The sequence below is a fragment of the Oncorhynchus mykiss genome, chromosome 22 (genome assembly GCF_013265735.2).
Source record: "Oncorhynchus mykiss isolate Arlee chromosome 22, USDA_OmykA_1.1, whole genome shotgun sequence".
Lineage (NCBI taxonomy): Eukaryota > Metazoa > Chordata > Actinopteri > Salmoniformes > Salmonidae > Oncorhynchus > Oncorhynchus mykiss.
In genome coordinates, this window is record NC_048586.1 from 29,314,274 (window position 1) to 29,458,452 (window position 144,179).

Below are 144,179 nucleotides of genomic sequence, written 5' to 3' on the forward strand. Positions count from 1 at the left end.
ACTAGCCTGCCTGGCTAAATAAAGGTCAAATAAAAAATAAAAAAACTCTTTATATTTTAAAGAGTATGTGTACTGTACATTCCATCCTGGGCTTAATGGAACTGCCTTATTCTACAATGTAGAAAATAAAGAAAAATCCTTGAATGAGTAGGTTTCCAAACGTTTGACTTGTACTGTATATCCATCTGTTCCAGCAGTTTCAGAAGGTACGGTAAACAACAGAAAAGCCCGAACAGAGCAGAGAGATTGCACTACAGATCATCTTTAATAACACCTCTCACTGTACTCTGCTATTACTGCAGACACGAAGTCAGACTGTCTGGAAGAAACCATACTGCATTACATACATCAGAAAGAGAAGTGTTCTGGAAATAACTCCAGCCCACCTGTTGTGGAGTGAATGAGTGATGCTGATATACAATCACAAATATGGAACGCCGTTTGCGTCCTTTGCGTGTCAAAAAAGATACATGTCAAATAACACAATTTATAGCTGTCTTGTGAGTGTGTCTCTAATTGTTTTAAGTAAAGTTTATTTGTTTATAATCCATTAGATATTGACTGAATTGTAGAACATTAAACATTTTACTGGCACGGACAAATAATGAGTTCAGGGATTTTGGTGGAAATTCAGGTATTCAATTTATTGTAAAATTTCACCTTAGAATGTACTGGTACATACAGTTGAAGTCGGAAGTTTACATACACCTTAGCAAAATACATATAAACTCAGTTAACAGTTCCTGAATATTAATCCTAGTAAAAATTCCCTGTCTTAGGTCAGTTAGGATCACCACTTTATTTTAAGAATGTGTTATATATCTACTGTGTTATTGACTTGTTAATTGTTTACTTACTCCATGTGTAACTTTGTGTTGTTTGTGTCACACTGCGATGCTTTATCTTGGCCAGGTCGCAGTTGCAAATGAGGACTTGTTCTCAACTAGCCTACCTGGTTAAATAAAGGTGAAATAAAAAAATAAAAAATAAAAAAATGTCAGAATAATAGTAGAGAGAATGATTTATTTCAGCTTTTATTTATTTCATCACATTCCCAGTGGGTCAGAAGTTTACATACATTCAATTAGAATTTGGTAGCATTGCCTTTAAATTGTTTAACTTGGGTCAAACATTTCGGATAGCCTTCCACAAGCTTCCCACAGTAAGTTGGGCGAATTTTGGCCCATTCCTCCTGACAGAGCTGGCGTAACTGAGTCAGGTTTGTAGGCCTTGCTCGCACACGCTTTTTCAGTAATGCCCACAAATTTTCTATAGGATTGAGGTCAGGGCTTTGTGATGGCCACTCCAATACTTATTATCCACCACCATTTGCAAATAAATTCATTAAAAATCCTACGATTTTCTGGATTTTTTTTCTCTCATTTTATCTGTCATATTTGAAGTGTACCTATAATGAAAATTACAGGCCTCTCTCATCTTTTTAAGTGGGAGAACTTGCACAATTGGTGGCTGACTAAATACTTTTTTGCCACACTGTATTTTGTGAAGATCACCAGTCCCTCCTGCAGCAAAGTACCCCCACAACATGATGCTGCCACCCCCGTGCTCCACAGTTGGGATGGTGTTCTTCGGCTTGCAAGCCTGGCTTAGGAAGACCACCAAAACCCCTGAAATGTACATTTTCCACCAAGATAGAACTGCTAAAGGGGATGGAGTTGCAATCTACTGCAGAGAGAGCCTGCAGAGTTCTGTCTTACTATCCAGGTCTGTGCCCAAACAATTTGAGCTTCTACTTTTAAAAATCCACCTTTCCAGAAATAAGTCTCTCACCGTTTCCGCTTGCTATAGACCACCTTCTTCCCCCAGCTGTGCCCTGGACAACATATGTGAAATGACTGTCAGAGTTCGTGCTGTTAGATGACCTAAACTGGGACATGCTTAACACCCCGGCCATCCTACAATCTAAGCTTGATGCCCTCAATCTCACCCAAATTATCAATGAACCTACCAGGTACAACCCCAAATCCGTAAACACGGGCACCCTCATAAATATCATCTTAACCAACCTGCCCTCCAAATACACCTCTGTTGTCTTCAACCAGGATCTCAGCGATCACTGCCTCATTTTCCTGCTTCTGTAATGGGTCTGCGGTCAAACGACCACCCCTCATCACTGTCAAACGCTCCCTAAAAGACTTCAGCAAGCAGGCCTTTCTAATCGACCTGGCCCGGTATCCTGGAAGGATATTGACCTCATTCCGTCAGTAGAGAATGCCTGGTTATTCTTTAAAAGTGCTTTCCTCACCATCTTAAATAAGCATGCCCCATTAAAAAAATGTAGAACCAGGAACAGATATAGCCCTTGGTTCACTTCAGACCTGATTGCTCTTGACCAGCCCAAAAGCATCCTGTGGTGTACTGCATTAGCATCAAATTTCCCACGAGATATGCAACTTTTCAGGGAAGTTAGGAACCAATATACACAGGCAGTTAGGAAAGCAAACAAAAATTTGCATCCTGTAGCACAAACTCCAAAAAGCTCTGGGACACTGTAAAGTCCATGGAGAATAAGAGCACCTTGTCGTGGAAATTTCCTCTATTTACCAAATCATGGGAGCAAACCACACACACAAGTCAGAGTTAGTTATCAAAGTCGATTCAGAAACGACAACCTCCTCCCAGCTGCCCACTGCTCCGAGGCTAGGAAACACTGTCCCCACCAATAAATCCACGATAATTGAGAATTTCAAAAAGCATTTTTCTACGGCTATACAGGCTTCCACCTGGCTACCCCTACCCCGGTCAACAGCCCTTCACCCCCCCCCCCCCCCCACCCCCACAGCAATTTACCCCACAGCCTTTCCCATTTCTCCTTCACCCAAATCCAAATAGCTGATGTTCTGAAAGAGCTGCAAAATCGGGACCCCTACAAATCAGCTGGGCTGGACAATCTGGACCCTCTCTTCCTAAAATTATCAGACGAAATTGTTGCAAGCCCTATTACTAGCCTGTTCAACCTCTTTCGTATCGTCTGAAATCCCAAAAGATTGGAAAGCTGCCGCGGTCATCCCCCTCTTCAAAGGGGGAGACACTCTAAACCCAAACTGCTACAGACCTATATCTATCCTACCCTCCCTTTCTAAGGTCTTCGAAAGCCAAGTTAACAAACAGATCACAGACTATTTCAAATCCCACCGTACCTTCTCCGCTATGCAATCTGGTTTCCGAGCTGGTCATGGGTGCACCTCAGCCACGCTCAAGGTCCTAAACGATGTTATAACCGCCATTGATAAGAGACAATACTGTGCAGCTGTATTCATCGACCTGGCCAAGGCGTTCGACTCTGTCAATCACTGCATTCTTATCGGCAGACTCAACAGCCTTGGTTTCTCAAATGAGTGCCTCGCCCGGTTCACCAACTACTTCTCAGAGAGAGTTCAGTGTGTCAAATTGGAGGGCCTGTTGTCTGGACCTCTGGCAGTCTCTATGGGGGTGCCACAGGGTTCAATCCTCGGTCCGACTCTTTTCTCTGTATACATCAATGATGTCGCTCTTGCTGCTGGTGATTCTCTGATCCACCTCTAGGCAGACAACACTATTTTGTATACTTCTGTCGCTTTTTTTTGGACACTGTGTTAACTAACCTCCAGATGAGCTTCAATGCCATACAACCCTCCTTCCGTGGCCTCCAATTGCTCTTAAATGCAAGTAAAACTAAATGCATGCTCTTCAACCGATCCCTGCCCGCCCGTCCAGCATCACTACTCTGGAAGGTTCTGACTTAGAATATGTGGACAATTAGACTGTAAACTCTCCTTCCAGAATCACATTAAGCATCTCCAATCCAAAATTAAATCTAGAATCGGCTTCCTATTTTGCAACAAAGCATCCTTCACTCATGCTGCCAAACATACCCTCGTAAAACGGACTATCCTACCGATCCTTGACTTCGGCGACGTAATTTACAAAATAGCCTCCAACACTCTACTCAGCAAATTGGATGCAGTCTATCACAGTGCCATCCGTTTTGTCACCAAAGCCCCATATTCTACCCACCACTGCGACCAGTATGCTCTCGTTGGCTGGCCCTCCCTTCATATTCGTCACCAAACCCACTGGCTCCAGGTCATCTATAAGCATTTGCTAGGTAAAGCCCCGCCTTATCTCAGCTCACTGGGCACCATAGCACACCCACCCATAGCACGCGCTCCAGCAGGTATATTTCACTGGTCACCCCCAAAGCCAATTCCTACTTTGGCCGTCTTTCCTTCCAGTACTCTGCTGCCAATGACTGGAACAAACTGCAACAATCACTGAAGCTGGAGACTCATATATCCCTCACTAATTTTAAGCACCAGCTGTCAGTGCAGCTCACAGGTCACTGCACATGTACATAGCCCATCTGTAAATAGCCCATCCAACTACCCCATACTGTTATTTATTTTGCTCTTTTGCACCCCAGTACCTCTACTTGCACTCATCTTCTGCACATCTATCACTCCAGTGTTTAATTGCTATATTGTAATTATTTCGCCATTATGGCCTATTTATTGCCTTTACCTCCCTTATCCTACCTCATTTGCACACACTGTATATAGACTTTTTCTATTGTATTATTGATTGTATGTTTGTTTATTCCATGTGTAACTCTGTGTTGTTTGTGTCGCACTGCTTTGCTTTATCTTGGCCAGGTCGCAGCTGTAAATGAGAACTTGTTCTCAACTAGCCTATATGGTAAAATAAAAATTAGCCTACCAGAAGCTTCTAAAGTCATAACATAATTTTCTGGAATTTTCCAAGCTGTTTAAAGGCACAGTCAACTTAGTGTATGTAAACTTCTGACCCACTGGAATTGTGGTGCAGTGAAATAATCTGTCTGTTAACAATTGTTGGAAAATGTACTTGTCATGCACAAAGTAGATGTCCTAACTGACTTGCCAAAACTATAGTTTGTTAACAAGACATTTGTGGAGTGATTGAAACATGAGATTTAATGACTCCAACCTAAGTGTATGTAAACCTCCGGCTTCAACTGTATATATTTTCTTATTGTATCAGGTATTTTTTCATGTTAAAATAAGGGTAATATATGTATCTAATTTGCATAAATACACCAGGTGTATTCGCATATATGAATACATTAACATAAAGGGGTGGACCAGGGCTGCAACCACCAAACACTTGTCTCTGTCTACCCTACATGTGTTGTGTAAACGGCCTCATTAATTACTGTTGTCACATTCTCTTGCTTAATTCAAAAAGTGTCAATAGCAGGATACCCTCAGATTTAAAAAAAATCAACACGCTTAACTCTAAATTACATCTATCTAAACATACCTGATATTCGGCTACTGTATACCGGGGTATTTCGAAACACACATTTGTTTACATCCCTCTTGGTGAGCATTTCTCCTTTGCCAAGATAATCCATCCACCTGACAGGTGTGGCATATCAAGAAGCTGATTAAACAGCATGATCATTAAAGGTGCATCTTATGCTGGGTACAATTAAAGGCCACTCTAAAATGTTCAGTTTTGTCACACAACACAATGCCACAGATGTATCAAGTTTTGAGAGAGAGTGCAATTGGCATGATGACTGCAGGGATGTCCACCAGAGCTGTTGACAGAGAATTTAATGTTAATTTCTCTACCATAAGCCGTTGTTTTAGAGAATTTGGTAGTACGTCCAACCGGCCTCACGACTGCAGACTACGTGTAACCACGCCAGCCCAGGACCTCCACATCTGGCTTCTTCACCTGCGGGATTGTCTGAGACAAGCCACCCGGACAGCTGATGAAACTGTGGGTTTGCCAACCAAATAATTTCTGAAAAAACTGTCAGAAACCGCCTCAGGGAAGCTCATCTGTGTGCTCATCATCCTCACCAAGGTCTTGACTTCACTGTAGTTTGGCATCGTAATCGAATTCAGTGGGCCAATGCTCACCTTCGATGGCCACTGGCACGCTGGAGAAGTGTGCTCTTCACGGATGAATCCCGGTTTCAACTGTACCTGGCAGATGGCGGGTATGGTGTCATGTGGGCGAGGCATTTGCTGATATCAATGTTGTGAACAGAGTGCCCCCAGGCATAAGGTATGGACAACGAACACAATTGCATTTTATCGATGGCAATTTGAATGTACAGAGATACCGTGACGAGATCCTGAGGCCCATTGTCGTGCCATTCATCAGCTGCCATCGCCTGGTGTTACAGCATGATAATGCACAGCAAGGGTCTGTACACAATTCCTGAAAGCTGAAAATATCCCAGTTCTTCCATTGGCCTGCATACTCACCAGACATGTCACCCATTGAGCACGTTTGGGATGCTCTGGAGCGACGTGTACAACACTGTGTTCCAGTTCCTGCCAATATCAGCAACTTCACACTGCCATTGAAGATGAGTGTGACAACATTCCACAGGCCACAATCAAGACTGATTGAACGGGAAAAAATGACGGGCACAAGCTAGGGAATGAAATAGTCGCAGCAATAAAATTAAAGCAATCAATCCGTGAGATTTACCTGACAAATGGATTTTGCATCCCTCAAACACAGAATATAGATGCCTGCGGGTGGGGCATGCGCATTGCTACTGTTGCTAATGTTCTTCAGGGTTGGAGTGTGTCTTTGCCGAGCCTCTAGTTCTGTGAGGCAGGATCTGAGGCAGCTTGTAGGAAATGTAGCCGTCTGGGTCGGCTGTGTATCTTCAGTCCAAATCCCTGTGTGAATCACTGAGCATTCCACCCGAACACCTCTCAGCACTGGGAGTGAGTCACGGGATTTTTGCCATTGATTCATCCCCCTCAGACCTGCTCTCTTATCTGTCTCTACTGGAGCGATCATGTGATGGTTGTCAGGCCGAGAGCTGTGCCCCTGTCGGTTCTGTCCATGTCTGTAATGAGAGGAGAAGACAAGGTCAGGGCCTACAGTAGGTGGGTGGGAGGGCAGACGGCTTGTTACCTGCCCTCTCCTACTGACCCTGTCTCTACTCTATTTATCTACAACAGTCTAACACCGTTTCTCCCACCCAGCTCTAGAGAGAGCACTTCATTCAGCTCAACCCAAGGTTTGGTGATTAGTTGTCTAATTAAATCATGTCCTGCTGGTGCTGGAATAGAAGATGTATGTAGCGTCTGATCAGCTGAGAGGCTGGGTGGATTTGCTGAGATTGGTGTGAAAGCTACCAGCCCAGGTCCATGTGGACATCATCCAGCCAGCAGCAGCATATCGTTCAGGCAGGAAAAGTCATTGTTGCTCAGAGATCCATTTGTGTCCTGGAAGAGAGACCTCGTCGCCCTCTGCTCTGCTCTCTCACAAAGGATGCACGTGTTGCAAGTAATAATCAGTAGAAAATGTTCACACCGAGACCAGGCAGCTGACTGTATAACTGCCTGCCTTATTTAGAAAAAATTGTGAATATAAAAACTAATTAAATAACACATATCACTCGCAAGCTTTTTCATCAATTAGCATCTACATTTACAGGTCATATATAATCATTATGACTGTAAAGAATTGATGTTAAACATCTACATGAATCATGTAGTAACAACAAAAAGTGTTAAACAAATCAAAATATATTTTATATTTGTGATTCTTCAAAGTAGCCACCCTTTGCCTTGATGACAGCTTTGCATACTCTAAACATACTCTCAACCAGCTTCACCTGGAATGCTTTTCCAACAGATTTGAAGGAGTTCCCAATATGTGACTCACTACCTGGATTCCCTCTTATGTAGCAAAATGTGAAATTGTGTTTTTTACATTGGATAAAAGTATAGACTCAGAGCTACAACATTGTATATCATACACTGCATTTGAGGAACAATGGGAAAGTAATTCTGCTTTGAAAGTTAATCAACTTGTAAACTCACTTTCGAGAAAATCGCCTTTGAATGTTTTGGTATCTAGTGAAGAGCTCTTCGTCTACACCCATTCAGCATCGTTCACACCCTCTTAAGCTTTAGCCCCACCCATCTCGTTTCGCTCTCGGAGTACACACTTGACACTCTGGCCAATGATTTGTTTACCTTTGGATAACATGAAAACAACCTAACCAGCTCTGCTGGCAACAATTTCATGACACTTTTTTGCAGACGTTTACTGGCACCGGCCATATATAACAGAGATCATCCGTTCACCTACAGCGGTTGGAACCAAAAATCTCAAATTTGGACTCATCAGAGCAAAGGACCGATGTCGACCAGTCTAATGTCCATTTCTCATGTTTCTTGACCCAAGCAAGTCTCTTCTTATTATTGGTGTCCTTTTAGTAGTGGTTTCTTTCCAGCAATTTGACCACGAAGGCCTGATTCACGCAGTCGCCTCTGAACAGTTGATGTTGAGATGTGTCTGTTACTTGAACTCTCTGAAGCATTTATTTGGCCTGCAATTTCTTAGGCTGGTAACTCTAATGAACTTATACCCTGCAGCAGAGGTAACTCTGGGTCTTCCTTTCTAGTGCCGGTTCTCATGAGAGCCAGTTTCATCATAGAGCTTGATGGTTTCTGCGACTGCACTTGATGAAACTTCTAAAGTTCTTGAAATTTTCCGAATTGACTGTCCTTCATGTCGTTTCTCTTTGCTTATTTGAACTGTTCTTGCCATAATATGGACTTGGTCTTTTACCAAATAGGGCTATCTTCTGTATACCACCACTACCTTGTCACAACACAACTGATTTGGCTCAAGCGCATTAACACCTGTTAATTGAAATGCATTCCAGGTGACTACCTCATGAGGCTGGTTGAGAGTGTGCAAAGCTGTCATCAAGGAAATAGGTGGCTACTCAAATATAAAATGAATTGTTTAACACTTTTTTTTGGTTACTACATGATTCCATATGTGTTATTTTATATGTTTGATATCTTTAATGTTATTCTACAATGTAACAAAAATGTTTTAAAAAAAACAACCTTGAATGAGTAGGTGTGTCCAAACTTTTGACTGGTACTGTAGTTTCACTCCTGACCAATTTCCTTTCAGGAGGGTTAAGAGAGAGAGAGAGAGCAGGAGGGCTGACAGCGAAAAAGAGAGAGAGAGCATGGGGGTTGGCAGAGAATTAGAGGGAGAAGGAGAGAGGGAGAGAAATGAATGGCTTTCTAACAGTACAGTACAGCTGAGCCTATTCACTGCTTCTGTAGCGAAGCTTGTTGCTAAGCAACCACTTAATCAATACCTGCTGCCTGCCAGAGTTGGGCACTACGCACATTTTTTTTTTACCACTTACACATGAAATTACATGAACCAACTACTACTGATATTCCGTGCATGGCTTCTGTAGGAATGACATCATTAACAGACACAATTAGTGCTCTGTGTGTAAGTGTGTGTGTGCGTCGATATATATGCGCCTATGGATGTTCCCATTCTTTCTGAGAATCATTCAACAGACCATTAAAATACATGTACAGTATGTGGGTGCGTGTAGTTGTACATGTGGGTGCATGTGCTGACACTATGTACGCACATGAGAAGGCGTTATAAGTGTTACAGTAGGCTGTTTTAAAGTTGGGATGAAATGTTTAAATACAATTAAAAAATTGTGATAAAATAAAATCTGTGTGTTAGAGTAATCGTAATAACTCTGCACACAATAGAGCAAGGCAAAATCGGGAGAGTTTAAAATAGGCTTTTGTTGACATTTCAGCTACAGTTTTTCAAGACAAGTAAAATGAAATAAGCCAAATGAGTCTGGATTATAAACCTCTCCACTTCTCCATGACATGTCAAAGAGACTGCTTGAGCAGGACACCCAAATCTAATCTGATTAATCTCAAGGAGTTTCATTTCTTGATTATTTATGATTCATCAACTCATGCACCATATTGCGTTAACTCAAATTAACCATACCGCCATGTAGTTTTACCAGTATTAGAGCAGGACAGTTGACTGTTACCTGCAGAGCTTTCAGTGAACACAGCCATAGTCTTTCCCCCTACACTGTGCATGGTCATTGGATGGTCCCGTGGGGCTCGTACCGACGCTGCCTTCTCCCCAAATGCAGACAGGCTGGTCAGGTCCTCATTCAGTGTGAATGACACCTGGTGATACACCACAGACCCATGAATCAGCTAACATCCCAGCATAGGTGCAGGCTTTTGTTCCAACCAAGCAGTAACACGTCTGATTCAACTAATAATATTCTATGAATATATAAACATGGCATCCAATATTTCAACTTATATCCAATAATACAGCTACTGTTTTCTAGAATAGTTCCAAAAGTTGGAGGTATTAGAGGATGAGGAACAGTGTATGGGTTTACAGTGACACCATGTGGCGACAAGTACCAGATTTACATCTGCTTTTCCTTGATTCCTGTAGGACAAAATACAAAAAGGAAACTACAACATACACTACACACATTTTCTCATTAGACAACTGACTCCTCAAAAGAACATGTTACAGAATTTAGGACAATGATAACTGACTAAACACCATGGTGATGGAAGTTCTGATGAACTCCACCAGAAACGTCCTTCCCCATGGAGTTGAGATTAGTCAGCTAAGACATTAAGGCCTATTTACATGCAACATCACCAACTACCCAATTGAGCATGATGTCCACTGCAGAATTCAACATTTCTCTTTTTGGCATTGTTGGAGCCCTCTGAAAATACATCATGTTTTCTGTAAAGAACAAATGTGGAGTTGTAGCCAAAAGCCAGTTCTTACTTTCCAACCTCTCCTTTCCCTGACGCGTTGGCGCACTGCTGGGCTCGGCACTGGAAACCTGATCAGGTAAAACAAAAGTGAAAAAGAGACCGGGGCAGAGGTGGTACTGTAGTTTAGCTTGCTAATTGCTAGGCTAGGTCTTCAAGAAAACTGACAAGTGTGACCAATATGTTTATGGATATGACTTATCGTTCAAATACATTTTAGGCAACAAACCTTTACTAGCCATACGCCATGGTTTTGCTTAGCTCCGGTTAAATCAACCTCCGTTTTTTCAGACATAGCAGCAATCCTTTGATTTCTGTTCTTCACGTGCAGTTGATAACAGTTGGGTCACAAACAGTTGACGACCTGAAGGGGAAAAAAACGCAGAAATTTGATCAATGACTCTACTGCAGCGACATTAAGTTACCACCCATCGGTGGTCGACAGTAAAAAAAATATATATATATATATATGTGTTTTATTATTATACTTCAAATTGTTCAAACATATACGACACTTGAATAATACATTCAAAATGCATATTTTGTAAAGAACATAACCAAGCACACACACGTGTGTCTTATACTGTACATTCAATTATACATATCATATCAGCTTGTATGGAACAAAGGCAGCACTGCGTTTCAGGACTTGTTTGTTTTTAACAAATCTTAAAGATTGCACAAAAATATCAAGCTATCTTTAAAAAATCAATAATAAGGGGGTAGTCTTCAAAAATCTACATTTGTGTACAAATAAGTTGTCTAAAACAATTATATTATTAACCAGGAAATTGAAATCGTTATCATCTTGGAATAAACCAAATTTTATGTCATTGTATGTGAAATGGTCAATTTTAATATTCTTTGAAGTTAATAAGTCATGTAACTCCACCCAGAATGTGGTAATATGTTAAGTAGTTTCAATGTCATTCCCACAAAATGTACAGTCATTACGCTTGACATTTTAAATGATTCACTTTGGCCTTGGTTGGTAAAGGGAAATATACATATTTTGTTCTTATTTTCTTCATTACAGATACATAAAAAAATGGACAGATATAAAAATAAATGATAACTGTTTTTGGAAATAACTTGTCTACCATGTTTATTGTTACACTTCTTATCCCACAAACAACAGCCATCTATGTACAAAGAGAGTAGGCAAGGAGACACATCTGAACATAACATCACCTTTCACCAGCTGTACAAGACTAGAAGAAATAGCATTTATGACTGTACAGTATTGCTTAGGGCAACAAGGAAAGTCATGTTTTATCATAAAATCATTATAGCGGAGGATATTACCACTTTCATCTAAAAGAGCTGTAACAGACCAAATATTTTTGTAAATCCATTCTTCAAAGTAATTGGTCTTGTCATGGTACAGAATACACCTGTTATTCCACATTGGTGTGGTGTGTGAAGTAAAGTGCCAATTTCTAATATAATAACACTTATTGGTGAAATGCAGAAAGTTTCACAGGTAATTTGCAAATAAATTCATTTAAAATCCTACAATGTGATTTTATGGATTTTTTTTTTCTCCATTTTGTCTGTCATAGTTGAAGTGTACATGTGATGAAAACTACAGGCCTCTCTCATATTTTTAAGTGGGAGAACTTGCACAATTGGTGGCTGACTAAATACTTTTTTGCCCCACTGTAACTCTCATCCTTAAGAAAGTCAGCGTTAAATGTCCAGATTTATGGATAGTAGGTTTTAAATCTAGAGATATGACACAATGATCAGTGAGAATAGAAGCTGAAACAGAAGTGTTACAGACATAGGTGGCTAAATGATTTGAAATAAGTCAATAATCAATTTTTGATTTTCAGGGACCATTGGGTTTGAACCATGAAAATTGCTTAATAGCTGGTTTCTGAACTATGCATAAGAGTCACAAAAGTTGGAGATAAGACTATTTTAATGCACATAATATCTGGGGGGGATATCTATTAGTTGACTCATCTGGGGCCATGTTGAAATCACCCCCAACAATTATATTCTCTGTAGGAGAATAACCCTTTTCATTCTGAGATAAGATCTTTCAGCTTGTTAAGTGGGATTAAGTTTTGGTTGTTGTTATTATAGCCATACACATTATAGTAAAAAAAAAGTCCCTTCAACATTCAGCAACACAGCTAACCAGTGACCATTTTCCATCAACTTTGTTGAATGAAATAATTGTATTTTATTTGTCAACATGTCACGCCAGGGTAAGCCTACACGAAACACAGACCTTATATATGAAGTACAGTAGTTCTAAAATCCCAGACGCAAAAATGAATGGTGAAAAAACTATTGGAAGTATTACCGGTTTTTACCGCTAGGTTTTATGGGTATTATGATGCTTCCACTGTGCCAAACTATTGTGCAATTGTGATAAGCTTTCATGGTGAATTTGGTCCATTTTATTTATTGAAATATATTTTAAAGAGCACACTAGCTCTTAGCGTATTGATAAAGTTGTAACTATATATGGACCAGGTATTTGGTTACAGTAAATGCAGAGTTTAATTCTAGATGGGGTGAGATCTGTTCACTCAATGATTTATTGACATGACTAATTTATCACTAAATAGAGCTTTTCCACATGACTAGATCAAGGGAACAACTTCATTCACAATTGGGGTGATAAGGCAGATACAGCATGTAGGCCTAGTCTACATGTAGGCTATTTATGTGGATAACCTGAACATTTTAAGTTCTCAAATATAAAAAATGTTTGAGGTCAGACCACCAGGTCAAAACACTGTCCCCTGTTGCTCGTGTTGTTGACTAGACACATATCCTATTTTCCTCAGCGATCTCACCACATTGTGACCCAGCAGCACCATGTCCTGGTCCACACAGACCTCTGACTCCTACACGACGGCTCTCAGAGCTTCTCAGCCTGACTACCGTTCATCACCTTCACATTTACCTCAGAACCCTTCACCACATCAGGGCACTTCACCCACAGACTTCCTTCAGCCTGGCAAACTTATCTTCCTTATGGGAAAGTGTCGAAAGGCTATGAACAAGGACAGAGTTAGAGGCCAGCAGATCATGCGGTTACTGTACAGTAGTATCCAATAGGCACTCACGCAAGCTCGAGCACACACACATTAGTGTAAGAACGCACACACGCATGCACAATCTCAATACACATGCTTTCAAGACCAGTCGGGTCGATGTATCAGCGAGTGATTAGCAGTATGGAGAATCCCTGGTGTACTCTAAGTTCCTTCCTATTCAGTAGATTCCCCACACACTTTTCTCAGGACTCAGATTTCACTCTGACTGTGTCAGTGGCTTTTCCTTAAACCTGAGAGAAGTGTTGACAGGCCTCTTGCATAACGTCAGAAACAGCTGAAAGATCCTCTATCCCATTTTTCATCATGAGCAAAATGAACACTGCCATGGCTATGACATAGGGCTTTGATTCTCCTGTCAAGGTCAACATTATTTTGAGGTTTACATTTATGTAATTGTTTATTTCACTTGCTTTGGCAATGTAAACACGTTTCCCATGCCAATAAAGCCCCCAAATGGAATTGATGGATAGAAGGAAAAAGAACAGATAATTCACCACTATTGTTGCTTTGATCATAAACTCTCTCTGTCGGATCACTCACTGCCCAGCACTCAGTAGAAGGATGGAGCATTCATAAACGTTATTAGATTCAGTTAGCTAGGCAGTGTAGCAATACATCCCAGTCTCATAAATCTACAGAGAAGGGGCCAAATAGAATCATGCTATGGCCACTTAACTTACTGTTAAAAGGAGAGCAGTGTTGTTTAACACAACTAAATATTTGTTTAGTATGCTGTTTGGCACTGTTAACTGTAATAGTCTTGTTATTTTAAAAACTATCAGTCAGATATTGTTTATTTTTCGTTGCTCCAATTCATTGACTGACATACAGTGGGCTGTGCGTGACAAGTCAGTGATATGTGAAATGTATAAGTGCTGCTCTGTTAGCTGTAAGAGATGTGTGTTCATGAAGTGGCACCATAGAGGAGCTTTAAAAGGTTGTTTCATGTGTGTTCAACGTACCTCTGTTCATGGATCATCTAACAAAGATGTAATATCACCCTGTCTCTGTCACTCAGATAAGCTCCTTCCTTCCTCCGGGCTAAAGAGACAGGACCAATGGGCAAGAGTAGAGCAGTTGTCACACCCTGATCGGTTTCACATGTCTTGTGCTTGTCTCCACCCCCCACCAGGTGTCTCCCATTTTCCCCATTGTCCCCTGTGTATTTATACCTGCGTTTTCTGTTTGTCTGTTGCCAGTTCGTCTTGTATTGTCTGGTCGTCCCAGCGTGTTTCCTGGTTTTCACTGCTTTCTAGCATTTCCAGTTCTGACTTTTCTCCCTGCCCTGACCCTGCCTGCCGTTCTGTACCTGCCTGATTCTGACATGGTTTATGAACTTCTGCCTGACCTGAGCCTGTCTGCCGTCCAGTACCTGTCGAACTCTGATCTGGTTACGAACCTCTGCCTGTCCTCGACCGGCCCTTTGCCTGCTCCCCGTGTTATAATAAATGATCTGAAAACTGAACCATCCGCCTCCTGGGTTTGCATCTGGGTCATATCCTGATTTGTGATAGCAGTATGTGTAAATATGTATATACAGTGCCTTCAGAAAGTATTCTCACACCCCTTGACTTTTTCCACATTTTGTTGTGTTACAGCCTGCATTTAAAATTAGAGACCCCATAATGTCAAAGTGGAATTATGTTTTCAGTGATGTTTACAAATGGAAAAGTAAATAAGTTCTGGAGTAAAAATGTGCCTAACAAGTCACATAAGTTGCACGGACTCACTCTGTGTGAAATAATAGTGTTAATGGAGGGAAGACAGTGATCATGTTCTTTGCCAGAGTCAGCTTGTTTCCACTAGATGGGTAACTGGAAAGAGTGAGAACACTGTAATTACCAAACCACTTCTGATGACCAATAATTCACATTAACCTCCAGACCAGGGGATGCCCAAGCTTTTGGACTCAAACATGTCATTTCATTAATCAGCTTCAGTCCACACTTTGGGCAGCCCTGCTCTAAACAAATCAAAACATTCTAGGCATGTAATGGCCACTCCAAAACTGAAAGTTAACATTGACAATGTGCTCAGTAAAATGACAACCCAATAGCTCTTCTCTGATAGGATGGTGGAGATTAATTGAGGAGGGATGGCTCATTAATAAACATCTTGTTTTTATTTTATAATTCATTTTCTCACCCTAGTGATTGTAGTATGTTAAATGTGACATGCATGACGCCACTCCATTTGAACCTGTCCTCCACAATTGAACTACACCATTTAACTACACTTAACTTACACGCCTTGTCTCTCCACGTGATCACAGACACTTATCTTCACAAGGATCTTCCTGGATGCAATGGACAGTGTGCCGGAAGTCTAATCTGCCAATATATTTGGGGCCTTCCTTTAAATCAATGCCTTTGTAACGTAGACGCAGGTAGTTGGAAAGCAAGTGCAGTTAGTGAGTTTAAACATGATTATTTGTTTGTTTTTAATTTAAAGAATTTTACCCCCCTTTTCTCCTCAATTTTGTGGTATCCAATTTTTAGTAGTTACTATCTTGTCTCATCGCTACAACTCCCGTACGGGCTTGGGAGAGACGAAGGTCGCAAGCCATACGTCCTCTGAAACACAACCCAACCAAGCCGCACTGCTTCTTAACACAGCGCGCATCCAACCCGGAAGCCAGCCGCACCAATGTGTCGGAGGAAACACCATGCACCTGCGACCTGGTTAGTGTGCACTGCGCCCGGCCCGCCACAGGAGTCGCTGGTGCGCGATGAGTCAAGGTTATCCCTACCGGCCAAACCCTCCCTAACCCGGACGACGCTAGGCCGATTGTGCGTTGCCCCACGGACCTCCCGGTCGCGCCGGCTGCGACAGAGCCTGGGCGCGAACCCAGAGTCTCTGGTTAAACATGACTTTTGAAAGACTATCTCATTGCTGTACCCCACACATATAAGAAAAAATGACATTTTGACAGTAAAATATAGCAACTATAATCTAATTATTCACCCAAAATTCATGACAATCACTGGATTAGGATGCACATCAAAATATCTTGAATCATGGATTCCTGCTTTTACATGTTACATAAAACAACTTATTTCTTGAATACCAGTAGTCTGTTTATTATACTTAATGGCCCAGTGCAGTCAGAAACACGTGTTTTACAGGGCCTTCAGAAACACGTGTTTTACAGGGCCTTCAGAAACACGTGTTTCACAGGGCCTTCAGAAACACGTGTTTTACAGGGCCTACAGAAACACGTGTTTTACAGGGCCTTCAGAAACACGTGTTTTACAGGGCCTTCAGAAACACGTGTTTTACAGGGCCTTCAGAAACACGTGTTTTACAGGGCCTTCAGAAACACGTGTTTTACAGGGCCTTCAGAAACACGTGTTTTACAGGGCCTTCAGAAACACGTGTTTTACAGGGCCTTCAGAAACACGTGTTTTACAGGGCCTTCAGAAACACGTGTTTTACAGGGCCTACAGAAACACGTGTTTTACAGGGCCTACAGAAACACGTGTTTTACAGGGCCTACAGAAACACGTGTTTTACAGGGCCTACAGAAACACGTGTTTTACAGGGCCTTCAGAAACACGTGTTTTACAGGGCCTTTAGAAACACGTGTTTTACAGGGCCTTCAGAAACACGTGTTTTACAGGGCCTACAGAAACACGTGTTTTACAGGGCCTTCAGAAACACGTGTTTTACAGGGCCTTCAGAAACACGTGTTTTACAGGGCCTTCAGAAACACGTGTTTTACAGGGCCTTCAGAAACACGTGTTTTACAGGGCCTTCAGAAACACGTGTTTTACAGGTCCTTCAGAAACACGTGTTTTACAGGGCCTTCAGAAACACGTGTTTTACAGGGCCTTCAGAAACACGTGTTTTACAGGGCCTTCAGAAACACGTGTTTTACAGGGCCTTCAGAAACACGTGTTTTACAGGGCCTTCAGAAACACGTGTTTTACAGGGCCTTCAGAAACACGTGTTTTACAGGGCCTTCAGAAACACGTGTTTTACAGGGCCTACAGAAACACGTGTTTTACAGGGCCTTCAGAAACACGTGTTTTACAGGGCCTTCAGAAACACGTGTTTTACAGGGCCTTCAGAAACACGTGTTTTACAGGGCCTTCAGAAACACGTGTTTTACAGGGCCTTCAGAAACACGTGTTTTACAGGGCCTTCAGAAACACGTGTTTTACAGGGCCTTCAGAAACACGTGTTTTACAGGGCCTTCAGAAACACGTGTTTTACAGGGCCTTCAGAAACACGTGTTTCACAGGGCCTACAGAAACACGTGTTTTACAGGGCCTTCAGAAACACGTGTTTTACAGGGCCTTCAGAAACACGTGTTTTACAGGGCCTTCAGAAACACGTGTTTTACAGGGCCTTCAGAAACACGTGTTTTACAGGGCCTTCAGAAACACGTGTTTTACAGGGCCTTCAGAAACACGTGTTTTACAGGGCCTTCAGAAAGTTCTCACACCCCTTGACATTTGTTGTGTTAGATTTTTTTTTTTTATCAACGATCTACACAAAATACTCTGTCTAAGAAAAATTAATTAAAAAAATATTTAAAAAGATGAATGAACAATAAAACCGTGATAAATACAGTACCTATAGAAAATATTCATACCCTTTGACTTATTCCACATTTTCATGTGTTACAACCTGAATTCTACATGGTTTAAATCAATTTTTTTTCTCACCCATCTACACGCAATGCATTTTTGTTTTTAGAGAGATTGTTGCACATTTATTGATAATGAATTAAAGAAATATCTTGTTCAGACAACTATTCACATCCCTGGGTCAATACTTTATAGAAGTGCTTTTTGCAGCGAGTACAGCTGTGTCTTTCTGGGTAAGTCTAAGAGCTTTGCACATCTGGATTGTACAATATTTGCCCATTTTTATATTTATACTCTTCAAGCTCAGCCAAGTTTATTGTTGATCATTGCTAGACAACCATTTTCATGTCTTGCCATAGATTTTCAAGCCGATATAAGTCAAAACTGTAACTAGGCCACTCAGGAACATTCAATGCCGTCTTTGTAAGCAACTCCAGTGTATATTTGGCCTTGAGTTTTCGGTTATTGTCCTGATGAAAGGTGAATTTGTCTCTCACTGTCTGTAGGAAAGCAAACTGAATCAGGTTTTCCTGTAGGATTTTGCCTGTGCTTAGCACTCTATTCCGTTTCTTTTTATCCTAAAAAAACTCACTAATCCTTGCTGATGACAAGCATATCCATAAAATGATGCAGCCACCACAATCCTTGAAAATATGAAGTTGAACTCAATGATGTGTTGTATTGGATTTTCCAAAAATATATAGTGCATTCGGAAAGTATTCAGAGCCCTCAACTTTTTCCACATTTTGTTACATTGCAGCCTTATTCTAAAGTGGATTAAATAAAGACATATCCTCATCAAGCTACACACATTACCCCATAATGACAAAGTGAAAACACGTTTTTAGAACTGTTTGCACATTTATTAAAACAAAAACAGAAATACCTTATTTAAAGTGCATTCGGGAAAGTATTCTGACCCCTTGACTTTTTCCACATTTTGAAACATTACAATCTTATTCTAAAATCCAAATCAAATCACATTTTATGTGTCACATGCGACGAATACAACAGGTGTAGTAGACCTTACAGTGAAATGCTTACTTACAAGCCCTTAACCAAGTTAAGAAAAAAAAAAAAATAAGCGTTAAGTAGAAGTGTTAAATAGAAAATAAAAGTTACAAATAATTCAACAGCAGCAGTAAAATAACAAGCAAGGCTATATACAGGGGGTACCGGTACAGAGTCAATGTGTGGTGGCACCGGTTAGTTGAGGTAATTGAGATAAAAATGTAAATTTAGTTATTAAAGTGACTAAGCATAGATTATAAACAGAGTAGCAACAGCGTAAATGAGGGGTCCGGTAGCCAGGTGATTAGCTGTTCAGGAGTCTTATGGCTTAGACTTGGCGCTCCGGTACCGCTTGCCATGCGGAATCAAAGAGAACAGTCTATGACTAGGGTGGCTGGAGACTTTTTTTTAGGGCCTTCCTCTGACACCGCCTGATATAGAGGTCCTGGAAGGCAGGAAGCTTGGTCCCTGTGATGTCCTGGGCCGTACGCACTACCCACTACAACCGCGTCGATGAGAATGGGGGCGTGCTCGGTCCTCCTTTTCCTGTAGTCCACAATCATCTCCTTTGTCTTGATCACGTTGAGGGAGGGGTTGTTGTCCTGGCACCACAAGGTCAGGTCTCTGACCTCCTCCCTGTAGGCTGTTTCGTCGTTGTCCTACCACTGTTGTGTCATCGGCAAACTTCATGATGGTGTTGGAGTCATGCCTGGCCGTGCAGTCATGAGTGAACAGGGAGTACAGGAGGGGACTGAGCACGCACCCTTGAGGGACCCGTGTGTTGAGGATCAGCGTGGCGGATGTATTACCTACCCTTACCACCTGGGGGCGGCCAGTCAGGAAGTCCAGAATCCAGTTGCAGAGGGATATGTTTAGTCCCAGGGTCCTTAGCTTAGTGATGAGCTTTGAGGGCACTATGCTGTTGAACGCTGAGCTGTAGTCCAGGTGGGAAAGGGCAGTGTTGAGTGCAATAGAGATTGCATCATCTGTGGATCTGTTGGGGCGGTATGCAAATTGGAGTGGGTCTAGGGTTTTTTGGATAATGGTGTTGATGTGAGCCACGACCAGCATTTCAAAGCACTTCATGGCTACAGATGTGCGTGCTATGGGTCGATAGTCATTTAGGCAGGTTACTTTAGTGTTCTTGGGCACAGGGAATATGGTGGTCTGTTTGAAACTTGTTGGTATTACAGTCTCAGGGACAGGTTGAAAATGTCAGTGAAGACACTTGCCAGTTGGTCAGCGCATGCTCGAAGCACACATCCTGGTAATCCGTCTGGCCCTGCGGCCTTGTGATTATTATTATTTTTTTGTGTGTGAATTTTACCTCTTTTTCTCCCCAATTTCGTGGTATCCAATTGTTTTAGTGGCTACTATCTTGTCTCATCGCTACAACTCCCGTACGGGCTCGGGAGAGACGAAGGTTGAAAGTCATGCGCCCTCCGATACACAGCCCAACCAAGCCGCACTGCTTCTTAACACAGTGCGCATCCAACCCGGAAGCCAGCCACACCAATGTGTCGGAGGAAACACTGTGCACCTGGCAACCTTGGTTAGCGCGCACTGCGCCCGGCCCGCCACAGGAGTCGCTGGTGCGCAATGAGACAAGGATATCCCTACCGGCCAAACCCTCCCTAACCCGGACGACGCTAGGCCAATTGTGCGTTGCCCCACAAACCTCCCGGTCGCGGCCGGTTACGACAGAGCCTGGGCGCGAACCCAGAGTCTCTGGTGGCACAGCTGGCGCTGCAGTACATGTCCTTGACCCATTGCGCTCTAGTGACTCCTTTTGCGGGCCGGGTACATGCATGCTAACACGGTTGCCAGTTGTATGGTGTTTCCATCGCTTTGCAGCGATGGGACAAGACTGTAACTACCATTTAGATATCATGAAAAATTGGGGAGAAAAAGTACAAAAGTTTAATATGACCCGACGTTAGATACGGGAGACTCTCACGAATACGATTGTATTCTCCATTTTGCTCCACGACCCCCACAACTCTCATGGGACTCGTCTGAAGGTAACCTGGTACCGGTTTAGAAATAATGAATGGAAGTATAGAGGTAGTTTTTGTGCCAACAAAAAAAAAGGGGTTAAATACAGTGACTTCAGAAAGTATTCACACCCTTTGACTTTTTCCACATTTTGTTGTGTTACACCCTGAATTTAAAATGGATTGAATTGAGATTGTTGTCACTGGCCTACACACAACACCCCATAATGTCAAAGTGGAATTGTGTTTTTCAAAATGTTTACAAATTAATAAAAAATGAAAAGCTGAAATGTCTTGAGTCAATACGTATTCAACCCCTTTGTTATGGCAAGCTGAAATAAGTTCAGGAGTAAAACTTTGCTTAACAAGTCACATAAAACAGTATGTTATGGGTATCCTTGTAATCGTTAAGGACTGGGGAGTTTTTCAGGATAAAAAAGAAATGGAATGGAGCTAAGCACAGGTAAAGGGAAACCTGATTCAGTCTTCTTTCCACCAGACACTGGGCGATGAATTCACCTTTCAGCAGGACAATAACCTTAAACACAAGGTCAAATCTACACTGGAGTTGCTTATCAAGAAGACAGTGAATGTTCCTGAGTGGCCGAGTTACAATTTTTACTTAAATCTATGTCAAGATCTGAAAATGGTTGTCTAGCAATGATCAGCAACCAATTTGATAGAGCTTAAAAAGAACAATGGCCAAATATCGTACAATCCAGGTGTGGGAAGCTCTTAGAGACTCATAGCAGTAATCGCTGCCAAAGGTGCTTACAAAGTATTGACTCAGGGGTGTGAATACTTATGTGAATTAGATCTTTCTTTCCTTCTCAATACATTTTCAAAATATTCTATAAACATGTTTTCACATTGCCATTATGGGGTATTGTGTGTAGATGGGTGAGAAAAATAATTAGTTCATACATTTTCAATTCCTTATGATTTTTTTTGGACTGTCTGTTTTTAAATTTATGAATGTGTTATTCAATGTGTTTCTATGGGCTATAGTAGTAAATATATATATATTTGTATACCTACATTGGTCCTAAAATTCCAAATCAAATAGCTTAATGATCCATGGTATGACCATCTTTAAACAATTCCATATGTTAGCTTAGTAGAAACCCCCCTCCACACTACGAGGTTGGAATAATACTGTGCAATGATTTGATATTGAGATAAAAACCGATGCATTGGGCCTTTAAAGCACTATGAATTACTCATGATTTGGGTCTGACCAAATCATGGTCTGGTACCACCAAGTGTAAAAGTTGGTGATACCAGTGGAAAATGTTAGTCTGGGGCCTTGTAATAGTAATTAACACTCATGGAAGGTGTTGATTCAGGGGAACATATATGACAGGCACTAATTTGCAATATAGCCAAAGTTGTTAGCTTGACGTTGATAACGTATTTTTATTTTACCTTTATTTAACTAGGCAAGTCAGTTAAGAACAAATTCTTATTTTCAATGATAGCCTAGGAACAGTGGGTTAACTGCCTGTTCAGGGGCAGAACGACAGATTTGTACCTTGTCAGCTCGGGGGTTTGAACTTGCAACCTTCCGGTTACTAGTCCAACTCTCTAACCACTAGGCTTAAGCAGACTGGCAGAGAACAAGAAGAAGTACATAGTGACAGCAGAGAATATGCTGAGACAGACAGCACAACAGGGAGGCAGACAAACTGTCTAGAGCAGAGGATCAGTTATCGTGGTGAGATGTATTTCCAGTGGTGTTTTTACATATTGTATTAGTTTTAAACATGAGCTAGATAAAAAAAGTGGAGGTCCCTCTCACCAGTCACTTGTACAGAAATGGTTGAGAAACACCGTGCAGTAATTTTAAGTGGCAGCACTACTGGCTGTGTCTAAAGGCGTATAGGGTCAGGGTGTATTTGTGTTTGGCTGGTGGCCCACCGGGGTTATGGTGGTGATATGAGTTGACGGTGCACACAGTGATATGGGATGGTGTAGATCAAATGCTGAATTTTTGTCCCAGTCCGCCCCTGTGCTATTCAACTAAAGAATTGATAAAGATACCAAATATTTTAGTATATTCTGTAGCACTGTGGCTCTATATACTACACTAGCCAGGGCTATAGCCTACGTGAGAAGAAAAAGTAATGAATGAATATGCGGGGCCATAGGGTATTTAAAGTACTGAGTACAACAGACATATTTTCTGGTAGGCGGACTGTCCAACAAATAAGCCATTGGTTCCCATTCTCTCTCTCTCTCTCTCTCTCACTCACTCACTCACTCACTCACTCACTCACTCACTCACTCACTCACTCACTCACAAACGGGAGGTTGAGTGGACACAAGGTCCAGACAGAGGGACTGGGACTGGCACTCTAGACCGTATCACTGGGCATTGCCCGCTCTTCTCCCGACCCTAAGCCCCTGTTGTTTCAGAAATTCCTTTTCTGTTCACCAGTATGCTGAACTGAACTACATCCACAACAGCCTCCCTAATATCAAGAGCTGTGAAATGCAGTATAGCCTATTGGTTTGCCTTTGAACACATTGAGGTGTCATTTATTGTGTCCAGCAACGTGTTGATTGACTGACTGTCCTGTGAAGGTTAAAAACCTGGGTTACAGAGGTGCCCAATTTACAGTAGACCTACTGTTGTGTTGCAAGTTGAGTAATACATCACAGAGAGATCATACATGTACAGCACAGGAACACTTTAGTCATTCCTATCACAGGAATTAGTGTTTACAAAATGAAAGCCGTGCCAGGTGTATACATTGAGCATTATTGTTAGGGCAGGACAATAGTGCTCAGTGTGTTTTGTTGTGAAGTGCCAGTGTGATTTAAAGCTGCTGACTGCACCAGACGCTTACATTGCACTCGCCTCTCACTGGCTCTCTCTCTCCCTCCGTCATTTGTATGGATGGACACAGTCTGTCTGCCTGCATGGTTTGGTCATAGCCTGCTGTTGCCTGCCTGCCTGCCTGCCAGTCACCCACAATGGGCACATGTTCTCTCTCTCTCTCTTTGTCTCTGTCTCACTATCTCCCCCATATCGCATTTCTCTGATTCTCTCATTATTTCATTCACTCACTTAAATCTTCCTCTCTCTTCTCTCCCCTCCAAACACATACAGTATCTCTCTCTCTCGACAAATCTCTCATATACTCCATAAAGCATCCCACAGTGTAACAATCCGAAAGGCCTTCTGGTGTTTTCATTAACTAGTTGGTGGCTGTGACTGAGTCAAGGAGTTAGGGATAGGAAGAGGAAAGAGAATAGGAGGAGGAGAGGAAAGGGAATAGGAGGAGAGGAGAATGTCTTGACGAAACAATAGTCAGAGGGGTTGGCCAAACAAAGCACATCCAGATGGGATCAGACTATCTGCTGTTATTCACGAAGACATTCACAACAACAGGTGGGTCTGTTCTGATAAAGCAGAAAGCACAGGAACGCAGGGAGGTTGAGGCACACACACACACACACACACACACACACACACACACACACACACACACAGGCACAAATACACACACAACCAGAACACACTTCCTGGAAATGGGAGGGGTTGTTGACCTGGAGTACCAACACAATACACACAATACCTCAGCCTGGTCTCATAGACTAGACGTAACATAGTAAATCCGAGATGGTCAAATTAGAATATGTTACGTTTGGTTTTGTTACATAAGCTCCCGCTGGGCTCCCGAGTGGCGTAGCGGTCTAAGGCACTGCATCTCAGTGCAAGAGGCATCACTACAGTCCCTGGTTCAAATCCAAGCTGTATCACATCCGGCCGTGGTTGGGAGTCCCATTGGGCGGTGCACAATTGGACCAGCATTGGCCAGGGAAGGCTGTCATTGTAAATAATAATTTATTCTTAACTGACTTGCCTAGTTAAATAAAGGTTACATTTAAAAATATATATATATAAAAAAAACAAGAGATGGTTACAAGTGTGAGTCTCATCACGGACAAATTTAGCATTTTAGCTAATTAGCAACTTTTCTATTACTTATAACTTTTTGGCGACGTTGCAACTACATGTTAGCGAACCTTAACCCTTTTAGCTAATCCTTCCCCTAACCTTAACCCTTTAACCCAGGGGTGGGGAATTCCAGTCCATGAGGGCCTGATTGGTGTCAAAGTTTTGCCCCAGCCCCAGCTAACACACTCGACTCCAATAATCACCTAATCATCTTCAGTTTAGAATGCAATTTGATTAATCAGCTGTGTTTGCTAGGGATGGAGAAAAAGTGTGACACCAATCAGGCCCCCGAGGACTGGAGTTGCCCACCTCTGCTTTAACCTATCTCCTAAACTTAAACCTAACCTTAAACCTAACCCCTAGCCTAGCTAACGTTAGCAATCTAGCTAGAATTCGTAACATATGATACGTTTTCAAAATTTGTAACATAGTACTTTTGCAAATTCGTAATATATTATACGTAATGGGTGATGGACATCCACAAATTAATACATACCATACGAAACTTAACATATCATACTAAATAGTATTTCACGGATTTAGGTACAGAATAATACGAAATGCTCTGAGACCAGGTTGCAGCCCTGCATGTAGAATAATCCTCAATGCCGTGAACACATGTGTCTGGTAGCTCCATTTTGTCTGCAGAATAGTCCAGTACCTCTCTGCATGCCTTTTGTTTCACAGTAAAAACACAACTGATCTTGTTGTTTGTGTTGTTCAGACCAAAACATTTCCTTTTGGTCAGACATTAAAGGGAAAACAGAAGTCTGTGGCCCTATGATAACTGCATAACTTTACATGGCTGATGGAACACATATATACTTTGAGTGATTGCTCACCTCATGTTGATACTCTTGTCTACTGTTCATGAAAATAATGTGATTGGCATGATGACACGGATAATAACACATTTCCCTATCCATCTCATAAGCCTATTTGAAATGATGTTAACCACATAAAATGTATGCAGTAAAGTTGCCCAAGGATAATGGGAATATTCTGCAAGAGTCATTTAGTTCCATCGTCTGTGTCCATCGGTATTTTCCGGAACATGATCTCTTCTAGGTCTTCTGAAGCTAGTTTTTGCGAGTTGCCTGTCTGTCTCTCCCCTGTTCTCCCCCACCCTCTTATCCCCAGACTGCTTTATGTCTGGCTAGTCTGGGCGTCAGTGAGCATGCGCGGTCGCCATGTTAGCAAGTTCTCTCCTCCCCCTTCGGTCTCGTCACACTCCGACAGCACGAGTCACAGTGCAAGAAGGCGGACTGGCTGTAGATGGCTCTTGGAATAGGGAGTGATACAGCAAACATTGGACTATAACAAAGACTTGTCTTAATGGATTAAACTGTTTTGCGAGACATTTAAGTGGATATATTATCCTAAGGATAACCTTATATCGGTAAAGGATTGCTTGTTTATTTATTGTTTTGCTTCTGAGAAATTAAATAATGCGACTCTCCACAGTGTGTGGATAGTGATGGAGCGAGCTAACGTTACACTTCTATCTCAGCTCTCGCTTTGGATGTGTACTGCATACTCTCTTTGTGTTGTTATAGCTATTTATTTTAGATAGCTACCTATTGAGATAAGATATTAAACGACGAAATGCTGGCTTGTGTGTGAGAAAATACGCGTATGTGACTGGATAACAAGCCCATCAGCTGACGTTAGCCAACTAGCTTGTTAGCATTTCTGCTCGCCAATCGACTGTCTAACGCGAGCATTCTCCGTCACGAGAGGGGACGTTTATATACCCATAAAAGCTAAATAATCGAACCTTGTATTTAAGACGGATTTATTTATTGTCAGCTGATATTATATTGTTAAATATCAGTCTTTTGACCTAATCTTTGTCAAAACGGCGGCCCCAAAACATTGTAACGTTAGACGAGACTATCAGTCTAGCCGCTACCCCCTGGAATCTTTCAAAATGCACCATCCTGATTCTGCAGGAGACTCTGGCAGCGTCAGAAAGATGGCGCACCCGGCGAATTTTCCTAGAAGGGGTAGTAACATTAACACTGGCGCCGGGAGTGGCCCCATGTCAACACCAGCTAGTTCGGCTGTTAGCAACAGCCACGTCCCCGCTGAAGACTACCAATCCCCCCTCCTGATGCAGTCTCAACCTCTTGTTGGATCATCCTCCCCCGGGCCTCCACACCCTCCCCACAGCCTGAACCTGCACTCCCAGCCACAGCCCCAGGCTCTGTCCTCTGGGTCACAGGTGAAGAAGAAAAGCGGCTTCCAGATCACTAGCGTGACCCCAGCCCAGATCTCTGTGAGCACCAACAACAGCATAGCAGAAGACACCGAGAGCTATGATGATCTGGATGAGTCTCATACGGAGGATCTTTCCTCTTCAGAGATCCTGGATGTCTCCCTCTCTAAGGCCAACGACATGGCTGGGGGTGAGAGGAGTTCCTCGGAGGAGACACTGAATAACTTCCATGAGGCGGTCACACCCGGGGCAGTCTCCCCCAACCAGCCCCCCCACTCCTTAATCCAGGGACCCCAGCACGGCGGGATGGTTAACGGGAATGTGCACCACCACCATCATCATCACCACTACCACCATCAGCAGGGGCAACATAATCATCCTCACCAGGCCCTGGCTCAGCCTCCTTCCTCAGCCCCCCACTCAACCCCCACGTCTGGAGGAGTTGGTGGTGGCTCAAAGATGCCTTCTGCCATGGGGGTCCTTCTGGAAAATGTTTCAGTGGGTTCTGCCAGTGTTGCTGCTCAGCCTGTAGCAGTTGTCCCTCTCCCTAGAATGCATGGCTCTACTGCTGGTGCTACCATTAGCATAGCTAATCCCCTGACCAGCAATATTAGTATTGTGGATATGTACATCTCTTCCAATGTGCCTGTGATGGGGGGTGTTAGCAGCAGTGCTAGCAGCAGTGGTGGTGGCTTCCCCCCCAGTGTGATGAGTAGCAGTGGTGGGGTTGGAGGTTTGATGGGGAGTGGCTTTGGCAACACCAACCCCAATATCAATTTGATACAAAATCAAAGCTCTGGAAATGTGAACTCGAGCATCACTATGAATTCTGCTGCTGCCACTGCCTCTGTGGTGTTGGGGCCCTCCAGTGGCACCCAGGATGGAGGAGCTGCCATGCCCCAGCCAGGAAAGAGCTCTGGCATGGCTTCGGCCTCAGTCCCCTCCTCCCAGCCAGCCCCAACCCTAGCTCCTGCCACCACCAGCTCCCGTTTCAGAGTGGTCAAGCTTGACTCCAGCTCGGAGCCTTTTAAAAAGGGCAGATGGACATGTACTGAGTACTATGACAAGGAGACCCCAGGTTCAGCCCCTGCCCCCTCTTTCTCTGAAGTTTCTCTTCCTAGTGGATGGGGTGTGGAGAGCATGCGACCGTGCGGGCCTGAGATTGTGACAGGGGGGTCGGAGAGAGAGGGCATCAGTGGGAGTTCAGTGAACAGCACACTGAGTCATTACACAGATAACGTTGGCAGTGGAGAGGCCGGAGGCACCCCATTACTCCAGTCTCAGTCTCACTACCAGGACTACTCCAACCCCCCTAAGGCCTTCCAGACCTCCCACCCCAGCCTCCCCATGGGGGTGTCCCAGCCTCACCTGCTGACCACTGTGGCTCCCTCAGTCCCCGCCAGTGCTCATCAGCCTGCCACAATCAACATGGCTGGCCTCAAGACCACCCTAGGCCACCCTACCACTCCCATGCTCCAACAGCCGCTCACCTACGCCCAGGCAGCCTCTATCCCAGCCCCAGCCTCAGCTCAGGGACTAGTGGGGGTGCATCAGCAGCAGATGAGCTATGCTCTTCCCCAGCAGCCTTCTGTCCCTTCCCATGCAGCCCCAGTGCACAGGCTGAGCCAGGTTGGAGGTATGCATCCAGACTACCCTCATCCCCAGGCAGGCCTACCCCAACCTGTTCTCCCACAGGCCTTGCCTGGACCCGGGCAGATGGGAGTCCCGCAGCAGCAGGTGGTTGGCTCCATGCTCCAACCCCAGAGTCTTCTCCAACAGCAGCCCCAGCAGACCTCTCTCCAGGCCTCTGTGGCAGGAACGGGGCTAATGCCTCAGATGGGCCCAGGAGTGCCCGGGTTTGGGCAGCAGCCACAAGGACACCCTCTCCCCCTGGACCACCAACATCAACAACAGCAGCAATCACTCCCGGGCCAAGCCCAAGGACTTGCCACCCAGCTTCCTGTCCCCCCTAACCAGGGCTGCCTAGCCTCCATTGTGCCTCATTCTAACCCCCAGAACGACCCCCAGCCCCAGAACAGCAGTGGACTGGCCCAATCTCAACTCCAGTCCCAGCCACCCAGGGTCAGCATGCCCCAGGCTGTGGCTGCCCAGGCCAGCGCCCTGTATGCCAGCCTGCCCTCCTTCACCACCACCCAGCTGGAGGATGCCCAGCGCCTGCTCTTCCAGCACCAGTCTGCCTTGCTGGCACAGGCCCTGCCCAAGCTGGCTGGGGAGGGTGGCTCTGAGATAGGCACAGGGCTGGGGACTGAAAGTAACCCTGCCGCCACCGCGGTCAGTGCCTTAACCGCTTCTGCCGGACTCTTCAAAGCTGTGGACGGAGACGATGATGGGTGAGTCCAAAATCTAAGCCATTAGTATAGGTTTTTGATCAATTGATTGCTTGATTTGATTTTGGGGTATAGAACAATATTTCTTAAACATATCCACTAATCCACTACAGTAGTAGGCCTGCTGATACAGACAATATAACTAAAGAGATGGTCCCATGTTTTCTCATTTATCCGCAGCGAACAGTTTGTTCCCTAATGTTGTTTCTGATGTGCTGAATGGCATTCAGACCATGAAATGTTTAGTCAGTGTTGGCCTTAAAACACAGTGTTCTGAACATGACGTTGCATTCTAGCATTGTAGCAGTGAATGCACTTTTTAGGGAGGAATTGGGGGAACCATGGTACTACCAATTATGTAGATGACTGATCGGGGGGCGCTGTGTTGAAGCCACGTGCCTCCATTTTGGCACTCTCCTACCGTTTGTAAAAAAATAAATAAAAAGAAAAGACAAAAAATACATGCAATTGTCTACTTTAGTTTTTGCCACATGTATTCTATTACAGACACCTTAATGCATTCTTTAAAATGATATAATGTGAGCTAAACATCAAATAAAACACACACAAATATACAATATATTTTTCCTTAAAGGTTTATTTTTTTTGTTACTGTCACCAATACAACAACAAATACTTAAATACTTGTAATTTTGTCCTTTAAATGTTGAACTGAAATACTGTAGAATTCCATTCATTCCTACTGGGGAGTGTCAATATGGCTAACCGGTGGTTTCAAAGCCTCTCAATGGCGTATACATGGCATTGACAATCCAGGGTTAAAATACAGTATTTTCGGAAAGTATTCAGACCCCTTGACTTTTTTATTTTTTTTTAACGTTACAGCCTTATTCTAAAATTGATTAAATTAATCAAATGAAAATGATATTACATTTACATAAGTATTCAGAGCCTTTACTTAATACTTTGAAGCACCTTTGGAAGCGATTACAGCCTCGACTTCTTGGGAATGATGCTACAAGCTTGGCACACCTGTATTTGGGGAGTTTCTCCCATTCCTCTCTGCAGATCTTCTCAAGGTCTGTCAGGTTGGATGGTGAGTGTCGATGCACAGCTATTTTCAGGTCTCTGGCTGGGCCATTCAAGGACTTTCAAGGGTCCCGAAGCCCCTCCTGTGTTGTCTTGGCTGTGTGCTTAGGGTTGTTGTCCTGTTGGAAGGGTAACCTTCGCCCAGTCTGAGATCCTGAGTGCTCTGGAGAAGGTTTTCATCAAGGATCTCTCTACTTTGCGCCGCTCATCTTTCCCTCGATCCGGACGTGTCTCCCAGTCCCTGCCACTGAAAACCATCCCCACAGCATGATGCTGCCACCACCACAATGCTTCACCGTAGGGATGGTGCCAGATTTTCTCCAGGTGTGATGCTTGGCATTTTCTTGGTTTCATTAGTCCAGAGAATCTTGTCCATTAGGTGCCTTTTGGCAAACTCCAAGCGGGCTGTCATGTGCCTTTTTACTGAGAAATGGCTTCTGTCTGGCCGGTCTACCATAATGGCCTGAATGGTGGAGTGCTGCAGAGATGGTTGGCGGCCAGCTCTAGGAAAAGTCTTGGTGGTTCCAAACTTCTTCCATTTAAGAACGATGGAGGCTACTGTGTTCTTGGGGACCTTCAATGCTGCAGACATTTTTTGGTACCCTTCCCCAGATCCGTGCCTGGACACAATCCTGTCTTGGAGCTCTACGGACAATTCCTTTCGACCTCATGCCTTGGTTTTTGCTCTGACATGCACTGTCAACTGGGGGACCTTATATAAACTGCTGTGTGCCTTTCCAAATAATGTCCAATCAATTTAATTTACCAAAGGTGGACTCCAAGTTGTAGAAACATCTTAAGGAAGATCAATGGAAACAAGATGCACCTGAGCTCAATTTTGATTCTCAGCAAAGGGTCTGAATACTTATGTAAAGTTATGTTTTTTTATCTTTAATAAATGTGCCAACTTTTCTAAACCTGTTTTCGCTTTCTCATTATGGGGTATTGTGTGTAGTTTGAGGGGAATAAAAAAAAATAAAAACATTTCAGAATAAGGCTGTAACATAACAAAGTGGAAAAAGTCAAGGGGTCTGAATACTTTCTGAATGCACTTTACATCATTGGGTACTTCCTAATGGAATGGTGAGCTAGTTTGGATTGGGGGAATCCAGGTCGCCACGGCAGCACCGTGTGTGGGTGAATGGGATGCCAGACTGCTGGTGAGATGGTAGACAAAACAGTGTGTGTGCGCACCCACTGTCTGAGAGAGCTGTATGCTAATCTGCCCCTCCTCCACCTTAGACACTAGACAGTGCAGTGCTCAGCTGGAGGTGACATTTTGGCTACTTCAGACTGCAGTGACTGCATTTAGTGTGTGATATATATATTTACGTGCACACACACTCTCAGTGCCCCAGTTGTGTCAGCTTTTGACAGATGTCGCACAGATCCATCCTTGTCTGCTGCACAGACCACTTTCTGCTACCACAATATTGTTTTCACCCTTTCCAATCAGTGCAGATGAGAGGAAACAAGGAGAGGCTGGATTGCCATACACACTCAGCACTTTGATGTCTTACTGCAGGGAAAAGGTGGTTTAGGGTTCATGAACATTAGGTCAAAAAGGTCAAAAAATATTACTAGAAAATATTCATATTCATGAAATCGCAAGTGAAATATAGTGAAACACAGCTTAGCCTTTTGTTAATCACCCTGTCATCTCAGATTTTGAAAATTATGCTTTACAGCCAAAGCAAGTTTGTGTAAAAAGCACGTTTGTGTAAGTTTATCGATAGCCTAGCATAGCATTATGTCCAGCTAGCAGCAGGAAGCTTGGTCATGAAAATCAGAAAAGCAATCAAATTAATAATTTACCTTTGAGCTTCGGATGTTTTCACTCACGAGACTCCCAGTTAGACAGCAAATGTTCCTTTTGTTCCATAAAGATTATTTTTATACCCAAAATACCTCCGTTTGTTGGTCTCATTATGTTGAGAAATCCACCGGAAATAGCGGTCACGACAACGGCTAAAAATGTTCCAAATTATATCCATAATATCGACAGAAACATGGCAAACGTTTTTTTATAATCAATCCTCAAGGTGTTTTTCAAATATCTATTCGATAATATATCAACCGGGACAATTGGCTTTTCAGTAGGAGCAAGAGGAAAAATGACTACATTACGCAATCGTTTACGCTCATTCTTCAACATAAAGGCGTGAAACTACGTCAAAATGCTGTAGACACCTTAGGGAATACGTAGAAAAAGGAATCTGGTTGATATCCCTTTCAATGGTCAATAGGGGTGCATAGGAACACAAAGGTTTCAAAACATGAGTCACTTCCTGATTGGATTTTCCTTAGGCTTTCGCCTGCAATATCAGTTCTGTTATACTCACAGACAATATTTTTACAGTTTTGGAAACTTTTGTGTTTTCTATTCTAAGCTGTCAATTATATGCATATTCTAGCATCTGGTCCTGAGAAATAGGCCGTTGTTATTTTTTCCAAAAATGAAAAATAGTGCCCCCTAGCTTCAAGAGGTTTTAAGAACAAATTCTTATTTTCAATGACGGCCTAGTCATTAACTGCCTGTGGGTTAACTGCCTGTTCAGGGGCAGAACGACAGATTTGTACCTTGTCAGCTTGGGGGTTTGAACTTGCAACCTTCCGGTTACTTGTCCAACGCTCTAACCATTAGGCTACCCTGCCGCCCCAAAATGATCTGATACATGCCATTTAATGATCTGATAGAGGTAGGATAATGCAGGTGGATGCAATACTGGCCGGAAACTTGCTACTTATGTTAAATAATGTAATGTTAACTTGTTGATTTGAATGTAAAGCTTTACACACTAGCAGACATAATCTTTCATGCTTTATCTAGAAGACCATTGAATTTAATTTAATTTAATTTAACTGACCATTGGTCAGTGGCAGCGCTATGAGTGTGAGGGAAAGTAAATGGAATATCACTCTTTAATACGTTTAGAAGTCCGTGTTTGAGATTAGTGCGGAATTATTTTTTTATGTGCTTTGCAGCTGAAATTTAACAGCTTTTAGGTTACCAACTTTCTTAAACATTTTTTTTACTTTGTCTAGAGCCGGAGTTTAGGTGAAGGTTCTGGAATATGGTACCTCTGTGATCAGTTTAGAGCACACCAACTTTGTAGAGAAGTGTAGTGAACCAGGGTTTTTGACCAACAATAACTTTGTCTTAATCGTTTTGAGGATTCTACAGCCAGCTAGACGTGGTCATATGGAGGTCTTTGCTACTGTTAGAAACCCCTGGGCTGTGGCTCACCTCAGCCGTAGCTATATTGGACCTGAGGGATGGCTACTCCTGTCACATGATGGTGTACTCTGAGGAATGTGTAATCTAGGAGGATAATGTGGATTATAGTCTTTAATAAACGCAGCATTTGAGCTCGCAGCCCAAATCCCTTTTCACAAATGAGCAGATTGTCTTGGTGAATTAGCCTCCTAACCAGCTGTTTACCTTCTTTAAATAATTAATAACTTTACATTGACTTGTATTGAGTTTAGCCTTAGTCACCTCAGGATAATCAAGGAGTTTTTGACAAATACAATTACATTTTCTGCAAATGGGGGTAGTATGGTCATTGATGTTGGTTAGATGTATAGGCCTAGTTTTTTTCAGTACTTGACAGCTTGCTGTAACAGATGTCAGTAGGATGATGTTTGATAATGATGACTGGCTGTGTCAGTGACACGCCTAAACAGCCCAGGCAGCTCCACTGTCAGAGTTAATCAGCACAGCACAACCAACCAGCGGGAAGGAATGAATGCTCACTCAGTGTAGGGTTGGGCCATGTCAAACTTTGTCCTATTGTGATTTAAGTACCCATAAAACATTGATATATGAAGTTATCGCCCTATATTGGCCAATATTTGTTTGGTTAAAAACGAAACAGAAAAAGACATCTTAAAAGGATCGCTAGCACAAGCTCGCATGCTAAGGGCGGGACTAGAGAAATCATGACAAAATATATTTTGGAGCCAAATCTTTTTTTATTTGCCTTCCTTCTTTTGGAGCTGTGGCACGAAAGAGGTGTGTGTCTGTGTGTGCCGACCTGCAAGTGACAGTCAAGAAGCCTAGCTGGCTGTGTGATGGGTTGTAAATCATCAAGGTCCCGGCTGCAGGCAAACAACTCTGATTTCCCCAGAACTGGATCATTTTTCATTGATTTGCATTTTTGCCTAATCTTCCTCTCTTATCAGGCCTTATTACCTAATTCTATACGTGGTAGGTAGGTTGTAGCCTATATTACTAATAGTAGGCTATGGAAATAGGCTGTGTAGAGTAGGCCTTTAATCAAATACTTTTTTTTGTCACATGCTTCGTAAAAAACAGGTGTAGACTAACAGTGAAATGCTTACTTACGAGTTGAAAGTAAAGATTAAAAAAATAATAATTTAACTAGTGACACAAGGAATAAATACACAGTGAATAACGAATAGCAGAGTCCATGTGCAGGAGTACGAGATAATTGAGGTACCTATGCCTTCAGAAAGTATTCAGACGCCTTTTTGCAAATGTATAAACATTTTTTTTGTCAAAATGGCATGTGTATATTGATGAGGATTTTTTTTTTAAATTAAAAAATAACGTAATACCCCATAATGACAAATGTTTTTTAAATACATTTGCAAAAATGTATAAAAAGCAAAGACGGGTTCATTATGGGGTATTGTGTGTAGATCCATTTTAGAATAAGGCTGTAACGTAAAATGTGGAAAACGTCAAGGCTTCTGACCACTTTACTTTTTCCACATTTTGTTTTTCTCAGAAATATATCCACAATACCCCATAATGACAAAACATGTTTTTAGATTAAAAAAACAACAACAAATACCTTATTTACGTAAGTATTCAGACCCTTTGCTATGAGACTCTAAATGTAACTCTGGTGCGTCCTGTTTCCATTGATCATCTTTGAGATGTTTCTACAACTTAATTGGAGTCCACCTGTGGTAAGTTCAATTGATTGGACATTATTTGGAAAGGCATACACCTGTCTATATAAGGTTACACAGTTGAGGTCGACCGATTTATGATTTTTCAACGCCGATACCGATTATTGGAGGACCAAAAAAGCTAATACCGATTAATCGTCCGATTTTATTTTTTAAAATAAAATAATAAATTAAAAATGTAAAAATTTATAATAATGACAATTACAACAATACGGAATTAACACTTATATTAACTTAATACATCAAGTGTTGGAGAAGAAAGTAAAAGTAAAGTGTGCCATGTAAGAAAGCTAACGTTTCAGTTCCTTGCTCAGAACATGAGAACATATGAAAGCTGGTGGTTCCTTTTAACATGAGTCTTCAATATTCCCAGGTAAGAAGTTTTAGGTTGTAGTTATTATAGGAATTATAGGACTATTTCCCTCTATACCATTTGTATTTCATTAACCTTTGACTATTGGATGTTCTTATATGCACTTTAGTATTGCCAGTGTAACAGTATAGCTTCCGTCCCTATCCTCGCTCCTCCCTGGGCTCGAACCAGGAACACATCGGCAACAGCCACCCTCGAAGCAGCGTTACCCATGCAGAGCAAGGGAAACAACCACTCCAAGTCTCGGAGCGAGTGACGTTTGAAACACTTAGCTAGCCATTTCACTTCGGTTACACCAGCCTCATCTCGGGAGTTGATAGGCTTGAAGTCATAAACAGCGCAATGCTTGACGCACAACGAAGAGCTGCTGGCAAAACGCAAAGAAAGTGCAGTTTGAATGAATGTTTACGCGCCTGCTTCTGCCTACCACCGTTCAGTCAGATACTTAGATACTTGCTCAGTCAGATTATATGCAACGCAAGACACACTAGATAATATCTAGTAATATCATCAACCATGTGTAGTTAACTAGTGATTATGATTGATTGTTTTTATAAGATAAGTTTAATGCTAGCTAGCAACTTACCTTGGCTTTCTGCATTTGCGTAACATGCAGTCTCCTTTTGGAGTGCAACGAGAGAGAGGCAGGTCGTTATAGCGTTGGACTAGTTAACTGTAAGGTTGCAAGATTGGCTCCCCCGAGCTGACAGGGTGAAAATCTGTCGTTCTGCCCCTGAACGAGGCAGTTAACCCACCGTTCTTAGGCCGTCATTGAAAATAATGTGTTTTTAACTGACTTGCCTAGTTAAATAAAGGTGTTAAAACAAACACAAAAAATTGCCAAATCGGTGCCCAAAAATACAGATTTCCGATCGTTATGAAAACTGGAAATCGGCCCCAATTAATCGGCCATTCTGATTAATCGGTCGACCTCTATTACACAGTTGGCAGTGCAGCATTGAAGATCCCTAAGAACAGTGGCCTTGGTCATTCTTAAATGGAAGAAGTTTAGAACCACCAAGACTCTTCCTAGAGTTGGCCGCCCAGCCAAACTGTTCTATCTGGGGAGAAGGGCCTTGGTCAGGAAGGTGACCAAGAACCCGATGATCACTCTGACAGAGGTCCTCTGTGGAGATGGGAGAACCTTCCAGAAGGACAACCATCTCTGCAGCACTCCACAAATCAGCCGTTTATGGTACGACAGCCCGTTTTGGAGTTTGTCAAAAGACACCTAAAGACTCTCAGACCATGAGGAACAAGATTCTCTGGTCTGATGAAACCAAAATTGAACTCTTTGGCCCGAATGCCAAGCGTCATGTCTGGAGGCAACCTGGCACCATCCCTACGGTGAAGCATGGTGGTGGCAGCATCATGCTGTGGGGATGTTTTTCAGCGGCAGGGACTGGGAGGCTAGTCCGGATCGAGGTAAAGATGACCGGAGCAAAGTACAGAGAAATCCTTGACGAATACCTGCTCCAGAGTGGACCTCAGACTAGGGTGAAGGTTCACCTTCCAACAGGACAATGACCCTAAGCACACAGCCAAGACAATGCAGGAGTGGCTTCGGAACAAGTATCTAAATGTTCTTGAGTGGCGCAGCCAGAGCCCGAATTTAAACCCGATCTAACATGTCTGGAGGGACCTGAAATAGCTCTGCAGCAATGATCCCCATCCAACCTAACAGAGCTCGAGAGGATCTACAGAGAGGAATGGGAGAAACTCTTCAAATACAGCTGTGTCAAGCTTGTTGTATCATTCCAAAGAAGATCGAGGCTGTAATCCCTGTCAAATGTGCTTCATCAAAGTACTGAGCAAAGGGTCTGAATACCTATGTGAATGTGATATTTCACTTTTTTGTAATTTTTTTTTTTTGTTAATACATTTGCAAAAATGTGTTAAACGTGTTTTTGCTTCGTCATTATGGGGTATTGTGTGTAAATTGATGAGGGGGAAATAAAAAATAAGAATAATTTCAGAGTAAGGCTGTAAAGTTATAAAATGTGGAATAAGTCAAGGTCTGAACTTTCCGAATACACTATAGATAATAGAAAATAGAAGCAGTGTGTGTGTGTGGCGTCAGTATGCATGTGTGCGCATGTTATGTGATTCAATGCAGGTATTCTGGATAGCCATTTGATTAGCTATTTGGTACATTAGTACCGCTTGCCGTGCGGTAGCAGAGAGAAGTCTATGGCACGGGTGGCTGGAGTCTAGGGCTGGGCAATATATTCAATTAATTTGCACGGCGCACCTTCCCACTCACACACAGACACCAAGCTCCTTACTCTGTCACTCACATCAACAACCGCAACGAAAGATCACTACTTCCTCTCTGACCACAAGCAGTTTAAACTCTCTATTTACATTTGAGGTTTGGTCCAACAGAATGTATCATATGGACACTGAAACAGAGATACTATTTTACTGTAATAGAGAAGTTAACCTTTCTAATGATACCCTTTTTATGTAGAGCAGACCATACCAAAACGAGAGTATGAATGAACATGATTGTGGAAAATGTACGCTCAGCATCTGTTGCGCGTGGTATTGCGGTACCACGTACCACTAGCAGCATTTTTGCAACAGACTTATGTGCTAGCTGTTTAGTCTGTTCTAACAGAATTGGCAATCTGTTCTAATTCTGAGAAATAAGCATCTTCTTATCTAGGTAGGCCACTTGGTTTCAACAATCTAAACAAAGTGAACAGGCTATGTGATTCGAACAGTTGGAGACCGACAGGAGGATGTAAGCCTATTCATAACAGTTCAACTGTTCTACTTTGTTAGCAAGCGAATATATCAAAGTTTGCTTGACTTTAAATATAAAGATTGGCTGGCCCATCACTAGCACGTTAGCTTGTGCTTGAGAGATTGTTTGAGACCTGTGTTCATTTTCTATGCCTGCTACAAGACGTTGGTCACCATTAGTGGATGTGCATGGTTCTGGTTAAATTTGTAACAAAAATGGTCCTTTTCATAGACTTAAGATCAGTGATTATTGCAAAAAAGCAGGTTAAGCTATTTTGATAAAATCATTAAATGATTAGTGCGTCTTATAGTTGAAGGGTTATATTTAGCCTAGTTATAAAAGCCCTGAATTCATTACATTATTCCTGACTGTTTGAAATGCAGTATATTGACCTTTTAGTTGTGCAACAAAGCTTATGTGGAGTGAACGTTGAAAACTCTAGATCCAGAAAGTATTCATGACCCTTGTCTTATTCCACATTTTGTTGATACAGCCTGAATTTAAAATGGATACAATTATTTTGCTCACCCATCTAAACACAATACCACATAAGGACAAAGTGAAAACATATATTTTTTTAAATGTTTGAAAAGTAAATAAAGAAATCTAATTTACATAAGTATTCACACCCCTGAATTAATACATGTTAGAATCACCTTTGGCAGCGACTACAGCTGTGACTCTTTCTGGCTAATTGTCTTAAGAGCTTTCCACACCTGGATTGTACAGTATTTGCCCATTTATTATTTTCAAGCTCTATCTCTCAGGAAGATTCACTGTCTTCTTGGCAAGCAACTACAGTTTAGATTTGGCCTTGTGTTTTAGGTTATTGTCCTGCTGAAAGGTGAATTCATCTCCCAGTGTCTGGTTGAAGGCAGACTGAACCAAGTTAACCACTAGGATTTTGCTTGTACTTAGCTCCATTCTGTTACTTTTTTTATCCTGAAACTCTCCTGTCGTTAACGATTGCAAGCATACCCATGTCATAATGCAGCCACCACTATGCTTGACAATGTGGAGAGAGGTAATGACCCCAAACATAACACTTTGTATTCAGGACAAAAACGTAATTGTTTTACCACATTTTGGCAGTATTACTTTAGTGCCTGTTTTGGAATATATGTATTCTGTATAGGCCTCATTTTCACTCTGTCAATTAGATTAATATTGTGGAGTAACTACAATGTTGTTGATCTGTCCTCAGTTTTCTATCACAGCCATTAAACTCTAACTGTTTTAAAGTCACGATTGGCCTCATGGTGAAATCAATGTGCGGTTTCCTTCCTCTCCGGCAAATAAGTTAGGACGAACGCCTGTGTCTTTGTAGTAACTGGGTGTATTGATACACCATCCAAAGTGTAATTAATCACGTCACTATGCTCAAAGGGATCTATTTTAATCCATTTTAAATTCAGGCTGTAACACAACAAAATGTGGAACATTTCAGGGGTGTGAATACTTTCGGAAGGCACAGTATATATTGTGAATTACTCATAAATTGGAGGGGAAAAAAATGAAATGATTTTCAGGCCATATCTACTGTAGTCTTTGACAATCTTGTGACATCGCCTGGTATAGACGTCCTGGATGGCAGGGAGCTCGGCCCCAGTGATCTACTGGGCCGTACTCACCACCCTCTGTAGCGCCTTGCGGGCGTGTGCCTTGCAGTTGCCGTGGTGATTCAGCAAGTCAAGATGCTCTCAATGATGCAGCTGTAGAAGTGTGGATGATCTGAGGGTCCATACCAAATATGGATATTGTTTCAAACGTCACTCGCTCTGAGCCTTCTAGTAGTTGTTCCCCTTGCTCTGCATGGGTAACGCTGCTTCGAGGGTGGCTGTTGTCGATGTGTTGCTGGTTCGAGCCCAGGGAGGAGCGAGGAGAGGAACGGAAACTATACTGTTACTGGCAATACTAAAGTGCCTATAAGAACATCTAATAGTCAAAGGTTAATGAAATAAAATGGTATAGAGGGAAATAGTCCTATAATTCCTATAATAACTACAACCTAAAACGTCTTACCTGGGAATATTGAAGACTCATGTTAAAAGGAACCACCAGCTTTCATATGTTCTCATGTTCTGAGCAAGGAACTGAAACGTTAGCTTTCTTACATAGCACATATTGCACTTTTACTTTCTTCTCCAACACTTTGTTTTTGCATTATTTAAACCAAATTGAACATGTTTCATTATTTACTTGAGGCTAAATTGATTTTATTGATGTATTATATTAAGTTAAAATAAGTGTTCATTCAGTATTGTTGTAATTGTCATTATTACAAATAAATAAATAAAAATCGACCGATTTTTAATCGGTATCGGCTTTTTTGGTCCTCCAATTATCGGTGTCGGCATTGAAAAATCATAATCGGTTGACCTCTAGTTTGGACCTTAGTGATGTGGACGCTTGATGCTCTCTACCGGCTCCACTACAGCCCGATCGATGTGAATGGATGTGTGCTCGCCCCTCCGTTTCCTATAGTCCACGATCAGCTCCTTTGTCTAGCTGACATTGAGGGAAAGGTTGTTGTCCTGGCACAACTCTGCTAGGTCTCTGACCACTTATTTTTTTATAGGCTGCCTCGTCGTCGGTGAACAGTCCTACCACCGTCGCGTCGTCAGCAAACTTGATGATGACGTTGGAGTCCTGTGTTGTCATGCTGTCGTGGGTGAACAGGGAGTACAGGAAGGGACTAAGCAAGTGATGAACTTGGAGGGGACTATGGTGTTGAATGCTGAGCAGCATTCTTGCATAGGTATTCCTTTTTTCCAGGTGGGTGAAAGCATGTGGAATGAGTGAGTCGTTTGTGGCTCTGTTGGGGCGGTATGGGAATTGAAGTGGGTTCAGGGTGTCCAGGATGATGGTGTTGTGAGCCATGACCAGCCTTTCAAAGAATTTCATGGCATGGGGTGATAGTCATTAGGCAGGTTACCTTGACGTTCTTGGTCACAGGGACCATGGTGGTCTGCTTTGAACAAGTTGGTATTACAGACCAGGTCAAGGATAGGTTGTCAGTGAAGACACTTGCAAGCTTGTCAGCACATGCTTCAAGCACTCATGGTATTCCGTTTGGCCCGCAGCCTTTCAAATGTTAAGATTTTTTTTTCTTCCCTCTCTCAATGTCTGTTGATCTGGGCCATATAGCCAAAACCTATTACATTTTTTTATATATAGTGGACACTCCAGAGTCTTTTTTACATGCCTAGTTTTGTCATTTTTATTATAGTCTAAGCTTTGCTTCATAAGCTTTGCTCAGCTTTTACTTGTCCATATATTTTTCCATCTTGATATTTTTTGCTCAATTTCACATCTTGTTGCATGTGATATTTGTCATTCAAAATAAAGCTGTGATAGAGCATCGCCTATAGACTCTGACTTACACAATTGTTCCCATTTGAAAGCTGCAACATTAAGACACTACACACTATTAGAATAGCCTATTTGGGAAATAGCTTTACCTTGTCTTAATGCTTTTGATAAGCTATTTTAAATAGTATGGCTTTTGGCCATTTGGTTGGTATGCTTTGCTCAACTAAGGTTTGTTCAAACTACTCATTCTATTTTTCTATATTTCTGGTGTTTGTTCTACTTCTCTCATTATTATGGGGAAGGGGATACCTAGTCAGTTGTACAACTGAATGCCTTCAACTGGAATGTGTCTTCCGCGTTTAACCCAACCCCTCTGAATCAGAGATGTGTGGGTGGCTGCCTTAATCGACATCCACGTCTTCAGTGCCCTGGGAACAGTGCCTTATTCAGGGGCAGAACGACAGATTTTTACCTTGTCAGCTCGGGGATTCGTTCCAGAGAACCTTTGGTTACTGGCCCAACGCTCTAACCACTAGGCTATCTGCCTATTATGTTTTTAGGTTATTCAAAAGCAACTTAAAACTTTCTGAGAGCGCTTAGCTCGCCGTTAGATTAATGTATTGTTTGATCATGAAGTATCACGGCTGGAGAAAGTCGGGATGCATAAGAACTGAAGTCCTATTCATATCCAGTGGAGATAAAATACAACATTTGACTTTAAAAATAAGTAGACACTTGAGCGTCCACAAAACAAACATAAAAAAGGTTCCAACTATATGGCCCAGGACATCTGACATTGAGAGAAAAAACCAACACATTTTCTGACTGAAAATTTTGCGCTGCTTTGGTAAATCTTAGTACATTCTTCTGTTGCATTCTGCTCTTTACTGCTTGGTGCCAGTCAAGTTGAAATAGGCTGTTCATCGTCTGTCACATCACAATGTCGTCACCATCGACGATGACTGTCAATCATTTTTGATATCTGAAACTACCATAATATTGTTTAACCCTAGCTCAGTGGTAACCTCATTTACATTTGCTGCACACTCAACCAGGGTGTCAGTGTTAGTAGAGAGAGAGAAAATGACTGCCTACTAGGACTGTTCTGCCTCTATTGTATTAGATGACTGTTCTGAATGACTGTTCTGCCTCGATTGTACTAGGCTAATTGACAACATGCCTTCCACCGTTTTCCCTCTCGTCCTCGTAATGCTCATAGTGGCCTGATTTTTACCACTGTCAAATGCAAGGCATATGGAGTCATATTGCTGATGTTTTTTTCTGTTTAGTTGGATCCCATTCATAACACAAGGTTTCAGCGCATTATCCTTTTGGTTGCAAACCCTGCAAGTACCCACAGCACTTGTCCTTAGCCAATAATTGACACATTGGATTGTTCTTATGCTAGCAGATTTCTCATTTTCACTGATATGCATCTCTTTATTAGGACCAGGAGTTTTTTCACAACATTCACAGCCCTAACTCTGTTGTTGGACATAATGATGATAACCACTCACATTGAATTGCGGTGTTGTTTTGTGTTGTTGTTTTGGTGCTATTCTGTCGTTTCTTCTAGTTTACCATGACTGATACAAGTGGCAGTCATTTGTTTTATAAAGGACATGTCACTCCTCTTCCATGTAGACCAGGGCTGCCCAACCCTCTTCCTGGAGATCTACTGTCCTGTGGGTTTTCAGTTCAACCCTAATTTAACACACCTGATTCTACTAATGAACTGCATTAGGGTTGCACTGAACCTACAGGACTGTAGATCTCCAGGAAGAGGTTTGGGCAGTCATGATGTAGGCTAATGGTGCTGTGAAAACCAATTAAGGCATAAGAAGAAAAGGTCACCTGAAGTAGAACTCTGTGATGCAAGTTTTTCTCCATGTAGACTATAAATGACTGTCGTAGAGCAGCCAGCAACACTGTGTCATAGGCCAGGACTCCTCTTTGTTCTAATGAGCAGAGCCAGGCCATTCGGTCTTTGTCCGGTCCAAAAGATTAATGACTGCTAGACAGCCAGGCAGGACAGGGCAGGCAGCTTGTAATGTTTGTTTTAATGGCCTGCTCTAACCTCACTGTAGCTCATATACAGTTCACTGTCAGTGTCTTGTCTTCATGTGGGGGGGGATCTCCTCTCGCGCTTTCTCTCTCTCTTCCGGGAGACAGCAGGAAACATGCCATCTTAGCCCTCCTCTGAGCCACTATGTAGATTTGTGAGTGTTGCATGATGTGTGTGACTTAATACTACAATAAGAGGTGGTTAATGGAAGATGTTGTAGACTGAAAGTTGTATGTAAACTCAGCAAAAAAAGAAACGTCCTCACTGTCAACTGCGTTTATTTTCAGCAAACTTAACGTGTAAATATTTGTATGAACAACTGAGACATAAACTGAACAGGTTCCACAGACATGTGACAAACAGAAATGGAATACTGTGTCCCTGAACAAAGGGGGGGTCAAAATCAAAAGTAACAGTCAGTGTCTGGTGTGGCCACCAGCTGCATTAAGTACTGCAGTGCATCTCCTCCTCATAGACTGCACCAGATTTGCTAGTTCTTGCTGTGAGATACCCCACTCTTCCACCAAGGCACCTGCAAGTTCCCGGAAATTTCTGGGGGGAATGGCCCTAGCCCTCACCCTCTAATCTAACAGGTCCCAGACGTGCTCAATGGAATTGAGATCCAGGCTCTTCGCTGGCCATGGCAGAACACTGACATTCCTGTCTTGCAAGATATCACGCACAGAATGGTCAGTAATGGCTGGTGACATTGTCATGCTGGAGGGTCATGTAATTACACTTAATCATGTAATTACACTTAAAAATCTTAATGTATTTGTTTTCTTCCAGACCCCCACCCCCCCATATTTTTTTTTTAATGAATGTAAGCGTTGCCGTGAAATCAGAAAATTTCACTATGAACAATTGTAATTTTAAGAGTGAAAAACAAAATCTAAAACCATATATATTTTCCCAAAATATGTTCAGTAAAAATGTACGTTTTTTTGGCGATATTGCCAAAATATATGCTATTCTTTAAATTTGATGGTATTTTATGTTTTTGATTAATAAAAGTTCTACATTTGTTTTATGAATAGTGCGTGACCCTAGGGTGGCAACACATATACAGTGCCTTGCGAAAGTATTCGGCCCCCTTGAACTTTGCGACCTTTTGCCACATTTCAGGCTCCAAACATAAAGATATAAAACTGTATTTTTTTGTGAAGAATCAACAACAAGTGGGACACAATCATGAAGTGGAACGACATTTATTGGATATTTCAACAACATGCGCTCCTTGAGTGATGAGGTGGGACTAGGTCTGTGTGGAAAGCTGCTTGGAAAGAGAGTGCGGAGAGGGATGACTCAAGTAGCGTAAACTATAAAAATGGACGTTACACACGGAGTATCACATTTAACAAACCAAACATTTAAAATACCGTTGTAGAAGGTAAAGTAGAAACCCAAACAGGTCCGTGCATCAATACCGGTATATAGTAAAGTACGGTATACTGCCCAGCCCTAAGGCCCCCTTAGTAATAGTTTATTAACCATTATTTTACTAGGTATATTAACAGAACAGTGCACTACTTTCTCTTGTACATTAAGGACCTGGGAAGAGATGCAGAGGAGAAGAAAACAATGTGCCTATTTGAAAGCTAGATACAAATAAGTAGCTTGCGACGTTTCATTTTTTAAAAGTAACTTCCATGCTAGAAAAGGTTGGAGACCCCTGGTCTAGTGAGTGTGTAGGTCCAGTGCAAGATGGTCAGTGCAGATAGTTTGGGTTCCATTAATTGACTTTATCAGTTTATGGCTTGCGGGTAGAAGCTTTCTCGGAGCCAGTTGGTCCGAGGGCCGATGCTTCTGTACTGTTTCCCGGACTATAGCAGAGTGAACAGTCTATGGCTTGGGTGGCTGGAGTCTTTAGAACTGTTCTGACATTGCCTGGTATATTGGTCCTGGATGCCAGGGAGCTCAGTCCCAGTGATGTACTGGGCTGTCCGCACCCCTCTGTAATGCTTTGCGGTCAGGGGCAGTGAATTTGCCATACGAATCGGTGATGCAGCCAGTCAAGATGCTCTCGATGGTGCAGCTGTAGAACTTTTTGAGGATCCGAGGGCCCATGCCAAATCTTTTCACCCTACTGGGGAGGAAGAGGTGCTGCCGTGCCTTCTTCGTGACTGTGCGGGGGTGTGTGGACCATGTTAAGTCCTTAGCGATGTGGACACTAAGAAACTTGAAGCTCTCTACCTTCTCCACAACATCCCAGTTGATGTAGATGGTTGCGTGCGCTAACCTCTTTCTCCTATAGTCCACGATCAGCTCCTTGGTCTTAATGACGTTGAGGGAGAGGTTGTTGTCCTGGCACCACACTGCTAAGTCTCTGACCTCCCTGTAGGCTTATTCATCGTAGTCAGCACACAGTCCTGGGTGAACAGGGAGTATAGCAGGTGACTAAGCACACACCCCTGAGGGGACCCTGTGTTAAGGGTCAGCATGGCAGAGTTGTTGTTACCTACTCTTACCACCTGTGTCCGACCTGCCAGGAAGTCCAGGATCCAGTGTCAGATAAAGGGGTTCAGTCCCAGGGTCCTTAGCTTGGTGACAAATTTGGAGAGGACTATGGTGTTGAATAGGGAGATGCTTATCTGTGTTGTCTCTGTTGTGAATGTGATGTGGCAGTAGGGCAGGGAGCCATAGGAGTGAGTCTGTGTGAGGCTGTCATTGTGTGGAGATCATCTAGATTAGCTCCCAAATTAACACCAGGGACAGAGAGAAAGTGGCTCGGGTCAGCCCAGTTTGGACCAGTTTAGACCAGTACTGAGAACTTGGAACAGACTGGAGTGAAGTGGGGAGCATGTCATCAGATGGTCACTAACTGAAATATGAAAAGCACTCAGACATCCAATGATTCTTTATGCAGGTCCTTGAGAATGTTTAAGTTATGACTTGGAGAAAACATGTTGGAGCATGTCACTATTAGCCTACTAGTTGGTGGGTGTCGCCTACCATGAAGCTTTGCGTCTTCACCTACCACCTAGCTCTGAATCACTTCCACTCTGTCATTCAACAGATAAGAATAGATTATCTGATGCAGCAGTAATTGTCTGACTGAGGCCACAGCCTCATCTGTTTGCCTTTTTAGAATGCTGATCCATCAAAAGAAATGTATTTGTCATGTTCTTTGTAAACAAGTGTAGACTAACAGTGATGAGGAAAAAAATAATAACACAAGGAATAAATACAGAGTAAGAAAAACATGTATACAAGAGGTAGCAGTAACGAGTTGCTGTACGGGGTAATTGAGGTAGATATACAGTTGAAGTCAGAAGTTTACATACACTTAGGTTGGAGTCATTAAAACTAGTTTTTTCAACCACTCCACAAATTTCTTGTTAACAAACTATAGTTTTGGCATGTCGTTTAGGACATATTCTTTGTGCATGACACAAGTAATGTTTCCAACAATTGTTTAAAGACAGATTATTTCACTTATAATTCACTGTATCCCAATTTCAGTGGGTCAGTAGTTTACATTCACTAAGTTGACTGTGCCTTTAAACAGCTTGGAAAATTCCAGAAAATTATGTCATGGCTTTAGAAGCTTCTGATAGGCTAATTGACATAATTTGAGTCAATTGGAGGTGTACCTGTGGATGTATTTCAAGGCCTACCGTCAAACTCAGTGTCTCTTTGCTTGACATAACGGGGAAAATCAAAAGAAATCAGCCAAGACCACAAGTCTGGTTCATCCTTGGGAGCAATTTCAAATGCCTCAAGGTACCACATTCATCTGTACAAACAAATGTACACAAGTATAAACACCACGGGACCACGCAGCCGTCAACCCGTCAGGAAGGAGAAGCGTTCTGTCTCCTAGAGATGAACGTACTTTGGTGCGAAAAGTGAAAATCAATCCCAGAACAACAGCAAAAGACCTTGTGAAGATGCTGGAGGAAACGGGTACAAAAGTATATCCACAGTAGAACGAGACCTATATCGACAACCTGAAAGGCCACTCAACAAGGAAGCAGCCACTGCTCCAATACCGCCATAAAAAAGCCAGACTACGGTTGGCAACTGCACATGGGGACAAAGATCGTACTTTTTTTTAGAAATGTACTCTGGTTTGATGAAACAAAAATAGAAATGTTTAGCCATAATGACCATCGTTGTTTGGAGGGAAAAGGGGGATGCTTGCAAGCCGAAGAACACCATCCCAGCCGTGAATGACGGGGTGGCAGCAGCATGTTGTGGGGTGCTTTGCTGCAGGAGCGACAGGTGCTCTTCACAAAATAGATGGCATCATGAGGAAAGAAAATGATGTTGATATATTGAAGCAACATCTCAAGACATCAGTCAGGAAGTTAAAGCTTGGTCGCAAATGGGTCTTCCAAAGAGACAATGACCCAAAGCATACTTCCAAAGTTGTGGCAAAATGGCTTAAGGACAACAAAGTAAAGGTATTGGAGTGGCCATCACAAAGCCCTGACCTCAATCCTATTGAAGGTTTTGGGTAGAACTGAAAAAGCGTTTGCGAGCAAGGAGGCCTACAAACCTGACTGTGCCACCAGCTCTGTCAAGAGGAGTGGGCCAAAATTCATCCAACTTATTGTGGGAAGCTTGTGGAAGACTCCCCGAAACGTTTTACCCAAGTTAAACAATTTAAAGGCAATGCTACCAATATACTTGCATACTATTGTTTGTACAGATGAACGTGGTACCTTCAGGCATTTGGTAATTGCTCCCAAGGATGAACCAGTACTGTGGAGGTCAACAAAAACATTTCTGAGGTCTTGGCTGATTTCTTTTGATTTTCCCATGATGTCAAGCAAAAAGGCACTGAGTTTGAAGGTAGGCCTTGAAATGCATCCATAGGTACCCCTACAATTGACTCAAATGTTGTAAATTAGCCTATCAGACGCTTCTAAAGTCATGACATAATTTTCTGGAATGTTCCAAGCTGTTTAAAGGCAGTCAACTTAGTGAATGTAAACTTCTGACCCACTGGAATTGGGATACAGTTAATTATAAGTGAAATAATCTGTCTGTAAACAATTGTTTGAAAAATGACTTGTTTGCACAAATTCGATGTCCTGAACGGCTTGCCAAAACTATAGTTTTGTTAACAAGATTTTTTTGGAGTGGTTGAAACACTTAGGTTGGAGTCAATTAAACTAGTTTATGTAAACTTCCGACTTCAACTGTACGCACGGTCACTGTGGGTCGAAGCACCGATGACTGATTTGCGAGCAAGGAGGCCTACAAACCTGACTGTTACACCAGCTCTTGTCTGAAGCTATTAAAGTACCTCAGAAGTAGTACACTATAGAGAATAGGGTGCCATTTGAAATGCAGATTATAACAGATGAATCCCTGTACATATTCCAGTCTCTGCTTGCGAAACGGAGGGCTAGGGAGAGCTTTGTATGTGTTTCTGTGTGTATTAAAGGTGATCTAGAGTATTTTTCGACTCTTTGCACAGGTGACATGCTGGTAAAAGTGAGGTACGACAGGTTTCAGTTTCCCTGTCTTACGGATACAGGTATCCTGTGGGGTATTTGTATTTCTCCTCTGTCCTAGTAACAGGTGGCAATCGTCAGTCACATCAATCTGAAGACACCTTCTCCTGTTTCCCTTACCCAATCACATCCCCTTTCCTTTGGTTTGAAAACCCAGTCAGTTGTTTTTCCCAGAGTCTCTCGCTCTTTGGATTTGCTGAAGACCACATTCTTTCATACCCCACAGTTTAGTTTGTGCGGATACATCTCACATTGTCTGTTATCATGTGAGTATGTTCTGCTGTGGTGTATTGTTGGTTTGTTGGTGGGAAAAGGGGATAACCAGCCAAGTCGCACTTGGGCGTACATTACCCGTAGGAAAACTTTGTCTATATACCCTAGTTAGAACTGCGTGGACCACCGCCTGTATTTTATTGGTTAGTTAGCTAGCTGGTCTTTACCCAGTAAGACTAGCTTAGGGGTTTTTGGATATTTATTATTTCTTTCCTTGGGTCCAGCTCAGCCCCTTTTTCCCACACCCCATTACCGTTTGTTTGACATTAAACCTAAAGTGTTTGACGGTAGATCATTTTTTTTTCTGTGGATTTCTTTATGTTCTCACGGTTCCTTTTCATTGTTGTGATTTGCATGATATATGTTACGGGTCTCGTTTCCCTCCCCCAGACTGCTGGGAAAAGGGGGTTCGTAACACCCTGCATTAAAATCACGGGCCACCAGGAGCAATGGCTTTGGATGTGCTTTTTCTTGTTTGCTTACGGCCGTATACAACTCGTTGAGTGCGGTCTAAGTACCAGCATCTGTTTGTGGTGGTAAATAGACGGCTTTGAAAAATGTATCTGTAAATATTATGGTCTGCAGTTTATCGTGACGTATTCTAATTCAGGCGAGCAAAACTGTGAGACCTTTAATTTTAGAGATTGCGCACCAGCTTTTGTTAACGAAATACACACCTTACCCGAAGCTGCCGTTCAGTCCTGACGAGACATAGAAAACCAGCTAGATGTGTATTATCCATTTCCATGTTCAGCCACGACTCTGAGGAACATTGGATATTACAGTTCCTTCAGGTCCCGTTAATAGGATAGTCTTGAACGGAGCTCGTCAAGTTTGTTCTCTAGTGATTGTATGTTCGCCAGTAGAACAGACGGAGGCAATATTTTTACTCAAAGTAGTCTTGTCAGGGAGCCCGCTTGTTTGCCTCTCTCGCTCCATCTCTTTCGAGTCCTTTCGAGTCCTAGGGATTAGGGCCTGGTCCAGGATGAGCAGTACATCCACAACTGCCGAATCGTTGAAGTAGAAACCAAATCGAGGTTAGGCATCGCTGATCTGATGTCCAGAAGCTGTTTTTGGTCATAGAAAATTATAGTGGAAATATTATGTACAAAAAAGTTGATCAGCGTAAAAAACACAAAATAGCAGAATTGGTTAGGAAGCCCATAAAACGGCAGCTAACCATCTCTGCGGCGATATCTTTTTTTTAGTCAGTGGGAATGTCTTCAGTCATATTCACATTTGTTTCACTCAGAGGGGGTGGAAGTCATCTCCCAATGATGCAAATGTGTGTGTGTCTGAATGTGTGTCCATGTTGATGTCATCTCCGCTACAGAGAAACTCTCCCGTGGGATCTGTGATCTCTCTGGGTCTGAAAAGAGCTTCCTGTCTCTGTTCTCCCAGGAGCCTTTGCTTTTCAATGATGTCATTGGGATTAGGTCCATCTCTTCCTGGTGTCTTTTGTTCCCGCTGCTCTGAGGTGTGTGTTCATGCGCTCCATTATCTTTCAGAAATCAACATTTTCAAAATGCAGACCATCAGAAAAACATTTCACTTGCGTTTCATATTGAAAGTCAAGTGTTTTTTGTTGCTTCAATAGAGTGATAAGACGTATGCAACTAGTTTTTCTAATACATTAGTGAAAGACATTTGGCAGAAAATCTTTTCATAAGATGACAACAGAAGTGCAATGCTATTTGGCGTTTTTCGCAAAAACAGTGCATGGCCATAATATTTAATAGAAAGAATGTAGCCAGCTCCATGTCCTAATATTTCCTTGAAGTTAATCTTGCATTTTATCTTGCTACCGGAGAAAACTAGCCTACACAGTCTGAGCGCTGTCTGGTGATCCAATGATGAGAGGGAATATATTTAATCTGAGTGGAAATGTGCAACTGAAGCACAACATTTGGAGACTGAAGCAGAGTAGAATTTACAATAAGAAGCATTTTAGATCTGCGTTTATCAAACGCAGCAAGATCTTTTTTCTTGCGATATATCTTTCCTTTTCAGCTTGGAAACACAGAATCCTGAGTTAGGCTAACACAACCCATGGTCTGTGTCTGGCTGTGTGTCTTTGTTCCTGGAGCGCTCTAAGACAAACAACTGCTTTATCAGGACTGAAACATGATCTGGGACCCAAAATGGAATTAGCAGTCTCTTGCTGTCACCTGTCTTGTCCCAGCTGTGTGTGGACCGCAGTATTGGATTTTATAAACTGATTTATGTGTTTACCGCTTGTGTTTAGATCCCTGGCTTTATGCTAATTATTTCCTCTGCTTTATTGGATGCTAACAAACTTGTCATGGTCTGCAAACATTGATTATAGGCCTCCTACTAGACTACCATAGCAGCATGCACATTGTGCTTGGTAATACAGGGTGGAGTGGAGAGACTCTATAATACTATATTTATGGTCCTAGTTGGGAAATAGTTTTGGATTATTTATCTTCATGCAGCGTACGTGTTACTCTGTGTAAGTATACTACCAGTTTCCGTTTGCCAGTAATAGCCGGCTTTTGGCCTATTAAAAAAATAAATAAATAAAATAGAATAGCCAACAAATTAAATTGCCGCCGGCCAATTGTCCGGGAGAAGAAAAAAAATCCCAGTGCAAAATAATGTTTTTTTGCCTATTAGTAAATTAATTAATTAATTAATTAATTAATTAATTAATTGATGGAAACACCAGTCGATGTAAATACATTTGATGCTTATCAGTCTATAGGTTAATTTGCATAATTTAGTGGAATTAAATTGATGTGTGTGTAGGCAACAGTGTATCTTACTTCACACCCATACAGCAAACAGAGCCTTTGAGTGGAAAATGTGTCAGACAGTGGGAGAGCTGCTGCAGCATCTCAAATGGCAGCAGAAGGCAGTCTTCATCAATGCGTCACACACCACTGTGCAATGAGCTGGTGGCAGTAGGCTATGCATTTTGAAAAAGTAGACTTATTTGTTTGAATCCTGCATGTTTTCATACATATTATGTGGCATGTCTTACCTTTCTTCAAAGTAGCCTATTATTAGATATCTTCTCTTTCTACCCCCTCACCACATAGGTTATTCAATCATTGCATCCAAACTACTTGCATGTGTCAATGAGCATCTGCGTAGCCAAGCTCTAAAATGGTACTTAGTTATATTTTTGACGCTGCAAGTCCCGCCTCTCCCATCTCCTCATTGATTTTTAGGAGCATATATCCATGTGGCTGATTTTGAAAGTTGAACTGAGGTTCACACACCAGTCCAGTTGTTGGTGGTAATGCACCTTAAAGTTGGTTGCCGACCGCCATATAAAGTCCAAAGAAGAAGATTTGAAGGAGGAGAGATTACTAGAAACTAACTAGGTTTACTAGAAACAAACTAGGTTTACCGTTTTATCTGTGGATTAATTGTCGGAGTAGAGGACCTTGTGCATTTCAGGTAAAATAATGACCCGATGTTTATAGCAACAGCAAGCTAGATAAATTGCCATGAATGTTTCATGCGTTTTGACCTGTCCCCAAATTAATATAGTTGGTTCAGAGTTCGTTTTGATATTTCAATCTGCGTGTCCTGATTGCATCTGGTGTGGATGGACAAAACAACATGCGTGCGATGGCGCATGTGGACAGGCGCGAGTTCCCGGTCTACACAGCATGTCAGCTCGTCTGGGCATGGACTCTACAGGGTGTTGAAAGTGTTCCACAAGGATTCTGGCCCATGTTGACTCCAATGCTTCCCACAGATGTATCAAGTTAGTGGGATGTCTTTTGGTTGGTGGACCATTCTTATTATTAAAAGAGTGCGCAAAGCTGTCAAGGCAAAGGGTGGCTACTTTGAAGAAATCTTGTAATTTGTTTAACACTTGTTTGGATAGTACATGATTCCATATGTGTTATTTCATAGTTTTGATGTCTTCACCATTATTCTACAGTGTAGAAAATAGTAAAAATAAATAAAATCCGTTGAATGAGAAGGTGTGTCCAAACTTTTGACTGGTACTGTATTTGTTTACATCCCTGTTGGTGAGCATTTCTCCTTTGCCAAGATAATTCATCCACGTGGCATATCAAGAAGCCGATTAAACGGCACAATAATTACATAGGTGCACCTTGTGCCAGGGACAATAAAAGGCCACTCTAAAATGTGTAGTTTTGTCACACAACACAATGCCGCAGATGTCAAGTTTTGAGGGAGCGTGCAATTGACATGCTAACTGCAGGAATGTCCACCAGAGCTGTTGCCAGAGAATTGAATGTTAATTTCTCTACCATAAGCTGGTTTTAATTTTTTAAGGTATCTGTGACCAACATATGCATATCTGTTTTCAAAGTAATAAAAAATCCATAGATTAGGGCCTAATAAATGTATTTCAATTGACATATTTCCTTATCTACTGTGACTTTCAAAGATTTTACTATGTGTTTCTATTTTTGCTCTCTGTATTGATATCATTTATTGTTGTTTTTTTAATGGGTTGGTCACCCCCGCCTCACGGGGATGCGTGCTACGCACCTGCCTATAACAATAAGGTAATTATAACTAAGAAATCTATCAATTATATCCAGCTCAGGGCTCCAGCTATGCATTTGGTTTGCCAACTCAGCCTTTCTTAAAGTATGGGTCGCGACCCAAAATGGATTGCGTCGTGTCAGAGTAAATTCATAATTATTTCATTTATTACTGGAATTAATTTGGTGCATCTGCGCTCTCTGTCCAGTGCTCTCTCTGCTTAGCAGCCGTCTCTGCTCAGTTTGGCAGTTGCGGGAGATGTGCTTCGCGAAGATCACGCCGCAACACATACCATGCAGCGCTGTCATTCAGCAGCAGATGATGCGCTGTCAGCCACATATCATTCCCACCCACCATCACTCACCGCTGTCATCAAATGGACTCATGCTAGCCACATGTTCTGACTGAGCTCTATTGTCATGAACCGCAAATACAGCGATGAGTTTCTCTCTTTCATACAAACTTATTACGAGGAGCGTTTTGTGCGGGGAAGTGCTTAGTAGTGCTTCGACAGTGGAAAAGTAAGTCAGCTAGCAAGGCGTTGTCATTTTAACAGGTGATGATGATAAGCAGAAATAAGGGAGTACTACTAACTCTCATAGTAGTTGATGTGAGTTCTTTCAAACAATCCCCTGGCCTTGTACACAGCTAATAGCTAACATTAGCCAAAGCAAGCTAGCTACTGTGCAACCCTTAGTAACAGTACAGATGAAAAATGATCAGGCCTACTGTAGATCTTTCTGTAGAAATTATTGTTAAGCTAGTCCAGGTTGGAACTGTTGCTGTTAAAATACTGTTAAAATAAAAAGTAAATTTGATTCTTAACTGGAATAAACTGATTGAAGCAAGATGCTTTTTGAGGCAAACCCACTCGCACAGTTCTGGGTTGCTCATCTACAGCAGGAAGCGGTCTCCTGACTGAGAAAGCAGTAGATGTTCTGATCCAGTTTGGCACCACATACCTATGCGAGTCAGTGTTGCACTGTCAAAAACAGAGCTCAGAATAGACGTGCTTGTTGAACTTAAACCAGCCACACACCTCTCATTAGGACTGTGTCATGTGTGTCTGGTCTACATCTGTGTGATAAGATGTATTAAACACGTCTGTAAAACCACAATGAGGACATATCAAGTTTTCATTAATCATTGGGTACATCTTACAAAAAACATCAGAGTAATCTTAAATAGGGACCTAATTCATGTTCAAATTCACAACATAACATATTTCATCATTAAGATTAAGACCTTTAGGAAATTATCTCCGGAGGGTGAAAATCCCCAAATATTCTCTTTTACTCGAGTATTATTGATATCACCTCCCCTGTCTGATATCTTAGCTTTCTCTACGCCACAAAATCTAGAGGTAGACATTTCATGCTTTAGGTCATTAAAATGTACTGCGACTGGATAATAATCCCTGTCGTTTCTCCTGATTTGAACTTTTATGTTCACTGATTCTCTGTTGTGGAGCCCATCAATGTTCCATTCGTTTGGAGGTAGTTTTCATCATCAAACCTGAAATAGTGATGTCAAAACATATTCAGCTCTAGAATAGTTTGTTGGTGGATATTCATAAGTATCTCTGTCTCCCAAATAGTGAGCTGCCAGCCACCCCACATGGGGAATGCTGGTGTATAGACTCTCGACATCTAATGTGACCAAAATACAGTCTTCTGTTAAACCCGTTATTGGTGAGATCTTGTCTATGGAGTCTTTCACATATGATGGCAATGCTTGCACATGCGTTTTAATAAAAGAGTCTACAAAGATCAACAAGGGCTCTAGCATTGAGCCTATTCCTGCAACCACTGGTCTGCCTGGATAATTGCCCTGTGTTTTAGGTTTGTATAATTTCGGTAAAATGTACAGGCATGAACGTATGGCAGATTTGCAGCAAAGTTATTCATATTCAGGTTTTGAGAAGGTTTTTTTAATAGGGCTCTAGATTAGAACAGATTTCCCTTTGGAACACCTGTGTGGGATCAACACTCAGTTTTCTATAGAAATGTTCATTGCTGAGTTGTGAATTTCTTTATTTTCATAGTCTAAAACAACCACCCTTATCTGCAGGTTTAATAACCAAAGATGAATCTTTCATTAATTAAGTACCTGTTCTTCTGTTCTAGTGAGATTCTTCTGAATGTGGTTTGTTTGTCTCGTATTGTCTTGCGAAAGAATTTAAACCATTCGATACGAAAGTAGATCTGCTTATCTGTACATATAGGTTGAAAAGAGAGGCCCTTAGATAAGACTGAGACTTGTGCCTCAGTAAGGTCTTTTTTGGAGAGGTTAATTACTGTCCTGCTGTAGCTCCGTGTCCACGGCCTGTGTTCCTGGTCCTCTCCTTCGACCGCTTACCTCTCCTACATCGTTTCTTTCCTTTCGTGGAGCCTTGTGTTACTTCCGGGCTAAAAAGATTTGTGTGCAACGGTAGCTGGAGTCGCTGTCTGTAGGGAATTCGCTCTTAGTGGATGCCTCTGTGTCCAAGTTTCCTTGTCCACCTGCTTCTTCGTCCCCCGATCAGTGGTGAGTCATTAAGTCGGCCTCTCTGTGCTCCGGTCTTTGGGCCTTCCCATGCACCTGGTTGAGCTGGTTGTCCTCTGTCTCGCTGATATTTCTTGATCTTTGTTGTTTGTAGAAAGTCTCTGTATTTCCCAATGGACTGATTGATCTTGTCGTCTATGGCTGTGAAATGTTTACCAAGAATCTCCATTATAACCTCATGCTCACTAATCTTAACTTCAACTTTTACTTCCTTCGACACGTGTTCAACGATTTAATAGCATTAAATCTATAGAACATTTGAGGATTTCACCCCATTTCTGAACAAACGTTTAGTCTTTTTTCCCTATTGTAGGCTCCTTCTGTATTCTCAGTCCTCTTGGAATGTGCTTGTTGCGCCAATACTCGCTAAGAGTGCAGGAACAAACAAGTAAAACAATTTCGGAGTCTCTGGAGTTGGATTTGAAGTTCGACAGTCGAGTGCGGAACTGGGTAGTCCATGTTGGAGGTAGGGAAAATAATCTTGTTGGCGTCTTGTGTGAATGAAACGGTACTCGCACAATGTGTGTTAAGTGAGTTGCTCTCTCGTAGTGGATCCATTGTATACTTGGTACTACTTTTTCTTTTTGCGTTTACTTACAAGTTTTCAGAGTGAAAAACAGTAATTCAAACGGCACTTGCACATCTGAGCAATCTTTTTTGCAGGTGCATGGTAACGTACCCTAACCCCATTCTGTACAAATGTGCGTAACCGCGACATTCAAACGAGGCTGCAAAGAAAACAACTAATGGGACTGTAGCGACTGTGTTGACATCAAAATCTGGGGTGTGAACTACGTTTCTATTCAAGCGTTGATTGACATGGTAATGGCTCTATATAGTATTTGAGAAAAGTTGAAAAAACTGACCCCTCTGACGCTGTACCTGTCATGGCGTAACGTACAGCACGCATAAAGCTAATAATTCTATCTTACAGCCTCTCTCCACCAGGTGTAACACTTCTCTCACCGTTTAAAAACAAGAAAGGGTTACCGAGTCATTTTTTGCGTCATCACTGCAAGCGATCATGACTCTCAAAAGACAATGTTTACTTCTGAAGATCACTTTAGCACCGCCCTAAAAACCCGACTCAAATTTGACACACACCTTCAAATAGGTATGTAATGACACATATTATAAACTCTTTATAGTGTTATTATTTACATTTTAGAGGCGATAAGGTGATAAGTTGGACAGATCGAGTGAAAAAAGCCGCTGCCCCACACGACATCTCCTTCTCACTATCATGCAATAGGTTTCCCCACACGACATCTCTCCTTCTCACTATCATGCAATAGGTTTACCCACACGACATCTCTCCTTCTCACTATCATGCAATAGGTTTCCCCACACGACATCTCTCCTTCTCACTATCATGCAATAGGTTTCCCCACACGACATCTCTCCTTCTTACTATCATGCAATAGGATTCCCCACACGACATCTCTCCTTCTCACTATCATGCAATAGGTTTCCCCACACGACATCTCTCCTTCTCACTATCATGCAATAGGTTTCCCCACACGACATCTCTCCTTCTCACTATCATGCAATAGGTTTCCCCACACGACATCTCTCCTTCTCACTATCATGCAGTAGGTTTCCCCACACGACATCTCTCCTTCTCACTATCATGCAATAGGTTTCCCCACACGACATCTCTCCTTCTCACTATCATGCAATAGGTTTCCCCACACGACATCTCTCCTTCTCACTATCATGCAATAGGTTTCCCCACACCACATCTCTCCTTCTCACTATCATGCAATAGGTTTACCCACACAACATCTCTCTTTCTCACTATCATGCAATAGGTTTCCCCACACCACATCTCTCCTTCTCACTATCATGCAATAGGTTTCCCCACACGACATCTCTCCTTCTCACTATCATGCAATAGGTTTCCCCACACGACATCTCTCCTTCTCACTATCATGCAATAGGTTTCCCCACACGACATCTCTCCTTCTCACTATCATGCAATAGGTTTCCCCACACGACATCTCTCCTTCTCACTATCATGCAATAGGTTTACCCACACGACATCTCTCCTTCTCACTATCATGCAATAGGTTTCCCCACACGACATCTCTCCTTCTCACTATCATGCAATAGGTTTCCCCACACGACATCTCTCCTTCTCACTATCATGCAATAGGTTTCCCCACACGACATCTCTCCTTCTCACTATCATGCAATAGGTTTCCCCACACGACATCTCTCCTTCTCACTATCATGCAATAGGTTTACCCACACGACATCTCTCCTTCTCACTATCATGCAATAGGTTTCCCCACACGACATCTCTCCTTCTCACTATCATGCAATAGGTTTCCCCACACGACATCTCTCCTTCTCACTATCATGCAATAGGTTTCGCTTCCCCACCCGCCATTTAAAAAATAAAAAGACCAGACGGAGCTCATTGCCTTCTTGAATCATGCAGAGATGGGCACCATGAAGGCCTTGTCATTGATTTTGTTGGAAAGGGGAGAAATTGTGTTTTACAATGGTATTAATATTACAGTTGATCTGGAAGTATTACGTTTTTTAATAAGGTAAATTGTATGGACCAGTGCGATGTACAAAAGTCTGAGTTTACGTTAACAGTTGAACAAGATGAAGGAGAAAGGAAACCGCACACTGCTCTTAATAGTATCACTGATCTTTAATATGCTTACATATCGGCCTCACGGCCTTCGTCTGAGCTTTTGTGAGTTTAAAAAAAATTAGCACCCTTATGAAGACCTAGCCCCACCCACATCCATCCGTTCCACGCATCGAAAGGGGTTGGAGGCGAATTAAAAACAAATAAGTGCTAAGGCCGATACGTAAGCTTATTAAAGATCAGTGATACTATTAAGAGCAGTGTGCGGTTTCCTTTCTCCTTCATCTTGTTCAACTGTTACCATGCACCTGCAAAAATGATTGCTCAGATGTGCGAGTGCCTTTTTGAATTGAGGCGTAAGTGCAATGAAATGTACTGATATGTATGTATAGTTGCTTATTTTCCTAAGCTTGGGTCCCAGGAAAACACTGCATTTCTAATTTGGGTCCCAGGCTGAATTAGTTTAAGAACCCCTGCACTAACTTGCTGGCTAAGTGGCTCGATGTCAAGCTTCTTGATTACAGCAGAGAAATTAAATCAGAGAGATCCTATTAAATTACTATTCTAATTCTTAATTCTATGTATTCGCCACCTTCTACACAAATCACCACCTGGATCGAAATCCCTGTTGCCTAAATAGTTTTGTGTGTCTCCACAAAAAATAGTAATAATGGTGCCTCTTGTCTGCACATTCGGTAAAACCGTATACCCCGGTATGGTACAGAAACGGTATGAACATGTGCATACCGCCCAAACCTACTAAGTACTCTCGGCCAGGAAACGCCATTGGTGTCTGAGCCCTAAGTCCTGTTATAATACTCCACTGTCTGTGCTGCTGCAGAGCTCTGTTAATAGATTCAGACCTAGCCAGCCTCTCTCTTTGGAAAGCGCTTCAATGTAAACAACATTTATTATGCTGAAGCCTCTCTCTCTTGTCATCTCTCTCCCTCTTCTCCTATACAACACAGCCCAGAGAACACAGCAGAGCAGCAACGTGTGTGTCTGTGTGTTGCATAGTATAAGTGGACAATTAATACCACTATTTGATCCAGGTGCAGATGTGCCTTTGCTTTCTGATGTTTTATCTCTCTTTTGATGATTTCTATTTTTATTCTAGCCATTAAGGGGATCAATTGGTGTGCGCGTGTGTAGGCCTTGTTAATGCTAATGGCTTATAATGGACAATAATGGCCTGTGTTTGTAGTTGACCTTTCATCTCAGAGGCCTTAGCGCTTTAGATAGCAAAACACCCTCCTTCACCAATGGATACGAGTAGGAGGAACCACCTTTATATCAAGTAGATGTGGGACACCATTTAGAGTCAAGCTTTTCAACAGGCACAGCTCCTCCTTTTAGGCCTTTTACCTTCTTGACCGGGTTTGATCACATTGTATTGGAGCTCTTCTAATTTGAGCAGCGTTTCATTTAAACTTCAGTTATTGTGAATAAAGTTCATGTGTGAGTCATTCGCTCTGTCCCCTCTCTCGTGTCTGTCTCACTCTCTGTCTCGGTCTCTCCTTCTGTTGCGCTCTGGTTCTGTCTCCTTCTGTTGCGCTCTGGTTCTGTCTTGCTCTCGTTCTGTCTGGTTGTTGCGCTCTCACTCTGTCGCGGTTGCGCTCTGTCATCATGTCTGTGGTGGTCCACTCTGTCTTGTGGTTGCGCACTCCTTCTGTCTCAGAGACCAAATTAACCTCCTAAATGAGCCGCTCTGTCTTGCTCTCTCTGTCTCGCGCTCTCTGTCTCCCATGCCCTCTGTCTCGATGTCTGTTGCTCTTTCTCTCCTTATATTAGTATTGAGAGGTGTTGATGGACTCTACTTGTCTGTCAGCTTTCCGAACATGCTGTAATGTGCTGAATCATGCCTGAAATTCCTGTGACCAATACGCTGTCAAGTCAGGACCAGGAAGGTACACACACCTGCGATTAATGACTTTGCACATCACACACTGTCTCGATCTGCCTGAACCCCCCCCACCCCCCTCTCTGTGGATGTGCTGCAGCCTTAAATGAGTGCTCATGTGGCTCTGCTGCTCTAGTGAGCAGGCACAATGACATTTCTCCTCCTTGTGTCACTGGCTGGATAGGCCCTGTCTAACCAAGCCAGGGATCCCTCCTTGACGGCCTGCCCGGCCCAGCCATGTGAAATTAGGTCACTGGGCGACAATGGCTTGGTCTGGCACAAAATGATTTTATCCCCCTCTTTCTTCCTCTCCCACTCTTGTCTCTCATTGCCTAACCTATAGTCTAAGAAAGTTCTTCTGAATTTGCAAACTCTCATATTTTCCCTCCTAAATGAGCTGCCTCAAATCGGTAGTATGTAGTCACACATTCTTGAAGACCTGTTTTGGGTTTTAGCTGCCATTTAGATATTAGCTACCACGTCATCAAGCAACAGATTTCAGCAAAGCACGCAACAGAACAGTGTACTGTCTATACTCGGTTTGTTGTTTTTATGAAATAGTTTTAATGGTTTTGAATCATAGCTGAAGTTTGTATTGCTACTGGTTCTGCGACGTGGACCGCCTTTACAGCTGGGAACGCAGGTTTGTGTCCGGGATTCCTGTTAAGTAGCAGTTCGTGTTAGCCATCGTGAAAATGGACCAGGCTAACAGCTCTCTGTCCTAGCCCACCAGTGTTTTTATCCACGGCTGGGCATAACTGCTTCAGGTGTGAGATGATTTCCACACAATCACAAGATGCAGATAAGGTGGAAGTGGAAAATGGACAGGATTGTGTCTGCCCTAAATGCACCATAATCAAACATCTTAGGGAGAGGTCCTCTGGCTGTTAGCTTGGCTGAGAGAAAAGGAAAACCTGCTTTCTAAGTACACCGACCTTGCTGTAACCCAGGCAAACCCAATCTCAGTTAAATTCCTCCTATAGCAAAGATTTTGAGTCTGTCCCAATCAAACGCTCAGATGTTAAGCCATGGGAGACTGGACACTCGCAAACCTTTGTTTTAGGCGATCTGAGTCAGGACTACAAACATATTTTTTAACGACCCTCGCTAGCACAGGGAATAATTTTTTTCTGGCCCCCTCTCGTGCTACCGAAGGGGTTTGGAACGCTTAAGCTGACTCTGCCTTAAAGGAGTACCTAAAGAAACTTTGGAATGACAGGAATGTCTCTTTTTGTGTCGACTTTGATTTGCTGTGGGAGCAACCAGCACTTTTTTAAAAGACTGGATTCATCCTAACCACATGGATTGCAGGATTATCATCCTCTATTTTTACTAGTGCTCTCTGCTTTAAGGGCTTTTCATTTGGCGACTTTGGAGCATCTTGCTTTACTGTTTAAATATCAGCCACCATTTGCTGACCATAACCTTGTATAGGCCACCAAAGCACTGCCCACTTTCTTTATTCATTTCTGAGAACTATGATGAAATCATTGTTGGGCGATTTTTAATATTCATGTTGACAAAGAGACTTGACTGCAAGGCCATTGGATTTATGCATCTTTTGAGCTCTATGGACTTTATCCAACATGTTACTGGGCCCACCCATAACCGCAGCCATAATCTGGATGTGGTTATTACCAAGGGGCTTTCTACTGACATATCCTCTATTGTTGATGTTGCTTTATCTGATCACCACTGTGTTTTTTTACTAGCTTGTAGCCCATAGCACAGGGTATTACTGAACACATTATTAACAAATGCTATCTTACCTCTGAAGTTGCTACAGATTGTATTGAGTGTATGAACAATACTCATTCACCTATTCTGCCTTCCTCTTGTGATGATTTAGTTCACTTTAATAGGAATTAAAGGCAAGTATTGATACCATAGTTCCAGTAAAGTTGAAAAAGGACACATCCAAACAGAGACCCCTTGGATGAGTGAGGAAACGTATCAATTAAAGAGAAATTGCAGAAAAGCAGAGTGGAAGTGGAGAAAGTCAGTTACAGGTCCATTATGATATTCTGAGAAAGCAACTTGGCATATACAGTACCAGTCAAAAGTTTGGACACATCTACTTCTACATTGTAGAATAATAGTGAAGACCTCAAACTATGAAATAACACACATGGAATCATGTACTAACCAAACAAGGGTGAAATACATTCGATTTTAGATTCTTCAAAGTAGCCACCCTTTGCCTTGATGACCGCTTCGCGCACTCTTGGCATTCTCTAAACCAGCGTCACCTGGAATGCTTTTCCAACAGTCTTGAAGGAGTTCCCACATATGCTGAGCACTTGTTGACTGCTTTTCCTTCACTCTGCGGTCCAACTCATCCCAAACCATCTCAATTTGGTTTAGGTCAGGTGATTGTGGAGGCCAGGTCATTTGATGTAGCACTCCATCACTGTCCTTCTTGGTCAAATAGCCCTTACACAGCCTGGAGGTGTGTTGGGTCATTGTCCTGTTGTAAAACAAATGATAGTCACGCTAAGCGCAAACCAGATGAGAAGGCGTATCTCTGCAAAATGCTGTGGAATCTAAATAAATCAGACAGTCTCACCAGCAAATTACCATCACACCTCCTCCATGCTTCCCGGCTGGAACCACACATGATCATCCTTTTACCTACTCGCCATTTTACAAAAACACGGCGGTTGGAACCAAAAATCTAAAATTTGGACTCATTTGGACTGGTCTAATGTCCATTGCTCTCGTTTCTTGGCCAAAGCAAGTCTCTTCTTCTTATTGGTGTCCTAGTAGTTAGTGGTTTCTTTGCAGCAATTTGACCATGGCCTGATTCACGCAGTCTCCACTGAACAGTTGATGGGTCTGTTACTTGAACTCTGATGCATTTATTTGGGCTGAGATTTCTGAGGCTGGTAACTCCTAATGAACTTATCCTCTGCAGCAGAGGTAACTCTGGGTCTTCCTTTCATGTGGCGGTCCTCACGATGGCCAGTTTCATCATAGCGCTTGATGGTTTTTGCAACTGCACTTGAAGAAACTTTCAAAGTTCTTGAAATGTTCCGTATTGACTGACCTTCATGTCTTAATGTAGTGGACTGTCATTTCTCTTCGCTTATTTGAGCTGTTATTGCCATAATATGGACTTGGTCTTTTACCAAATAGGGCTATCTTCTGTATACCCCCCTTAACTTGTTCACAACTCAACTGATTGGCTCAAACGCAAATGCCTTCCAGGTAACTACCTCATGAAGCTGGTTGAGAGAATGTCAAGCTGTCAAGGCAATGGGTGTCTACTTTGAAGAATATTTAAATATATTTTTATAACACTTTTTTTGATTACTCCATGATTGCATATGTGTTATTTCATAGTTTTGATGTCTTCACTATTATTCTACAATGTAAAAAATAAAGAAAAACCCTGGAATGAGTAGGTGTGTCCATACTTATGAATGGTACTGTATAACAAGGCAATTAGAAATGCCAGACAGGCTCATTTTTCACTCATACTCTAAATAATTAGTGCTCTTCTCGACCATTGATGTCCTGATAAGTCCTTCCCCCGCAAACCTATGTGAACTTTCCTCCACATCTAAATGTAATGATTTTGCGGCATTCTTCAGAGATAAGATGACAAACATTCGGCTGGGTATCAGTCAACCAAGACCTGCCCTAGCCTACCACGCAAAGGCACTATGTATTTATTTTCCCTGGTTGACACAGACATGCTCAGCAAGGTGATATCACAAATTAAGCATTCTACCTGCCTTTTTTTGATTCTATCCCCTTCACCCACTTTAACAGTTTTTAATTGCATATCTGAAGAAGTGCAACTACCGTTAATCACTCCCTTTTCACAGGCACGTTCCCCACTGCACTAAAAACGTCTAAGGTGAAACCCCTTCCTGAAGAAAAGTAATCTAGATTATTCAGCTCTTAAAGTGGAAAATGATTTTAGAGCCAACACAGAGGCCTAACAGCTCTCTGTCCTTGTGCTCTTGGATTTAAGTGCTGCATTCAACACTGTTGATCATGTCCTTCTGGACAGACTGGAGAGGTGGGTTGGCCCTTCTGGTCCAGTTCTAAATTGGTTTAGGACCTATAACCGGTCGAGAGATTTTCCTGTCACCCTTGGTGAACATTACTCAGAGAAAATAAAAAATCACGTGGCGTTCCACAAGGTTTGATTTTGGGTCCGGTATGGTTCAGTTTATATGTTACCCTTTGCCTCCGTTATCAGAAAGCACAGCATTGATTATCACTGCTACGCAGATGATACACAACTTTGCATTTCTGTGTCACCAGAGGATTTTAGCACCATGTATAAATTATTTGACTGTATTAGTGATTTAAATACTTGGATGGCTCACAACGTCCTCTAAATCAAGACCAGACGAGGTACTTACTGTTGGAGCCAAAGCACAGAGAGAGAGAATCTGGCCTCACGTTTTAATTCACGGGTAATAAAGACAACACCAGGTAAAAAACCTAGTCGTTATTTTAGATTCTGAACTCCATTTCGAATCCCACATTAGGAATATATTTTTACCACCTGAGAAACATTGCCAAGGTGCAGCCGTTTCTCTGGCCTTTTAACTATCCCAAAGCCTAGGACAAGGAGGCATGGAGAGGCATCCTTTAGTTACTGTGCCCCCAGCCTCTGGAATAGGCTGCTAGAGAACCTGAAGGGGGCCAAAACTGGACATATTTAAAATCTCTTAAAACACGTATTTTTAGCAAGACAGCATTATCATACAGCGCAACCCACAACCCCCATGTAGGCGCAACCTACATTAGCCTTTAGCTTACCCATCTGCAGCATGCTCATCCCTTGTTCTTGCTTTCAGCACTGAGTAGCCCTTGTTCTAGCCCTTAGCTTAGCATTCAGTCATTGTTTTAGTATCAGTGCTGTGGCTGCCAGGTCCTCACCCTTCACCACACCACTGACTACCCCCTCTCTCTCCCTGGCTGGCCAGCACTTCTCCATACCCCTTTGTCTGTGTGTCCAATGACACCCTATTCGACATATAGTGCACTACTTTTGACCAGAGCCATATAGGGCAAAACATTTTGTGCACTATATGAGGGATAGCTAGTCATTATGCGTTTTCAGCCTGTCTGAATGAGGTAAGATGGCAGTGGGACAGACCGTCTGTCTGACTGACTGGCTGGCCTAAAGCCCCTAGCACAGCCATTCTCCAGCCAAGAGTGACTGCATCACCCTCAACAAGCCTCTATACACACACACACACAGGCAGCAGCACCACCTCTCAATGTCCCAATCACGCTTCATGCAGAATGGAAAATCTCCTGGATTATGTTTATGCATAGTGTATAGACGGGTGGGTTGTTTAGCAACAAAACCGATGCGTGCACAACAGTGGAGAAAAACAGGCGCGGTTGGCTAAGAATGAAAGGACTGTTGACAACATGTAAACTATTTCCTCTCCAAATCTGTATTGAAACCATAAATACATTTGCATAATGATCACTTGTTGTCTCAAATACATTGTTACGGAGAGGGGGAGTGAAGAGAGGTGCTTCAGGGATTTGTTGGCTGCTTGTTCTCATAAGAAGGCAGGGAAACTTATGCGTGTTCTGCCATGGCATGTTTAAAAGTGCGGCAGCTTCTATTCTTTTATAGTATATCTTCAATCGCCTGGGGATCGCCTGGGGCTTCAGTCAGCCATCTGACCCCCATCTAAACTCCAACCCTTCAGAAGCCTGTTCAGTGAGTCATCAGGTTTAACCAGCCTCTGATGATGATGATGATGACGGGGCTGTTCTGTCTGTCTATGCCGGCATAGGTCTCTCTGACAGGTGCCATTTACTGTAGCTTTGCCCCAGGTACATCTTACCGTACCTGCTTATCTGGGCTCTCTGCCGAGTTTGTTTCTCTCATACTTCCTCACATCCTGTAATTCCCTTTTTATTTGTTCTTTCACTCCGGTGCTTTCCACCGCTGCAACCGCAACAGCTTTGTTATTATCTAAATTAAGAGGGTGGTGACCGCTTCTGAATAACAGAAGGCATGACAGTCATTCTGATCTTTGCACTGCAAAGGGGGTGTGTGTGTGTGTGTGTGTGTGTGTGTGTGCGCTAGGTCATAAATTGAGATAGGAACTTTTCAATCAATTGTCATTGTTTCTGGTTCCATAGCAGGTGTTGTCTGGCTGTACCCAGGTCCTGGAGCTCTTCATATTTATAATGTATAAAACCACATGTTAGTTCTGTTAATTTACTATCAGTTTATTGTTATGATGACTAGTTTTCATGGTACCTAGTCGCTTGTACCACATCGTACACATACATACGCAGACACACTGACATTCAGAGCTCCAGTGCCGGTATCATGCAGTATTGATGGGGGGGGGTGAAGATATCAACAGAAATAAAATATACATCACCTCAACTCAGGGCTGATCTTTCACAACTGTTTAGTGTTGCATCAGATACACATGACTACGAACAGGGTGTATGTAGGCTATGTCCTGCAATAACCACAATACAGGTTTTCTTAAAGCTACTGTTTAGTCTCAACCACACACTGACGTCATTGGCAGTGAGTCGTGCTGACCTCAGTCAGAGCTCGTTAAAGTCCTAATATTACACAGATCCATTGTCAGAAATCATATGTCCCAACCTGGTTCATTCTTAGTGGTGTGAGTGAGAATGAGTTTTGTTTGTACATGTCTTTTCAGCTGACAGAACACACCCACAGGCATAGAGCATACTGAAGGTGCTGGGTTCTTTTCTAAAGCTGCATGGATTGGACACACACCCACCTAGCTACACCCACACAGCCCTGTGGTAATAGAGAGGTGTATGTAGTAGAGGAGCAGGATTCCCCCTCATGTCTTGGATTCCACCTCATGTCTCGGATGGATGTGTTGTGTTCAGAACAAGGAGACGTTTTAACATTAGACTTTTTAGGGCCGGGACGGTACCAGCAATCACAGAACCAAACGTCATCCATTTATTTATTTTCCAAGCTGTATCTCACACTATTTTACATAAAGCAGGTTTTTAAAGAGCAAAAGATCTGCTTTGTGTTTTCATTTTTGCCATGGAAACAAAATTGTAACACTGGTATTGTCACAGCCTTATTACTTTATTTTTGTTTTGGAACCAGCTAGTTCAGGGTACATTACATCATCCTGTACTTACTCATGCTCACATGAATAGTCAGGGAAATTATAGTTCTTCAAAACATTCATGCATCACCTACACTGAGTACACAAAACATTAAGAACACCTACTCTTTCCATGACATTGACTGACCAGGTGAATCCAGGTCAAAGCTATGATCCCTTATTGATGTAATTTGTTAAATCCACTTCAATCAGTATATATGAAGGGGATGAGACCGTTTAAAGAAGGATTTTTAATCTTTGAGACATTTTAGACATGGATTGTGTGTGCCGTTCAGAGGGTGAATGGGCAAGACAAAATATTTAAGTGCCTTTCTAATGGGGTATGGTAGTAGGTGCCAGGGCGCACTGGTTGAGTGTGTCAAGAACTGCAACGCTGCTGGGTTTCTCACACTCAAAAGTGTCCCGTGTTTATCAAGAATGGTCCACCACCCAGGCACCCAAAGGACATCCAGCCAACTTGACACAACTGTGGGAAGCAGTGGAGTCAACATGGGTCAGCATCCCTGTGGAATGCTTTTTACACCTTGTGAAGTCCATGCCCTGACTAATTGAGGCTGTTCTGAGGGCAAAACGGGGGGTGCAACTCAATATTAGGAAGGTGTTCCTAATGTTTTGTACACTAAGTGTAAATGCACAACAACTCTAATGAACTATTTAGTGAGTTTTCTAAAGGCACTGTGATGCATTACCTTGCTGACTCTTGCTAGGTCTCTGTTACTTTAACTCTTTTCACTCATTACATACGCTACTGCTTATTATCTATCCTGCTGCGTAGTCACTTTACCCCTACCTATATGTACACTACCGTTCAAAAGTCACTTAGAAATGTATTTTTTTTTTAATGAAAAGCATGTTTTTTTGTCCATTAAAATAACATCAAATTGATCAGAAATATTGTTGACATTTTGTTGTAAATGACTTGTAGCTGGAAACTGCAGATTTTTAATGGAATATCTACATAGGCGTACAGAGGCCCATTATCAGCAACCATCAGTCCTGTGTTCTAATGGCACGTTGTTAGCTAATCCAACTTTATAATTTTAAAAGGCTAATTGATCGTTAGAAAACACTTTTTTGCAATTGTTAGCACAGCTGAAAACTTGTTTTCATTAAAGAAGAAATTAAATTGGCCTTCTTTAGACTAGTTGAATATCTGGAGCATCAGCATTTGTGGGTTCAATTACAGGCTCAAAATTCCCAGAAACAAAACTTTCTTCTGAAATTCCTCCAGTCTATTATTGTTCTGAGAAATGAAGGCTATTCCATGCGAGAAATTGCCAAGAAACTGAAGATCTCATACAATGCTGTGTACTACTCCCTACACAGAACAGCACAAACTGGCTCTAACCAGAATAGAAAGTAGAGTGGGAGGCCCCCGTGCACAACTGAGCAAGAGGACAGGTACATTAGTGTCTAGTTTGAGAAACAGACACCTCACATTGGCAGCTTCATTAAATATAGTACCCGCAAAACACCAGTCTCAACAGTGAAGCAGCGACTCCAGGATGCTGGCCTTCTAGGCAGAGTTGCAAAGAAAAAGCCATATCTCAAACTGGCCAATGAACATAAAAGATCAAGATGGGTGAAATAACACAGACACTGGACAGAGGAACTCTGCCTTGAAGGCCAGCGTCCCGGAGTCGCCTCTTCCCTGTTGAAGTTAGGACTGGTGTTTTGCGGGTACTATTTAATGAAGCTGCCATTTGAGGCCTCTGCACTCGGTGCTGATACCCCTTGTATATTACCAAGTTCTCGTTACTCGTATATTTCTTCCACATTTTTTTATTTTTTACACTGAACTAAAATATAAACGCAACATGTAAAGTGTTGGTCCATTGTTTGATGAGCTGAAATAAGATCCCATAAATTGTGCACAAATTTGTTTACATCCCTGTTAGTGAGCATTTCTTCTTTGCCAATATAATCCATCCAACTGACATGTGGCATATCAAGAAGCTGATTAAACAGCACGATCATTACACAGGTGTACCTTGTGCTTGGGACAAAAAGGCCACTCTAAAATGTGCAGTTTTGTCACAACACAATGCCACAGATGTCTCAAGTTTTGAGGGAGCGTGCAATTGGCATGCTGATTGCAGGAATGTCCATCAGAGCTGTTGCCAGAGAATGTAATGTTCATTTCTCTACCATAAGCCGTCTCCATCGTCGATTTTGTCAGTACGTCCAACCCCTTCACAACCGCAGACCACATATATGGCGTTGTGTGAGCCAGCAGTTTGTTGATGTCAACGTTGTGAACAGAATGCCCCATGGTGCCGGTGGGATTATGCTATTCTCAATTGTTTCTTTAGCAGTATGCTTAGGGTCATTGTCCTGCTGGAAGGTGAACCTATGTCCCAGTCTCAAATCTCTTGAAGCCTGAAACTGGTTTCCCTCAAGAATTTCCCTGTATTTAGCGCCACCCATCATTCCTTCAATTCTGACCAGTTTCCCAGTCCCTGCCGATGAAAAAACATCCCCACAGCGGGATGCTGGATGCTGGGATGGTGTTCTCTGGTGTGATGAGGTGTTGTCTTTGCACCAGACATAGCGTTTTCCTTGATGGCCAAAAAGCTCCATTTTAGTCTCATCTAACCAGAGTACCTTCTTCCATATGTTTGAGGAGTCTCCCACATTACTTTTGGCGAACAACAAACGTGTTTGCTTATTTTTTTCAATAATCAATGGCTTTTTTCTGGTCATTCTTCCATAAACCCAGTTTTGTGGAGTTTACGGTTTAAAGTGATCCTATCAACAGATACTCCAATCTCCGCTGTGGAGCTTTGCAGCTCCTTCAGGGTTATCTTTTGTGTCTTTGTTGCCTCTCTGATTAATGCCCTCCTTGCCTGGTCTGTGAGTTTTGGTGGGCGGCCCTCTCTTGGCAGGTTTGTTGTGGTGCCATATTCTTTCCATTTTTTAATAATGGATTTAATAGTGCTCTGGGATGTTCAAAGTTTTGGATTTTTTTTTTTTTACGCAACCCCGGTCTGTACTTCTCCACAACTTTGTCCCTGACCTGTTTGGAGAGCTCCTTGGTCTTCATGGTACCGCTTGCTTGGTGGCGCCCCTTGCTTAGTAGTGTTGCAGACTGGGGCCTTTCAGAACAAGTGTATATATATACTGAGATCATGTAACACTTAGATTGCACGCAGGTGGACTTTATTTAACTAATTATGTGACTTCTGAAGGTAATTGGTTGCACCAGATCTTATTTAGGGGCTTCATAGCGAAGGGGGTGAATACACACCACTTTTCTGTTTTTCTTTTTACATTGTTTTAAACAAGTAATTTTTTTCATTTCCCTTCACCAATTTGGACAATTTTTTTGTGTATGTCCATTACATGAAATCTAAATGAAAATCAATTTAAATTACAGGTTGTAATGCAACAAAATAGGAAAAATGCCAAAGGGGGTGAATACTTTTGCAAGGCACTGTAACTCTGTAAAGTCTTTGAAATTGTTGCATGTTGTGTTCATATTTTTGTTCAATGTATATATATTTCTCTGCACTGTTGGGAAGGACCTATGTAAGTGAACATTTCACTTTTAGTCTACACCTGTTTACAAAGCATGTGACTTTGATTTGATAAAGGTTAGGTAAAATGTATCATGGTTCACAAAATGTATTTTTGCAGAGAGGAGCATTTTTGCTAATGTGTAGAGTGGACTGGGTCTGTAGGGTCAGTAGAGCTTTTAGGTACAAGGTCAGTATTATCTGCAGACTCGACAGGACTCAGGAGAGACTCGGAAGGTAATGGATCTATGACAAGGCAGGACTGAGGAGAGTCTCATTTCAGCCATGAGTCACTTCTCTACTGAAACGTGTGTTTGGTAGTCTCTGGCGACATCTAGTGGTTATGTGGCTGTCAGGATTCGTTTTTTCCCCTAAGCAAGCAAAATACATTGTTGGCTCAAGTTAGTGGTTCTCAAACCTTTCTGCATTGTGAGTCATCTAATGTTCCTAGTCAAAGCTTGAAGCCATAAATGTCTCACCACCTGAATGAATCAGTGACTGTTGTTCAAGCGCTATTACTGTTTGTATAAGTGATTGTAATTGTTACCCTGGTAATATTTTTATGTGAATTGGTAATGTTATCTTACATAACTGTACCTATATGATTATTTTTGTTTTCCATTGTCCTCTAAAACCTCGGTTTTTATCACTGGCAGACATCTTGAGCTTGAGAGATCAAGTTGATGTTGGTAGAACAACCATCGTGTGTGTCATCTTGGGGAGAACGACTGCCCCCTCTATCATTGAAGCCACGGGTGTACAAGGCCAACCGCGGTACTGCGGAATCCCGCAGTATAGTGAATGGAAAAATGGCACTCTTCATGTACATTTTTTTATTTTTAAGACAATTATGATATCAATAATTGCTTCCAATATACCAGATGAATGTCTTTGAAACAATTTTATTTTAAAATCGTACACAGAGGAAGTTAAAAGGGTAATTTATTGCTAATGGCAGTCTGCAGTACCCTGGTCGACCTTCAGCTTGAGTTACTCAATGAGAGGGGGGGCACTGAGCTAGCCTGCAACGTCACTTCCTGGAGTAGCTCAAACTGCGCATGTTATGTCTCCATGGTACACCTTAGCCAACTTAATTTAGCTTCAATTGAGTCTATTGAGTCTTCACAGGAATAAATTGTGGCATTGTCCATTTCATATAGATGGGTTGGTTGTTTAGCAACAAAAACGACGCGTTCGCAACTATGGGGCAAAACAGATGAGGTTGGCTCAGATTGTTGACAATATGTAAACTGTTTTATTGAAAACAGAAATATGCACAATGAGCACTTGTCTCAAATACATTAGTTGTTGGTTAGCTAGCTAGCAAATCTGAGCCATATTGGCATAATGTGACATCATTCAAAACACCTGAAAACAAGATAAAACTAGTTGAAACAAGCCACCTACGATTCCCCATATGGCAACTTCTTGTCATTCTGTATGGCCAGATAGACACACAGAATTCTACCCCATTGAAGCGTGCACATCGCTTTCATTGACGCTATCCAATCCATTGTCGATTTCAGCCAGTAAATCTTGGTTGGGGCAAACATTAAAAAAAAATATGTGGGATGCATGCCAGCAAAGCCACTACACAACACTATACAATACCCCAACCTCTTACCACTGCTGCACCTGGCTATCAGCGGAGCGTTGTCTGGCAGCAAAGTAGTTCATTCAACTTAATTTGCTTCCTTAAAACAAAAAAACTTAGCTGATAAGGCTGACTTGCTTTAACAAATGTGCTTTCTACTGACAATTGAGATGTACAAACTATGACATAAGGGGACAACAAGCGGAAAAGAGGCAATCTGTTTCGATTAAGACATTAATGAGCTAGCTAGGACGATCATGGACAATGCAACTATTTATTCAGCACTTTTGAAACGTACAGCGACAATTCAGAACATGGGCTGTTCTTAGTGTTCTCCCTGTACACCAAGTCAGAACCGTAGGATAAATAAAGGGGGCATATAAGCAGACAATGAAAGCGCTTAGAATATTCAATGATTGCATTTCTCTAAAACAGGTTAAAGGCTACATGTAGTGGTGCAACGGATCACAAATCTCGTGGATCTGATCATGGTTTTGAGTCACAGATCAGATAATGTTTTGGATCAGAAAAAAAGGGAGACAAATATAACTGCTTTCCATTTATTACTTAAAGAACACTTACAGCAAGGAACTTTCTGATGTTTGAATAAAATCTTAAAATAAAGTATTCAATACTCAATTGTTAAATTAAAGTGCAATATGAGGCATGATACCTTCTTCCTTTGAACAATAGTGAATGAAAAAAATTGCCTGTGTTCACATAAAAAGAAAGCGAAGCAGACCTGAGCTTTATAACTTCAAATTATTTTTCAAAAAGATGAGGATGTCTACATTGTCTGGGGAGAAGGTAGACTTCTTTGCAGTCACTATGTCCCCTGCCCTCTCGCTAGGAACTGAAGTGCCAGGCACTGCCAAGTAGCATCTTGCCGTCATGGCAGGCAATGTGAGGGTATTTACACTCCATTGCTTTTCCACCATGCCAGTGGATCACCATCCACTGGAATGCCGCTTGCTGCCTTGTAGGATGCCGCCACCTCTTTGATGGTGTTGGCAAACGTCTTGCCTGTGTCCTTGCTCGCAAAGGTCTCCCCAAAAAGCTCCTTCATGACAAAATTATTTTGTGGAGGAGATGCCTCTGAGTTTGCTCCTGTCGGCTTTGTGGCTTGACCCTGAAGAAAAAATTGCTTGATCTATTAAACTAACTAATTATTTATTTTCATATTTCATAGAACTATAATTATGGAAATAACATTTAATACAATTTCAAATAAAATAATAGCAATAGCATAGACTAAGATTAGACAACAGTATATTTATTATTTAAGTAATTCACTCTTGTTTTGTTTTTTTACTTATTCAGTGGCCACAATCTCAGTGGTGAGGTCACTGTATGTCCTCCGCCATAGGGCAGGGTCTAGGTGAGACAGGGACTTGAACCTTGGATCCTGTGCAGTAGATCTATGAAGGTAGTCCTGTACATTAGGGGAGTATCTGGGGTTCAGGGCTCTCTAATGGCAGCCTTGACATGTCTTGTGATGGTGCTGTCTTCCTCACTTGGGGCCATGAATTGTTTTCAGAGGTAGGATCATGGACAAAGACGGTGCAGTTTCAGTGCTCTATAGGGTTGTAACCGGTTTGAGCACCTGGAGGACCTCCCCTGCCACTTTCACGTCATCGTCAGACAAGGTGATGATATCTTTATTTTTTTCAGGATCTTGTCTGTCAGTACAGAGTATAGAGCTGCCTGCTGTTCAAGATAGCGCTCCAATATGTCATTCCATCTTGTTGTGACATCCTGTAGCACAAACTCCAAAAGGTTCTGGGACACTAAAGTCCATGGAGAATAAGAGCATCTCCTCCCAGCTGCCAACTGCACTGGGGCTAGGAAACACTGTCACCACCGATAAAGCCATGATAATCGAGAATTTCAATAAGCATTTTTCTACGTCTGGCTATGCTTTCTACCTGGCTACCCCTTAACCGGTCAACAGCTCTGTACCCCCCCACTGCAACTTGCCCAAGCCTCCCCCATTTCTCATTCACCCAAATCCAGATAGCTGATGTTCTGAAAGAGCTACAAAATCTGTACCCCTAAAAATCAGCGGGGATAGACAATCCCTACCGATCCTTAATTTTGGCGATATAATTTACAAAATAGCCTCGAACACCCTACTCAGCAAATTGGATGCAGTCTATCAGTGTCATCCATTTTGTCACTAAAGCCCCATATACTACCCACCACTGCGACCTGTATGCTCTCGTTGGCTGGCCCTCGCTTCATATTCGTCGCCAATCCCACTGGCTCCAGGTCATCTATAAGTCTGCTAGGTAAAGCCTCTCCTTATCTCAGCTCACTGGTCACCATAGCAGCACCCACCTGTAGCGCGCGCTCCAGCAGCTTTTTTTCCACTGATCACCCCCAATGCGAACTCCCCCTTTGGCCGCCTTTCCTTCCAGTTCTCTGCTGCCAATGACAGGAACGAATTGCAAAAATCACTGAAGCTCAAGTCTTCTATTTACCTCACTAACTTTAAGTGTTGTACCTGTACATAGCACATCTGTAAATAGCCCACCCAACTATCTCATCCCCATGTTATTTTTTTGCTCGTTTGCACCCCAATATCACTACTTGCACATTCATCTTCTGCACATCGCACTCCAGTGTTTAATTGCTAAATTGGAATTATTTCGCCACTATGGCCTATTTATTGCCTTTACCTCCCTAATCGTACAACATTTGCACACACTGTATATAGATTTTTCTATTGTGTTATTGACTGTACGTTTGTTTATCCCATGTGTAACTCTGTGTCGCACTGCTTTGCTCTCTTGGCCAGGTCGCAGTTGTAAATGAGAAGTTGTTCTCAACTGGCCTACCTGGTTAAATAAATGTGAAAAGAAATGAAACATGGTTTATGAGCTTGTGGGTCGGTAGCTGTAACATTTCTTGCTTGGTCTTAAGCACATGAGTGGCGGCTGTGCTTCGGTGGAAAAAGGAAACCACCTTCCTGATCCTCCCAAGGAGGCGGTCCATCTGGTTTACTGAGATTCCCCTTTGAGATGCTAAATTGATAATGTGTGCACAGCAAGCGACGTGTGGCCCCAGTCCAGCCTCTCTCACTGCATTTACTTGGTTCTTGGCATTATCTGTGGTGATTGGTGTATTGCTATTGGGCCCCTCTAGCTTCCACTCTGCTTCTACTCCTTGCAGTACATGCAGCAGATTTGTGCCTGTGTGACTCTCATAGAGGGGATGTGTCTGTAGCACCGGACTTCATATCTCCCACTCCTCTGTGGTGTAGTGAACAGTCACGTAGCTTTCCGTTGCCCTGGAGGTCCACCCGTCTGTGGCGAGGGCAACAGAGGATGCCTTGGATAATTTGTCGACAATTGATATTTTCCTGTTTGGCACGATCTTCATACTGAAGTGGGTGCGCGAGGTGATTTTGTTGCAGGGCTCAAGCACTTTCACCATATTTTTAAACCCGTTGTTTTCCACAACAGAGTATGGCCTCATGTCTGCAGTGATAAACATCTCAATAGATTTGGTGATGGCTTTAGCCCAGTCTGAATCTGCAGCAAAGGGCTGCTTTAAATGTCGCGGTGAGAAGTTGTCTCTTGGCTGAGTTGGCTCCTGTCACTGACACACCAGGGTGATGACACTTTAAATGTGTGGCCATGCTCCGTGTATTTCCATGATCATACAGCTTTCTTGTGGCGCAATGCCTACACACCGTAATGGTGTTGTCCACCACCCTCCTTCCGCCATCATATTTGACAGGCAAGCCAAAATACTGCCGTACATGAGACTTAAATGAAGCGGGAGGCTTTTCCAGTTCTTACATCATTTATGCAGCAGCATACAATAAATTTTAGGACTCACCTCGTGGTACTGTGCTCACTTGAACAGGGTGGCACGGCGATCCCTCGTGGGCAAATTTTGTCATCAAACTCTCATCAATCTTAGGCGTTCTCTGTATTTATGGTGCTTTCCAGACAACCGGGAATTCTGGGGGGGTGCGGCAAGGTTGAATCATGATGACGTCAGTGATCTTCAAGTCGTAACTCTAGAAAGAGGCCCGAGTTTCCATTTCCGAGTTGGAGGACCGTTCAAAATGTATGTTCCCAGTCGGAACTCGTTTTTTCCCCAGAGTTCTCATTCGTCTTGAACTCACTGAAGTCAGATTTCCCAGTTCCGAGTGAAGTTGTTTTGAGCACGGCACAATTCATGGCCAATGTTGAATGTTTATCATTTTAAGCTTGGAAAAGAGACCCTTAATCCCAGATTTAGGACCACACTGCCACTCCACTGAATAGCAGGCTGGTGATTGCTTTGCAATGCTTGCAGTTAGCCACTGATTCCTTCCAAACAACTCATTGTTGAATTTGTGATTTCCAACTTATTGTGTAATGTTAATGGCCGATGAGCACCGAAATCTATATTTCTCTTCATTATTTATCTTCATATGACAAGTATTTAAAAGGATTTGCTAGTAGATGTCAGTGAACTTAATTCACTCCAATCAACTCCAATCAAAGCTACTGTAGATATGTGATTTGACTTAATTGTATCTGTGGCCAATGACCTTGAGCTTTCTTGGGTGGGCACTTCTAATGTAACTATGGCAGCACCCAAGGGGCTTGAATTTTTGAGCTCTACCCTTGGACTTGGCGGTGACAGTGTCTCCATGAGTGACAGAACACTGAGCCAATCACGGCGCAACTAGAGAACATTACCAACACCTACCCTCTGTATTTTCCGCTGGCTGCCCCACCACCATAGAAAGCACGGAGCTAGGCTGAAACACCTGCATTTTGGAGCTGAAAACTATTTAATCAATTTTAGAACAAGGCTGTAACAAAACAAAATGTGGAACAAGTCAAGGGGTCTGAATACTTTCCGTATGTATGTATATATGTATGTATATGTATGTATATATATATATATATATATATATATATATATATACAGTCATTGCTGTCATCGGAAAACTCTAAACTGTGCTGTTACCTCTAACGTCCACCAGATGTCTGTGTCATTCCTTTAATCAGCCTCCTCCCTCTGCTGTTCACTGGAGAATCTCCCTGATGGGTTGAGTTTGCCTGCTGGTTTTGGGGAGGGAGAGAGAGAAAACCGCATACGTATTCTGTGTAAATATTCCCCACTGGGTCTGTTGGTGGTTTATAAAAAATAAATAATTATGCATGCCATTTAGCAGACTCTTAAGCGTCTTGGTCATGTGTGCATAGATGTATTTATTTAAGTATGGTTAGAGATTTGCTGTACTGGTGTGAAGTGGGAGGAGACCAGTGGACAGTTACCTAATGATGTTACTTTGAGTTACAATGACAACACCACACCCTGGCCTCTGAATGTATGGAACACTCAGCCTTACCTAGTCATGGCCTAGAGGTATAGGCCTGTTTATGGCTATGGTGTAGTTTCGATTTAGATTAGGCTGGGTGAGGATAGGCCCTATGGCTCTGGGTTGAATGTGTCAGCAGGCTTGGTGACTATAGAGAAACCGAGATAGGGAGCAAGAGGGTGTGCGTGTGTGGGGTGACTTGTGGCACGGGTATCTATACTACTATGGGCATTTATTATGAAGATATTTTCTATTGTGTAACCGTATAATGTAGCCTACACACAGGGTCTACCAATAATTGTTTTGCTCTACCCTCCCTTTTGGCCTAGTCACTGTGCCTGCCCTAACCTTCACCTTGCCTAACCTCATTATTTACCTGTGTATTACATACACACAGACAAAATCAAATTTGGTTTGATTTGAGACACACACACACACACACACACACACACACACACACACACAGCCTACATTCATTGTAAACCTACAGTGCATTCGGAAGGTATTCAGACCCCTTGTCTTTTTCCACATTTTGTTACGTTAGTTTTACTCTAAAATTGATTTATTTTTTCCCCTCACCAATCTACACAATACCCCATAATGACAAAGCAAAATTAGGTTTTTACCACAGGTGAACTCCATTCAAGTTGTAGAAACATATCAAAGATGATCAATGGAAACAGGATGCACCTGAGCTAAATTTTAAGTCTCATAGCTAGAGTTGCACATTTTGGGGAATATTCAGAAGTGGAAACTTTCTGTGGGAATTAACGGGAATATATGGGAATTACCGTGAATATATGGGAATTAATGGAGATATATGCAAATGAATATTAATACCATTTAAATGTGGATGTTTTTTGCATTGGATATATGTACCATTTCATATGCAGACAAACATAAGCCAAACCTTATCATAAGTAGACATAATTGCAAATTATTAAATCCTTACAATAGAAATTAAACTAAAACAAAACTAAAACAATTTAGTTACGAATTGAACTTTATTTAAGAGTTGACTATTCACATGGGATGATTTCACTGAATAACAAAATAAAGGGAATATTGAATGATCCCCAATGGTCTATCCAAATGTTTTTAACATCTGTAAAATGATAGTCTAGCTTTGGTTGTCTTCCTCTCAGGCTTCCATGTCTTCTGGACCTCCTCAATGTCCACCTCTTGAACATCAGACTCTGAGGCCTCATCTTCACTGTTACTTTCCAACCTTGTTGAGGATGGCTTGTTGTCATGCTCCAAAAGCCTCAAATTTGCCCGTATGGCCACCAATTCTTCAACCCTTGTATTGGTCAGCCTATTGCATGCTTTGGTGTGTGTGTTCCCAAACAAGGACCAGTTGCGCTCTGAGGCGACGGATGTTGGGATTTGGAGGATGATGGAGGCAACAGGGGAAAGACCCTCAGATTCACAAAGTCCCTTCCACCAGGTGGCTGATGATATATGTTGGCATGACTGCCATTTTGCATCTCCATCCCAAAGCCCTTGCTTGGAAGTGTACTTTGCCAGACTGCCAAGAACCTTGCCCTCATCCAGGCCAAGGTGGTGAGACATGGTAGTGATGACACCATAGGCCTTGTTGATCTCTGCACCAAACAGGATGCTCGTGCCAGCATACTTGGGGTCAAACATGTACAGGCTTCAGGCAAAAGTCTTTGTGCTTTTTGATGTATTTCAGAACTGCAGTTTCCTCTGCTTTGAGCAACAGTGAAGTGGACAGGGCAATATGGATTTATTCCCTTACATCTGCAAGCAGAGGAGTCTGAACATCAGACAGGATGGCATTGTCTCCCTCAATCCGTGCAATGGCTACTGCGATAGGTTTCAGGAGTTTTAGGCTGCATACCACTCTCTACAAAATACATCATCCTGATGGACCCTCATTTCTTTGAGAGACTCCTTCCCCTCCAGGAGACTGTCAAACATGATGACACCACTCCAACGGGTGTTGCTGGCCAGCTTCAATGTGGTGCTCTTAATCTTCTCACTTTGCTTGGTGAGGTAGATTGCTGCAATAACTTGACCATTCACATACCTAACCATTTCCTTGGCTCTCTTGTAGTGTGTACCCATTGTTTTCTGTGCCATGGTGTCCTTGAGGAGCAGATTCACAGCAAGAGCAGCACAGCCAATGGGTGTGATGTGAGGGTAGGACTCCTCCACTTTAGACCAAGCAGCCTTCATGTTCGCAGCATTGTCTGTCACCAGTGCAAATACCTTTTGTGGTCCAAGGTCATTGTCTGCCTTCAGCTCATCTGCAATGTGGAAACCGGTGTCTGTTGTCCCTTGTGTCTGTGCTCTTGTAGAATACTGGTTGAGGGGTGGAGATGATGTAGTTAATAATTCCTTGCCCACGAACATTCGACCACCAGTCAGAGATGATTGCAATAGTCTGCTTTCTCTGATTTGCTTGACCTTCACTTGATCTCTGTTGAACTCTGCATCCGGCAAATGAGTAGATAAAGCATCTCTGGTTGGAGGGGTGTATGCTGGGCGAAGAACATTCAGAAATCTCTTCCAATACACATTGCTTGTGAGCATCAGAGGTGAACCAGTTACATACACAGCTCGAGCAAGACATTCATCAGCATTTCTCTGACTACGTTCCTCTATTGAGTCAAAAGAAAATTCTGATTCCAGGAGGACCATGAGCTGTTGCTATCGATAAGGTGTCCAATTCATCATTTTCATCTAGAATAGAGGTAGAGAAAATTTTGTCAGGTTGGTTGTTGTGAGCACTGAGGGAACGATGCTCTTGGCCAGATGATTCGGCATCTTTGTTGCGTTCTTCACATATGATTTGGCACAGTATTTGCAAATGTATACCACTCTTCCTTCTACATTAGCTGCAGTGAAATGTCTCCACACATCAGATAGTGCACGTTTCCTGTAAAGATTAGGAAAAAATATTTAAAAAAAAAAACAGAATTCCATGTACAGATAAATTAGTTAAACAGTTAGATTAAACAACTCCTTTGTAAGATGTTTTAAAATTAAACATGTATGGAAACAAGTGAATTAACACTCCTCAGTTAGCAGGCTGATGCAAGTGAAAACACACATGGTAGCAAAAACTAACTAGCAGAAATTGTTAACAAGTTAGAAATGATTTAAACACACTTTGCTGTAGGTTACTATTTACTAGTTAACAAAGAACCATGTATGTCATATAAAATATATTCACCCCACCCAGTATTGTAATCAAAACTTACCAGAAAGCATGTAGTCCTTGGCTCAGACAGTGTAGTAGTGTAGGCTCAATAGCATCTCATTAGTGTGCAAGATCTTGACATTCAAACATTCCTAAAAAACTGTAGATTGATGAGGGAAAAATTACATTTAATCAATTTTAGAACAAGGCTGTAACGTATCATGTGGAAAAAGGGAAGGGGTCTGAATATTTTCTGAATGCACTGTATACCAAATGCTGTTCAGAATTGACGTGTGGCAGTCACACCCTTGTTGAACTGTGAATCATGTGTGGATGTATGCATGTACTATACTGTGTGTTAATCTGTTGTTTTGTCTCCCTCCCCCCCCCATGTTCTCTCCTGACCTGCCCTTTTGCTGCCCACCTGTAGGTGAGTTCCCTTATGCCATTACATTAAACAGTGAAATATGTAGTTAGTAGGGTCATTTCACAAATGAGTGCATTTTGTGTTCCTTTGATATTATAAATAGAAATTGTGCACAAATACTCCATTCCAAAAGCCTGTTAATATTAGATAGTGCCCTTTAATATAGACCACATAAAGTGCAATATTCAATATATGAACAAAGGCTTGCTAAACTGTAAAACTTGCAGCATTTTCACATGTCCCTCCATCAACCCTGTCACTTCTAAAAAATATTTTATTCCACTTAATCCCAAAATGTCTCCAAGTTTGACCGTCATTGTAAAGCGGTAGATATTTTTGTTGCTTTGACAGTCATTTCTGAAGATGATTGATAATTTAATACGATTTAGTGATTCATTTATGCCTGTCCCTTTATTTTAAGGTCAACTCTGTTATGTGAACTGAACTCTCGTTTTAATATGGTGAAACTATACATTTTTAAAAAGGAAATTGTAAAGAAACATCGAACATATTATAGTCTAATCATTGAGTAAAAGCAGGTGAGCTGGTGCTATGCTTTTCGGCAATTTTGAGGTGGAAAACTGAGCCGGTCGAGCATTACAAGTCACATCTGTTGCCCGTAGATACAGGCTAGAAATGTTTAAACAATTTCATTTTTTGACCATAGCTGTGTTGGTATAATCATGCTAACTGCACTAACCTTACTAATTGTCACCTAAATTGAGTATGAAGTATGCTTATTGGTCATAGTATGGATATAGTAAGTATGCCAAAAGTTCCCGGATGTCGTACTACATATACAAGCATTGGACACTATATTTCCGTGCTTTTAGGGCCCGTAATGCAATTCTTCAGGCAATGGGCGTAGCTTCGCAATATTTTCGGATTTGAAGAAAATTTAGGTAAATATGCAGCCAAAGTCCAATGAGAGCGGATAGAAATTCATTGCTTTGACTAATTATGACAAATGTTAAGAAAATGTTAAGCAATGAAATAAACTAATGACTTTTGAAATAAGTTACATTATGTTGACTGACAATTTGTTAGCTACGCTAGCCATGCAAACTGCATAGCATGTCATTACAGCAGTTGCTTGGTATGTTAGCTAGGTACCCATCGTTAGTTGGCTACCAATACATCGAACTTGCCAGTTTATTAACTATATGTTATCTAACAAGCTACCCAACATTTGAGTTGAATATTCACGTAATTCTTAGCTTAGCTAAGTGGTATATTTGTTGTGCGTTCTCAATGGACATTGTTAATGAAGTCGTAAGATGTCTAGCTAGTAATTTGTTATGCTAACAAGCTAGCAAGAAGTTGCATAGCAACAGCATCAACTTCCAGTTGACAGGCGAAGCGCTAGTACACTCAACTGAAAGGATATTGTTTGTTTACAGTATACTAATATGAACTAATAGTATGTAGTGTATATACTCATCAAGTATGTAGAATACAGTATGGGTATTCGAACACAGCTCATGACAATGTTAAAATAGATGAAATCAAACATATATTTTTTTACACTTCTCAAAAGACACCAAATTGGTGAAATGACCCAGTAATGTTAAGACTTCACTCCACTTGACTGTAGTTTGGCCGGGTTGACCAGTGATGGCATTAGATGGTAGGCCCTAAATGGCAACAAGCCCCATCCAGCCCTGTGCTGTTACTTACTGTTGCGGGCATCTGATTAAAGCATCCTAACTGGCCTGCAGTGTTGTGATGCTGTAATAGGGCCTGTCCTTTAGAACAGTCAGTCACAGCTGACCGGTTCAAACCTGTTCTGCTCTGCATCTGCCCCTGCACCACAGCTATATCTCTCGCTCCATCTTTCTAGCTTTCTCTTTCTCTGTTCCTCTCTCTTGTTTCTGACCTCTGGGCTCTCAATGTCATAATATAAACACTCTCTCAAATGCACACAGCATCTCCATTGGCCTCAACAGTAGTATCCAGGCTAGAGGTTGTATCTGTGTGTTACTGCCCAGGACACAGGTCAGTGTCTGCACTAACTAGCACACAAAGACATTTCTGAAGATTTCTGTGAAAGTAGCATATCTGGAAATGGACTCACTCTCCTCTGTGTTAGTGCTCCAAAAATAGTGCATTCGGAAAGTATTCAGACCCCTTGACTTTTGCCACATTTTATTACGTAACTGCCTTATTCTAAAATGGATTAAATAAAAATGTCCTCATCAATCTACACAAAATACCGCATAATGACAAAGCAAAAACCGGTGTTTAGAAATTGTAGCAAATTTATTAAACTTATTTACAGAAGTATTCAGACCCTTTACTATGAGACTCAAAATTGAGCTCAGGTGCATCCTGTTTCCATGGATCATCCTTGATGTTTCTACAACTTGGTTGGATTCCACCTATGGTAAATTTAATTGATTGGACATGATTTGGAAAGGCACACACCTGTCTATATAAGGTCCCACAGTTGACAGTGCATGTCAGCAATAACCAAGCAATGAGGTCTAAGGAATTGTCCGTAGAGTTCAGAGACAGGATTGTCGGCACAGATCTGGGGAAGGGTACCAAAAATGTTTTGCAGCATTGAAGGTCCCCAAGAACACAGTGGCCTCCATCATTCTTAAGTGGAAGTAGTTTGGAACCACCAAGACTCTTCCTAGAGCAGGCCGCCCGGCCAAACTAAGCAATCAGGAGAGAAGGGTGTTTCTTGGTGGAGATGGGAGAAACTTCCAGAAAGACAACCTTCTCTGCAGCACTCCACCAATCAGACAGAAGCCACTCCTCAGTAAAAGGCACATGACAGCCTGCTTGGAGTGTCCCAAAAGACACCTAAAGGACTCTGACCATGAGAAACAAGATTCTCTGGTCTGATGAAACCAAGATTAAGCTCTTTGGTCTGAGTGCCAAGCGTCACGTCTGGAGGAAACCTGGCACCGTCCCTACGGTGAAGCATGGTGGTGGTGGCAGCATCATGCTGTGGGGAATGTTTTTCAGTGGCAGGGACTGGGAGACTAGTCAGGATCGAGGGAACGATGAACGGCACAAAATACAGAGATCCTTGATGAAAACATCCTCCAGAGTGCTCAGGACCTCCAGATTGGGCCAAAGATTCACCTTCCAACAGGAAGGACTAGTTTCTGAACATCCTTGAATGTCCCAGCCAGAGCCCAGACTTGAACCCTATTGAACATCTCTGGAGAGACCTGAAAATGGCTGTACAGCTGTACTCCCCATCTAACCTGACAGAGCTTGAGCGGATCTGCAGAGAAGAATGGGAGAAACTCCTCATATACAGGTGTGCCAAGCTTGTAATGTCATACCCAAGAAGGCTCTAGGGTGTAATTACAACAACACACACGGGAAGGAGAGGGGTCAGGGCCTGTAGTCCTACAGGCCAGGGTTTAGCTGTATATCCGCGCCGAATGAACTTCCATGATCAACTTCTCTGAAGCGGCAGATAAGCAAAGCTCAGGTGTTGGTCAACTGATGTCTTTAACTCAAGACCAGAAACTGAGAGAAAGGATAATGGTTAGAGGTCTGTACTACACACCTTTTATAACTAGCATCAATCATCCAATTTCCTGAAATGGCTATTCAAGTGTTTTAGTTGGTGTTGAAGTGAAAGTGTACCAGTTGTCACACTAACAACTACTCTATAGGTTTACACGTACAGATACACACGGGGAATACCAGAGGATTTGAGGGAGCAGTAATGGCTCTAATTTGGAAATGATGTAATTTCTCCTATATTCTGGGATGACGGGGGTATTGGAGCTCGTAATCAGTAAGATCGTTCAGGGAGCTAAGCGCTATTATTATATAACATGGACCACCGCTTATTTCCTTACTGTACACTATTTGCTACTAGCATTAGGCCCTTAGTTAAACCACTTCATGTCAAGTCCCTGTCCTATAATGTGCAGATAGTTACTCATCGTTAGGCTATACTGTAGCATGTCAGAGAAGCAGTGAGGAAAAAGCCATATTCAAATCCTCTCAGAAGAGAGGCTTGTGTGCGCATGCTCTGCGTGCTGTGGCTTTTTATCTGCACATTATAGGATGTGTGTTTGTGGCTCTGGGCAGTAGCTCGTGTTCTCTCTGTGTGTATATGAGTATAGTCTGATAGAGTCATAAGGGTGTATAGCAATGAGCCCCAGCAGTTCATGTCTCTGTGAGAGGGCATGGATGGGTAGGGCTGGCTGATAAGCTGGCAGTGGGACAGAAGTTAGGTCCTCTCTACCCTCTGCTCTCAGCTCTCTGCTATGTCATGGAGCTGTAGGTTGGAAAGCTCTTTGTCTGTGTCTTTCTCTCTCCCTCCCTCCCTCCCTTTCTCTCTCTCTTCTTCCAAAGCGGACTGTAGCTGTTCCCCACTACTGTTCCAGTCAGAAGATGGACAGAGCAGTCATCAGCTGACCAGACAGATGGACAGCTGAAGAGCGGGAAGGATGGGAGGGAAGCAGGGGGAGGTTGTTGAGTGGTTGTGGGAAAACAACATACACTACCGTTCAAAAGTTTGGGGTCACTTAGAAATGTTCTTGTTTTTGAAAGAAAAGCACATTTTTTGTCCATTTAAAATGACATCAAATTGATCAGAAGTACAGTGTAGACATTGTTAATGTTGTAAATGACTATAGTAGCTGGAAACGTCAGATTTAAAAAAAATAAAAAAATAATGGAATATCTACATAGGCGTACAGAGGCCCATTATCAGCAATCAATCAATCAAATGTATTTATAAAGCCCTTCTTACATCAGCTGATGCCACAAAGTGCTGTGCAGAAACCCAGCCTAAAACTCCAAACAGCAAGCAATGCAGGCGTAGAAGCACGGTGGCTAGGAAAAACTCCCTAGAGAGGCCATAACCTAGGAAGAAACCTAGAGGAACAACGCTATGAGGGGTGGCCAGTCCTCTTCTGGCTGTGCCGGGTGGAGATTATAACAGAACATGGCCAAGAGGTTCATAGATGACCAGCAGGGTCAAATAATAATCAGTGGTTGTCTAGGGTGCAACAGGTCAGCACTTCAGGAGTAAATGTCAGTTGGCTTTTCATAGCCGATCATTGAGAGTATCTCTTCTGCTCCTGCTGTCTCTAGAGAGTTGAAAACAGCAGGTCTGGGACAGGTAGCACATCCGGTGAACAGGTCAGAGTTCCTTAGCCGCAGGCAGAACAGTTGAAACTGGAGCAGCAGCACGACCAGGTGGACTGGGGACAGCAAGGAGTCATCTGGCCAGGTAGTCCTGAGGCATGGTCCTCCGAGAGAGAGAGAGAAAGAAAGAGAAAAGGAGAGAAAGAGATAATTAAAGAGAGCATACTTAAATTCACACAGGACACCGGATAAGACGGGAGAAATACTCCAGATATAACAGACTGACCCTAGCACCCCGACAGATAAACTACTGCAGGATATATACTGGAGGCTGAGACGGGAGGGGTTGGGAGACACCGTGGCCCCATCCAACGATACACCCGGACAGGGTCAAACAGGCAGGATATAACCCCACCCACAGCAGCCATCACTCCTGTGTTCCAATAGCACGTTGTGTTAGCTAATCCAAGTTGATCATTTTAAGAGGCTAATTGATCATTAGAAAACCCTTTTGCAATTATGTTAGCACAGCTGAAAACTGTTGTGCTGATTTTAAAGAAGCAATACAACCGTCCTTCTTTAGACTAGTTGAGTATCTGGAGCGTCAGCATTTGTAGGTTCGATTACATGCTCAAAATGGCCAGAAACAAAGACCTTTCTTCTGAAACTCGACAGTCTATTCTTGTTCTGAGAAATGAAGGCTATTCCATGCGAGAAATTGCAGAGAAACTGAAGATCTGGTACAACGCTGTGTACTTCTCCCTTCACAGAACAGCGCAAACTGGCTCTAACCAGAATAGAAAGAGGAGTGGGAGGCCCTGGTGCACAACTAAGCAAGAAGACAAATCCATTAGGGTCTAGTTTGAGAAACAGACGCCTCGCAAATCCTCAACTGGCAACTTCATTAAATAGTACCCGCAAAACACCCGTCTCAACATCAACAGTGAAGAGGCGACTCCGGGATGCTGGCCTTCTAGGCAGAGTTGCAAAGAAAAAGCCATATCTCAGACTGGCCAATAAAAAGAAAAGATAGGCTAAATAGCACAGACACTGGACAGAGGAAATCTGAATAAAACAGACCAGCATCCCGGAGTCGCCTCTTCACTGTTGACATTGAGACTGGTGTTTTGCGGGTACTATTTAATGAAGCTGCCAGTTGAGGACTTGTGAGGTGTCTGTTTCTCAAGCGTGACACTCTAATGTACTTGTAGCTTGGTCGCAAATGGGTCTTCCAACTGGACAATGACCCCAAGCATACTTCAAAAGTTGTAGCAAAATGGCTTAAGGACAACAAAGTCAAGGTATTGGAGTGGCCATCACAAAGCCCTGGACTCAATCCTATAGAAAGTCTGTGGGCAGACCTGAAAAAGTGTGTACGAGCAAGAGGGCATACAAACCTGACTCAGTTACACCAGCTCTGTCAGGAGGAATGGGCCAATATTCACCCAACTTATTGTGGGGAGCTTGTGGAAGGCTCCCCAAAATGTTTGACCCAAGTTTTTAAAAAAATGATGGCAATCCTACCAAATACTAATTGAGTGTATGTAAACTTCTGACCCACTTGGGAATATGATGAAATAAATAAAAGCTTAAATAAATCATTCTCTCTACTACATTTCACATTCTTAAAATAAAGTGGTGATCCTTACTGACCTAAGACTGGGAATGTTTACTAGGATTAAATGTCAGGAATTGTGAAAAACTGAGTTTAAATGTATTTGGCTTGTATGTTAACTTCCGACTTCAACTGTAGATATTCCATTTTAAAAAATCTGCCGTTTCCAGCTACACAATAGTCATTTACAACATTAACAATGTCTACACTGTATTTCTGATCAATTTGATGTTATTTTAATAGTGTGTAATGTAGTGTAAATCTGGTAGTTAGTAAGTGTTGGGACAATAACGATTCAAATGGGGATGTTCTAGTTGGAGAGGTTACAGACCAACACTAGAACCTTCTGTAAGGACTGGCCTCACTTGTCTGAAATATCAGACTTTGGACTTTACAGTCAGTGTACTTCACTATTCTGTCTTCTCTCTTGTGTATGTGAGTGGAGTGGGGGGGGGGGGGGGGGGGGGGGGGGCCTGTGTGTTTTAGTGCAGTATTTATGCTCTGAAGCTGTTCTCTGTTGCCAAGAGGGATTACTCTTGTTCAGTAGAACATGAGCTGCACAGGAGTACACAGCACATCACACAAACATGAACAGCCACACGCATGAACACGCATGCATGAACACACACAGCTAATTTAACAGAGAAACATTCCTTATGCAGGAACACAATGTCCCCAATTTATAGGACATTTGACGCGCGTCTCTATTGCATTTCAGTGGATGTGGGTAAAGAAGTTGGCTGGTTTACACTACATAAACTGTACACGTCTGCCCTCCGATTAACCGTCTATTGGCAGTGTGTGTGTGAGAGCCTGTGTGTGGTGCATTGGCCTGTGAGTCTGTGAATCCTATCAGTTGATTACTGACAGTATATTGATGAGGACCTGCGCTATGTTACATCACTTACAAATACTGTTCTTTTTTGATGACTTTTCAGCTTTTATATTCCAGGAAATAAAAACTATTGATAGTGTACAGTATGTACTAGATGGTGGATTAGGATCTGTTATCTGGTAGTGTGAAGTCCTGGTCTGTTTGGAAACAATCAAACCACCCATCTGTCCCATCTGTGTTTGGGTATGTGCGGACCGTAAGAGTCCTAAAGATAAGTATGCGTGTCTCCTGAGGTTAATAGTGTGAAAGGGCCAACCAATCCTATTTGATTAAGACTTTCACTCCGGGGGTCCATATAACGCACTATAACATGACTATGTGACTGACCCAAACAGCACCGGTGAGTGTACAGTATCATACATCCAGCTCAGCCCTCCCAGTTCACTCAACTGCTGGAGTGGAAGTAATGTTCTGGCTTGACAAGCCGTCTGGAGCTAGAACATCATGTTCCAGGCCAATGTACAGATCCCCCTCTCTTCCTTCTTTCGTTTTCCTCTATCCTCATTGCCCCCTCTTTCTCTCCCATCGCCCCAATTTGGACAGCTCTGCTATTGTCTCTGGGGATAAGCCCCAGTTCACACCGCAGTGACCGCACACACGCACACACACACTGGAGTGGTCCAGCCGTGTTGGTTGTTGCGTGTGGCGGGGAACATCAGTTGGTTCTAGGCTCCAGTAAAGGCTTCTAACATCACACCCCCCCATGTGTCACTTCTCATCAACAGCCCAGTGACTCCACACAAAGACTGATGAGGGAGACTACTGTTACAGCCGCAGGCACGACTGACTCTGGCTCTCTTTCCCCCTCTTTCTCTCTGTCCCCCTCTCATTCCCTCTCCCTTTCTGTCCCCTCTCACTCTGTCTCTCTCTGCTTTCTCTGTATTCTCTCTGTCCCCCTCTTTCTCTCTGACCCCCTCTCATTCCCTCTCCCTCTCTCTCTCTCTGCTTTCTCTGTATTCTGTCTTTTGCCCCTCTTTTCATGGTTCATGTAAGAATCTCTAGTCTTTCTGCAGCTTTATCTTTGAGCGTATTCTAAATGTCTTTGGGCGGTGCATCATGCCCCAGAACAATGTGTGGGAGTGTTTTGTGTGTGTTAGACCTGCTAATGCCTGGTTTCAATCCACTTGAGTCATACCTGTAGCCTTTGTTTTTCTCACACACATCTATGTAATGGCCGCTGTGTGGATCAGCACACGCTTTGTCAGACACCTCTCATTGGGCTGAGAATTGCTAGGGACCTCACGATACAATATTATCACAATGCTTATAGTTGAAGTCGTAAGTTTACATACACTTAGGTTGGAGTCATTAACTCGTTTTTCAACCACTCCACACATTTCTTGTTCACAAACTATAGTTTTGACAAGTCGATTAGGACATCGACTTTGTGCATGACACAAGTCATTTTTCCAACAATTGTTTACAGACAGATTATTTCACTTATAATTCACTGTATCACAATTCCAATGGGTCAGACGTTTACATACACTAAGTTCACTGTGCCTTTAAACAGCTTGGAAAATTTAAGAAAATTATGTCATGGCTTTAGAAGTTTCTGATAGGCTAATTGACATAATTTGAGTCATTTGGAGGTATACCTGTGGATGTATTTCAAGGCCTACCTTCAAACTCAGTGCCTCTTTGCTTGACATCATGGGAAAATCAAAAGAAATGAGCCAAGACCTCCACAAGTCTGGTTCATCCATGGGAGCAATTTCCAAACGCCTGAAGGTACCACGTTCATCTGTACAAACAACAGTACGCAAGTATAAACACCATGGGACCACGCAGCCGTCACACCGCTCAGGAAGTAAACGCTTTCTGTCTCCTAGAGATGAACGTACTTTGGTGTGTGAAAAGTGCAAATCAATCCCAGAACAACATCAAAGGACCTTGTGAAGGAAACAGGTACAAAAGTATCTATATCCACAGTAAAACAAGTCCTATATCGACATAACCTGAAAGGCCACTCGGCAAGGAAGAAGCCACTGCTCCAAAACTGCCATAAAAAAGCCAGACTACGGTTTGCAACTGCACATGGGGACAAAGATCGTACTTTTTGGAGAAATGTCCTCTGGTCTGATGAAACAAAAAATAGAACTGTTTGGCCATAATTGACCATCGTTATGTGTGGAGGAAAAAGGGGGAGTCTTCCAAATGGACAATGACCCCAAGCATACTTCCAAAGTTGTGGCAAAATGGCTTAAGGACAACAAAGTCAAGGTATTGGAGTGGCCATCACAAAGCCCTGGACTCAATCCTATAGAAAATTTGTGGGCAGAACTGAAAAAGGGTGTGCGAGCAAGGAGGCCTACAAACCTGACTCAGTTACACCAGCTATCAGGAGGAATGGGCCAAAATTCACCCAACTTATTGTGGGAAGCTTGTGGAAGGCTACTCAAAACATTTGACCCAAGTTAAGCAATTTAAAGGCTATGCTACCAAATACTAATTGAGTGTATGTAAACTTCTGACCCACTGGGAATGTGATGAAATAAATAAAAGCTGATATAAATAATTCTCTCTACTATTATTCAGACATTTCACATTCTTAAAATAGTGGTGAGCCTAACTGACGTAAGACAGGGAATTTTTACTAGGATTAAATGTCAGGAATTGTGAAAAACTGAGTTTAAATGTATTTGGCTAAGGTGTATGTAAACTTCCGACTTCAGCTGTAGGTGCCAATACAATATTTATTGCGTTTCTCTCGATTCCGTATGTATTGCAACTCGATATTGCGATTTGATGTTTCAAACATATTGTTCACTCGATGTCTGTTGCAGAGAGACGAGAGCATGAGAGAACGAGTTTTGATTAGTGAAGCAAATAAAAGTGCTGCAAACATGTTGGCTCAATATTTCAAAAGATGAAGTACATGATATAGGATGAAAAATACTGCCGTTTTTGCACATGTACAGCCGAATAGCTTACGCTACCTAATCATCCCCAGCTTACAATCAGCTCATTCAGCTATTCCCCTGGTCGTTGCTGTAATTGAGAATGTGTTCTCAGTCAACTTACCTGGTACAATAAGGGTTAAATAAATTTGAAAAAACCTACAGTAGCAAGTTTATTATTTGTATCTGTTTTTTTTTTTTTAAATAATCGATACATGGAGTAAGATATCGATATATCATCCCAGAATAATATGACGATATGAAACTATCGATTTCACCCCCCCATCACGACTATCCATTTATCCCTATCAGACCATACACCCACATAGCAGAGCACCTTTTGAGAACTCAGCTTAGTAAACCTGTACGTATCTTAGTAATGTTTGGGGATATTTGTTGAATGGTGGGCTGTAAAACGCCATCTGAACCTTTTCATTAACTATTGGTTCCACTTGACCATGTTACATATGCAAATTGCTATAAAGTAGGAATGTAACATTTTACCAATTTGCATTGGTCCCCAGTTCAAATGTTTAAGAGGTCTGTGGGAGCCCAATCCAAATGAAGCATGCATCGGTCAGAAAACGGATTATTATATTAGGAATTGACCGTTTTTACTCATTCAGATTTTATTTAGGTTGTTCAGGTTCACAGTAGGAAAGTAGTTTTGCTGTAAACAGTTTGTGTATTTGGTCATTTTTAAATGTACAGGGTCATTTCGTAAAGGACAGCTATAATTTCGCTTTCACAGAACAAGTTCTCCTAACTTTACAAACGTTCTAACCATTTGCTTTCGAGACCAGGGTAAAATTCAAAGGTGCATTATATTAATTGACTAAATGCCATGCTAATTCCTAAATATAAATATTGACTTACTGTAATACTAGCTCAAACATTTTCAATCTGCAAAAATGACAAGTTATTCAGTAGGTGATGGCAAAACAGTAGTGGTAGGCCTGATTACCAACAATGATGAGATGGGGAGGTGAGAGCCCTGGCAGAAGGGTGCCAGGAAAAGAACCTCTCCCTCAACATCAACAAAATGAAGAGGCTGATTGTGGACTACAGGTGATAGCAGAGAGAGCACACCCCATCCACATTGACGGGGCCGCAGTGGAGCTTCAGATTCCTCTGTGTGCACATCACTGACAACCTGAAATGGTGCCTTCATGCAACAGCTTCTCTTCAACCTCAGGAGGCTGAAGAAGTTAAGCTTGACCCATAGGACCCTCATACATTTTTCCACCATTCAGAGCATCCTGTCAGGCTGTATCACCGCCTGATACAATAATTGCACCGTCCGCAACTACCGTGCTCTCCAGAGGCTGGTGCGGTCAGCCCAACACATCGCACGGGAACAGGATCCATGTACTTCATACACATCTCTCTCTCTCCGCCTCTCTGAGATGGTGTAACGTGCTGAGGCGGTGTTTCTGGTCAATTCTTCTCTGTTGAGAGTGAGAGCTGGAGAGAGCAGGACTCAACTCTGTTGATAGAGAGCTGGAGAGAGCAGGACAACTCTGTTGAGAGTGAGAGCTGGAGAGAGCAGGACAACTCTGTTGAGAATGAGAGCTGGAGAGAGCAGGACAACTCTGTTGAGAGTGAGAGCTGGAGAGAGCAGGACAACTCTGTTGAGAGTGAGAGCTGGAGAGAGCAGGACAACTCTGTTGAGAGTGAGAGCTGGAGAGAGCAGGACAACTCTGTTGAGAGTGAGAGCTGGAGAGAGCAGGACAACTCTGTTGAGAGTGAGAGCTGGAGAGAGCAGGACAACTCTGTTGAGAGTGAGAGCTGGAGAGAGCAGGACAACTCTGTTGAGAATGAGAGCTGGAGAAAGCAGGACTCAACTCTGTTGAGAGTGAGAGCTGGAGAGCGCAGGACTCAACTCTGTTGAGAGTGAGAGCTGGAGAGCGCAGGACTCAACCCTGTTGAGAGTGAGAGCTGGAGAGAGCAGGACTCAACCCTGTTGAGTGAAAGCTGGAGAGAGCAGGACAACTCTGTTGAGAGCTGGAGAGAGCAGGACAACTCTGTTGAGAGAGAGCTGGAGAAAGCAGGACTCAACTCTGTTGAGAGTGAGAGCTGGAGAGCGCAGGACTCAACCCTGTTGAGAGTGAGAGCTGGAGAGAGCAGGACAACTCTGTTGAGAGCTGGAGAGAGCAGGACAACTCTGTTGAGAGTGAGAGCTGGAGAGAGCAGGACAACTCTGTTGAGAGTGAGAGCTGGAGAGAGCAGGACAACTCTCAACTCTGTTGAGAGTGAGAGCTGGAGAGCGCAGGACTCAACTCTGTTGAGAGTGAGAGCTGGAGAGCGCAGGACTCAACCCTGTTGAGAGTGAGAGCTGGAGAGAGCAGGACTCAACCCTGTTGAGAGCTGGAGAGAGCAGGACAACTCTGTTGAGAGTGAGAGCTGGAGAGAGCAGGACAACTCTGTTGAGAGTGAGAGCTGGAGAGAGCAGGACAACTCTGTTGAGAGTGAGAGCTGGAGAGAGCAGGACTCAACCCTGTTGAGAGTGAGAGCTGGAGAGAGCAGGACAACTCTGTTGAGAGAGAGGTGGAGAGAGTAGGACTCAACCCTGTTGAGAGTGAGAGCTGGAGAGAGCAGGACAACTCTGTTGAGAGTGAGAGCTGGAGAGCGCAGGACAACTCTGTTGAGAGTGAGAGCTGGAGAGAGCAGGACAACTTTGTTGAGAGTGAGAGCTGGAGAGAGCAGGACTCAACTCTTGTGTGACCTGCTCCTCTCATTCCAAATATTCAAATGGCACCTGTCTCTCTCCTTCTCCCTTTCTACCTATATTTCATGTATAAGCTGAGGGACAAATCTCTTTCACAAAATAAAATCTATTTCACATTGTCAGTGAATGGTTTAGGACTTGCTATTTATAAACTGGTGGTTGTGTATGAAGTAGGCTACACATTCATACACGTTGGGTTAACATATACAAACACACACAGATGGTAAGGATCAGACTGGCAGATCAGGGGTACCATCTTTAGCCCACTATTTCCCAAATCACAAATGTACCAAACAATAGAATATGACCGGATCAATCCCCTCGGTTATTTTAACCAGGCATAATCAGCAACACAATTACAATACAGTATGTTGCTCTATAACATACTGTGTTCCACCCCATCACCATCTGTGGGCCTTCACTTGAGTTTACCAACCAATCAGAGCACTTGTAGACATAAAATGTGTTTATCAATATGGTATAAATTATTAGATGGCTTATTAAGTGTGTAGTCAGTTGCGTGTGAAAGAGGTTGATGTCCCATCATGGGTCAAGTCCGTATTCTTCAGGCTAATGTAAACTGCCCCAGTTGGACATCTGAACAATAGAAAGCCCACTCTGACTCAGGCCTCAGTGTATTTGAACAGGTAAATCCCTCTGCTTTGTCCTTGTCTGTGTTATTCCCCTAACCCAGGCTGCTGGCTGACTAAGTTTGCAGACGCGTGTGTGTGTTGTACTCTTTTTGTGTGTGCAGGCGTTAAGCCCCCCATTAGCCCACCCTGTTGATGAGAAGTGACAAGATAAGACCCGGCTCAAATACAGGGGCCGGACTCGGCCCTCCTGACACCCTGCCTTTGGGGGGGTCTCTTAAACACAGAAGAAGGGAGAGGGCAAGTGAGAAGAGGTGAATGTTTGGAGAACGGTGGTGTAGTGTGAGAATGGTAACCACCTCTCTTGTCTGTTGGAGGGTAGTAGACTCAGGGCTCACCAGGGAGGGGAGGAGAGAGGGAAAGGGGAGGATAGGAGGAGGAGGAGAAGTGCTCATCAGGGAAGAAGCTAATCTGTTTTGATGGTTTATGTAACACTAGGTCACATGACTGCACGCAGTACTGTGATGTCACAGGTGCCCTACTCTTGTTTTTGCTCAATCAGTCGCTAGTTGGCATGCCTTGGAGAAGCACACAGAGGCTAAAGACATACATACGCAGCCTTGGCTTGTCCCCACATCTCCACCAATGCTCTCCAGACTGGTGGATCTCAGAGAAGGAATATACAGTGATTTTAAGAGAGAGAAAGGGACCGAGGGACTAGAAAATAGGAATATATCTGATTCTATTGGAGGAGAGTTGACGGACAGCCCGATGAGAGAGCTGGTGGTCCGGGTGCAAAGCCGGGACGAGATGGCCATGAAGCTGTTGTTCAGGGAACTGGAGCAACACCTCAAGAGGTAAACGAAAGACTCAAACTGGAGCTAAACAATGCCTTACTGGAGCTAGTCTACTGTTGACAATACTTACCTAGTCTCTTTGTCTACCATGTCTGCTAACAACCGGGTTGGTCTCTTAATACTGTAACTGAAGAGGTATAGACTCTGTCTGTCTGCTCTAACTGAACAGGAGTCTGGAAACAAGCCAATGGAAGGAAGACACTAAGCTGCATTGTCTCTTGCTCTTGGCTTTGTCAGTCTAACCATTGGTTTAATGATTGGTATTACTGTTTTCATTTGAAACATGGATGGTAATTAAATTTAATACAGTTGTGGAATTGGAATGTGCGCATGGCAGTATTTAAAAATTTACTGTATGATAATGTTATGGAAAAACTATGTATGGTACATAGTAAAGATATTATGTAGGGTAAGGGTTAATTGTTTTTCTTGTTTTTTACAGAACAAAATTAACTTAAGCAGGGCAGATATCTTATGCTTTTGTGTGTTGATAGTTGTGTGCCTGTTCAGTTGTTTTCATAGTTGCATGGTTTAGGGGACTGACGTTGTCACTATTTGTCAGTTGACAGTTTGATGGTTGCTAAATTGTTGCCTGCTGGTTGCATGGCATTTGTCAGTATGTAGTTGTTGCATGCATGATGTAGGTGAGTGTATTGGATTGGGGCCAGATCAGATCCTTACTGTGTCTTCAGGAGGTCTTCTACCTAACCATGTACGATACAGCAATATGGCACAAAGTACATAGTCCAAATGAAGGTTAGCTCATCTTAGATATGTGTTTAACATCTACCATGCCACCATCACATTGAATGGACAAGAGAAGCAATATTGTCAGAATTGGTGTGCGAGTACATTAACTAAGTTAGTAAGTTTGCCTTGTCTGAGACATTAACTGCTTATTTTTTTATTATATATATTTTTTGGAGTTAAGGATAGGGTTTATTTTATATACCGTTTAAGTCTGAAGTTTACATACACCTTAACCAAATACATTTAAACTCAGTTTTTCACAATTCCTGACATTTAATCCTAGTAAAAATTCTCTGTTAGGATCACCACTTTATTTTAAGACTGTGAAATGTCAGAATAATAGTGGAGATAATTATTTATTTCAGCTTTTATTTATTTCATCACATTCTCAGTGGGTCAGAAGTTTACATACACTCGATTAGTATTTGGCAGCATTGCCTTTAAATTGTTTAACTTGGGTCAAATGTTTTGGGTAGCCTTCCACAAGCTTCCCACAATAAGTTTTTTGGCCCATTCACCCTTGCAGAGCTGGTGTAACTGAGTCAGGTTTGTAGGCTTCCTTGCTCGCACATGCTTTTTCAGTTCTGCCCACAAATGTTCTATGGGATTGAGGTCAGGGCTTTGTGATGGCCACTCCAATACCTTGACTTTGTTGTCCTTAAGCCATTTTGCCACCACTTTGGAAGTATGCTTGGGCTCATTGTCCATTTGGAAGACCCATTTGCGACCAAGCTTTAACTTCCTGACTGATGTCTTGAGACATTGCTTAAATATATCCACATTATTTTCTTTCCTCATGGTGCAATCTATTTTGTGAAGTGCACCAGTCCCTCCTGCAGCAAAGCACCCCCACAACATGATGCTGCCACCCCTGTGCTTCACAGTTGGGATGGTGTTCTTCGGCTTGCAAGCCTCCCGCTTTTTCCTCCAAACATAACGATGGTCATTATGGCCAAACAGTTCTATTTTTTTGTTTTATCAGACCAGAGGACATTTCTCCAGAAAGTACGATCTTTGTCCCCATGTGCAGTTGCAAACTGTAGTCTTGCTTTTTTTATGGCGGTTTTGGACCAGTGACTTCTTCCTCGCTGAGCGGCCTTTCAGGTTATGTCGATATAGGATTCTTTTTTACTGTGGATATAGATACTTTTGTACCTGTTTCCTCCAGCAACTTCACAAGGTCAAGGTGTTCTGGGATTGATTTACACTTTTTGCACCAAAGTACGTTCATCTCTAGGAGACAGAACGCTTCTCCTTCCTGAGCGGTATGACGGCTGTGTGGTCCCATGGTGTTTATACTTACGTACTATTGTTTGTACAGATGAACGTGGTACCTTCAGGCGTTTGGAAATCGCTCCCAAGGATGAACCAGACTTGTGGAGGTCTACAATATTTTTTCCTGAGGTCTTGGCTGATTTCTTTTGATTTTCACATAATGTCAAGCAAAGAGGCTAGGAGTTTGAAGGTAGGCCTTGAAATACATCCACGCCTCCCGGGTTGCGCAGTGGTTAAGGGCGCTGTACTGCAGCGCCAGCTGTGCCAGCAGAGACTCTGGGTTCGCGCCCAGGCTCTGTAATAACCGGCCGCGACCGGGAGGTCAGTGGGGCGACGCACAATTGGCCTAGCGTTGTCCGGGTTAGGGAGGGGTTGGCAGGTATGGATGTCCTTGTCTCATCGCGCACCAGCGACTCCTGTGGCGGGCCGGGCGCAGTGCGCGCTAACCAAGGTTGCCAGGTGCACGGTGTTTCCTCCAACACATTGGTGCGGCTGGCTTCCGAGTTAGATGCGCGCTGTGTAAAAAAAGCAGTACGGCTTGGTTGTGTATCGGAGGACGCATGACTTTCAACCTTCGTCTCTCCCGAGCCCGTACGGGAGTTGTAGCGATGAGACAAGATAGTAGCTACTAAAACAATTGGATACCATGAAATTGGGGAGAAAAAGGTAAAAATAAAAATACATCCACAGGTATACCTCCAATTGACTGAAATGATGTCAATTAGCCTATCAGAAGCTTCTAAAGCCATGACAATTTCTGGAATTTTACAAGTTGTTTAAAGGCACAGTCAACTTAGTGTATGTAAACTTCTGACCCACTGGAATTGTGATATAATCTGTTTGTAAACAATATTTGGACAAATTACTTGTGCCATGCACAAAGTAGATGTCCTAACCGACTTTCCAAAACTATAGTTTGTTAACAATAAATTTGTGGAGTGGTTGAAAAACAAGTTTTAATGACTCCAAACTAAGTGCATGTAAACTTCTGACTTCAACTCTATTTTTTACCTTTATTTAAGGATCTGATATGGGAAGTCAGTTAAGAACAAATTCTTATTTACAGTGGTGACCTACCAGGGAACAGTGAGTTAACTGCCTTGTTCAGGGGCAGAACGACAGATTTTTATCTTGTCTGCTCAGGGATTCGATCCAGCAACCTTTCCGGCCCAACACTCTAACCACTAGGCTACCTGCTGCCCCAGGTAGAAAAAAGCACTTCTGTGATTGGAAAATGCTGTTGACCAGGTAGTCACCGCCGATCTCCGTTATATGTTGCTTGTCATTGGCTAGGGACCTACAGGTCAGTGACACTGAGAGGGAACAGAACATTGGTTAAGCACAGCTTCCTGGAAGCCTGTCCTAGTATGGCCTTAGTGCTTTATGAATGGAGCCCAGTATAGCTCAGGGCTAAGTAGCTTTGGTCGCTGTGTGTGTGTGTGGACTGAGGTCAGGCTGAGCACTTCCAGGTATATATTTGAGTCTGTGTAATAGGTTAAAGCCACCTCCAGTCAAAGAGGACAGGAAGAGAGAACAGCGCACTGAGCCTCTTACTGAGCTGTAGGGCCTCAGTGGGAACAGTGCTGCTGTAATTAGGATCGATGGACTCAGTACAGTACTGAGCACCTCAGGCTAACCACAAGCCAAGTTCTGCAGAACTAGATAAGGTTTTGTGAATTGTGTGTAAAGATGAACGCCTTTCCTATGACTGAAGAGGGCACAACAAAATATATTCCCCCTCAGGAGACTGAAAGGATTTGGCATGGGTCCTCAGATCCTCAAAATGTTTTACACCTGCACCATCGAGAGCATCCTGACGGGTTGCATCACTGCCTGGTATGGCAACTGCTCGGCCTACGACCGCAAGGCACTACAGAGGGTAGTGCGAACGGCCCAGTACATTACCGTGGCCAAGCTTCCTGCCATCCAGGACCTCTATACCAGGCAGTGTCAGAGGAAGGCCCTAAAAATTGTCAGACTCCAGCCACCCTAGTCATAGACTGTTCTCTCTGCTTCCACACGTCAAGCGGTACCGGAGCGCCAAGTCTAGGGCCAAGGGGCTTCTAAACAGCTTCTATCCCCAAGCCATAAGACCCCTGAACATCTAGCCAAATGGCTACCCAGACTATTTGCATTGCCCCCCCCCCACGCTGCTGCTCCTCTGTTATTACCTATGCATAGTCACTTTAATAGCAACAAAAGGTAACATCCTCCCACTGTCAACTGCGTTTATTTTCAGCAAACTTAATGTGTAAATATTTATATAAACATAAGATTCAACACCTGAGACATAAACTGAACAAGTTCCACAGCCATGTGACTAACAGAAATGGAATAATGTGTCCCTGAACAAAGTGGGGGTCAAAATCAAAAGTAACAGTCAGTATCTGGTTAAGCTGCATTAAGTACTGCAGTGCATCTCCTCCTCATGGACTGCACCAGATTTGCCAGTTCTTGCTGTGAGATGTTACCCCGCTCTTACACCAAGGCACCTGCAAGTTTCCAGACATTTCTAGGGGGAATGGCCCTAGCCCTCACCCTCCAAGCCAACAGGTCCCAGATGTGCTCAATGGTATTGAGATATTGGCTCTTTGCTGGCCCTGGCAGAACACTGACATTCCTGTCTTGCAGGAAATCACGCACAGAACGAGCAGTAAATTATCTGAAGGAACCTTTCAGGTTTCGTGCAAGAAAAAGAACAAACAACAATACTATCAGAGAAAGCTTTGAGGCATTGTCATGCTGGAGGGTCATGTCAGGATGATCCTGCAGGAAGGATACCACATGAAGGAAGAGGATGTCTTCCCTGTAATGCACAGCGTTGAGATTGCCTGCAATGACAACAAGCTCAGTTCGATGATGCTTTGACACACCGCCCCAGACCATGACGGACCCTCCACCTCCAAATCGATCTCGCTCCAGAGTACAGGCCTCAGTGTAACGCTCATTCCTTCGATGATAAACACGAATCCGACCATCACCCCTAGTGTGACAAAACCGTGACTCATCAGTGAACAGCACTTTTTGCCAGTCCTGTCTTGTCCAGCGACGGTGGGTTTGTGCCCACAGGCTACATTGTTGCTGGTGATGTCTGGTGAGAACCTGCCTTACAACAGGCCTACAAGCCTTCAGTCTAGCCTCTCTCAACCTATTGCGGACAGTCTGAGCACTGATGGAGGGATTGTGTGTTCCTGGTGTAACTCGGGCAGTTGTTGTTGCCATCCTGTACCTGTCCCGCAGGTATGATGTTTGGATGTACCGATCCTGTGCAGGTGTTGTTACATGTGGTCTGCCACTGCGAGGACGATTAGCTGTCTGTGCTGTCTCCCTGTAGCGCTGTCTTAGGCGTACCACAGTACGGACATTTCAATTTATTGCCCTGGCCACATCTGCAGTACTCATGCCTCCTTGCAGCATTCCTAAGGCACGTTCACGCAGATGAGCAGGGTCTCTGGGCATCTGTCTTTGTCTTGGTGTTTTTCAGAGTCAGTAGAAAGGCTTCTTTAGTGTCTTTTGTTTTCATAACTGTGACCTTAATTGCCTACCGTCTGTAAGCTGTGGTGTCTTGACGACCGTTCCACAGGTGCATGTTCATGAATTGTTTATGGTTCATTGAACAAGCATGGAAAACAGTGTTTAAACCCTTTACAATGGGGATCTGTGAAGTTATTTGGATTTTTACAAATTATCTTTGAAAGACAGGGTCCTGAAAAAGGGACGTCTCTTTTTTGGCTGAGTTTATTACCTCAATTACCTCGACACTGGTGTCCCCACACATCAACCCTGTACTATTACCCACTGTATATAGCCCCGCTATTGTTATATTACTGCTCCTCTTTAAATATTTGTTTTAGGTATTTTCTTAAAACTGCGTTGTTGGTTTAAGGGCTTGTAAGTAAGCATTTCACTAATTTGTCACATGTGACATAAAATGTGATGTGAATAACTGGATGAAATGGTGGCCTTACTATGTAGTAGCCTATTTTGTACATTTAGTATTGGATCTTAGTGCAGTCAAAAACTTGATTGTCCTGTGTTCTTTAAATATATTTCCACACTGGGGTTGAAATAATACTGTTAAAATGATAATGTACTATGGTGGGATGGAGTTTTGGCCAGGGTTAATTAGTTAATAATAGACCAAAGAACAAAGAGTGTTCCAAACCCCTTTGCCAACAGCTAGTTTTCACTATTCTCCTCCAGACCACTCCCAGAAAGTACTAGTAACATTATTGCTTAAAAGTTGCTCTTTGCTAAAAATTATTTGATATTGAGATCAAAATTGCTGTATTTGACCTTTTAATATCCTGTGATGATATTACACCACCTCCTGTGACAAAACCGTATGGTTTCATAGGAAAGACAACGGCTCAGGTGTGTTTACACTTGAGCCGTTGTCTTTCCTATGAAACCATACTACCCTACATTCTATTCTCTGTGTGCAAGGCTCTGGCTCTAGTGTGCCTGTAACTCTGTGTCTCTGGTATTAATCGCTACACCCTGCTGAAAGGATTGACCATTCTTCAACAGCAGCCTCCTCCCTCTTTCCCTCCCTGAACCCCACCTTTCCTGTCTCCCTCCTTTCCTCCCAGGTAGGGTGTGAAAAAGAGGGCACGCATAAATCACCCCAGCTCAGCCTATACACAGCGAGGTCAGATTTCTTGTGTGTGGAATGTAAGATGTGGGTTGGGTTGAGGTGTGAATAGAATCTATGTTTGAGAAGTGTTATGGTTGCATGTAGGGTAATGTGTGTTTTTGAGGTACAGTTGAAGTCGGAAGTTTACATACACCTTAGACAAAAACATGTAAACTCAGTTTTCACAATTCCTGACATTTAATCCTAGTAAAAAATCCCTGTCTTAGGTCAGTTAGGATCACCACTTTATTTTAAGAATGTGAAATGTCAGAATAATAGTGATTTATTTCAGCTTTTATTTCTTTCATCACATTCCCAGTGGGTCAGAAGTTTACATACACTCAATTAGTATTTGGTAGCATTGTCTTTAAATTGTTTAGCTTGTGTCAAACGTTTCGGGTAGCCTTCCGCAAGCTTCTCACAATAAGTTGGGTGAATTTTGGCCCATTCCTCCTGACAGAGCTGGTGTAACTGAGTCAGTGTGCTCGCACACACTTTTTCAGTTCTGCCCACAAATGTTTTATAGGATTGAGGTCAGGGCTTTGTCATGGCCACTTCAATACCTTGACTTTGTTGTCCTTAAGCCAATTTTCCACAGCTTTGGAAGTATGCTTGGGGTCATTGTCCATTTGGAAGACCCATTTGCGACCAAGCTTTAACTTCCTCACTGATGTCTTGAGACATTGCTTCAATATATCCACATAATTTTCCTGCATCATGACGCCATCTATTTTGTGAAGTGCACCAGTCCCTAGATACTGTTGTACCTGATTCCTCCAGCAACTTCACATGGTTATTTGCTGTTGTTCTGGGATTGATTGGACTTTTCGCACCAAAGTACGTTCATCTCTAGGAGACAGAACGCGTCTACTTCCTGAGCGGTGTGACGGCTGCGTGGTCCCATGGTGTTTATACTTGCGTACTATTGTTTGTACAGATGAACGTGGTACCTTCAGGCATTTGGAAATTGCTCCCAAGGATGAACCAGACTTGTGGAGGTCTACAAAAAAAATCTGAGGTCTTTGCTGATGTCTTTTGATTTTCCCATGATGTCAAGCAAAGAGGCACTGAGTTTCAAAGTAGGACTTGAAATACATCCACAGGTACACCTCCATTTGACTGAAATGCTGTAAATTAGTCTATCAGAAGCTTCTAAAGCCATGACATCATTTTCTGGAATTTTCCAAGCTGTTTAAAGGCACAGTTAACTTAGTGTATGTAAACTTCTGACCCACTGGAATTGTGATACAGTGAATTATAAGTGAAATAATCTGTAAACAATTGTTGGGAAAATTACTTAATTATTCTTCCCCCCCGTGTAGTGTTAAGATGGCAACACTCAAGCCTTGAAGTCCTTGTCTGCTGCACATATGTAGGCCAGCCATAATGCTCATCCACATCATTGTCGTTTTATAGTTTGGTTTGCATTCAAATGAATATAGAAACTAGGATTTCTACATTACCGTTGTATGGTTCACTCAATCATTTTTTCAGACAAAACTTTTAGCCAAAGAACAGAAGCTTTTTCTTTGACTAACTCCAGGCTATTTTACTGACAGTTACTGTAGATGGATTACCACAAATGTCATATTTAAAGACAACCTTTAGGCCTTTACTGTAACTTCTGTGATGAGCAAGGCATGTCCATGTGTATTCTGTACATCCTAGTACTGAAGTTATATAACAAGAAAAAGTATATTTATTTGACTTGCACTCAGTGGCCAGTTTGAGGTACACCCATCTAGTACCAGGTCGAACCCACCTTTTCCTCCAACACAGCCTGAATTCTTTGGGGCATGGAAATGTTGCTCAATTGGTATCCAGGGGCCTAACGTGCGCCAGGAAAACATTCCCCATGCCACTGCCACCAGCCTGTATCATTGACACCAGGCCGGATGGGGCCATTGAATCATACTGCTTACGTCAAATCCCGACGCAACAAGAACCGGGATTCATCGGACCAGGCAATGTTTTTCCACTCAATTGTCCAGTGTTGGTGATCACGTGCCCACTGGAGCAGCTTCTTCTTGTTTTTAGCTGATAGGAGTTGAACCCAGTGTGGTTGTCTGCCGCAATAGCCCATCCATGACAAAGACTGACCAGTGGTGTGTTTCCTGAGATGCCGTTCTGCACACTACTGTTGTACTGTGCCGTTATTTGCCTGTTTGTGGCTTGCACGATTCTTGCCATTGTCCTTCGACCTCTCATCAACTTGCTGTTTTTGCCCACAGGATTGCCGCTGACAGGATGTTTGTTGTTTGTAAATCCGAGACACTGTTGTGCGTGAAAAGCCCAGGAGACCGGTTGTTTCTGAGAGATGCTGGATTCGGCCCGCCTGGCACCAACAATTATAAAACGCTCAAAGTTGCTTAAGTCACTCGTTTTTCCCATTCTAACGTTCAATCGAACAATAACTGAATTGCATCAATACCTGTCGGCCTACTTTATATAGTGACTCACTATAGGTAGGAGAGAACCATTTTTGTGAACGGGGTGGTGTACCTAATAAACTGGCCACTGAGTGTATATTTCTATCTGTAGTTTGCTGTCGTTAAGAATCCACTGTATCAGCAGCGCTGAACAGATATTATCCTATGATGGCTGATGTGTGATGAGCTTTCTCTGGCGTAAAATTAAGTAATAAGGCACAAGCGACAATGCTGTATCATCAATACAATCCCAGGTAAATGATGTTATTCAGCCCAACGTGATGGCCTTATTGCTTTTATAGAACTGTTACCCAACATATTCAATTACAATGAATTGCATATTTTCATCAAAATGTTAATTTGATAAGTAAATTAGCTAATAACGTTTAATTCCTTCACCAGAAGATATAGTACGGGCATAAATCTGGTCCTTAGTTGTTCTTGGTCATGTTGATACAGATGCGACCCAGTCGCTAATTCTTTTTGCATAGTTGCTTTGCAAAAAGACTGGTCGTCCGTTCTGAACAAAATGGTATGCAGGCTGGATATCGTTCTTGTCACTTGCTCGCTAGCCAGACCAATTCCGCTAACTCAGTCACGTCAAAAATTGAGCCTGGGATGTCGGTATACACTAGCTGCATTTCCGTTTGAGTTTTTTTTTCTTTTGGCATTTATTTGGATATGTCCCATGATAATGACGATGTGTAATTTCCATTGGCTCAGAAAAAGTTGTCTGGCACCGTTCACTCCATGTATGGTACTACAGAGATCTAAATTCAAAAGTGAAACATTGTTTCCCGAGGTCGGACAGGCAGATAGCGTGGCTTATATTAACCCCGCTGTACCAACCTAAATGCTAGGCTGGAAGCAAGGGGAAATAATGTGGAAGTTGAGATAAATACAAGAGATGATTCAGACAGCAACATTAACATGATATTCTTATAGAGGCGCAGTGATAATTTTCAGATGGAACTGTTAGCAGGCATAGGTGTGTCTGTGATGGCCAATACACCACGGCTTGAAACGCTGCTTGTCCAATCAGCATCCAGGATCCAAACAACCAGTTGTATTATAGCTACCATGACATCACCCAGTTGCTTGCTACACTGAGGTGTTTTTTTGCCCCATACAATAAAAAGTGCTTGGAGCATCTGAACAAGTGCTATTTAAAACCAACCCCTTAATTGAGTTAATGGACATCTCTTACTTCAGACTGAAAATATCTAAAGACTAGCTATAGCTTGGGGTCAGGGAGAAGCCACAGGCACTAGCCTATAACATAGTTCCTGAGTCTGTAAATACGAGGAAGTGAGCAAAGAAACAGAAATTTGATTTAAAACTGAAAAATGTTCTCTCGGCTCCATTTGTAGAATTGCATGAAATGTTTTAAAATTGAAACATTTTCTCTCAGCTGTATGGCAAAATGTGTAGAATTGCAGGTAATGTGCTTTAAAACTGAAAACATGTGTCTCAGCTCCATAGAGAAATGTTCTGTAAAATTCAGCCACCCCCCTGCCACACTAAGCCCCTTTTTGTACCATAAAAAAACCCTGTGATGAATTGTACATGGCTAATTTATCGAATGATGTGATTGACGATTAGGTGACCACTTTGGATCAACTTTGCTAGTTCTGGAATACAGAAAATAAGTGTACAGGCTCGGGGTGCTCAATGAGATGTTGGAAAACACTGGTTCAGTTTCTAAGTTTTTCTAGCATTGTCTTTTCCAGAACATTTATAAAATGATCCACTATCCATCTTGCCAGTCAAGTCACTTACCCACTTCTTAGTGTTTTGCTCACAGTCAATAGGTCTTTTGTGAGGCTACATTGTTTTTGTTTGGAGACTGACGCACGACATCTCTTCTCCTAATTTCTGAAGCACTAAAAAATGTAGCACATGCGTCTCTGGCTTGTCTCAGTAATTTGAGGCATGATGGATGGAGGGCTTCCCTCACGTGAATTTGGTTAGTGTCTGACTCATCTATAGTCTGTCTGGCAATCCTGTGTCCCAGGCACACATACACAACTTGTGATGGAAGAGATCTGAATGAATCTGTTCACTTGTTGTTATTGGGTATTTTCTTAATGGTTGGAGTAAACCCTGTCTGTCACTGGAGTGTTATCCTTTTCATACATTTTAACTCTGCATTGTTGGGAAAGGGCTCACGAGTAACCATTTCACAGTAAAGTCTACACCTGTTGTATTCAGCGTATGTGACAATTTGATTTGATCCTTGTCTTGTGTGGGACTCTTGTTCTCATAGTAACCGCCAGGGGGTGGTATGTTAACATTGAAGTGTTTTGTTTTTGCACCTGCAAGGGTCTTGAAAGGTTATTTTCTACTATATGTGAATGCATTCTTTAGATTTTGTTTATTGGTTTAGTCATTTTGGTTGTTGTAATGCACAAAATACATCCGTTCATTTTCACCTTTCTCGTGTTGTGGCTGCCAGTCATTCATGGTATTCAGCCAATTGTTGGTAGCATAATTCTCGACAAGTAAACATCCCTTTGTGTCTTGGAGGGACTGTTGTGTTCCTCCTCATCTCATCCGGTTTTTCCCAGTTTCGGCGGGTGAGGGCGCATCTCTGAATAATTTATGATAATGTATCGGCTGAGCCTCAGGTAGGGGCGTTCCTACATAGATTATGCTAATATCAGTATCTCTCCACCAATGGGAGCATCGGAGCCCTGTTTTTCTTAGATAAATTATGCAAATGTCCCAGGCTGCAGATTTTCTGCTGCGATGAACTGACCTTGGATATTCTTTGTGGTGCAGCGGAAGATGTACAGGCTCCCCGGGATAGGATGATTTTCTGACGGGACACAAAGTGCCTAATACCGCCTCTCCGAACCACGGAAGTAGAGAATGTGATACACGATAATCATCGAGGTTTCCGTTGGTTAAAGCTTAGTTTATCTGTGATATAGCATGAATACTCCGTGCTATACAACAGTGGCGATGGATCTCGGTGTTTGCCAGTTAAGGAATTTTTCTATTTCGTTTTTATCTTCGTTGCTGAGCGCGGATAGTTCGCCTGTCAGGCTCGACAATAGGTAAATATATCTATGACTTGCTGCAAGGAGGATGCTTAGTGTGGGCAGTTTATATAGTCTGTAGGCTGAAAGAAACCTTCGTTTATACACGGAGTCAATCTATTATCAATCTATTATCATTGAAATACAAGTATAGCCTAATGATGCTGCCATTTTTTTATTGGGTTCAGTAAGAGAAAATGTGACTTGTCGTCATGATGCATTACTGGGTTGGCTTCGCTTACTGTTGGCTCGGGAGATGCTGTTCCTTAAATGTGTACACCACCCATGGTTAATTTTTACATGGATGACAATGAAATAACATATTCTTATTATTTGGGAGGAATATTGTCTACGGTCATTTCAGTACACCCAGAACACTTCATTCAGTACACCACTCCAGAATGGTCTTTAGCGGAAGTGGTCACCTGTATAAGGATATTTATACTGTATTCCACTGTGTATTGAAATAGCTGGTATTAGATCTGCAACATCGACAGTATGCCTACCTTTTAATCATTAATTCTTACCGATGCAGTGTGTTAAGACATTTTTATTTTCATTCTTCCAGTTCGTCAGGAGCCAGTGTGGTGGCCATCGACAACAAAATCGAACAGGCTATGGTAAGTTGATATATTATATTAACTCACCTTTTTTGTCTGCGATCTATACTACATAAATCACATGCATATATAACGTATGTCGAAGAACACATGCGGAGAATGATCAGTTCAGAAGAAAACGTTGCATCAGTCAGTTTAATGAATGGATTACATAACCACTTAACCGAGCAGAACTGGGAAGTCACGCAAAATACAGACGTATTGCTGGTTATCTTTGCAAAATGCCTACTACTGCAGTTGAAACATGTCGCTCTTGATTTCCTCGTTTCTTTGTATCCACTTTTTTGGCGTTGTTACATAGATGATGGCTCGTGAATACCTTGATGCTCTGGCAACTATGTAGCAGCATATGGTGTTATGTGCCTTGACGTCAGTTTAATACGTCGTTTGCCAAAGTGTATCTATGGGGGCATTAACGTTAGCCAGGTATCATCATTGAAAGTCGTCTCAATATGACATGCACTTTTACCATCCAGTTTACCGTGGTAGCACAATGGCTTTATTTAAATTTGTGTAATCTGTAGTAAGGATTCAGTTCTGTAAAACATTCAGTTTCGATTTCTACCTGAAGCTACCATTTATTTGAATAAACTCGTTGACAGGGAGATGAGCGTGCGTGCAGACTTTTATTTTCAGTTCCTCATGGTTCTAGTATTTTATTGTCCCTAGATCCCCGCCTGCTGAGGACGCTCTCTCTCTCTCACGCCATCCCGTGCTTGGCTTGCCGTTGTTGCTAGGCAAACAAAGTCTTTGACGCCTGGGTATAAATATCGCGGCCTCCGATTGGCTAAAGCCTATATGTGGGCCGGCCATTTTGTGTGTTTGGTGACGTTGCGTCCTGGTTTCAGAGGAAGGGGAGGGTTAGACCCTAGGACTATTGGTCTTATAATCTACATAATCTTTCTTTTGATTTTCACCACATGTTCAACAGATTGTGTTAACATCAGACTCACTTCTTATATTAAAACAGACCACAGAAGCTAGCTACAATAATACACAATATATGTTACATAGTATTACATAGTAATTCTCATAGAAAGGCCAGCAGTAATGCAATGCTTACATTTGTATCATCATATCAAGAGTATGATATATGTTTAAGGTCATTTGAAAAACACAACACAAACTTAAAATAGTTTTTTTGTTATTAATTATGGTCACATTATGCATTTCATTAATGGGTGGCTTCAGGAATCAAACCCACAATCCTGGTGTTATAAAGTGCCATTCCCTACCAACTGAGCCATACAGCCTTTGTATTTTTTTTGTATCTGTAATTATTGCCATGTTAAACTGTGTTTTCTGTTCCTCTCTGTGCCTTCAGGACCTGGTGAAGAGCCACCTGATGTACGCAGTGAGGGAGGAAGTGGAGGTTCTGAAGGAGCAGATCAAGGAGCTGATTGAGAGGAACTCGCAGCTTGAGCAGGAGAACAGCCTTCTAAAGACCCTGGCCAGCCCAGAGCAGATGGCTCAATTCCAGGCTCAGACCCAGGCAGGCTCCCCTCCCACCTCCACACAGCCACCGACCCAGACCCAGGCACCAGCCCTACCCCCAACCCAACTGCAGCCAACCTCACACAACTCTGGACCCTCCGCATAGCATCACCGCCTACCCCGGGAGAGGGGTGGATGAAGCAACCTATCAACCAACCAGGGTCTGACTGACTGTCCTCAGACATATTCTGTTCTAACACTGCAGAACAACCAGGCCTCCACTGCAGGAGGCTACGCTGTTAAGACAAGAATTTGCACATATTTAACTCGGAGCGGCGGCGAGTGGTGTCGTCGTTTCAAGGCGCTTTAAAACACACTATCAAAGACAATCTGCCCATGAGAGGAGAAAAGGAGGCTGTTATAGGAGAATGAACATTGCCCAAAAATACATGGAAGAAAAACTTAACAAACAAAAAAGTGAACATGACTCAAAGAATCACTGTGCCTGTATCAATGTATTTCAGGTGATGTCGACTTCAGTGGTAACAATGGAGGGAGGGAGATAGTGATGGGAGTCACCATGCTTCGCTGAATCCTAATAATGTAAATAAATGCAGCTGTTCTCTTTTTTTCCTGCGCGATACAGAGAGGGACAGACGGAGAATAGAGCATCTCTCATTGTGACAACTTCAATAATCAGTGAGGATTTATCATCGTGTAATAGTCCCCATCTGGCATGGGTCGAGAGGAGGTCTAGAGGGAGAACACAACACTTCCATTGACGTCATCATTTTAACTGTGAGGTTGAAGGGAGTTGTAGCCTACATTTGCTTATTAGAGGAAGGATGGTGATACTGAGAGTTTTTCCCTGTATTTAAGTTTGAGCCTTTCAGCCTTGCACCCTGTTATCTTGGTGGATTCTCTATTCATGTAATGAAGCTGAGGGGTTAAGATGTTAGGCTAAGCTGCATTTTCAAAGATGAGTTGATGGCCTTTCCACATGATGTATATCTCTGTATATTTAGTGTAAGTACTGTGTAATATAGTGATATAAGGAGAGAAGACCAGATGCTATGTAGGTGAAGTACAAATGAAGAGGGAGCTAGTAATGGGCTGGCCTGAAGATTTGTGCAGTCTCTTTATAATGCTGTAATTCAGGAGTATGGCGAGCTGTGGTGGTTATTTAACAGACAGACGACTGTATCCACTATTCATTTCCTGGGTTACAACATTAACGGTTACTGTAGACCATTGTTCACTTGAAATTATTTGAAGTATTGCACCCCTCGTGAATTTTTCATTTGTTTTCATTTTTTGACAGTGAAGTACTTCCTGATCAACTCTTTAACTTAACAAACACCGTACTCTGAATATCATAAAGAAAAACAAATAGATTTTTTGCATTCTATGTATAAGTTGTAAGCTCATGTTCTGTGCATGTTTCCTCAAACCAGATGAGGTATTGTAAACATACATAACACAATTACAGTTGCACTTCACAACTTTCAATAAAAATGTTAAAGGAATCAGAATCCACTTGTTCATGTCTCTTCTTGCGATTCATGCTTCTATGGTTAAATAGATATGTAGTTTAAATAATTTTGAATCCGTAGGATATTTTTTGTCAAAGTCTGTCTCGTGAGATTTGCGAGAGGATAGAAATATTTTTGCCACGAAATGAAAGGTGGCGTAACAGTTTTTTGTGAGTTTATTTTGTTCCTGCCCACAGCTTGCAGCACCCAAGTAATCAATTAGGAGCGCAGCCGATGGTAATGCCCATGGTCAATTTGGTTGGACATTCGATATCCCTATGGGTCTAGTTAGGAACCAGCAGTAAATGACACAAGTTACAATATTTTAAAAGGTCAATATCTCCAAATTTCAATGACTTACAAACATCAAACCAACTATAAATAGTAGAAATTCTTATCCAAATATTGAAAGTGTTTAATGAAACAACTAAAAGATGTGCAACATGAAAATATTGTCCCATTTTACATTGTGTAATGTATTGACGGCCCCTAACTATCCCTAGAGAGGGGCTACCTAAAGTCCAGGGTTGGATATTTTTGCTGGTTATGGATAACAGTTACTGTGTTTTTGTAAAGCCTTACATGTAAAGGTTTACAAAAAAACAGGAACTGTAATCTGTTACCAGCAAAAATATTGTAATCAGATTCCAGATACTTTTGAAAACCTAGATGAGTACTGAGAGGATTACTTTTAAATTCATAAAGGATGTTTGCGAGCCTGACCACAAGTCAGAGACAACTATGATGACACCAAATGTGTTTGATCATTTGCGGGAAAAGAGAAAGAATAGGCTTTTGTAGGCTACAGTCCAAGCTATGTCTTCCAATCGTGTGACTGCTGTCAGCATCCAAAGATTATGCAGTAGTCTACTGCGATACGGCTATACAGTGGGGCAAAAAAAGATTTAGTCAGCCACCAATTGTACAAGTTCTCCCACTTAAAAAGATGAGAGGCCTGTAATTTTCATGATAAGTACACTTCAATTATGACAGACCAAAATGAGAAAAAAAATCCAGAAAATCACATTGTAGGATTTTTTATGAATTTATTTGCAAATTATGGTGGAAAATAAGTATTTTGGAGCAGTGGCTTCTTCCTTGCTGAGCGGCCTTTCAGGTTGTGTCGATATAGGTCTCATTTTACTGTGGATTTAGATAGTTTTGTACCTGTTTCTTCCAGCATCTTCACAAGGTCCTTTGCTGCTGTTCTGGGATTGATTGCACTTTTCGCACCAAAGTACGTTCATCTCTAAGAGACAGAACGCGTCTCCTTCTTGAGTTGTATGACGGCTGCGTGGTCCCATGGTTTTTATACTTGCGTACTGTTGTTTGTACAGATGAACGTGGTACCTTCAGGCGTTTGGAAATTGCTCCCAAGGATGAACCAGACTTGTGGAGGTCTACAATTTTTTTTCTGAGGTCTTGGCTGATTCATTTGGATTTTCCCATGATGTCAAGCAAAGAGGCACTGAGTTTGAAGATAGGCCTTGAAATACATCCACAGGTACACCTCCGATTGACTTAAACCTGGAGCTTCTAAAGCCAAGTGAAATAATCCGTCTGTAAACAATTGTTGGAAAAATTACTTGTCATGCACAAAGTAAATGTCTTAACCGACTTGCCAAAACTATAGTTTGTTAACAAGAAATGTGTGGAGGGGTTGAAAAACAAGTTTTAATGACTCCAACCTAAGTGTATGTAAACTTCCGACTTCAACTGTAACCACACAGCGCATTGATGTGAATCACACTGCTGTTCTCTCATTTAACTATTTGTGGTTGTTTTGGATGGCTGTTCACACATCTAAATGTGTATTTGAACCAAATAATGGTTGAATTCAAGAAGTTTAAGCTGCCTATCAATCATTGTTTTTGAAACCAGTGCACAGCCAGTGAAACGTGCTCTTGCAACAGCCGCATAGTGCTGATCCCAGCCTATGGAATAAAAGTGGGGCTTTTATTGCTCAATCTAATTCATGCTGATAAAATAAATGAATCCATAGGCCTAATGGACACATACTCAAAATTGCAAGCTTTTCATAGATTTAAAGGGGCAATCTGTAGTCTCTACATCCATTTTTGGACTTATAAATTATTTATACAGTATATATATCCATTGATTCTTGAAGAATATAACTTATAAATGCCTCGTGCTTAGTTGAACTGTCACACTCCACGAGAACCCAAAATATAACCTTGTTTTTCGCCAATGTTTCTCCAACATTGTAAATGCATAGCCTAACATGGTTAAAACAATCATTTTGATATCATGGATGGTCAGTCCTTGCATCCATAGCTCTGTCAATTAATCTGAGAGTGGTTACATTTCTCCAGGGCCATCCCTCAGAGGCGGGACGCCCATTTTGTTATTGTTCCATCTGGATTTGCCCTTTAAATAGCTGCATATTATCAAGATATCAAAGTGTCACCAACAAAAAGGTAAACAACAGGCCTATAGCAACTGCAGCATATGGCATACATTTTTCACATGTAAAATCATTATTTCACATATACAATTTCAGTAGTGTTCAGCTCATGCCATTCCATGAGCGCAGCATTTATTTTTCAACTCGAAGCAATGAGCCCAATCAGTCCTCTATGACAACAAAATCATAAACAGAGTAGGATTGGCAAATAAGTCCTTCGTTTTGGGGTTATGCTCAGGTAAAATAATTTGGCCTATCTATGCTTCCATATTCCAAATCCTATTCTTGAAGATCTTTGGTTTTTATTGTAAAGATATAATTTAATTGTGTTGTTATATGTAGTAGAAAGCGACGGGTTAGAAGAAGTCTATATAACCAACTCATAAATTAAAATGTAACATCCATATATGGCCAGCTAAGTTAACTTTAACATTGATTTATCCTGCAATAGATGTTGTTCACTTAGTAACATACATATTTGTCGTCTTCTAGTGCTTCTTATGTGGAAAGTAATCTAAAAGTAACTAAATGTAATCAGATTGTTACTGAGTTTGAGTAATCCAAATGTTACGTTACTGATTACAATTTTGGACAGGTAACTAGTAACTGTAACGGATTACATTTAGAAAGTAACCTACCCAACCCTGCCAAAGTCAAACCAACATTTTTCACGGTCACACACCAGCCTGGTTGAAGCTAATTGCCGAAATGATTTGGTTAACTATTCCCAGCTGTGAACACACACAAGACACCCACATCAAACCACACCCCGAAACCAACTCATGTTTGAATTCAGTTATGGCCGCTAGCATGAACCAAATCTAAAACGAGGCCAACTCAGGAAGTTACCCTTTAACCATTATGGAGGGGAAATGTAAAACTGGCCTTAGATCAGTGTCTGGACTCGAGCAACATCTTCTTACTGTACACTGAAGAATATATGAAACAGACTGCTGCACTGCCTGTATACTGCGAGCTATTGGTTGAGCTCTTTCTTGCTTCCTGCTTTTCACCAGGGTCGGCCTTAGCTAGCAGCTGCATAGATTACATGGTCCACAAATCACCCCAACTCCCGAACAACTGGGAATGAAAAGCGCCTTGCTCAGGCTGATGATTCATGTGAACAAACAGCGATTGTATAAGTCCACACCTCACTGAACAGCATTCCATTCAAATGAAGATCTGCCACTTGCCTTGAAGTAGGATGGTTTGGGGAGACCAATTGTGTAAAGTACTTAAGTAAAAATACTTTAAAGTACTACTTAAGTAGTTTTTGGGGGTATCTGTACTGTTTTAAATTTTACTTCACTACATTCCTAAAGAAAATAATGTACTTTTTACTCCATACATTTTCCCTGACATCCAAAAGTACTAGTTACATTTTTAATGCTTATCAGGACAGGAAAATGGTCAAATTCACACAATTATCAAGAGGACATCCCTGGTCATCCTTACTGCTTCTGATCTGGCGGACTCACTATACACAAACGCTTCCTTTGTAAAATATGTCTGAGTGTAGGCGTGTGCCCCTGGCTATCCATAATTTAAAATTTAAAAAATAGATAATTATGCCGTCTGGCTTGCTTGATTTAAGGAATTTTAAATTATGTATACTTTTACTTTTGATACTTAAGTATATTTTAGCATTGACATAAACTTAAGTATCAAAAGTTGATTTGAAACCAAATACTTAAACTTGTATTCAACTGATATTTTACTGGGTGACTCACTTTTACTTTAGCTATTTTTTATTAAGGTTTCTATACTTTTACTCAAGTATGACAATTGGGTACTTCTTCCACCCCAGAAGAAGACATAAGGTTGAGAAGCTGAGTAATAAGACATACCCGTTTCATACAGATACTGTATGTTAGTTGGAGAAAGGGCATGACATTTAAATCCTGCTAATTAGTCATGGTACTTTAGCACCTAGAATTTAGACGCCTGCGTTCCGCAAGGGTGTGGTTCCATGATGATAAGTTACAGTGCATTTGGAAAGTATTCAGACACCTTGACTTTTTCCAAATTTTGTTACGTTACAGCCTTATTCTAAAATTGTTTCAATTGTTGTTTTTTCCCCCTCATCAATCTACACACGATACCCCATAATGACAAAGCAAAAACGGGTTTTTAGAAATTTTAGCAAATGTATTAATACAAAACTGAAATATCACATTTACATTAAGTATTTAGACCCTCTACTCAGTACTTTGTTGAAGGACCTTTGGCAGCAATTATAGCCTAGATTCGTCTTGCGTATGATGCTAGAAGCTTGGCACACCTATATTTGGGGAGATTCTCCCATTCTTCTCTGCAGATCCTCTCAAGCTCTATCAGGTTGGATGGGGAGAGCCGCTGCACTGCTATTTTCAGGTCTCTCCAGAGATGTTCAATTGGGTTCAAGTCCGGGCTCTAGCTGGGCCACTAAAGGACATTCAGAGACTTGTTCCAAAGCCTCTCCTGCGTTGTCTTAGCTGTGTGCTTAGGGTCGTTGTCCTGTACGAAGGTGAACCTTCATTCCAGTCTGAGGTCCTGAGCACTCTGGAGCAGGTTTTCATCAAGGATCTCTTTGCACTTTGCTCCGTTAATCTTTCCCTCAATCCTGACTAGTCTCCCAGTCCCTGACACTGAAAAACATCCCCAAAGCATTATGCTGCCACCACCATGCTTCACCGAAGGGTGAAGGTTTCCAGGTTTCCTCCAGACATGACGCTTGGCATTAAGGCCAAAGAGTTCAATCTTGGTTTTATCAGACCAGAGAATCTTGTTTCTCATGGTCTGAGAGTCCTTTAGGTGCCTTTTGGCAAACTAAGCGGGTTGTCATGTGCCTTTTACTGAGGAGTGGCATCCGTCTGGCCACACTACCATAAAGGCCTGATTGGTGGAGTGCTGCAGAGATGGTTGTCTTTCTGGAAGGTTCTCTCATTTCGACAGAGGAACTCTGAAGGTCTGTCAGGGTGACCATCAGGTTCTTGGTCACCTCCCTGCCCAAGGCCCTTCTCCCCCGATTGCTCAGTTTGGCCAGGTGGTCAGCTCTAGGAAGAGTCTTGGTAGTTCCAAACTTCTTTCATTTAGAGACCACTGTGTTCTTGGGGACCTTCAATGCTGCAACATTGTTTTGGTACCCTTCCCCAGATCTGTGCCTCGACACAATCCTGTCTCAGAGCTCTATGGACAATTCCTTCGATCTCATGGCTTGGTTTTTGCTCTGGCATGCACTGTCAACTGTGCGGCCTTATATAGACAAGTGTGTGCCTTTCCAAATCATATTCAATCAATTGAATTTACCACAGGTTGACTCCAATCAAGTTATAGAAACATCTCATGGATGATAAATGGAAACAGGTTGCATTTGCGCTCAATTTCGAGTCTCACAGCAAAGGGTCTGAATACTTTTGTAAATAAGGTATTTCTGTTTTTTATTTGTAATTAATTTAGCAAAAATTTATTAAAACCAATTTTCGCTTTGTCATTATGGGGTATTGTGTGTCAATTGCTGAGGATTTAAAAAAAAAAAAAATTTAGAATAAGACTAACGTAACAATGTGGAAAAAGTCGAGGGGTCTGAATACGTTCCGATTGCACTGTATATAACACGTACTGTACACACACCAGGAAACAAATAGCTAGGAATCCCCAAATTAACCACACTGTAAACAGGCTTAATTTGCAGACAACATGCACTGGGATAGGAGCAGCCAAAGTGGAACTGAAACCAGACATTTCCCAAACAAAGTCACATTTATTTAAAAAAAGGTTCTCACGCAACACAGATAAATATAGAAACACAGCAGTATGGCACATCGTCAGCAGCCAGTCACATCTTGGACTGCACACACTCTCTCACACACACATACACTCACCCATATGAGCAGGTATAAGACACACTGTACAAGGTTCATCCAGCCAGTTGTTGTGGTTCAAACTGTCAGTAGAAAAGCTTTCATCTTCCTGCCCTGGAACTCTGTAAATGTGATCGAGGATGGCAGGGGGGAAGGGGGGTGGTCCATTCCTCTCCCAGGCCTGCCCTGATGGACAAAGAGCTGTCCTGAGTCGGGCCTCCTGGAGGTGTTAGGAACGTAGGGTGGCGAGCAGCCCCAGGTCTGGTGAAGGGGTGTGAGGGGGAAAGGGGAGTCTGGTGGGGCCTCTGGATCACATTCCCATCCTGATGCTCTGGATGATCTGAAAAATGGCTGAGAGAGAAAGTGGCTGCTGTTACACAGAACAACATCCAGTCAGGTGAAGTCACTGAGCAGGAACTGAAGAGAAACTGAAATCTGGTTAGTTCCCTACGTGAGTAATATCAAGGCTAATGTGAAACATAAAGTTGAACTCCTCATTGAATGAATCAGTTTCCACAGTTCTCTCACACATCTCCACAGAATCTGGGCATTACCTGATCCACAGACGACGAAGACGAACAGAGCCAGGAGCCACGGCCCCACGGGGTACTTCTCCTCCTGAGGTCGCTGAGAGGGAGTGGGGAGAGAAAACAACAATGTTCAACCACTGAGACATATAGGTCAAATGTCATTAAAACTTCACTATGTGATATGGGTTGTCTTTAGTGCTGAGCAATTAGTGCCATTTGAGGTCGGTTCAGTTTCGATTATTACAAATTATCATGGTTTTCGATTTGTTTCAATAATTGTTTTAAACATGACATGCACTATGTGGGTTGAATGCTGTAACAACACAGAGTAAAACATTTCATAAAAGTCCCATGATGGTTGAGTAGGGTATTCATTTAGTAATCCCAAATTGGGAAATTGTTTTATCACGGCATGCATCATCAATAACTTACAAGGACAGGACACGTAACAATGACGGACACATTAAAAAAAGACATTGACACATGAAAGTACATGCACCTCAGTATCTGTAAAATAATACAGTCCATTTCAAGTGCTGTTTTCTATCTTACTCAGGAGGAAAAACAAGCAAAAACACTGTTCACAATAGGAAGACATCAAACTGTTAATCAATTACACTCGTTATAAAGCCTCATGGCTGTGGGTAAAAAATGGCCATCTAAACCTCTGTGGAACTCCTGCGCAGGATGAACCTGCTACTGAAGCTTATCCTCCTGTGTTGCGTTAGGGTGGAGTGGGTGTGTGTCATTGTCCATGATCATGTGTGTTTTTGCTTGCAGCCTTTTTATAAACATGTCCCGCATTGATTCCAGTCTGCAGCCAATTGTAGCACTGGCTTTCTTGATGATTTTGTCAAGGTTGTTTAAGTCCTCCTTGGCTACATTTCCTTTCCAGCACACAATGGAATAGCGCACTACACTCGCCACAACACTGCTGTAGAAAATCTGACCTTTACTCCTTGTCACTTATTGACCATCAGTTATTCACATTACTTTAATAAAATATTTATTTTGTGTCTATTACATTTGTTTTATTTGATGACTTTATTTAATTCCAAGTCATCATCTCATCTCTATAGAGCGGCTGCCTATGATGTCTGACAAAATCTCTATTTTAGTAGTTCTTCAAAGTAAATAAGGAACACTTTCATGACTGCTGAATACCAACTACCAATCACTTAGATCATGCATTTTCAGGTAGACGCCTCGCAAAGCAACAGCTCTCAATCCCACATTCCTCTCTCTCCGTGTCTTCCCCACATTAACCGAATGTAGCAGGCATAAAAGAAACACATGGGACGCGTTCGATAGCTTCAAAACTGTGGTGTATCATGGGTAAATTGTGACAGACTGACTAATCTACAAATAATATTGAGTAGTTATTTAGGATGCAAGATGATTTGTAGATCAATCAGTCTCAATTCGCCTTTAAAGTCGGCTGCAATGATGAATTCGCCCACAGACTGGCCAGTAGGCGCACAATGGAATACAGTCATTGTAGTTAATTACCACGTTTTCTATGTAGAATATTGGCCTGTTGGAAACTACAATTCACAGTTGGGCATGATCTGATTTATCTCTAGAGAAACTGTGTAATGTGCACATTGCGCTCATATAAAAAAATGGAATTCAAATAATTGAACCTATGTCAGTCAATTAGTTGTTTAAAACCCCAAAATGTTGGTTAATGTTGGCCACACACACCGAACACAAGGTCGGACATAAGGTTAAAGTTAGTATGACGATCAAGGTCAGACGTTGTTTAAGGGCGGTCAAATCATGGCAGAATATGGCCCTGCAGGAAACAGAACTTGGTGGAGGAAGACCAACCAGGTTGAACAAACAACCAAGAGAGGAAGGTTCTTACAATGTTATTATCTCTTACACTTAAGTGCTGAATAGGGCAAGTTTCTGATCAGGTTTTAAACCCTGCCCTCATCACTGTGTAGGTGTTTTTTACACAGTCACACCAGAATAGGCCTGAGTGGATCTAATAATAATCTGAGTTATGCAGAGTTAGCATGGCTGTCTAGACCTGTAGCCCATGACTCGCCAACATAAGCTATTACAAGGTCTGGTGTGGGTGATGTCATACAGTTGGACAGCACTCATGTGCTTACTGATGGTGGTGTGTATTATTGTGGATAACACAATTAGAGGTCGACCGATTAATTAGGGCCAATTTCAAGTTTTCATAACAATCGGAAATCTGTATTTTTGGACGCCAAATTTTGTATTTTTTATTTTACAACTTTATTTAACGAGGCAAGTCAGTTAAGAACACATTCTTATTATCAATGACGGCCTAGGAACGGTGGGTTAACTGCCTTGTTCAGGGGCAGAACTACAGATTTTTACCTTGTCAGCTCAGGGATTCAATCTTGCAACCTTACAGTTAACTAGTCCAACGCTCTAACCACCTGCCTCACGAGGAGCCCGCCTGTTACGCGAATGCAGTAAGAAGCCAAGGTAAGTTGCTAGCTAGCATTAAACTTAATCGATCATAATCACTAGTTATAACTACACATGGTTGATGATATTACTAGTTTATCTAGCGTGTCCTGCGTTGCATATAATCAATGCGGTGCGTATTCGGAAAAAGGACTGTCGTTGCTCCAATGTGTACCTAACCATAAACACCAATGCCTTTCTTAAAATCAATACACAGAAGCATATATTTTTAAACCTGCATATTTAGCTAAAAGATTAGCAGGTTAGCAGGCAATATTAACCAGGTGAAATTGTGTCACTTCTCCTGCGTTCATTGCAGGGTATATGCAACAGTTTGGGCCGCCTGGCTCATTGCGAACTAATTAGTCAGAATTGTACGTAATTATGACATAACATTGAAGGTTGTGCAATGTAACAGCAATATTTAGACTTAGGGATGCCATCAGTTAGGTAAAATACGGAACGGTTCCGTATTTCACTGAAAGAATAAACGTCTTGTTTTCGAAATGACAGTTTCCGGATTCAACCATATTAATGACCTAAGGCTCGCATTTCTGTGTGTTATTATGTTATAATTAAGTCTATGATTTGATAGAGCAGTCTGACTGAGCGATGGTAGACACCAGCAGGCTCGTAAGCATTCATTCAAACAGCACTTTCGTGCGTTTTGCCAGCAGCTCTTCGCAATGCTTCAAGCATTGCGCTGTTTATGACTTCAAGCCTATCAACTCCCGAGATGAGGCTGGTGAAACCGATGTGAAATGGCTAGCTAGTTAGTGGGGTGCGCGCTAATAGCGTTTCAAACGTCACTCGCTCTGAGACTTGGAGTAGTTGTTCCCCTTGCTCTGCATAGGTAACGCTGCTTCGAGGGTGGCTGTTGTCGATGTGTTCCTGGTTCGAGCCCAGGTAGCGGCGAGGAGAGGGATGGAAGCTATACTGTTACACTGGCAATACTAAAGTGCCTATAAGAACATCCAATAGTCAAAGGTATATGAAATACAAATCGTATAGAGAGAAATAGTGCTATAATTCCTATAATAACTACAACCTAAAACTTCTTACCTGGGAATATTGAAGACTCATGTTAAAAGGAACCACCAGCTTTCATATGTTCTCATGTTCTGAGCAAGAAACTTAAACGTTAGCTTTCTTACATAGCACATATTGCACTTTTACTTTCTTCTCCAACACTTTGTTTTTGCATTATTTAAACCAAATTGAACATGTTTCATTATTTATTTGAGGCTAAATTGATTTGATTAATGTATTATATATATTAAGTTAAAATAAGTGTTCATTCAGTATTGTTGTAATTGTCATTATTACAAATACATTTAGAAAAAAAAAAATCGGCTTTTTTGGTCCTCCAATAATCGGCATCGGTATCGGCATTGAAAAATCATAATCGGTCGACCTCTAAACACAATAGCTATCTAGAATATACAGTGTAAACCCCTTCATTCTAATACATACAATGACAACAACCTGTATCCCACAGTGAGCTAGCTATTCCATACAGTGTCACCTTACACAATGCAGTCATGTTGACGGCAGGTAAAGATTTCTGGTATAGTTTCATAATTCAATGTTGACAGAAGAAAAGCAGGCATCTCAAGGAGCACCAATAGAACAAATCAGCCAGCCTTAAAAGGAATGTTAGAGGGTGGATAGATTGGGAACCAAATACTGTAACTTTATATTCAGCAGTTATGACAATTAGGGATGCACAATATATCGGTGAGCATATTGGAATCGGACGATATTCAATAAAAATGCCAAAATTGGCCCAATGTCTAGTTTAATGCCGATCTGCAAAACTGATATCAAAGCTTACGTGCATACCTATATAACGTAGGTAGATGATGTGCATACCTATATAACGTAGGTAGATGGCGTGCATACCTATATAACGTAGGTAGATGATGTAATGACGCCACGGAAAATACAGCGCTACACAGAACAAAAGCAGAAAAATACTAAGCGCACACTTCCAACAACTAAACAAGTTAAAGTCGAGCAGTCATTTAAAAGAGTAAGAAAATTTCAGCGAGACAACTTGAAGGCGAAATCCACTAACGCCAAAATAATGGAATTCATTGCCCTTGACAGTCAACCGTCCTCTGTCGTGGATGATGTTGGCTTTTGCCAACTGGTCGATCCCCGGCATACACTATTTTTCAGATGTTGCCCTACCGGAGTTACACAGTATTGTTGAAACGCACATCCATGAGCTACTTGCTATGGACGTCACTGCTATTAGATTCACGACTGACATTTGGACCAGCGATGTCAGCCCCATGAGCATGCTGAGTCTGACATCACAGTGGGTCGACGAGGATTTCATACTGAGGAAAGACGTATTGCTCAATAATGTGCTGGTTCTCATGCCGCTGCTGCCATTTCAGTGGCATTTGAGAACATGTTTGAAACATGGAAACATGGACACACTCCTAGCGCCATTCGAATAACTGACTTGAGAAAAGCTCATCAACTGCGTCTGGAGCAGACGTGATACCCTTTGTCATGGCACTGAAACACCTGCTCAACCAAACTGCCGACAGACCGGGGGGTTAAAACTTACAAAAGTACTTGAGGCTGTGAACAAGCAATTTGGTAGCACTCTCTCTGAGCCTCTTTACTGTGTTTGCACCATGCTAGATGCTAGGTACAAGGACCGCTACTTCGATGCAGACAAGAAACAGGGTTTACGTGAAATGTTACATACACAGCTGTGAGCACCGAGGAAGAGAGGCCACGGACAGACAGAGCTGAAACTTCACTGCTTGACATGTATGATGAAATCCTGGTTGAGACTGAAACGACTGAACAAATGAACAACGAAACAGCAAGTAAGTGAAATAAATAGGTTTTGATGATGTTTTACTGGTAATGGGGACATACGTAAATGACAACAAAATAACTTTTTTGTCAGTGTGGTGTGGTGTGTGGGTGTGTGTGTGTGCGTAACCTTTATTTAACAAGGCAAGTCAGTTAAGAACAAATTCTTATTTACAATGACGGCCTACCCTGGCCAAACCCAGACAACGTTGGGCCAAATGTGCGCCACCCTATGGGACTCCCAATCACGGCTGGATGTGATACAGCCTGGATTCAAACCAGGGACTATAGTGACGCCTCTTGCACTGAGATGCAGTGCCTTAGACCGCTGCGTCCATGTGTGTGTTAACTATTTAACTGTACTAGAATGATTAAAAGGGCACTAAAATGTTACATTTCGGGTATCGGTATCGGTTTTTTCTTGGCAAGGAAAATGGCAAGGAAAATATCGGACATCTGTATCAGCCAAAAATGTCCTATCGGTGCATCCCTAATGACAACGTAGTAAAATTACTCACACCTCCCATTTCTCTAAGGCTATAGGCTATTACAGCACACAATTTAAAAAGTGTACAGTATCTCTATCTAAACTAATACAGGACAGTGTAACCTATTCATAACAGGAAGGGAAACATACATTCCAGGGTTACATAATAAATCAGTATCACCATCTGTCATACATCCTTTGTGTGTGTTCGTATGTATGTATGTATGTATGTATGTATGTGTGTATGTATGCATGTATGTGTGTATGTGTGTGTGTGGGGGGGAGCTAGTCAGGATAGAGATGGACCATAGAGTTCATCAACAACCTCAGGCTCTCTTTATGGACTGAACAGCCAGATGATGACACCATCCAAATCGACAATCTAGACCGTTATCTACGTGGCATTGATTTCTTAGAAAATATTGATCAGGAGAATCGCGGGCTTTAAACCGTGTGGCAAACCACAGGTTTGAGCATGAAGACCACCAGACCACAAAGGAAACATACAGCCATCAATGATCAACATACCAACACGTTAACCTATGGTCCATGAATAACAATACATGGAGAAGGGCTTGAACTCACGTTCATTGCGCCCTGTGGTTTGTGATTGATCCGAACGATTTAAAATGAATCATATGACATGCTGAGTCTGATGAGATGAGCAGCGTTATCGACAGCCAAGTTGAGCCAAAACATAACATCAGATACACCATTAATAATTTATCATTATGAAATGGATGGGTCACATTTATTGAAATGATGCCATTCTAAGTGACGATTAACTGAATCGGTGTCATCATGCTTGCACCTCCTTTCGTCTGACGATGGAACCCACACAGCCTGAAGAAAAGCGTCGCCTCACCAGGGTCTTTGCAACGTTGCCTCTCTGCGTGATGTTTTTGCTGTGCTTTTCGTTTGCCATACGGATCCTTTGTTTTGCTACCATCTTCTGAGAATGTTATATTGATGTAAAAGTATTATATACCGGCGTTATTCTGATGCAGTGATGATGAAGCCACGAGACCCCACTTCTCTCTGTCTGCACCTGCTGACGTGCGCGTGGACGGAAGTGCGCTTCCATGGAGGTGGGCGCGCGCGCGCTGCTAAACTGTTTTTTTTTTCTGCCTCACCTCTCAATCTAACCAGCCATTTAGTCAAACTATTTATTGTTGAAAAATGTAATGGATTAATAGTTATGCCATTTGCCAGAGAAAAACACTTTTAACTGTAGTCTCAGTTGTCACCAATGCACAATCAGTGGTCTATTAAGTTATTCTACCTTTCTCAGACAGAAGCTGTTGTCAGGGCCTTGCCTATGAGCTGCACATGCCTGGGGTGTCTGGAGAAAGAGCATCATGTGTTTATTTGACAAACCTTACATACAGTACAGGACAGTGACTATGGTGGTCTAGAAAATGATGCAAAATTAGGTTAGAAACATTTAAGTGACCTATTTTTAAAAATTTTAAATACAGAATAGTTTAAGTCTGAATTTCAACCCTCTCCACCACTTATAACTAACACATAACTAACAGCTTCTGTTTTTTTTAATACTCACAAATTTATATAATATCTTTAGATGTGATTATGTTGGTAGGGGTACAGATTTAAAATACCGAAGTGTGTTATGGGTAACATAGTAATTTAACTTTAGTTTTTGACCCAGTTGTTGTGGTGGCGGAGATGTAACCAAACTTTGAGCTACGCGCTTTTTTCTCCGTTTGCCCACTATTTTATTTGGTCATTCAGACTACCTCACATGGTGTACAAGTTTAATAAATGTTAACTACTTAAGTGGAACTCCAGACTAACTCGTCATTAGCAGCGGATAAGATCCACAAAGGTGGGAATTACCCCAAAGCATCCGTGAATTGCTCTGGCCCTGGAGCTAGCAAGTGAAGGCTCCCCTGAGCCGTCTGGACTGTGGTCTGGAGGCGAGGCAGGAAAGGTAACACCGGGGGCTCGTCCAGGATGAAGGAACCAGAAGGTCAACAAAGAATCCTGGTGGAGAGAGGGAAACTGACCAGTGTAGAGAGGTTAGCACTGGAGTAATATGATCAAAGCTTCTTCTATGGAGCTCCACTCAGTGGGGGTAGATGGCTGACTCTGACATGGGCCCCGTCAAGAGGTGGCTTGAGAAAGGACAGGAACGCCAATCATGGGGGACGTGTCGCCTTTCGGGCCAGCGACTAATGCCTATTGAAGCCAGTGGAAGAGACTATGTCAAGGATGCTAGAATGCTAGAATCGCTACATATTGGTGGTTCAAGACTATTTCACAGTGGGTGGAAGCCTACCCTCTACCCAACTATCAAGCCGCAACAGTGGCAGAAGTTCTGACAGCTGAATGGGTGTGTCGCTATGGAGCCCCACAGACTCCACAGCGACCAAGGCTCCAACTTCCAATCTGAAGTCTTCCAAAGAATGCGTGAACTGTTAGGAATCAAGAAGACTCTCACAACACCTTTCACATGGCAATCTGACGGGCAAGTCAAAAGATTTAATGCCATTCCACAGAAGAGCTCAGCCAATACCACAGAACGTTGTCATTGGGAGTGGGACCTCAAACCCCCTGAAGTATGTGGGTCTGTAAATTGTGACTGTTTTATATTCTATGCATTGAGATGTGGGCCATGTTTTGGGAACTGTGTTATTTTGTATGGGACAAAAGACAGGTATTTTGTAAACAGAAGGAAACATTTTTTAAATATAACAGTTGTTGTAAGTTGCAAGTACTAACCTTTTTCCTTTTCAGGAGAGATAAATAGGGGTCCTGCATTCACACTGGAATAACATGTGCAAGCCCCACAGTGGACTGCTAGGTACTGGAACCTCTGACTTGCCTTCCTTTCTCTAGGTATCCTCATCTGAAACCAACAGCTTTTGGGGTGACAGGTCGCCTAGTGGTTAGAGCGTTGGACTAGCAACCAAAAGGTTGCAAGATCAAATCCCTGAGCTGACAAGGCAGTTAACCCACTTTTCCTAGGCCATCATTGATAATAATAATTTGTTCTTAACTGACTTGCCTAGTAAAATTAAAATGAATAAAATGTGCTACCTACCGCTCCATGTGCTTTTAGGGAATATGGACTGTATAGACTACTTGCTCTGTCAGGACAGGACAAGTTCAGAGGAATTTATTGACTGAAAATAATAATAATAAAAAAACATTGTTCTGGCAGGAAAGGTAACAATTTGCTTAAGTACTGAGAAAGAGAGGAGAGAGAAGAAGAAGATGAGAGCAGAGAAGATATAACGGTGCCGGAAGGGGTGGCTGATGTTTTACGGGCTCCTAATCAACTGTGCTATTTTGATTGTTTTTTCGCATAGTTTGTAACTCATTTTGTACATAATGTTCCTGCTACCATCTCTTATGACCGAAAAGAGCTTCTGGACATCAGAACAGTGATTACTCACCTCGAACTGGAAGAAGATTTTTTTTTTAATGAGTCCGACGCGAAGAATATACTGCTTTGTCATGACAAGGCAGAAATCTCCATCATCAGCGTGAAGAAAAGACGAAGGAAAAGGGGAAGGAGGGTGGGGTGCATTGTAAGAATTTGCAGACGAGTAGGTAAACCACCACTTCCCTGTGTATTATTTGCCAACATGCAATCATTGGAAAACAAACTGCACAATCTATGATTAAAACCTCATTGGGCAAGGTGGGACACTAGCGTCTCATCTGGCCAACATCCGGTGAAATTGCAGAGCGCCAAATTCAAATGACAGAAATAGTAATAATAAACATTCATGAAAATACAAGTGTTATACATCGGTTAAAAGATAAACTTCTTGTTAATCCAGCCGCTTTGTCAGATTTCAAAAAGGCTTTACGGCAAAAGCATACCATTCGATTATCTGAGGACAGTGCCCCGCTTACAAAAGCAAAGCTACAGAGTAGAGTAGAGTAGAGGAGTAGTAAAGGAGAGGAGTCACGAAAGTCAGAAATAACGATAAAATTAATCACTTACCTTTGAAGATCTTCATCTGGTTGCAATCACAAGGGTCCCTGCTACACAATAAATTGTTGTTTTGTTCGATAAAGTCCCTGTTTATATCCCAAAAACTCAGTTTGTTGGCGCGTTTGTTCAGTAATCCACTGGCTCAAAGGCGGTCAAAACATGCAGACGAATACATCTTAGTAGTACCGGTAAAGTTCGTCGAAACATGTCAAACGATGTTTAGAACTAATCCTCAGGGTGTCAGTTATCTAAATAATTGATCATATTTATACTGGACAATAGCGTATTCAATAGAAAGGAAAAACAACGAAGAGAGCGCACACAGTTACGCGCACAAATCTTTACTGCATAATTACATAGTCCCCTGACCAAAAGGTCTCATTCTTCTTCATTTTTCAGAAAACAAGCCTGAAACCATGTCTAAAGACTGTTGACATCTAGTGGAAGCCATAGGAACTGCAATCTGGGCCCTAACCCATACATAATCAATAGGCATTCAATGGAAAACCCACTCACATAAAAAAAAATCCCACTTCCTGGATGGATTTTCCTCGGGTTTTCTCCTGCCGTATCAGTTCTGTTATACTCACAGACATTATTTCAACAGTTGTAGAAACGACAAAGTGTTTTCTATACAAATCTACCAATTATATGCATATCCTAGCGTCTGGGCCTGAGTAACAGGCAGTTTACTTTGGGCACACTTGTCATCCAGACGTCAAAATACTGCCCCCTAGCCCAAAGAAGTTTTAAGACTATCCTACCATTGGGACATAAAAAAACGGTAATATCTTATGTTTCAACGAGACGTGCCTGAACAACGACACCGATAATTTAGAGCTGTCTGGCTTATTCGTGCATCGGCAGGACAGAGCATCCACGTCTGTTAAGATGAGGGTCGGGGGTGTGTCTATTTGTCAATAACTGCTGGTGCGCGATGTCTAATATTAAAGAAGTCTCGAGGTATTGCTTGCCTGAGGTATAATACCTCATGATAAGCTGTAGGCTACACTATCTACCAAGAGAGTTCTCATTTACATTATTCATCAACATCTATTTACCACAACAAACTGATGGTAGCACTAAGACCACACTCAATGAGCTGTATAAGGCCATAAGCAAACAAGAAAATGCTCACCCAGAAGTGGCGCTCCTGGTGGTCGGAGACTTTAATGCAGGGAAACTTAAATCAGTTTTACATAATTTCTACCAGCATGTCACATGTGTAACCAGAGGAAAAAAAATCTAGACCACCTTTACTCCACACACAGAGACGCATTCAAAGCTCTCCCTCGCCCTCCATTTGGCAAATCTGACCATAATTATATTCTCCTGATTCCTGCTTATAAGCAAAAACTGAATCAGGAAGTACCAGTGACTCGCTCAATACGGAAGTGGTCAGATGACGCAGATGCTACGCTACAGGACTGTTTTGCTAGCACAGACTGGAATATGTTCTGCGATTCATCCAATGGCATTGAGGAGTACACCACCTCAGTCACTGGCTTCATCAATAAGTGCATCGACGACGTCGTCCCCACAGTGACCGAAAGTACATTTCAAAAAACCAGAAGCCATGGATTACAGGCAACATACGCACCGAGCTAAAGGCTAGAGCTGCCACTTTCAAGGAGTGGGACACTAATCTGACTCTTATAAGAAATCCTGCTATGCCCTCAGATGAACCATCAAACAGGCAAAGCGTCAATACAGGACTAAGATTGAATCCTACTACACCGGCTCTGACGCTCGTCCGATGTGGCAAGGCTTGAAAAATATTACAGACTACTAAGGGAAACCCAGCCATGAGCTGCCCAGTGCCGTGAGCCAACCAAATTAGCAAATGCCATTTATGCTCGCTTCGAGGCAAGCAACATTGAAGCATGCATGAGAGCACCAGCTGTTCCGGACGACTGTGTGATCACGCATAGCCAATGTGAGCAAGACCTTTAAACAGGTCAACATTCACAAAGCCGCGGGTCCAGATGGATTACCAGGATGTGTACTCAAAGCATGCGCGGATCAACTGGCAAGTGACTTCGCTGACATTTTCAACCTCTCACTGAGTCTGTAATACTTACATGTTTCAAGCAGACCACCATAGTCCCTGTGCCCAAGAAAGCAAAAGTAACCTGTCTAAATAATTACCACCCCATAGCACTCACGTCGGTAGTCTTGAAGTGCTTTGAAAGGCTGGTCATGGCTCACTTCAACACCATCATGGCAGAAACCCTAGACCTACTCCAATTCACATACCACCCCAACAGATCCACAGATGACGCAATCTCAATTGCAGTCCACACTGCCCTTTCCCACCTGGACAAAAATAACACCTGTGTGAGCATGCTGTTCACTGACTACAGCTCAGCGTTCAACACCATAGTGCCCACAAAGCTCATCACTAAGCTAAGGACCCTGGGACTAAACACCTCCCTCTGCAACTGGATCCTGGACTTCCTGACGGGCCGCCCCAGGTGGTAAGGGTAGGCAACAACACATCTGCCATGCTGATCCTCAACACAGGAGCCCCTCAGTGGTGCGTGCTTAGTCCCCTCCTGTACTCCCTGTTCACCCACGACTGTGTGGCCACGCACGACTCCAACACCATCATCAAGTTTGCTGATGACACAATAGTGGTAGGCCTAATCACCGACAATGATAAGACAGCCTATAGGGAGGAGGTCAGAGACCTGGTCGTGTGGTGCCAGGACAACAACCTCTCCCTCAATGTGAGCAAGACAAAGGAGCTGATCGTGGACTAATGGAAAAGGGGGCCCCCATTAACATCCACAGTCCTGAAGTGGAACGGGTCCAGAGTTTCAAGTTCCTTGGTGTCCGCGTCACCAACAAACTATCATGGTCCAAACACACCAAGACAGTTTGAACGAGGGCACGACAACACCTTTTCCCCCTCAGGAGACTGAATAGATTTCAGAAAGTTAAACAGCTACACCATCGAGAGCATCACTGCCTCGTATGGCAACTGCTTAGCAACTGACCGTAAGGCGCTACAGACGGTAGTGCGTACGGCCGTGTACATCACTGGGGCCAAGCTCCCTGACACGCCAGTCACCCAAGTCAAAGACTGTTCTCTCTGCAACCGCATTGCAAGCGGTACCAGAGCACCAAGTCCAGGACCAAAAGGCTCCTTAACAGCTTCTATCCCCAAGCCATAAGACTGCTGAACAATTAATCAAATGGCCACACAGACTATTTACATTGACCCCCCCCCCCACAATGACCTGGACTAACCTGTACCCCCTCACATTGACTCGGTACCGGTACCCCCTGTATATAGCCTCCCTATTGTTATGTCATTTTCTTGTGTTACCTTTTGATTCATTTTTTAAATATTTATTTTACTTTAGTTTAGTTACTGAATATTTTCTTAACTCTATTTCTTGAACTGCATTGTTGGTTAAGGGCTTGTAAGTAAGCATTTCACGGTAAGGTTGTATTCGGAGCATGTGACAAATAAGATTTTATTTTATTTGAGATAATGTCAGTGTAGTCAGCAGTGCTACAATAGGACCCATGGTGCTAATGACTGGTTGCCTAGCAACTGCATCTAGGGGTGGGCCAGCCAGGGTTTCACAGCAGCACTGTGCCTGGGCAGGGAGGACTTCAGACATAGCTCAACCCACCGATGGATTCCATTCTATTTACTTTACTTTATTTATATACAATTAATAAACGTCTAATAACATTGTTTTATCTATTAAAAGTCTGTTACAGCCTATGTAAGATTTCCAGTCATTTCAACCAATTAATTGTGTGTTCTCTGTTCACAGTGTCATTTTGGCTCTGTTTTATTAATGGTGTTGCACAGCACTGAACATCGTTAAGTCAAATGCATTAGTTCACTTTGCAACAACAGTTTGTCTCCTCTTCCCCACAGTATCTGTAAAATTGTATTTTATTTTATTTGAGTATCTAGGCCTATATTCAGCCAAATTGCAGCGCAACAACCTCCAATAGGAAGAACTCAGCTTTGACACACTTAGATGTGTTGTTGTGTGTTTATTGTGACTATGCAGTGAGTGTGTGTGGTCTACCTTGCTTCTGTATGTGGAGGGCAGTCTCAGCCCAAGGACACACGGAAAGCAGAGGACACGGTTAAAGGAGAGGACAGGGTTAAAGGAGAGGAGAGCAGCAGACGAGGTGAGGAGATCGGGGGAAAGCAGAGGACAGGGTTAAAGTGGAGGAGAGCAGCAGACGAGGTGAGGAGATCGGGGGAAAGCAGAGGACAGGGTTAGAGTAGAGGAGAGCAGCAGACAAGGTGAGGAGATCAGGGAAAAGGAGGGAGGGGAAGAAAGAGGAGAGGGGTGGAGAGGAGGGAGTAAGGAAAGGTATAGGATAAAAGGCAGCACTGAGAGATGAGAGAGAAAGTGAGAAAGAGCGAGGGAGAGAGAGACATAAAGATAGAGGGAGAGAGACATAAATAGAGAGAGAGAGACAGAGAGAAAGAGAGAGAGAGAGAGAGAGACAGATTGGAGATTGAGGTCCTACATGCCTGCTCCTATTGAGGATCAATGACTATATTGCTTATTCTACTCAGGCATGTCCCAGCCTACCTCAGCAATGAGGAGCATGCCAATGACTCCTCTCATGTACAGTGAGGCTGAATGTGACCCCTGTGAGTTTAGCTTGTGTGTGAACCATATGAATTCAACATGCTTTGGCGGGAAGTCATCACATCTGTTTCCCAGGGCTCTAATCAATGGGAATGAGGATGGATTTCACAGCAACATACTGTGTTGTTATTGTGCTAGTAGGACACTCTCAGACTCACATAATAGAGTAGATGTCACGTTCTGACCTTTATTTCCTTTGTTTTGTATTTATTTAGTATGGTCAGGGCGTGAGTTGGGTGGGCAGTCTATGTTTGTTTTTCTATGATTTGGGTATTTCTATGTTTCGGCCTAGTATGGTTCTCAATCAAAGGCAGGTGTCATTAGTTGTCTCTGATTGAGAATCATACTTAGGTAGCCTGGGTTTCACTGTGTGTTTGTGGGTGATTGTTCCTGTCTCTGTGTTTTGCACCAGATAGGGCTGTTTTGGGTTTTCCACGTTTATTGTTTTGTCGTGTTCGCGTTTATCCTTTCTTTAATAAACATGAATCAATATAATCACGCTGCGTTTTGGTCCGCCTCTACCTCACCACAGGAAAACCCTTACAGTATAGTCATTGTGAAAATCATCTCATTGGCAGTCTGAACATTGTTTATGCTTGATGGTATGTTGGCCAACAGAAAGTCAACCCTGGTTTTGGGACAGTTCTATAAGTAGTCAGTGGAGTCGTCTTTCACCTTGTAGTTCCCTGTGGCCTTTGTCTCTGATCGATGGCTGTGTCAGACCTTTTATTTACCCTATGACTGCTTAAATCCCATTCTAACACCTTGGAATGAGGCCAACTCTGGTATGGTACTTTGTCACAGAGAGCAAAATACCTGCAGGACAGGAGGTGTAACCTGTAACAGTGTACACACCCAGACCCATAGACCCCACACGCATGCAAGCACCACGCACGCACGCGCACACACACACATACACGCAGGAATGTTGACATGCAGAGCTAATAACACACTATACAGTTCAACCCCATCCTTTGTGACAGTAAAACCCTGTCATTGTAAGACAACTCCACCTTCTATAGTACACCATCTATTTCTGCAGTGAAACAGAGAATATCTGACCCACTTTCAGACCAGTTTACCTCCAATTTACCCCCTAATTATGCTGCTGTTGCTCCCCCCATTCTACAGACATCTGTGTATATGTATGCACAGCATATGTACACTGAGTGTACAAAACATTAAGAACACCTTCCTTTTGCCCGCTGAATAGCCTCAATTTGTCAGGGCATGGACTTTACAAGGTGTCGAAAGCTGGCCCATGTTGACTCAAACGCTTCCCACAGTTGTGTCAAGTTGGCTATGTGTCCTTTGGGAGGTGGACCATTTTTGATACACGTAGAAAACTGAGGATGGAAAAACCCAGCAGTGTTGCAGGTCTTGACACAAGCCTTGCACTACCATACCCCGTTTAAAGGCACTTCAATATTTTGTCTTGCCTGTTCATCCTCTGAATGGCACACAAACACAATCCATCATCTACACTGATGAAGTGGATTTAACAAGCAGCTGCTGCTAGCTGAACACAGGCCTGAAACAGGAGAGGAATCCAGGTAGTGTCAGGCAGATATGGAGGATGTGTGTGTGTGTGCTTGTGTGTATATGTGTGTTTGTGTGTGACAGGATGGTAAGGGGTGAAGGTGTCAGATGAACAGAAAGCTAGGTCTCTGAGTAGTCACACACACACACACACACACACACACTGTCCCTCTCTCCAGGGCTAAATGCTACAGTAATTGCTTGGGGATCATATAATACCCCCAGTGACTCAGATGACATTTTAAATGTCACACACACCTACACAAATGCTATATGATGATCTGGGAGAAATAATGTTTTTTTGTCTCCTTCACTTTCCCAATTCCTATCCAGCATTGTAATTGTGAAGGAAGAAAGACTTTCTCAGCTCCTGCCTGCTGTATTGTTTGAGCTAATCTTCTTCATCATGCCTCTGTGTGCTGCTCTCCCTGCCACTCTCCCCAGACCCTGTATGGTAGGCTACTCTGCTCTAGTGATGAATAAGAGATGACATAAATGCAGCTCCAGCTTTTACATGCTGCTGTTCTATTCTGTCTCTCAGTACTCTCGTGTCCTGGGTTCAACCTGCCACACTACCACACTGGCTCTGCATCCCACTATGCCACATTTTTTGTATTAATTAAGTGCATTTTCAGATTTTTTTTTCTGAATTGAGAACTGAGTTAACCCCATGGAAGCATCGAAGAGAACGACAGAGAGAGAGGGAGGTAAGGGGAGAAGGAGGAAAGGAACAATGTACGTGTCAGGTATGACATAAGCTAGTGACTGTTTTGGTTCTGGTGTGGGCCTACGTTTGAAGTTCTACTGCTCTCTTCATGTACAGGGTTTTCCACAGGACACAACTTGTCATTATCCCTTTTCATAAGGCACTCAACAATATCCTGAGCTAGACCACCACTTCTAATCACTCTGTACCTGCAGGCACAGCCATCCACTGTGGCAACATCCTTTGATTGAATGTTCATCTAACTAGAAAACTAGAAACCTTTCTGCGCCCTTACAAAATAAACGTGAAAACTTCACGTGTCTGAAAACCACATGTATTTTTTTCCCATGTTAAAAACGTACACATGAAAACATGAACATGGGAAAACTCCACACGTGTGTCACGCCCTGACCTTAGAGATCCTTTTTATTCTCCATGTCTGGTTAGGTCAGGGTGTGACTCCGGTGGGAAAGTCTGTTTTCTATTTCTTTGTTTTTGGCCGAGTGTGGTTCCCAATCAGAGGCAGCTGTCTATCGTCTCTGATTGGGGATCATATATAAGTTGTAATTTTCCTTTTGGGTTTTGTGGGATCTTGTTTTCTGTTTAGTGCCTGTACCTGACAGCTGTATGTTTTCACTTTGGTTATTTTGTTTGAGTGTTTTTTGAAAATAAAATCATGAACACTGTCCACGCTGCGCTTTGGTCCTCTCCTTTTGACGAGAGCCGTTACAACGTGTCTGAAAACCACATGCATTTTTTTCTCACATGAAGAATTCCTGTTATTTTTTTTGTAAGGGGCATAGCCAGATATCCGGAGAGAATCCACCATCTCTCTCCCATTGTCTCTTGGCAGTTACATCTGGGACGCAGCAGGCTAGTAAAGAGAAGGCAAGCAGATGCAGCAGATATTTAGGTCAGAAGTGGAAAGTGGGACAAGTGTTTCCATCAGACCCCCCCCCACCCCTCCCTTGGGTGTCTATCCACTGTGGATTATTCTCTCTCAGGGCCATTAGGGACTTAATAGAAAGCTGACAGGCTGATGTACGGGACACGTGCACCATGTCCTGTACTAGGACCCGGAATGGGCTTGTCTGGCTACAGGTGATTGACTGGACTAGAGCTAGTGCTGTGACTGGAGCTGGAGCTGGAGCTGGAGCTGGGGATGGAGCTGGAGCTGGGGCTGGAGCTGGAGCTGGAGCTGGAGATGGAGATGGAGATGGGGCTGGAGCTGGAGCTGGAGATGGAGATGGAGATGGAGATGGAGATGGAGCTGGGGCTGGAGATGGAGCTGGAGCTGGAGCTGGAGCTGGAGCTGGAGCTGGAGCTGGGGCTGGGGCTGGAGATGGAGCTGGGGTTGCAACCACAAACACAAAGCTTTCTACATGTAGATATGGCAGCTGACAGACAGGACAGTCAGTCCTAGTTAATAGAGGGTTTGCTAGTGAATGTTATTGTTAGGATAGCTGAAGCCGTCGATGATGAGTTGTTGAGGCTGTCTGGGTGACAAAGTGGAACGCGGCTAATCTTAAAAGAGTGCACATGTGGACTCATACACAGGCATGCATACACACCCTCCAGTGGCCCCAGACGTTTTGACTGAAGCTCACCTCACACCAGTCACACAGGTACATGAGCGAGGAGAAAAAGGCTAGGAAAAAGAAAGAAAAACAGAATATGGGATAAAGACTAAGAAGGGTACAGGAAACAAGGCCTGGGGCAGGTGACAAGGGGGAGAGAGAAAGAGGTGAAAGAGGGATGGGATGTTTAAGAGGGTGATTGAGGTCAGCGTTATAGAGGCCAGCAGGGTAGAGGAGATCAGTGTTCTGCTAGATTCAGTTACTTATTCATTAGTTACTGATTCACTATCTTCCCTCAGTCAGAGGCTGAATCAACAGGTTCCTTCTGTAGCCACAACCAGATGGGCTAGTCTGTCTCTCCCCCTGTCTCTCCCGCTGTCTCTGTCTATGTGTCTCCCTCTCTCTCTGTCTCTGTCTATGTCTATGTCTCTCCCTCTCTCTCTGTCTCTCCCTCAGTCTATGTGTCTCCCTCTCTCTCTGTCTCTCCCTCTCTCTCTGTCTCTCCCTCAGTCTGTGTCTCTCTCTCTCTCTGTCTCTGTCTCTGTCTCTGCTTCTGTCTCTGTCTCCCTCTCCCTCTGTCTCTGCCTCTGTGTCTGTCTCCCTCTCCCTCTGTCTCTGCCTATGTGTCTCCCTCTCCCTATGTCTCTGTCTCTCCCTCTGTCTATGTGTCTCCCTCTGCCTCTGCCTCTGTGTCTGTCTCCCTCTCCCTATGTCTCTGTCTCTCCCTCTGTTTTTTTCACACACACACACACACACACACACACACACACACACACACACACACACACACACACACACACACACACACACACAGCTCAGCTCAGCTCAGCTCACATTCTCTACACTGCAGTGCAAGGCAAAACCCCAGCATTGCGGTTTGATTTAGCTGCTAACCTTTACCGGGATAAAGCAGCACTGTACCCCGCCTTCTTATCTCTGTCCCTCCCTCTACCCCGCCCCCTTCTCTCTGTCCCTTCCTCTACCCCACCCCTTATCTCTGTCCCCCCTCTACCCCGCCCCCTTATCTCTGTCCCTCCCTCTACCCCACCCCTTCTCTCTGTCCATCTCTCTCTCTACCCCGCCCCCTTATCTCTGTCCCTCCCTCTACCCCGCCCCTTCTTTCTGTCCATCTCTCTCTACCCCGCCCCTTCTCTCTGTCCCTCCCTCTACCCCGCCCCTTCTCTCTGTCCATCTCTCTCTACCCCGCCCCTTCTCTCTGTCCCTCCCTCTACCCCACCCCTTCTCTCTGTCCATCTCTCTCTCTACCCCGCCCCCTTATCTCTGTCCCTCCCTCTACCCCGCCCCTTCTCTCTGTCCATCTCTCTCTACCCCGCCCCTTCTCTCTGTCCATCTCTCTCTACCCCGCCCCTTCTCTCTGTCCCTCCCTCTACCCCGCCCCTTCTCTCTGTCCCTCCCTCTACCCCACCCCTTATCTCTGTCCCCCCTCTACCCCGCCCCCTTATCTCTGTCCCTCCCTCTACCCCACCCCTTCTCTCTGTCCATCTCTCTCTCTACCCGCCCCCTTATCTCTGTCCCTCCCTCTACCCCACCCTCTTATCTCTGTCCCTCCCTCTACCCCGCCCCCTTATCTTTGTCCCTCCCTCTACCCCGCCCCTTCTCTCTGTCCATCACCCATCTACCCCCCCCCTTCTCTCTGTCCCTCTCTCTACCCCGCCCCCTTCTCTCTGTCCCTCCCTCTACCCCGCCCCCTTATCTTTGTCCCTTTGTCCCTCCCTCTACCTATCTCTCTCTACTCTCTGTCCATCTCTCTCTACCCCACCCTCTTATCTCTGTCCCTCCCGCTACCCCGCCCCCTTATCTTTGTCCCTCCCTCTACCCTGCCCCTTCTCTCTGTCCATCTCTCTCTACCCCACCCCTTCTCTCTGTCCCTCACTCTACCCCGCCCCCTTCTCTCTGTCCCTCCCTCTACCCCGCCCCCTTATCTTTGTCCCTCCCTCTACCCTGCCCCTTCTCTCTGTCCATCTCTCTCTACCCCACCCTCTTATCTCTGTCCCTCCCTCTACCCCGCCCCCTTATCTTTGTCCCTCCCTCTACCCCGCCCCTTCTCTCTGTCCATCTCTCTCTACCCCGCCCCTTCTCTCTGTCCCTCTCTCTACCCCGCCCCCTTATCTTTGTCCCTCCCTCTACCCCGCCCCTTCTCTCTGTCCCTCCCTCTACCCCGCCCCTTCTCTCTGTCCCTCTCTCTACCCCGCCCCCTTATCTTTGTCCCTCCCTCTAACCCGCCCGTTCTCTCTGTCCCTCTCTCTACCCCACCCCTTCTCTCTGTCCATCTCCCTCTACCCCGCCCCTTCTCTCTGTCCATCTCTCTCTACCCCACCCCTTATCTCTGTCCATCTCTCTCTACCTCACCCCTTCTCTCTGTCCCTCTCTCTACCCCGCCCCCTTATCTTTGTCCCTCCCTCTACCTCGCCCCTTCTCTCTGTCCCTCTTTCTACCCCGCCCCTTCTCTCTGTCCCTCTCTCTACCCCACCCCTTCTCTCTGTCCCTCTCTCTACCCCGCCCCCTTATCTTTGTCCCTCCCTCTACCCCGCCCCTTCTCTCTGTCCCTCTTTCTACCCCGCCCCTTCTCTCTGTCCCTCTCTCTACCCCACCCCTTCTCTCTGTCCCTCTCTCTATCCCGCCCCTTCTCTCTGTCCCTCTCTCTACCCCGCCCCCTTTTCTCCTGTAGTAGTATCCAACCACTGAGTTCAGTTTAACATTCCTTCATTCCTTATCAAATATGCTTAATTGGCATGACTGGTAAAGGAACAAGCTTTGATTGAGATGTTACAGTGCCCTCCTGTGTTAATGGATGGTTTTAAAGGCCTGGTCTAGTTTTAATGACCTTATGAATATGTAACAGCTCAACACAGTCCTCCCTCCCCTCTCTTGCAGTCTGCAACATCATTAATTCTGCAACGGTATCCTGTCACGCTGTGTGTGTGTGTGTGTGTGTGTGTGTGTGTGTGTGTGTGTGTGTGTGTGTGTGTGTGTGTGTGTGTGTGTGTGTGTGTGTGTGTGTGTGTGTGTGTGTGTGTGTGTGTGTAAATCTGAGTGAATCTCTATGTGTATATGTGTGCGTCTGGAAGTGTGTGACCATGTCTGAGTTTGTCACCGTGTGTGTGTGTGCTTTCAAAGACCCTGCTCAACATTCTGCAGCCATGATGCAGTACACACAAACCCACCATGATCAGATACCTACATTTGCTCAGAGACACATCAGACAGGCAGCCTCTCTACCAGACAGAAATAGCAGCAATAACAAAATTAGCATCAGATTGGAGAAATAGAATTACAATCAGTCCCTGTGTGTGTCGGTGTGTTTTAGGTAAACAGACTGGTAAATGACTTCCCTCCGTGGCCCTGCCCTGCTGTAAAATGCTGAGGCCTGTTCAAAGGCAGCTGGATCTCTTACAAGCAGCCAAGGTCAACACACACACACCAGGCAGGTTTCCACAACACACACGCGTGTGTGCCAGCCTTGGTGAATGACCCGCTGTCCCTCTGTTAGTGCTGACCATTGGTGCCAACCCACAGCAAGGAAAGTGGGTCGAGCTCTGACAGGCAAACACACACACATTCACACTTGTCTTGCACACGTGAGGTGTAGACATTCATCATGTTTTGTGTGTAGTGGGTGATGTCCATCCAATGAAGTTGTCATGGAGAGATGATGTGTTTATTTCAAAATTATACCATTTATTTATTTCAGATTTTCTGGCTGAATGGAGCACACACTCAGAACCCTAATGCCATCTGTGTGATGTCGCACATGAGGCCAAGGTGAGATGGATACTGGATACTCTCATGGTTTCTCACTCTGTCTCCAAGCAGACAGTCCAGAGACTGTGACGTCCTAGGGGTTTCAAAATAGGACACACAAAGGGAAGCTGATTCCAAAGATATCCCTTATTAACCCTGCATTCAAGGATTCTCAGTAACACAGAGACTGAACCAAGGCTTAACTTCCTCACTTCTCAGACTGTTTTAAAAACACACCATCCTGTCTGCTGGACCAGTCGACCAGATCTTTCATGCCGGAGAGCCCTAGATATAAGTTGCCTGTAGATGCAGATCTAGGATCAGCTTACCTTCCCTGAATCAAGTCTAACATAAACACAGAACTGACTTAGACCCTCTCAACACTGTGCCTTCTGTCTGAAACATTTCGGAAACAATATTACATCGTGACGATGTCATGAGATGGTTAGGATGGTTGTGATCACGGGCTGGCTCATACCAGATTCTGTCACTCTCACTCTTGATGTGTGTGTTTGAAATGTTTGAACTGGCCATTCCTCATTGGGGTGTGAGAGGGGAACCACACACGGTGCACCAATGTTTGTAAATGGGACAAGACAAAGGTATGTGACACTCCCCTCCCCACTCCTGCCTGCCAGCTCCTGGAATGCCATACATGGGACGGCACGGGGCGGCAGGTAGCCTAGTGGTTAGAGCGTTGGGCCAGTAACCAAAAGCTGACAAGGTAAAAATCTATCGTTCTGCCTCTGAACAAGGCAGTTAACCCACTGTTCCCCAGTAGGCCGTCATTGTAAATGAGAACGTGTTCTTAACTGACTTGCCTAGTTAAAAATAATTATTTTTAAACATGATAGGGCCGTGATGTATAGTGTTTCCACATGAACAGTAGTGGAATGTACTGCAATATGAATGGCCAGGTAATGTTCACCAAGGACTGATATGGCTGCAGGGAGAGACAGGGTGAGCTGTCTCTGCTGGTTTCCATCCGAAGGAATCCTCATCTGCTATAACTGCTAATGGACTGTTGTATCAGGCAGAACCAGAACAGAACACACACACAGCCACCTGTGGATTTGATTGTAATTGTATGTGAGCTGGAAGAGTGCTCAGAACATTGTCTTCTCTGCTCAGTCATCTGAGAGGTTTTTTACACAGTCCTCTCTTTCAGACTCAACAATACTAACCCTATTACCCATAACCCAACACTCTGACAACCAGACTTACAAGAATTCAAGTATATATTTACCTGAACACACATGTTTGCACCATTCCATATCAGGATCACCATTCTCAAAAAACAATAAACAAATATTATTTTAGAGAGTTAGTTACTAGTTTCTCTTTCTGGGAGTGACAATTGAGTCAAGAGTTCTCAGGAAGGTGATGCCACTCACATTGATAGACAACCAGTTGACAACAAGCTACAAACACACAAACATTTTTTCCTGCTAATTATCCTCTTGAGGTAAAACAGACCTATCTCCTCTGTGGTTGTACACTACAGTAGTAGTGCAGTTGTACACTACAGGTCAAAAGTTTTAGAACACCTACTCATTCAAGGGTTTTTCTTTATTTTTACTATTTTCTATATTGTACAATAATAGTGAAGACATCACAACTATGAAATATCACATATGGAATCATGTTGTAACCCAAAAAAAGTGTTAAAAATAGCCACCCTTTGCCTTGATGACAGCTTTGCACACGCTTAGCATTCTCTCAACCAGCTTCACCTGGAATGCTTTTCCAACAGTCTTGAATGAGTTCCCACATATGCTGAGCGCTTGTTGGCTGCTTTCCCTTCACTCTGCGGTCCGACTCATCCCAAACCATCTCAATTTGGTTGAGGTCAGGGGATTGTGGAGGCCAGGTAAACTAATGCAGCACGCCATCACTCTTCTTCTTGGTTAAATAGCCCTTACACAGCCTGGAGGTGTGTTGGGTCATTGTCCTGTTGAAAAAAAAATGATAGTCCCACTAAGCCCAAACCAGATGGGATGGCTTATCGCTGCAGAATGCTGTGGTGGCCATGGTGGTTAAGTGTGCCTTGAATTCTAAATAAATCACAGACTGTGTCACCAGCAAAGCACCCCCACACCATGACACCTTCTCCATGATTTATGGTGGGAAATACACATGCCGAGATCATCAGTTCACCCACGCTGCATCTCACAAAGACACAGTGGTCGGAACCAAAAATCTCAAATTTGAACTCAGCAGACCAAAGGACAGATTTCCACTGGTCTAATGTCCATTGCTCGTGTTTCTTGGCCCAAGCAAGTCTCTTC

At 42.8% G+C, this 144,179-nt stretch overlaps 2 protein-coding genes and 1 long non-coding RNA gene across 6 annotated transcripts; 1 reads left to right on the plus strand and 2 right to left on the minus strand.

Annotated features, from left to right (window-relative positions):
- Window positions 1-9,871: 9,871 nt before the first annotated feature.
- On the minus strand, window positions 9,872-10,996 carry LOC118943585. Its single transcript, XR_005038814.1, has 3 exons — window positions 10,861-10,996; window positions 10,645-10,702; window positions 9,872-10,010 (listed from the first exon to the last, which is right to left on the minus strand). It is a non-coding gene; the product is annotated as an uncharacterized LOC118943585 (long non-coding RNA).
- A 15,517-nt stretch (window positions 10,997-26,513) lies between these two features.
- tsc22d1 (TSC22 domain family, member 1) lies at window positions 26,514-113,133 on the plus strand. Of its 3 annotated transcripts, none has more exons than XM_021579446.2 (3): window positions 26,514-29,838; window positions 110,116-110,167; window positions 111,492-113,133. In XM_021579446.2, exons 1-3 carry the CDS (start codon window positions 27,200-27,202, stop codon window positions 111,765-111,767), a joined length of 2,967 nt encoding a protein of 988 aa, XP_021435121.2. In that variant the 5' UTR covers window positions 26,514-27,199; the 3' UTR covers window positions 111,768-113,133. The 3 variants fall into 3 exon arrangements, with proteins under 3 accessions (XP_021435121.2, XP_021435122.2, XP_021435123.1); XM_021579447.2 differs by lacking the exon at window positions 26,514-29,838 and adding an exon at window positions 97,260-97,416; XM_021579448.2 differs by lacking the exon at window positions 26,514-29,838 and adding an exon at window positions 107,013-109,565.
- A 6,145-nt stretch (window positions 113,134-119,278) lies between these two features.
- Window positions 119,279-126,798, minus strand: LOC110501708 (stress-associated endoplasmic reticulum protein family member 2). Of its 2 annotated transcripts, none has more exons than XM_021579449.2 (3): window positions 126,518-126,798; window positions 119,955-120,027; window positions 119,279-119,751 (listed from the first exon to the last, which is right to left on the minus strand). In XM_021579449.2, exons 1-3 carry the CDS (start codon window positions 126,653-126,655, stop codon window positions 119,711-119,713), a joined length of 252 nt encoding a protein of 83 aa, XP_021435124.1. In that variant the 5' UTR covers window positions 126,656-126,798; the 3' UTR covers window positions 119,279-119,710. The 2 variants fall into 2 exon arrangements, with proteins under 2 accessions (XP_021435124.1, XP_021435125.1); XM_021579450.2 differs by having other exon boundaries at window positions 126,572-126,790.
- Window positions 126,799-144,179: the final 17,381 nt, after the last annotated feature.

Excerpts from the sequence above, each read along its gene's own strand:
- LOC110501708 (XM_021579449.2), bottom strand. The coding sequence starts at position 126,655 with ATGGTAGCAAAACAAAGGATCCGTATGGCAAACGAAAAGCACAGCAAA. Across the intron at positions 120,028-126,517 it reads CCATCGTCAGACGAAAGGAG|CGACCTCAGGAGGAGAAGTA; the intron begins GTGCAAGCATGA and ends ACTCCCTCTCAG. Across the intron at positions 119,752-119,954 it reads CTTCGTCGTCTGTGGATCAG|CCATTTTTCAGATCATCCAG; the intron begins GTAATGCCCAGA and ends TTTCTCTCTCAG.
- tsc22d1 (XM_021579446.2), top strand. The coding sequence starts at position 27,200 with ATGCACCATCCTGATTCTGCAGGAGACTCTGGCAGCGTCAGAAAGATG. Across the intron at positions 29,839-110,115 it reads GTGGACGGAGACGATGATGG|TTCGTCAGGAGCCAGTGTGG; the intron begins GTGAGTCCAAAA and ends TCATTCTTCCAG. Across the intron at positions 110,168-111,491 it reads ACAAAATCGAACAGGCTATG|GACCTGGTGAAGAGCCACCT; the intron begins GTAAGTTGATAT and ends CTGTGCCTTCAG.